At 36.5% G+C, this 144,179-nt stretch overlaps 1 pseudogene; it reads right to left on the bottom strand.

Annotated features, from left to right (window-relative positions):
- Nucleotides 1–45,719: 45,719 nt before the first annotated feature.
- LOC149154048 (glucan endo-1,3-beta-D-glucosidase-like) lies at nucleotides 45,720–141,535 on the bottom strand (annotated as a pseudogene).
- Between the last annotated feature and the right edge of the window lie 2,644 nt (nucleotides 141,536–144,179).

The raw sequence follows: 144,179 nt of genomic DNA, 5'->3' as shown, positions 1-144,179 counted from the left end.
AAAAATAATATTTATGATAGATATTATTTTTTGGGATTCAACTTTGTTAATAAAGTCATTCATCTATGACCATTTCCATGTGAGGTAGTCGTAACTCACTAATTTATCTTGATTTTTAAATAGTCCACTTATCACTCAATGGACTATTCAAAAATCATGATAAATCAGTCAATTATTACTACCTCTCATGGAAATGGTCATAGATGAATAACTTTGCAGTTGAATCCCAAGAAATGATAATCTAATATAATGCACTCCGAAAAACCATAAATACTTAAATATTTATGATATTTCCCAAAACTATCTTTTAACCTAAATAAATATAATTTTACATTAAATAAAATATTTTAAGACAATTATTAATTCAAATATTATAAAAAATTAATATGTTTGCTCACTATTAAATAACAAATAAAACTATTTATTTCAATTTTAACAAATCAAATATTATATATATATAAACTAATGGAAATAAGATTAAATGAAATACAATATAATATATATATATATATAGTGGAAGACAATTAGGTGCTTTGGTTGAAAATGAAAATGAATATATAAAAATAAATTAAATCCTATTTTTAAAAGCATTGTAAAATAACCATTAATTTAACAACACATGCTACAAGTACAGACAAAGCCTAATTTAATTATGTAGGCCACGAGTCTATTTGTACATAACATTATGTAAACATAATGAAACAAATAGCGAGCCTGCTAACCATACATAAGCATGTTATGGGGGGCAACGCCTATTTCCGCAACTATAGATCCATTAATACACTCCCTACAGACCTAAGGGCACGAACACTCTGACATCTATTTAATTTTCAGGTAAACACTTTCTGGTTAATAGTGATGGAGATATGCATGATGTGATCATCCATCTCGTTGTTCGTATTGATGCCCATTGAAATGAGCGGCATGTGTATCATGGCATGTCGTGTATCATATTCTATTCATTCCCCATACCGTCTGATATTAATTCCCACCAAATTTTGAATTGTATAATGGCATTCCAGATTGGAATTTTGAATCTCAAAACCCGCACTACCATATTTGTTGAACTTAAAAGAAGCTTTGGTCGGTTATAGTTTCTTTGCTCAGTACGAGCTTCTGGACAAGTTTGGTGTTGATCACGATTGCCGTGGTTCTGGCTATCGTTTCCTCTGCTGGTGAGAAAACTCATTTTAGCGTTTGTTTTGTAAGGGATTTAGCTTTAATTTCTTCGATTATCGTTGTCTCTACAGCTGAGGACCAGACAAGAAACTGTGTTTTATCGTTTGGTTCATCTAGTGTTTAAGCTTTAATTTTTTCAATTATCGTTGCCTCTGTAGGTGAGAACCAAACAAGAAAATGCATTTTATCATCTGGTTCATCAAGTGTTTAAGCTTTAATTTCTTCGATTATTGTTGCCTCTGTAGCTGAGAACTAGACAAGAAAATGCATTTATTGTTTGGTTTGTTAAGGGTTTTAGATTTAATTTCTTCGACTATAGTGCCTCTACAGCTGAGAACCAGACAAGAAAATTCATTTTATAGTTTGGTTCGTCAGGAGTTTTAACTTTAATTTCTTTTATTATCGTTGCTACTGCAGCTGATAAAATGCATTTTCTTGTCTTGTTCATCCAGGGTTTTTGTTATAATTTCTTCAACTATCATTGCCTCTGCAGCGGTTTTATCTTTAATTTCTTCGATTATCGTTGCTTCTGTAGCTGAGAAAATGTATTTAATTGTCTGGTTCGTCAAAATTTCTTTTTGAGCTTTGATTTCTGTGATTGACCAAGTAAATTTCATTTTTTCTTTTCTTTTGGTTTGCAGGGGCTGGCATTGTGGGTATCAACTATGGTCACAAAACAGACAATCTTCCCCTGACTTCCAAGGTAGTGTAGCTAATCAAGAGCCAAGGCATAAACAAGTTGAATTTCTATGACGTAGACCCTGCAACTCTACATGCATTCAGTTGTACCAAATTATTAAAAAAAAAAAAAAAATATTAAACAAAAATAAATATTTTTTTCTATTTATTAATTTACCTATTAAAAACTTTAAAACTTCATTTTACACTAGGAAGTTACTTATAAAGTAAAAACTATAATTTTTGGAAAATTTAAAACTATTATTTTATATATTAATGGTTTCCTAAAATCTCTAGATATTCAATTTACATTAAAAATTTGAGTATGAGTTAAAACAAATCTAGTTTCAAGAGAAAGAAAGTTCAATTTTTACATCTAATTACTTAAAATTATTATTCATAAACAAAAATTCACAAAATTTATTTTATATTATAAATATTTTAAAATTATTATTTATAAACAAAAACTGATAAATTTTATTTTATATTATAAGTTTCTTCAAATTATTGTTCATAAATAAAAACTCACCAATTTTATTTTATTTTATATTAAAAGTAGTTCCTAAAATCATTGTTTCATTAACCAAAAAAAATCATAAATATTCTTTTATATTAATTAATTTGTTATATATAATATATTTTTATTCAAGTTTAAAATTTTATCATTTTAATTTTAATTTTATTTTTCTTGTATATATAATTAAAAGTTAGGTTTTTTAAATTTATGAAAAATAGATATCCATATTAATATCCATATTGAACTTTATTTTAATCTTAAAAAGACATTTCATGTATAGAAATTCACAAAACTTATTTTATATTAAAAAATAAGTTATAAATAAGATAATCTTGTTAAGTGGTTAAAATTTTATTTATTTTGTTTATATAATTAAGATTTAGTTTTCTTGAATTTGGAAAAATAACCATTTAAAATAAAGTTTATTTTATCTCCAAAAAAAACATTAATCAAAATAAATACTTTTATTTATTTATTAATTTATTTTACAAAACTTTACAAACCCCATTGTACATCAAAACTACATGTAAATAACAAAACCTGAAATAGAAAGTTCAAACTTATCATTGTTTCACAGTTTTTCCACAAACCTTATTTTATATTAAAAAGTTAAGTGCGAATAAAAAGCTAAATGTGAATAAGTAATGCACGCTTTCAAATTATTATTTGTTAAGAATGTTTCAATTTATTAGTAGTTAAAATTTTAGTATTTAAATGTTTTAGTTTTTACATTTTAAGTTCATTAAAAAAATTAAAATTAAAATATTACTTTATTTAAAAAGAAATAACTAAAATATTAATATATTTATTTAGTTATTAATTTATTTAATAAGTTAAAACTTTATTTTAATTTAAAAATGTATATATATTAAATAAAAAAAGAATATTTGGAGGAGGATTGTAAGAAATGGGCCTTGGTAGCTTGGGAAAAAATCTCCAAACATAAGAACTTTGGTGGGTTGGGTTTGGATGATCCTAAGATACTCAGCAAGGTTTTAGGAGCTAAATTATGGTGGTGATGGGTTAGAGAGCCAGAGGTGTAGTGGGCAACAATTTGGAAAGAGAAATATGCTAGCACCTAGCATAACAATGATCTAATAAGAATGTCAGGACACAGAAAGGGCTCGCACATTTGGAATAAGGCCTGGGATAACCGGAGCTTGGTCCAAGGAAACAGCTTCTAGGAAATCAGAGAAGGAAATCTTAGCCTGTTCTGGGAGGATAGATGGAAACAAGAACCTATTTTAATAAACGAAGACTTAAGGGATATCAAGGAAGACACAGATAGCAAAAGACTTTCTAAGGTGAAAGACTTTTGGGATCAAACCAATAGCAATGGAAAATGGAGAACCTGGAGAAATTTTGATTTTAGGGATAATAACACCCTGAAGGCTAAAGCAAAAACTCTAAAAGATATGTTAGATTAGAGGAAGATTCTGAAATCTGAGGGCCACAATTAGCTAAGATGCGGCAACAATAATGAGGGGGTTTTTAATCTCAACGAAGCAAAACTCATTCTCCTTGACCTTAACTCTCAAACTCCGGATAAGATCTGGCTTAACCTTTGGAGACATCAAGGCTGGATGAAAATTAAACTATTTATGTGGCTGGTCCAACATAGGAAAATTCTGACCTGGGATAATATTAGGAAGAGGGGCATTTTGAGGCCCTCCAGATGTTAGCTCTGTGAAGCTCAAGAGGAAACTATGGAGCACCTTCTCAACAATTGTACGGTGTCCTCTAGTCTGTGGTACTCTTTTGCCTACATCTTCCATCAGACGGATAGGGACAAAAGTAATATCTGCAACACCCTAACCAATTGGAGAAGAATTTTTTCAGATAATGAAGTACTTGCCACTGCATGGACCATCTTTCCAAGCTTCATTGTCTGGAATGTATGGAAATAAAGGAATGACCGAATCTTCAAAGATGAAAAGAGGACTTCCCAATGCATTTTTGAGCTGATCTTAAAACAGCTCAAGGAAACAGTGGGTACCATAGTACGAAATCTCCCTAAGAACCCTCCTTCGGCTGTTGATCTGAGAATTCTCTATGAGTTGGGCCTGCAGGGTATTTCTCCTCAGGGTCTAGATAGAAATGTTATCTCCTTGAAGTCTGCGAATAATTTTTGGCATCCTCCTCCTAAGGGTTAGATGAAATTCAACATTGATGGAGCTTCAAAAGGCAACACGGGCACCGCTGGTTATGGAGCTGTGTTAAGGGATGAGAATGGAAGTGTCCTTTTCATCTTCCACTGTCATTTGGGAAAAACTACTAATAACATGGTGGAATTGATGGCTATGGAGCAATGTTTGGATTTCCTGAATCAGGAAAACCAACAAAACGTGATAGTGGAGGCTGACTCTGAGCTTATTATCAATTCGGTCAAGAAAATCAGCGGGGGAACAAAGCCAGAAAAGTCTCAAAGAATTGGAGGCTGATTCAGGGCTTTCAATGGATTCAACATCACCTATAGAGCCTTCATACAGTTAACTTTAAGCATGTTCGAATATCGGCGAACACATTGGTAGATATATTGGCCAACCAAGGTGTGATCAGTATAGAGAATAGAATGGTGTCAAAATGGCATGAGTTGCCTTAGAGCAGGTTAAAAGTGATTTTACATGAACAGGAAGAAGATGATAGGTTGGTGTTTTGTGGCAGAGCCATGGCCCTAGAATCAAGTTGATTCGACCATTGTAAATGGTTGCCTGTTGATTGGCTTTGATTCCTATCCGACTAGCTTTTTTGTGAATGGATCCTCTTTCCTTAGCTTGGGAAGGAATGGCGTCTCGGGATGCACTCTTGATGGCCACATTACTGAGAGCTTTCCATCTAGACTTGGAAAAATGGCTTGGGAGTCGTTTTCTGGTGATCACTTGCCTCGTAGGCGGAAAGCGGTATTTTCATTTTGGCAGTGATTCCATTCGGAAGGAGGCACGTGGCGGTGGAACTGGTTTGAATACTGCCACCATTGCACACTAATGTTCAGCAATTTAGGTGGGTGCGATATGATCCATGACCGTCAGATCAATGGATGCAAATTGATGGCTGAGACAGGTCGAGCAGGTTGGTGGTAGTGTTGGTTATGAGTCGTGCTTCTTTTCTCCATGATATTGTCTACTGTCGTTGGGTAGTGCCCGACAGATCAACGGTTTAGATTAAGGAGACAGGTTATTTTGTTGGTGAGAAGAGCGTTTGCCCTTTATTGTTGGCTGGTTTCTTTTGGGCACGATTTGCTCCACTTTTTGGAGGGTCGGTGGGGCCCTTTGGTCTTTATCTCTGTTTTGTCCACTGCTTAGGTTCAGCTTTTGGCTTATTCTTGTTTAGCTTTTAGTTGTTGAAAGGCTAGTTTTGGGGCAGAGACTTTTGCCTCAGGCTCGATCTTGGGTCCTTTGGGGCGTCTCTCCCTTGGGCCACTTTTCCATGTGGTTAGTTGTAAATTTTGTAAATTATTAATGTAAAAGAAGGTCCTACTCTTGCTTCAGCAGAAATAAAAAAATGATATTTGAAGTTCAAACTTTTGATTCATATAATTTTCAAAAATCATTTATGCTCACTAGGCTCGATTTTTAGTAAAATTAGTCATATAGAAATCATTTATGCATGAACAAAATATCACCAGCCTGATTTACATTAAGATATTACTTGTACAAAAATGATAGAGAATTTAAATATATTATTGATTATAATTTTCTAAAATTATTAATCATATAAATAAATATAGAATATATTATTTCTTAAATCGATTTTGAACTAAAATATATATTTATATGGTAAATATAAGGAATATTAGAAATAGGAAAGTGTTAGATTTAGGTATGATGTTGGATTGGAAACAACCTATGTTGAGAGTTTTGTTAGATAATTTTTATGAATTTGAGTTTGTTAGATGTAACACTATATTTTAATATTCAATCAATATCGAGATTATTCTGTAAATTGTCATGCTTAGGCTTTGAAGTCCAATTCTAGGCAATTCAATATAAAATCGCATGGAGATGGTTGTTTCTAATAAAGTTGGCATGCAAATTGGGGAAATCATATGTATTAAAGAAAATATATTTGATATGGTTGTATTCTTGTTTTTCCAATGTACCAAATAGACAAATGTTATCTTTGAGACGTTATTTGAAATAGACATTAAGTAAGCCCCATGTTTCTCCCACTTGTCCAAATTGGGGAAATCATATGTATTAAAGAAAATATATTTGATAGGGTTGTATTCTTGTTTTTCCAACGTACCGAAAAGACAAATGCTATCTTTGAGACGTTATTTGAAAATAGACTTTAATCAAGCCCCATATTTCTCCCACTTGCATTGTGATAACTTCAAACTATTACTTCTTGGGAAAGATAATGATCCCCATTATTCACTTACTTTTCACTATGATTGGTTAGTCAGTTACAAATTAAAACTCATAAGGGTTCCTAGGATGGGTTTTAGCACACACTAGAATTGAAAATTTATCTATCTAGGATTAGAGCTTTGAACATGAGAATTCACCTTGGATGTGAATGTGAATTTCATAGTTGTGATGTTTAGTTTTTCTTCAGTTTACTTGAACAGAGCCTAATCATATTCCTATGCTTCAAACAATTGTATGAAATCTGAGATTCCTCTAAGATCTACATGGAAATTTTGTGACCATTTGATATCCAAAAATGAAGAAGATTAGGGCTCACAATTTCAACTATAAAAGGATTAGGATTTAAGGAGGTTCTAAGATTGTTTCTATGACTAACACTGGGGTAGATTTGGTCATTGATCATAGAAAAAGGAGCTATGATTATATCTACGAAAAATTGATTTCAACACCATAAGGGAGGTTACCGAAGTCGCGTGTGGTGGTCAAAGAGTAAGCCAAAATTTTGGGTAGTTTTGTTTTAGCCTCATCAAAAAGCTTGAGAAGCTATTTGCATCCATACATATAAAGAGAGAAATTGAAACGAGTGATCGATTGAAGGAGCCTATCAAGCCAAAGGAAAGATTGTAATTTCACTCTTCGAGTAAGAAACAATTTGTGTATGATTAAATGTTATGTATATGTTTCTGGGTTGTTTTCAATAGATAAATAGTATTGTGGTATTTTGAATTTATTCCAAAGTAATGTGCTTATTTGAAAAACATTTGTATATGGATGAATGACACATATTTGGTCATGATAATGGTAATCTGCTTTTTTAAAATTCACCATTAACGTGAACTTGTCACTCAGGGTATTTAATTCCTTAGAGGAAATTTGTTGATCAACTTAATTTGAATTTCATTGGAACTACATCGTAACATGGTCAAAGCCTTATTTGTTCGAAGGATCTGAGAAGTGACAATGTTAAATTACCATTAAGATTCCTCAAAGAAGTCATGGTGTGGAGGCTTTATTTATTCCATGAATAGGCTAAAATGATTATGGAGATCTGAACTACAAGGCAAGAGAACTCTACAGATATTGACTTCAAAAATAAGAAAAGGAGGTAAAAGATTTCAAAATGCTAAGTATGAAATTGAACTATGACAGTAAAATCTTGATGATTCTTTGCAAGAAATAGGAAAATTAGAAAGGAAAAATACACTTGAATAGATATGAGGGTGGTAGGTGTACTCATATGCTAGCTTGATAAGTGCAATAAGAGAAGTTGATCCTTTGATTGAGGGGCAAAGGGGGCATAAATAATCAATTCATGTCAATACAAAAACAAGGATAATTTTAGGGGCGAATGTTCGCCCTTTGGCGAAATTAAGGGGTTTTAAATTTTTAGTGGGCGAATATTTTGTATCATAGTACATTTTTACAAATCACCTCAAATAGCCCACCTTATTTTAAGGGAGAGGGTAAAAAATGTAAATTTAGCCCTTGAAATTAGGACTTACAACCTTCCATTGGCCCATTTTCAAGAATAGGTTTTATTTAAGTGAATCCATTCGCCCATTTTCAAGAATAGGTTTTATTTAAGTGAATCCTATGGGCCAAATACCATATTTATAAAAGAGGTATGGTAAATTAATAAAAATATGAATAAATGAGAGGTATGGTAAATAAATAAAACATTTTTTATATTTACTCCATAAGTCACCTTATATACATGGAAGGGTGTAAACAAATAAAAATATAAGTAAAGTGGAGGTATGGTAAATAAATAAAACGTTTTTTTATATTTACTCCATAAGTCACCTTATATACATGTAAGGGTGTAAACAAATAAAAATATAAGTAAAGTGGAGGTATGGTAAATAAATAAAACGTCTTTTTATACTTACTCAAAAGGTATGGTAAATAAATAAAAATATAAATAAACTAGACGTATCGTAAATAAATAAAACCTCTTTTTATATTTAGTCCATAAACCTCATTCTATTTATGAAGGCTCAAGAAAGAGGTTTTATTTAAGTGAATCCTATGGGCCAAATACCATATTTGTAAAAAAGGTTAAATTAATAAAAATATAAATAAACGAGAGGTATGGTAAACAAATAAAACATTTTTTTATATTTACTCCATAAGTCACCTTATATTTATGAACACTCAAAAAATGGGTTATATTTAGGTGAAACCTATGGCCAAAATACTATGGGACAAATACCATGGACTAGATTGTTATTAATACCATGTAAAAAACCATTATTAACCCTAATATTAGAATTAATAAAAACAAAAATGGCACATGGTATTGACCCATGGTATTCACCAAAATGGCACATGGTATTGACCCATGGTATTCACCTGGAATGTAGCCTATTTAAATGGGGGAATTAAACCAGCATGTAGCCTATGCTAAGATTCACTAGGAATTTACAAAGTTTTATTATTTAGTGAAAGACTCGCCAAGATCTTACAAGATTTTATAATTGAGTAAAATATTCGCCATGCCTGGTGAGAGATTCGCCAAAAAATTATATATACATATTATATTATTGATAAAATCGCCTTCCATTTTTCCTATATACCATGGAGATTCGCCCATTTATTATATTTATAAGTTTAGGGGGGGTTCTTAAAATTTTCCCTGTACAAAAATGAAACAAAAATTTTTCAATGATAAAGCATAAGTGTGGACAATGATATGTTGGTAATTGTACACGTGGAATTCTTGTCAAAGCAATGAAGATGGTAGTAGATCCGAACAAATGATGATAGACAATTGAAAACAATATTTTTGAGTGTTGTGGATGTGACCCATTCATTGTATTCGTAGGCAATTCTATGGTGTCATGTTTGACTTATGTATTGTTCCTAGAGAATATTTGACTATATACCTAGTATCTACATGGTTGGAATATGATATTGTACATGTACCTTAGTCAAATGATAGTGTAATTTTGATGAGTCAAAGTGTACATTGATACAGTTCATGGTAATATGGAATCTATTTTGTAAACGAAGGTTCATGGTAAAGAAAATATCATAGATGTAATGTATGGTTTTTCGTCATCCAAAACCCTTTGATGTGATGTTTGGGGTAATCAAGAAACCACTTGAGGTGTGATGGGTGAGGATCGTCCACAAAAACCCATAGGTGTAATGTTAGAGTGTGGTTATGGGTAAACCTCAGAAAACCCAAGATATTGATGATGCACGATGATCTGAAAATGGGGCTCTTAGGCTTCTTGTCTAACTTATAAGAACCTCTCCCACTTCCAAAGCTTTACATTTTCCCAAGCCTTAATGATTAACCAATGTGGAATTAAGCAATGCTTGAAAATATAGGTGTATGCTTGCATTTGTTTTTGACTGATGAGTGCTTATGTTGATGTGAAACACAAATAACAGTAAATAAAGCAGCAATTCAACAAACCCATAAGACAACAATATAATATGGAGTTCACCCTGATATCTTGGGCTACGTCTCCTTGAGCTCTAATCAACTCGATTAGGCTCTTTGGGATTATGGCTTCAATTATTTTACAAGTGCTACACTTAACTCCATTATTTTATAGCTGAACTAACGGGCTTAGAATGCCATCTTACCCCTAGCTGTCCTTGTTCTGCAGATAGGTCTAGGATTCTCTGGACTTGACTCCTTCTATCAATGCTTTGAGCTTCTCAAGCTTCTGGCTTCTCTGACTCCCTCAAAATTCTGCATTTGTCTCTAGAACTCCTTCTCATGTCTTCGACACACCTCAGACAACCTGCCACAGCTCGATCATTCAATCTCCTACCCTGATGCAACTTCACTGCAGCCTCGTGGCTCTTTAGAAATCTATTAGAGATCTCTTGCTCTACAGCTCTGCCTCCAACCTCTGGTGGCTCTTCCTATTGTAATGAGCTCGACTCTGGTTTCTCTACTTCCAGGTCTACTTACTGCTTCCTGAGCTGCCTCTCTCTCCTCTCTGTCAGTCTGTGGCTTTAAAGCCAGTCTGCTTCCTGACACTTCCTTTCCACTTCTTGGCTTTTTAGTTCCCTGCCTCTGTCCATTCGAATCCCTTCTTTCGATGGTTACAATAAATGCATAACTCCTTATAGAGAGGTGGCCACCCATTCCTTTAATGGATGAGTGTGTTAGGTTCACCAGAAACACTTGATTGTTTGAAACGGCCGTTATTTCCGTTTACTCCAAGAATGCCCACGAAACATGAATCTCTGCCAACTCATCATCCACATTAGACTTCAAAATCCTGCACAATCTACTTTATAACTTCTTCAAATCCAGTCATCCATCAGGTTGCATCTCTGCCATTGATCTAAACCCTCTAGATCCTATGGTCATCACACATATTGGGCGGATAACCTGCTCGACATTTACTCGTCCAATGTGAGCGGTTTTCTCTCTCTTCCACTAGATGCCTATCACTCGACGTGTGGCATCGAGCGGGACTCAGTCTAAACCACTTACTGCTCAAAGCCCTTCCCATATCTTGTTGGCTTCTGTGGAATCCTGCCTCGGACAAAACCGAAACACTTTCTGCTGCATTTCATGATTTTTCAAGTCTGGACGCATGTGGCTCTCCTTCTTTGAGGGGTTTGCCTTGCAATATGCGATTAGCGACTTATCATATTCCTCCCCCATTAACTCAAACCATTGCTGACTTTGCTAATTCGCGACAGCATGCGTTACCATGGTTTTCCGCTCTGCGCGCTTGATCGACGACCCTCATTGATTCGCGCTGATTGCAGTTAGCAACTGTCATGAGGATACCTATGATGAGCTTGATCTTCAAAAGTTTTTTTATCTTTGGCATAAATTATAGAGAGTTCATGAAGACTTAGAGAGTTTCAGGATCTATTTTGGATCACACGAGGAGTTAAAGGTGTAGGTATGAAGACATGTAATGGAAGAATAGTTGAATGAACCATGTACATGAACGACATCCTATTAGACTAGCTATTGTAGTGGATAGTCATCCTTACATTCTAGTGGATGGTTGCTCCTTTATATGGATTTCAACATCCTGGTAATATTTATATCTTATAGATGTGATGAACTGTTATCCTTCGTGTCTACAACCATTTCAAACAATGGGAATGGCTCTTCAGATAGACTCTACACTCCTCACGCTCCTTTTCGAGGGCCAACTAAAAGGTCTTGATTTTTAGCTACAGGTTGGAAGATGGATTATCATGCTTGCTATAATCAATTAACTAGTAGCGAATATGGGATACATGCTACAGTTAATCATATGATAACAATTTAACTTGTTGTTTGATGGATTAGATGCTCATTTAATTTATGGTGACTGCTAATACTTGCAAGTGTTGAGTAATGTAATATGTAGAAGTGTTGTTCATAGGGTTGTACAAAATAGTGAAAGCAACATGCTCTCTATTGCATATCTATGGGGTCCCCATTCGACAATAATTATAAAGCCTGCACCAGGGCTGGTAAATTCATAGCACCCACTATTGTACAGACCACTGGCATGGAATGAATGCTTGAAAGAAAAAACAAAGAATTTACATGGAACTCTTGAATTATTCAAATTAGATGATCATTTAGTTATGCTCTCGAACTAAGAGGCTGATAATCTTTGAAGGAAATTTGTACTTGCAACAAATCCTCTTTTCTGTGACGATATCAATTGGTTGAATGGTTAAGAAGTTACTCATAAATTATATTGTTGCTAGGTCCTTGATGACACTTACTGCCCTCAATCTTGTATTTACAAATGGTTGTTTGAAACGTCTAACTTTTGGAATTTATTTGATGTATTCACTACCTATGGATCAAAATGTTTAATGGAATCTCTTCATTTTAATATTACAAATATTGTGGGTACTCTATTTGTCATAAGTATATTGTAATGTAATGACTAATGACAATTGCTTTGTGGAGGCTAATAAGATTTGTTCATGAATATCGGTTCAACCAAAATTATAATTTATAAATAATTATATTATGACATTTTTCTTTTTAATTTAAATTGTGTTTAGAGTTCAAAAGTGCTTTTGGAACTAAAAAATATTTTCAATATTAAAAAAATAATTTAAAATAGAAACACAACAGCTCGGAAGCAGTGCCGAGAAATGATTATGTTTTGGACATCTAGTTAAATTTAAAAAAATAATTTATAAGTATAAAATTTATTAAAATTTAATTAAAACATAAACAAATATATTATTAATAAAAAAATATTCAACATATTTTTTTCCTCAAAATTAATTAAATTAAATCAATATAGTGCAATATAGATATATATTAACAAAGGTTATGCCTATATCTCTTATGTTTCATAAAAAACTATTTCTTATGTTTTATAAGATAATCAAGGATGAAATGGAAATAGGAAAATTGCAAGGAAACTGTTTTAAAATAAAAATATTAAATTAAAAAAGTTATAGCATTAAATAACAATAACAATAATAAAATAAGATTGTAAGTATTTATTTACCACAATAAAATAAGATTGGATATTATTATTACTTAAATTTATACATTTAAGATTTTGATTAAGTTATGCATGAAACAAATGTTTGACTGATAACAAATCTTGTAACTCTCACATGTGAAAGTAGTTTGGATAGGTAGTTACCTATCCCTAACTACTTTCTGGAAGATTAATTCTCCAAGAAGAGATCAAGAGGATATTGGTACTTGAGATGAAGAAAGGAGAAGGAAAAGGAGATGTCTTTGTGCTGATATGTCAAATGGGTGAAGGAGATAAGTCTTGTTAACATCAGTTAGATGTTGAAAATAAGACAGTAGACTTCACGAAAGCATCTGTCATGTGAGCAACAACTCAGGGGGAGACTTTGGCTTGAAAGAAAGTCTCATGGTTGGGAGGAAATTTGTTAATTTATAGTTGAATCTCCTCTAGGAGGACAATAGTGGTAATCTACAGAGGAAGATAAGTATCTAGAACCCTGATTTCTGCTTGAAAGTAGTAGAAGGGTTATTACAGTAGAAACCCTATCTAGAATTCTCCTACATGAAATATATTGTCTAAATTAGAATTCTGATTTTTTGTTAGGTCTAAATTAGAACTCTGACTTTCTGCTAAAAGCGATAGATGGGTTATTAGAGGAGAAATTTGATGTAAAACCCTAGACATATTTTGATTATAGCTGCCCGACAGTGAGTGTGTAACCTCTTAATAAAATAACACAAACGAATAAAACTGTAAGAGAATCTGGAAAATTTAGTATGTATAATTCTTTAAGTAAAGGGAATATACAAATAGGAAACTGCTTGAAAATAACGATGTTATTAGAAAACCTTTTGGCAAAAGCATTTCCAGTTCTAGAAAGAATACAATATGAACACAAACATTCCAGCTAGGAATATTACCCTAGTAGGGTTTCAACCCTTTATATACCCTTTAGTTATAAGAGAAAATAAATAGAGCTGACCGACTAATCTGGCGGCTAATCTAACTTAAAGATTACATTTGAATAAGAAACCTAAAATAAACCCATTTTTAGAGATAATAAAAAAGGAAAGGATTCATTACAAATTACCACGCAGAATCTATTACAGGAAAATGAAACATAATAAAACTACGCATGAAAGGATACCAATAGGCCAAAGATGTAGTAATTAACAGAGGAAAACACATAAATACAAATCTTGCTAAGGCATGATCAATCTCAAGTATGTAGTAGAGGAATTAGAGTACTGATAACCAAACATAGTATAAACCTGTATATGTACCAGAACCTTTTATATTGAATAAATGAATAATGCTATTTTCATGAGAGAAGGATGAGATAATTCAAATAAAAGCCTATTAAACATCTTGCCAAATCATAGACTAGTATTGAGAAAAATAGTTGCACAAATAGATTATAATCAAATAGACAAGAGGTAGAGGTTCAACAAATAAAGTTCTGACTAAAACATGAAAGCCGAACTTACAAATTAAGTCATCCATAACAGTCTTGAGTTAAATTACAACTTGAATGCTCGGAAAACTAACAAACCATTTGGGGTTTTCTTTACCAAAAATAATTTAAAATAGAAACACAACAGCTCGGAAGCAGTGCCGAGAAATGATTATGTTTTGGACATCTATGCTCTAGTCTCAGAGCTAGTAAACAGTCTAAGGACTTAACATCAATACTAACAATTAAGCCATTAAAACCCTTAAGGACTTCAAACCTTTCATCTCAAGAAATACCTGGAACTATCCTTCAATTTACTCGGAATAGAATAGGTGTAGAGGTTGCAAATCCGTGGTCCAGCTCAATGAGGTAGGGTTTCAACTCGGAGGGAACCAAATGTTGCTAGAAACCCTCAGAAAAACTAGGCATATAGAATTAAATGTTAAATACAAGAAGAAACTTTCAAATGTCTATTGCAGGAAGAGAAAATACCGAAGAACGGAGACACCTCTCTTTACCTTGTTAGGCTTGTCACAAAGGAAAGACCAAAGCTGTCCCAATGCACTGTTCACCCAACAGGAAGTCACGGAGGAAATACAACTGAATAAGGGAAGTATGATCAACTGCTTGGAGTAGTGAAAGGAAACCTGAGATAAAACCCGTATCCAAGAACCAAAACAAGGTAGCTCTTCCAAACAAAGAAAGAAATGCCAAAGTTTCCCGAGGATGCCATGACCAAAGGAATGAAGGCAAGCCTATTCAGTCATCTGATGGAGTGGAGTTGTAGCAAACTGTCGATGGGGTGAGCATACCAATGAAGTGATGAACAGTTGTAGATTAGTCGGAATCAACCAGAAGTCTGCTCCCGCCATCCCTTTGGGTTGGAAATCCAAGGTGTAATACATCAGGGTATTAAATGATTAAACTAAAACCATGTGAAATATGTATGCCAATAATACTACCAATCACTGCATAAATAATAAATCATAATTGCATAGATTATGTTATGTATCAAGTAAATGTTACTTGGGGTTGAATAATGACACATTACCTTATAGATTTAATTCATCAAGATTTTGTTATGGTGATATTCCAGTACTGTGGTAATTACTATTATATATATATATATATATATATATATATATATATATAGATAGATAGATAGATATATATATATATATATATATATGTTAGAGTTGTGACATATAATCGACTGAGAGTGGGCTTCGTTAGCAAGGTCACCTAACACAAAATCTCATGAAGGTTTTTGCACCCGTGCTAGGGAGAGGAGACATGACAAAATCTAATTAGCTTAGGGCTGGTGTGACCTATTTCGGGTGCGATACCTAGGTGACTTTGACAGCTTATGTCTTAGATGCCCCAGGTCACAGTTTCTCAAGCCACGAGTCAAGCCTGGAGGAACACAAACAACTTGACAAACTATCACATTTTTATCAGGGCTAGCCAATCCCTCATCCGCTCAAAAATTAACAAAATTCATACTCAGCTTGACAAATTAAATAAAAAATCTTTCAGCCTGCACCTCAACTTATCAAGCCATATCAATTCAAATCTCTGGTCCAAAATTGAAGGATGCTCAGCGCTGAAAGCCCTTAAAACTGAAGAAGGTAAATGTTTAAAGCACACACTGAAATTTGAGAAACTTAGTAAGTTTTCCGACCCTACACACAGGGATCTAATAACCTCTGAAAAATGTCCTTCGTCTTCCAGGATAAACTCAACTCAGATCTCCTTCTTAAACTCTCTTATTTCAAGCCCCACTCATGTTAGCTCCTCCAGCCAACCCTCACCCTCCAGCGAACCCACACCCAATGTAACAGATAGCGCAAACGCAGTCATTCAAACACAAGATGAACAGCCACAAATGGAAAACAAATCATGGATGGAAAATTCTATAGTCTGCTATAATGCTGGGACATTAGATGACATCACATGAGTTAGTGGACATTGGAACAATCCCAGGACTGGAACTGATGCTCCAACGCTAGCCATAATCAATCCACAGCTCAAAGGGAAAGTATTATGAGTTTTTAGACCCAGCAATATGAAATCTCCGAGCTCTGAATCTAAAGATATTTCTAGAACCTGTAATAAGATTGCACTGACAAATGCAGCAAATGAAATTGAAGCTGAAACAATAGTTGAAGAAGTAATACATAACAACAAAACATATGAGAATGGGACAACAATTGATTTTATTCCGTTCTCTGGGATCTGGAATAAGATTGCGCTGACAAATACGCAAGGTTTAAGCACAACAAAGATGGTTGAAGTTGACCTAAACGTCATACATAGAAGCAAAATGGATAACCATGGGACAAAAAGTGATCAGTCAATCTAAACAATTGAGATGGTTGAAGCTGACCTAAATGTAATACATAACAGCAAAATGGATAACTGTGGGACAACAACATTGTCAACTGCAGCGACACATCTACCTACCTTGACAAGCAAACATGTGGTGAGTTTTTCAAGCATCAACATTGACCAAAATATTCTGGACCTCCTTGAAAAAGGTTTAAATTTTTCCATCTCATCTCGTACCATCCCCAATGAAGACATTTTGTGCAACATTGAGTATGGGATCAATGAACTACCTGACAACATCAAAGAAACTATTAGACAATATTGTTCTATCATTCTTAGAAAATCCAACCCCAAAAGTAATATCTCCAAAAAATAATATCTAGCACTCAAAACCTTAAACCAAAACATTAATGTTCTAGTCCTAAAAGCTGATAAAGGTGGTGCAACAGTCATCATGAACACAAAAGATTATAATGAGAAGATGATAGACCACCTAAAAAACAGTGGTTGTTACATTAAATCAAAGAATAATCCCACAAGAGAGATCTCTAGTAATGTACAAAAATTGATAAAAACAAGTGGAGAACATAACATTAAAAATCTAATAGAAAATAACCCCTACACCCCCAGGATCTACGAAGCCCCGAAGATACACAAAGAAGGCATCCCCATAAGACCCATTATAAACACCATAGGAGGGCCCACTTACCATTTGGAAAAATACCCGGCGAAGAAACTTAAACCTTTGGTGGGCAACACAAGTTCCTTTGTCAATGACTCCACCCACTTCATCAATGAGATCAAACACTTAAACCTAAAATTGATTGACTTATTATTCATTTTTGATGTTAAAGCTCTATACACCAACATTCCCATAGATGAAGCCATGAAAGTAATCCATAAAATCACAACCTCTGACACAGCCCAATTAATAGAGGTTTGTCTCAAATCAACCTTCTTCAGCTTTAAAGATGAAATTTATGAACAAACCTATGGTGTAGCCATGGGATCTCCTCTATCTCCCATCATTCCCAATATCTTTATGGAGGACTTTGAAAATAGAGCCATTGAATCTTCCCCATTAAAACCAAAATTGTGGAAAATATTTGTTGATGAAACCTTCATTATCCGGCCCCATGGGAAAGAAAAATTAAACATGTTCTTGCATCACCTAAACAGGCAATCCAATTCCATCAAGTTTACCATGGAATTGGAAGAAAATGGAAGCGTTCCCTTTCTTTACATCTTAATCAATAGAAACCAAGATGGTTCCATATCTCACCAGGTCTATTGTAAGAAAACACACATAGAACATTACCTACATTCCAACTCTCACCACCATCCTTCTCAGAAAATTGGTGTTCTCAACACTCTAGCAATCAGAGCTGTACGTATTTCGGATCATGATCACATTGAGAAAGAGAAAATCCATCTTATGAATGCATTAAAAAGGAATGGATATAATAAAAACCAAGTGATCAAAGCCTTAATGAATGTTGAGAATCCCAAAAACAAACAACCTGTAGATGATCAAATGAGTAAGGTTCACCTCCCCTACATATTAGGCACTACAGACAAAATTGCCTATATTTTAAAGAAAAACAATATTAAAACCACCTTTAAACCCATGAATACCATTAGCAAAAGCCTTAAGTCGATCGAAGATCTGGTTGATCCGAAATGCCACAAAGGAGTTTACATGGCTCCTTGTTCATGCAAAAAAACATACATAGGGGAAACTGGTCAGTCCATCCAAACTAGGATTCAAGAACATGCAGCTGACATAAAACATAACCGTTCAAAAACTTCAGCCCTAGCTGAACACTCCTATAAAACCAATCATCATGTCTGTATTGAAAACTCGAGAGTAGTGGCCAAAATCGATCATTATCGCCATAGAAAATTTAGAGAAGCTATAGAAATAAGCAAACACTCGAACAACCTCAACCGTGATGAAGGATGGAAGATAAGTGACAATTGGATTCCTACCTTAACCTCCTGATCCAACCTCCTCCACACCCTCTATTACCATATCCTCTCTCCAGTGGACCTTTCACACTTATCACTAAACCTACTCTCTCTCCTCACCTCAGTCTCTTTTAATCACAACATATAATTTAATACAATCATATGTAAAATTAAATTGATAAAAATTATCTAAACTAAAATTTTTATATATTTTTAAATCTAAAAATCTATTAATTCCATCAAAAAATTAGATTGGGTAATAATATCACAAAATTAGATTAAATACTAATATTACAAGAATCTTAACAACATTCTTAATTAAATCCTAAAAATAAATAATTAAAATAAAATAAAATCATTCAATTATTACAATAAGATTGTTAATTATAAATTAATTATTATTACAATACAATCATATGTAAATTAAAATTGATTAAAATTATCCAAATTAATTTTTTTATATATTTCTAAATCTAAAAATCTATTAATTCCATCAGAAAATTAGATTAAATACTAATATCACAAAATTAGATTAAATACTAATATTATAAAAATCTTAATAGCATTCTTAATTAAATTCTAAAAGTGAATAATAAAATAAAAATAAAAATCATTCAATTATTACAATAAAAATGTTAATTTTGTTCTGTATATACATAACTTTCTTATATGTACAAATTTCCATATACGAGCAATTTCTGTATATATAAGTTGCACATATACTGTAGATTCACATATATAAAACACATACATATACGGAAGATATACTCATATAAGAAAGTTACGCATATACAGAAGTTGCGCATATACAAAAGATGCACATATATGGAAGTTATATATATACCAAAGTTTTACATACATGGAGGTTATGTGTATATATGGAAGTTGCACATATACCTGGAAGATATGTGCATATAAAAGGTTTCGCATATATAGAAGATATGTGCATATCTTCAGTATATGCACAATTTTTGTATATGCAAAATTTTCATATATGGAAGTTGCACATGTACGGTAGATGCACATACATAAAACACGTACATATATGGAAGATATTTACATATAAAAAAGTTACGCATATACGGAAGATATGATATGCGAATATCTTTCGTATATGCATAATTTTTGTATATGGAAGTTGCGCATATACAGTAGATGAACATATATAAAAGACATGCATATACGAAAGATATGGACATATAAGAAATTTACACATATAAGGAATATATGTGCATAAATGGAAGTTGTGCATATACAAAAGATGGACATATACGAAAAATATACGCATATATTGCGTATATGCACAATTTCTGTATATGGAATTTGCGTATATACTGTAGATGCACATACATAAAAGATGTGCACATATGGAATATATGCACATATAAGAAAGTTATGTATATACGAAAGATATGCACATATCTTTCGTATATGCACAATTTCTATATATACGCAATTTCTGTCTATGGAATTTGCGCATATGCGAAATTTATGTATAGACGGAAGATCTGCACATATCTTCTGTATATGTACAATTTCCATCTATGTGCAATTTATGTATATGGAATTTGTGCATATACGATAAATATACATAAACGACATGCATATATGGAAGATATGTGCGTATCTTCTGTGTATACATAACTTTCTTATATGTGCATATTTCCGTATACGTACAATTTCTGTATATGGAAGTTGTGCGTATATTGTAGATTCACATATATAAAAGACATGCATATACATAAGATATACAAATATAAGAAAGTTACGCGTATGCGGAAGATATGTGTAGATACTAAAGTTGCGCATATACAAAAGATGCACATATACAAAAGTTGTATATACTAAAGTTTCACATACATGGAGGTTATGTGTATATACGGAAGTTGCACATATATCTGGAAGATATGTGCATATAGAAAAATTTCGCATATACAAAAGATATGCACATAACCTCCATATATGCACAATTTCCGTATATGAAAAATTTCAATATATGGAAGTTGCACATGTACAGTAAATGAACATACATAAAATATGCACATATATGGAGAATATGCATATATAAAAAAGTTACATATATATGGAAGATATGCACATATCTTCCGTATATGCACAATTTCCATATATGCGCAATTTTTGTATACAAAAGTTGAGCATATACGGTAGATGCACATATATAAAAGACATGCATACACGACAGATATGTACATATAAAAAATTTACGCATATACGGAAGATATGCGCATATAAGGTATATGCGCATATAAGGTATATGCGCATATACAAAACATGCACATTTACGAAAGATATATGCATATATTGTGTATATGCACAATTTTCATGTATGCGCAATTTTTGTATATAGAATTTGCGCATATACGAAATTTATGTATATATGGAAGAGATGCGCATATCTTCTGTATATGCACAATTTTTATACATGCACAATTTTTGTATATAAAATTTGCGTATATACGATGCATATACATAAACGACGTGCATATATAGAAGATATGCACATATAAGAAAGTTATGGATATATCGAAGATATGCGCATATCTTCTGTATATGCATAATTTCCATATATGCGTAATTTCTGTATATGGAATTTGCACATATACGATGTAGATACATAAAAGAGGTGTATATACGGAAGATATGCACATATAATAAAGTGACAGATATATAGAAGATATACGCATATCTTCCATATATGCACAATTTCCATATATGCACAAAATTGTAGTCTCTATATAGGTGCAACCTCTGGATATACACATCTTTTATATATACGCAACTTTCGTATATATGCAACTTCTGTATATACACATCTTCTATATATGCGCAATTTTTGTATATGGAATTTGTGTATATACGGTAGATGCACATAAATAAAAAACGTGCATATATGGAAGATATGCACATATAAAAAGTTATGTATATACGGAAGATATGCACATATTGTCTATATATGCACAATTTCTATATATGCGCAATTTTTGTATATGGAATTTGCATATATACGAAATTTATGTATAGACAGAAGTTATGAACATATCTTTCGTATATGCACAATTTCCGTATATGCGTAATTTCTGTATATGGAATTTGCTCTTATATGATGAAGATACATAAACGATCTGCATATACGAAATATATGCACATATAAGAAAGTTAGGGATATACCGAAAATATGTACATATCTTTCATATATGCACAATTTCTGTATATGGAAATTTTGCATATATGGAAGATATGTTCCGTATATACATAACTTTCTTCTATGTGCACATTTCCGTATACGTACAATTTTTATATATGGAAGTTGCGCATAAACTATAGATTTACATATATAAAAGACATGCATATATGGAAGATATACACATATAAGAAAGTTACGCATATATGGAAGTTACGCATATACAAAAGATGCAGATATACAGAAGTTATATATACTAAAGTTTCATATACATAGAGGTTATGTGTGTATACGGAAGATGCACATATACTTGGAAGATATGTGCATATATAAAACTTTTGCATATAGAAAAGATATGGGCATATCTTCCGTATATGCATAATTTCCGTATATGAAAAATTTCTATATATGGAAGTTGCACATGTATGGTAGATGCACATACATAAAAGATGTACATATATGGAAGATATGCATATATAAAAAAGTTATGCATATACGGAAGATATGCACATATCTTCCGTATATGCACAATTTCTATATATGCACAATTTTTGTATATGGAAGTTGCGTATATACGGTAGATGCACATATATAAAAGATGTGCATACACAGAAAATATGCACATATAAAAAATTTACACATATACAGAAGATATACGCATATATGGAAGTTGTGCATATACGGTAGATGCACATATACAAAAGATGCACATATACGAAATATATGCGCATATATTGCGTATATGCACAATTTCCATATATGCGCAATTTCTGTATATGGAATTTGCGCATATACGAAATTTATTTATATACAAATGAGATGAGCATATCTTCCGTATATGCACAATTTCCATATATGCACAATTTTTATATATGGAATTTTCGCATATACGATGTAGATACATAAACGACGTTCATATATGGAAGATTTGCACATATAAGAAAGTTACGGATATACCGAAAATATGCGCATATCTTCTGTATATGCACAATTTATGTATATGCGTAATTTCTGTATATAGAATTTGTGCATATACGATGCAGATAGATAAAAGACATGTATATACAGAAAATATGCACATATAAGAAAGTGACAAATATATAAAAGATATGCGCATATCTTGCGTATATGCATAATTTCCATATATGCATAAAAATGTAGTCTCTATATAGACGCAACCTCTGTATATACACACGTTTTATATATGCGCAATTTCTGTATATGTAATTTGCGTATATATGGTAGATGCACATATATAAAAGACGTGCATATACGAAAGATATGCACATATAAGAAAGCTATGTATACACGGAAGATATGCACATATCTTCCATATATGCACAATTTCGATATATGCAAAATTTCTGTATGTGAAATTTGCACATATACGAAATTTATGTATAGACAAAAGATATGTACATATTTTCCGTATATGCACAATTTTTGTATATGTGTAATTTCTGTATATGGAATTTGTGCATATATGATGAAGATATATAAATGATCTACATAGATGGAAGATATGCACATATAAGAAAGTTAGGGATATATTGAAGATATACACATATCTTCTGTATATGCCCAATTTCTATATATTGAAATTGCGCATATATGGAAATGGTGCATATACGGAAGATATGTGCATATCTTCTGTATATACATAAGTTTCTTATATGTGCACATTTCCGTATATGTGCAACTTCTATATATGGAAGTTGCGCATATATTGTAGATTCACATATATAAAAGACATGCATATATAGATAATAGACACATATAAAAAAGTTACGCATATATGGAAGATATGTGCATATACGGAAGTTGCGCATATACAAAAGATGCACATATATAAAAGTTATATATATTAAAGTTTCACATACATGGAAGTTATGTGTATGTACGAAAGTTGCACATATACCTGGAAGATATGTGCATATAGAAAAATTTCACATATACAAAAGATATGTGCATATTTTTCGTATATGCACAATTTTCGTATATAAAAAATTTCCATATATGGAAGTTGCACATGTACGGTAGATGTACATACATAAAAGATGTACATATATGGAAGATATGTATATATAAGAAAGTTACGCATATATGGAAGAAATGCACATATTTTTCATATATGCACAATTTTTGTATACGGAAGTTGCGCATATACGGTAAATGCACATATATAAAAGACGAGCATACACGGAAGATATGCACATATAAAAAATTTATGCATATATGGAAGCTATGCGCATATACGGTAGATGTACATATACAAAAGATGCACATATATGAAAGATATGCGCATATATTGCGTATATGCACAATTTCCGTATATGCGCAATTTCTATATATGGAATTTGTGCATATATAAAATTTATGTGTATATAGAAGAGATGCACATATCTTCCGTATATGCACAATTTTCATATATGACCCAATTTTTGTATATGGAATTTGCGCATATACGATGCAGATACATAAATGACGTGCATATACGGAAGATATGTATATATAAGAAAGTTATAGATATACCGAAGATATGCGCATTGTTGGTCACTTTAATTGCTTATTAATCCAAACAACTAAGTGCTTCATAAATTGTCAACCCAGGGAAGTCTGTTTATTTCAAAGGCAACTACACACTTTATGTGCTCAATCTCAAAAGAAATAAAAGTTGTAGTAATAAATAAACTAGTCACACCTTGCTCTAACCAAACTGAAGTTCCACTCTGAGTTACAACAAAAACAGTCTATTGCAGACAATTACCAAAGAATGCTTGATTTCATTAAAAGAGTAATCTAATGAAAAAGGATCAATCTGCAAAGGAAAACACTAGCTATGCTGTAACAGAGAACATGACCCTATTCCCAAAGCAGGAATCTTCAGCACCTGTTTCTGATTACCATGCTTATCAACTCACTCTATAAACTCAATTGCCAATGGAACACTCATGAATTAACTATAGATGAACTAAATAATGTAGCAATCAATTCGAAAATAGAGTTCAGCAATAATGCATAAGCAACATTCAGTAAATAGAACTTTTAACAAACACTTAACGCACTGGAGAAATATAATGGGTGAATCTTGTGATGAAGGTGGGCCTTGTCCTTCTCACAAGATTCCCCAGGAAACGAGAACTAGAAATAAATGTTTAGAACAATATTTTATTCATCCATAATACGTCATGTTACAAAAGGATTCCAGTTCTTCTCCTTCAGCTAAAAACCTTCCCGTAGTCTGTCGCCCCCTTCTAATGTAGATGTCTCCTATTTTTAAAGAAGAGACATCTATTACAATTGATTACATTGTAACCCTATTTTTAACTCAATATACCAAAATAGGGAATCATTTTTCCCATTAAGAAAATGCTGTTACAATGGTTATGGTAACGCTCACTTTAGAATGTGGTAGTTACAGCCAATGTAGCAGCTCCTTCGATGATCTTCTTTTGTTGCTGTCGGATCTAGAATGCAAATCTGGCTGCTTCAGCAATGGGATTTTCTCCTTATTCTAACTGTTATAGTGACAAGACCTGTCATGATAACACTACAGTCTTCAGGCTGTTTCAGTAACGTAGACTGCAATGATAATTGTTTCAACAATTATCTGTCTCAATCAATAAATTATGAAAGTAATGTAATTGTATGTAAAATAAATTAAATGTATAGTAATGAGAAGAAATATTGTATACCTTTGGAAAAGTGGGTTAAAGCAGTAACAAGGACTTTAAATATAGGTTGAAAAAAGATGACATAATAGCAAAATATATGGTCAAAAAGGGACAATGTGAGGTCCTAACATCCCCCCAACTGAAAGGGTTGCATGTCCTCACGCAACTTTTACTTTGAATCTAAGTCTAAGTACTGGGATTTGCAGTGCAAATTACTTAGGCAGTAAGTATAGAAGGTGCCATCAGTGAAGTCTCTGAAACCATGAACATTCTGTAATCTCTGCCATGCTGCTAGCTACTTCTTTTTGGACAACCTGAAGTAAGCCTTATATTCTTGTGTTGGCAGCCATAGAATAGGAAAATGAAAATGATATCCTAACCAATTTTTGGCACACTGTTGAATGCATTTGACATAGTTAGGTAGCTGTGAAATTGTTGTTTCAAGATTAAGAGGGTTAAAGGGATGATATTCCTTCCTCTCCTTAGAGGATTGTTCCCAAAATAGGTTGTTTGCCTATAAGGCAAGAGCTCCCTTGGATTTGACATAATGATCGTAGTCTTTTAAGACTGCTACCTGTAACTATCTGATATGCTCGGTCATTCTTGGTTCCTTAAAAAAATGATGATATTCAGCAATGAACATGGCAGCATTCTGTGGCTCAGATTGAATCCACAGAAGATGATTATCTTCATTGTGTCTTGTTGAAAGGAGGGCATTCTGCCACGTGAGCTGATTGGTAAGGAAAGAGACAAAGGCTCTAATATGAATGTCACCAACCAGAGGGTTCAGATTGAGCTTCCTATCCTCAGGGATGTCTTCATTAGGATGAAAGGCCTATTGTTCCGTAGTAGCTTCATCATTTGCAGCCTCAGAAGGTGGTTCTTGTGTGGCAACTGCTGAATCATCAGCTGGTTCTGTAACAGCTACATCATCTTGAGCATCCAAATTTTGCATATCAGTAGATGGTTCTTGTGTGGTAGCCACTGACTGAGTAGCTGGTTCTTGTGTAACAACTACAATTTGTGCAATATCCTGGTTATCTATGTTTTGTTCATCAGCAAGTGGTTCTTGTGTAGCAACTGCTAAATCAGTAGCTGGTTCTTGTGGGGCAGCTACATTTTGGTCATTTGTTTTATGTTAATCAGCAGGTGGTTCTTATGTGGCAACTGCTGAATCAGTAGCTGGTTCTTGTGGGGCAGCTACATCTGGGTCATCTGTTTTCTGTTTATCAGCAGGTGGTTCTTGTGTAGCAACTGCTGAATCAGTAGGGAAGCTACATCTAGGTCGTCTGTTTTCTATTCATCAGCAGGTGGTTCTTGTGTGGCAACTACTGAATTAGTGGCTGGTTCTTGTGGGGCAGCTACATCTAGGTTGTCTATTTTCTGTTCATCAACAGGTGGTTCTTGTGTGGGACCTGTTGAAATAGTAGCTGGTTCTTGTGGGGTAGCTACATGCTGTACATCATCTTGGGTATCTAAATTTGATGGATCAGCAGCTAGTTCTTATGTGGCAGCTGCTGAATCAGTAGCTGGTTCTTGTGTGGTAGCTACGTTTTTTGAAAGAAATGACGTCACAAAATCCTAGGCATCTTGCATTTCAATACCCGAGGGTGAGACAGGTAAAGATTTAGGGCCTTCGGACCATGGTGGGGTATGGGGTTTTAAGCTAATAGGTGGGGAATTTGGGATGGTGGTAGCATTTGTTGTTTCAGTAGACGTCCTCATTCGTCTTCGAGGTAAAAAGGCAGGGAGAGCAGTGGTTTTTCTTTTGTGAGTGGTTTTCTTTAGAGGATGAAGGTCATTAGTGATGGTAGCTTCTTTGGTTGAGGCCCTTGTTCATCTTTTTGGTAGGGAAGTAGCCTTTTCTTACCTTTTCTTTTTAGCTTAGCAATGGGAAGGTTATCATCAGAATCATCATTAGGAATGTGGACAGTGGCACTGGATGATTCTACTAAATTATGGGATGGAGTTGATGTAGTGGCAGGGTCAATTGGACTGGCTGATGTGGGTGGTGGAATTTCTTGGGGGGTCAGAAATGCTCCCTAGTTGTTGTTCAGAAGGAGTTTGTTGAGGAATTTCAGGGGTGGGCTGAGAAACTTTGGGAGTTTCAGTGGCTTCTTTGGGAATTTCAGCTGCTGTTTGAGGAATTTCAGTGGCTTGTTGGGGAATTTCAACTACTATTTGAGGAATTTTAGTGGCTTCTTGGGGTTCTAGTGGTGGGTTGTTAAGCGGGGGAGGATTCTGCTGAGCCAAACCTCTTTGAATTAATAATTGGACAAGATGATGATGGGTGAGGGAAAGGAGTGGGTATTTTACATGCATACAATAATGTGACATATTCTTTAGACACCCAAGTAGATAATAAGGCATATTTAACAGTCGACTATGTCTCAAATGATTTAACAAGACAAAATCATGCTGATAGATTACCTAGTAGCGACCTTTGCAGGTGAGATAGTGCTTGACAAATTTAGTAACCGTCGGCCATGGAAGTGGTAATGAATGAAGTACGACACCCTTGCCTTTAGGCTCAACCCGCTCTCTTGCTAGAAGAAAGTCTTGTTGTGCATTAAGAATGATGTGTTTACAACTAAACCATCAAGTGCCAGCAGCTGGTAGGCTTGAAACCTATGCTATATCATACTCTAAAACTGGAATTCGAAGTCCTTGAATGGTAGAGTAGCCATTCCGTAAATTACATGCAAATTCAAGGACTTGTTGTGGATCAAATCCCTAGAGTCTTTGAAAATAATCTACACAACCAATGCGCTGAAAAATCTGATATACCTCTGGGTGTAATTCTAATAAAGTTATCGAGTTGGGCTCATATCAAATAGCAAGACCTCCCATAGTTACCAGCTTTAGTAAAATGCACAGTGACAAACTGAGTTACTGCACTCGAGACAACGTAAATTTTCAAATGTGTTCATGGAATAATAAGACAGGGACGGGGTGATGAGACATAATCATGGGTAGAAAAACGACGGTGACTGGTGTGTTGTGGAATTATGGCATGATGATTTTGATATTGCCCCTAACTAGGGCTGGAATAATGAGTTTTAAATGTACGGAGATCGTGGTAATAATATCATAATCTTCTCATTTGACTATAGTTTAATAATATTTAGACATACAAATACATACCTCATGTTTACCTTTGATTGATATTTGGAAAATATATAGTATACATTGCTAATAGATCATCAATGGTTATGGAAAAGGGGTTTTGAAATATGAGGGTAATTGTATGAAAGGCCTATATAATGATAGGAGAAGGCAGTGAAAGAACAATGCAATAGATAATTCTCACAACTGAAAGTAATGTATAATCATTCCTTGAGAAGAAATGGTGCTTCAGCCACGGGGAAAATGGGTAAAAGTTGGTGTTTCAGCAACGGGAAAAGTGGGGGAAAGGTTGGTGTTTCAGCAACGGGAAAATGGATAGAAATTGGTGTTTCAGCAACGGGGACAATAAAGAAGAATGTTGTTGTAAATGGGAGAAATAGGGAAAATGTTGCTGAAAAATACTTATGATAAGAATGGGAAAGATGTTGCTGAAAAGTAATGGGGGACATAGGGAGGAGAAAAAGGGAAAAATGATCGAAATGGGGGAATGAATTGTGAATTGGAGTGAGATGACAATGCTTCACAAAATGAAGCTTAAATCTGCTTGCAGTAAGATTGTTCTTTTCAACCAGCCTCCCTACATCTGATATCTGCAAAATAATCAATTGTAACATGGCAATCCTTGACAGGGATTATTAGTTAAGAAATCTAATCTAATATTAAAAATAATACAATGCAAAAATTAAATGCAATGAGGGGTAGCAGGCTCCCCCAAAAAGATATAATGTGAATCTGCCATGCAGGTGGCCTTAAAATCCTCTTTAGAAATGGGCTGCTGGTAGAGATGAAGCCGATACCCGTTTACTAATAATGGTGTTCTAGAATCATAAATTGTTAGGAGTCTTACTGTTCCATTGGGGAAAACAGTATCTATTTTGTAAGGTCCCAGCCATCTTGTTTGTAATTTCCATTGAAATTTTTCAAACCAAGAGTCATACAATAAAGCCCAATTACCTTTTTGGAACTGCTTATGCTTAATAGTTTAATCTTGCCACCTAGTTCTTTGCTGTTGAATCATATTTTTTTGGTGGATGGCATCTATCCTCTTTTCATCCAATTCCTGAAGCTGCTGCAACCTGGTTGACTGGGCATCAGTCAAGTCAAGGTTAACTGCTAAAGCAGTTCTTAAGGTTTTAATATCAAATTCCATAGGAAAAACAACACTTTTACCATAAACCAATTCATAGGGAGAAAATCCTGTAGTGTTCCTCCGGGTAGTTCTGTAAGCCCATAATGCCTCAGGCAACCTTTGAGACCAATCCTTCTTATTTTTCTTCATTGTTTTTATTAAAATAGCTTATTTGACTTTGTTTGTACTTTCCACCTAACCATTGGCTTGGGTGTGGTAAGGTGTAGTCATTTTATGATGAATATGATATTTTTGAAGTGTGGCTTTAAAACCATGAGAATTGAAAGGAGGTCCTCCATCTGTAACTAGTTCTCTAGGAACTCCAAATCTAACAAAGATTTCTTCAAGTAGAAAAGTTAAAACAGCTTCTTCATTAGCTCTAATAAGTGCCTTAGCTTCCGCCCATTTAGTCATATAATCTGTACAAACCAATATGTAAACTCTTTGACTTGGTGGCGGATTGATGGGTCCTATAAAGTCTAGAGCCCATCTTTTAAAGGGTTCAAGTATTACCTAGGGATTCAGCGGCATTTCATCTCTATGATTAGGTTGACCCATTCTTTGACATCTATCACAAGCCCTAACATATTTCTTTGCATCCTTGAAAAGTGAGGGCCAATAATAACCCATTCTGACAATTTTATGTGCTGTCCTCTTATCAGAAAAATGCCCTCTGCAAGGGCCATCATGACAAGCCTTCAATATATCATAAACCTCATCTTCTCCAATGCATCTTCGGATTTCATGATTAAGTCCTGTATGGAAAAGACACCCACTTATCCAGCTATACCGAGCACTTTGTCGAATGATCTTTCTTTTCTCCAGATGTGATAGGTGTGATGGTAGCTTTCCTGCAACCAGATAATTGGCAATGTCTGCATACCAAAGTGAGTGAGCAGATACTGCAAATAAATACTCATCAGGAAAGGAATAATCTACTAGAGTATTATCATCAGTGTTTATCCGAGAAAGGAAATCAACAACTCCATTTTCTTTACCTGGTTGATCTACAATTGTAATATATAATTCTTGTAATAATAATAACCACCTGGTAACTTGAGCATTTGTGACAGATTTGTTCATTAAATACTTAATAGCCAAGTGGTCAGTATGAACAAAAGTAGGGTAACCAGTAATGTAATGTCGAAATTTATTAATAGCATAAATGACTGCTAAAAATTCCTTTTCAGTAATTGTGTAATTAAGCTCAGCAGGGGTCATATTCTTACTAATGAAATAGATAGCATACGGAAGATGATTTTCTTCTTGTCCCAAGACAGCTCCAATTGCAGTGTTCGAAGCGTCAAAGGATATATGAAAGGGAAGTGCCCAATCAGGTCCCCTTAGAATAGGATTTGTATACAACTGATGCTTAAGTTCATCAAATGCTTTTTGGCAAAGATCAGTCCACTTAAATTCAGCATTTTTCATAAGTAACACAAACAAAGGAGAAACTATTTTAATTTTTTTTTTGATAAATCTTCTGTAATATCCAGCATGTCCTAAAAAACTTCTTACATCAGTTTGTGTTTTAGGGATAGGAAGGGTCTGAATTACCTGTACTTTAGATGGATATACCTGAATCCCTAGGAATGAAATGAAGTGCCCAAGTACAATTCCTTCGTTCATCATCATATGACATTTTTCAGTACTCAAGGAAAGGTGAGCTTGTATACAATGTTTAAGTACTTTCTCAAGGTTTTGTAATGCATCTTCAAAAGTCACACCATAAGGAGTAAAGTCATCCATAAATATCTCCATAGAGTCATTAAGCATATCAGAAAATATTCCTATCATTGCTCTTTGAAACGTTGCTGGAGCATTACATAGTCCAAATGGGAGAACTCTATAAGGAAAAGTTCCCCAAGGACTAGTAAAAGTGGTCTTGCCTTGGTCTTGGGGTGCAATTTTGATTTGGTTATATCCACTAAAACCATCTAAAAAGGAAAAGAATTTCATCGCTGACAAACTGTCTAGAACCTGATCAATGAATGGCAAGGGGAAATGATCTTTTTGAGTGGCTTTGTTTAAGGCTCTATAGTCTACACACACTCTCCATTTCCCATTTTTCTTAGGTACTATCACCAATGGAGAAACACATTGACTGTCAGATATGGGATATATAAACCCTGCATTAAGCAATTCTTGAAGTTCTTCTTTAACAATTTCCCTCAAATTGGGATTCATTCACCATTGGGTTGACAAACTGGCCAACACCCTTCCTTAATATGGATATGATGAGTACATAATTTAGGAGAGATCCCCTTCATATCTGTATAGTCCCATGCGAATGCTTCCTTATTTTCACGAAGTAACTTCATTAGCTATTGTGTTTCAGCATCTGATAAGTTGGGTTTAAGGTTTAATGTTTTGCCAAGTTTGATTTCTACTGTTATGCTTTTAGAGGAGATAGCAGTTGATGTTTGAGGTAAATTTTCAAATTTAAGCTTTTCCTGGGTTACAGGTTCCAAAATTGTAGTCAACTGGTTATATGTTTCAGAAGTGACCGAGGAGGGTTCGGAAATAAAATTACTAATTACTTCATCCTCTGTGGTATCTTTAAGAGTTAAGGCTTGTCCGATAGTCAAAATAGGTTGAGTAGCATTATCATCATAATCCAACCATACAGAATCATCATTATTAATCATAGGTGTGGCATGAGGATAAAGAGTAAGCTGCTTAGTTTCACATCCATTAGAAATTGTCATTGAACCTGATCTATAGCTGATAAAAGCATCTGCTGTAGCCAACCAGGGTCTCCCCAAGATTAGAGGATGTCCCCCCAACTTTGTTTTAGTCTGTAATACAACAAAGTCAGTTGGGTAATTCCAGGATTCAACTGAAATGATCAGATCTTCAATAACTCCTTCTGGTTTGATTGTGGAATGGTCAGCTAACTCTAGGATGGTTGGTGTCTTTTCTAATTACATTCTTTAGCTGTAATAGTTATGAGGTTTCAAGGGTCATAATATTTATAGTAGCACCTAAGTCTACCAGAACTCGTGAAACAATAGTTTTTCCAATCTGTACTGTAACCGTAGGATGGCCAGGATCACCATATTTAATAGGAGGAGTTTTTCCGGACATTAAAGTAGCTAGATCACCCATCACATGAACTGTAAGGGGATCTTTAGCTTTCCTACTAGGTTTCTTAATACAAATATCTCTGACGGTTCTAGCATAAATTGGTACATCTCTGAGTGCTTGTAAAAGTGGGATTTTAACATAAATATTCTGCAATTCCCCTAAAAGATTAAAAGCAGGCGGCTCAGGTCTCTTAGTGAGAGCTAGACGCTCAGGGAATGGTGGCTCTGTTGTTTCAGCACCTTTATTAGAGGGTGGCTTGACTATTTCAGCACCCTTATTAGGTAAATTATTCTTTTCTATCTCTTCTTTGTCAGAGTCAGAAGAGGTAATATCATCAATAATAGGCTCAACTATTCTCCCAGATCATAAATGAATATCATTACACTGCACAGGGTAAACAGGAGATATAGGCTGGTTCTGAATATCGATGACTTGCACAACTTTATTATTATTAGGGTTAGGGTTCGGTTGTACAGGCAGCTGGGGTCTTATTGTCTGATTATTTGGTGGAGCACTTGATGGTAGAGAGAGAGGTTGCTAAAACTGAGGAAATTGATTTGGGAATGGGATTTGTTGAGCTCTCCAGTTTGGGTTCCATTGATTAAAATAAGATTGCTGTGGAGGCCAAGGAGTCCACATTGCAGGGTCTACAAAGGGAGGGTTTGTTTGTTGCATGGGTGGGAAATTCATTTGATTAAAGGGCAAGTATTGCATTTGGTTGAAGGGCGGGTATTTTTCTTGATTAAAAGAAGGATAACTATTCCAATGATTAAATGGCATATTAGAGTTCATACCTTGTCCTTGTGGTTGCCATTACCTCCTCTATGTCAGCAAATAAACTACTTCAGCTTCCTCCTCGGTTGGTTGCAATGCTGCTTTTATTCCTGGTAAAGAAGGGCATTGTTGAGTTTTGTGAACTTTCTCACAAATAGTGTGAATTGGTACCTTGTCCAATGGGCATTCCCTTAGTGGATGTTTTTCTCTGCATTTAGGATAGAAGATGGCCAAAGCAGCTTTTGGCTCTGCTTATTTCTTCTTAACCTGCAAGGTATCAATCTGTGAAGTAAAAGAGCTTAACATTTTAGTTTTGAATTCCTCAAGTAAATTACCTATTTCAGCTCTTGTTGCTCCTCCATTGGCTGAATTTTGGACTTTTGAATATGTACTATCCCTACTTTTTGATCTATTTGCAGCTCCTCTTGAACATCTCTTGCAGAGGTTAACAATTTCATCATACGATTCTTTAGATATGTCCCCTTTACCAAGCATGTTCGGCATGTCTAAACAATCATCCCTCACCCCTTTTAATAATATTGTTTTAAGAATGTCTTTACTTACAACGGGATGATTTGATCTCTGTAGATTGTATTGTAGTCTTTCCACAAAGTCCTCCAAATTTTCGTCCTCCTTCTGGACCATCTTAAATAGTTCCTCCCTTTTTTCTCTCGTTCGGTAGTAGTCTTAATATTTGGTTAATAATTTCTCCTTCATTTGTTCTCATGTTGTGATTACATGACCTCCCAGACTCATAAACCATCTTAGTGCATTTCCTTTTAGTGTTGCTGGAAATAGCTTCAATTTCTGAGCATTAGTAACATAATCATAACTTCTACACAATATATCAAACTCAAAAAGAAACTCATCAGGATCCTCAGAAGATAAACCATGGAAGTTAGGTAAGGCTGAGAGTGGGATATTCTTCATGGGAGTTGCCCCCCAGGAAGATCCCCAATAGGAAATCCCAAGGTAGAGAGAGAATTTTCCCCTCTTCCTTCCTATCTTCCATTATAGAATCCTTCATTATTCTCTTCCATTGGTTGTTCTCCCGCTGCACTTGCTCTGTCTTCAATGTTTTCTATTAGCTCCTCAACGTCCTTAATTGGTTCCTCAATGTCCTCAATTGATTCCTCAATGTCTTCAACTGGTTCCTTGAAATCTTCTGCTGATTTTTCAATTTCTTCTATTGTTTCCTCAACTTTTTCAGGACCCACAACTTCCTCTGTTTCATAGTTTGTTTGGAGGGAGAGCTAAGGCTTGGGCTTCCGAGAGCTTAACCTTTGAGAAGTTTCAGCCTTTGATATAATATCATCAATAAAGGTCTTTCTTCCTCCTCCTTTACCCTTGCCACCTGTATGGTTGTTTTTCTTGCGTCCTCTCATGCACTCTGCATATCTAAAAGAAAAACATTAATTCTTTTTGAAATCTACAATTGCCTTCCCTGGCAACAGCGCCAAAATGTTGGTCACTTTAATTGCTTATTAATCGAAACAACTAATTGCTTCATAAATTCTCAACCCAGGGAAGTCTATTTATTTCAAAGGCAACTACGCACTGTATGTGTTCAATCTCAAAAGCAATAAAAGGTGTAGTAATAAATAAACTAGTCACACCTTTCTCTAAGCAAACTAAAGTTCCACTCTAAGTTACAGCAAAAATAGTCTATTGCAGACAATTACCAAAGAATTCTTGATTTCATTAAAAGAGTAATCTAATGAAAAGGGATCAATCTGCAAAGGAAAGCACTAGCTATGCTGTAACAGACAACAGGACCCTATTCCCAAAGCAGGAATCTTCAGCACCTGTTTCTGATTACCATGCTTGTCAACTCACTCTGTAAACTCAATTGCCAATGGAACACTCACGAGTTAACTGTAGATGAACTAAATAATGTAGCATTCAATTGGAAAATAGAGTTCAGTGATAATGCATAAGCAACATTCAGTAAACAGAACTTTTAACAAGGTATGGATAGGAAACACATTTAACACACCGCCGAAATATAATGAGTGAATCTTGCTATGAAGGTGGGCCTTGTCCTTCTCACAAGATTCCCCAGGAAATGAGAACTAGAAAGAAATGTTAAAAATAGTATTTCATTCATCCATCAAGACGTCATGTTACAAAAAGATTGCAGTTCTTCTCCTTCAGCTAAAAACCTTCCCGCAGTCTGTCGGCCCCTTCTAATGTAGATGTATCCTCTTTTTAAAGAGGAGACATATATTACAATTGATTACATTGTAAGTCGTATCTTTAACCCAATATACCAAAATAGGGAAATCAGTTTTCCCATTAACAAAATGCTATTACAATGGTTATGGTAATGTTGACTTTGGAATGTGGGCAGTTACAGCCAATGTAGTAGCTCCTTTGATGATCTTCTTCTATTGCTGTTGAATCTAGAATGCAAATCCGGTAGCTTTAGTAACGGGATTTGCTCCTTGTTCTAACTGTTACAGTGACAAGACCTGTCATGATAACCCTGCAGTCTTCAGGCTGTTTCAGCAACGTAGACTACAATGATAACTGTTTCAGCAACTCTCCGTTCAATCAATAAATTATGAAAGTAATGTAATTGTATGTAAAATAAATTAAATGTATAGTAATGAGAAGAAATATTGTATACCTTTGGAAAAGTGGGTTAAAGCAATAACAAGGACTTTAAATATAGGTTGAAAAAGGATGACATAATAGCAAAATATATGGTCAAAAAGGGACAATGTGAGGTCCTAACATCCCCCCCAACTGAAAGGGTTGCATGTCCTCATGCAACTTTTACTTTGAATCTGAGTCCGAGTACTGGGAATTTTAGTGCAAATTACTAAGGCAGTAAGTATAGAAGGTTCCATCAGCCAAGTCTCTGAGAGCATGAACATTCTGTAATCTCTGCCATGCTGCTACCTCCTCCTTTTTGGACAACCTAAAGTAAGCCTTATATTCTTGTGCTGGCAGCCATAGAATAGGGAAATGAAAATGATATCCTAACCATTTTTTGGCACATTGTTGAATGCATTTGACATAGTTAGGTAGCTGTGAAATTTTTGTTTCAAGATTAAGAGGGTTAAAGGGATGATATTCCTTCCTCTCCTTAGAGGATTGTTCCCAAAATAGGTTGTTTTCCTGCAAGGCAAGATCTCCCTTGGCTTTGACATAATGTTGGAAGTCTTTTAAAACTGCTGCCTGTAACTGTCTGATATGCTCAGTCATTCCTGGTTCCTTCAAAAACTGACGATATTTAGCAATGAACATGGCAACATTCTGTGGCTTGGATCAAATCCACAGAAGGCGATTATCTTCTTTGTGTCTTGCTGAAAGGAAGGCATTCTGCCACGTGAGCTAATTGGCAAGGAAAGAGACAAAGACTCTAATCCGAATGTCACCAACCAGAGGGTTCAGATTGAGCTTCCTATCCTCAAGTATGGCTTCATTAGGATGAAAGGCCTGTTGTTCCGTAGCAGCTTCATCATTTGCAGCCTCAGCAGGTGGTTCTTAAGTAGTAATTGCTGAATCATCAGCTGGTTCTGTAACAACTACATCATCCTGAGCATCCAAATTTTGTATATCAGCAGATGGTTCTTGTGTGGCAGTGGCTCACTGAGTAGCTAGTTCTTTTGTAACAGCTACGGTTTGTGCAATGTCCTGGTTATCTATGTTTTGTTCATCAGCAGGTGGTTCTTGTGTAGCAACTACTGAATCAATAGCCAGTTCTTGTGGGGTAGCTATGTCTTGGTCATCTATTTTATGTTCATCAGCAGGTGGTTCTTGTGTGGCAACTACTGAATCAGTAGCTGGTTCTTGTGGGGTAGCTACATCTGGGTCATCTATTTTCTGTTCATCAGCAGGTGGTTCTTGTGTGGCAACTGTTGAAGCAGTAGTTGGTTCTTGTGGTGCAGCTACATCTAGGTCGTCTATTTTCTATTCATCAGCAGGTGGTTCTTGTGTGGCAACTGTTGAATTAGTAGCTGGTTCTTGTGGGGCAGCTACATCTAGGTCGTCTGTTTTTTGTTCATCAGCAGGTGGTTCTTGTGTGGCAACTGCTGAAATAGTAGCTGGTTCTTGTGGGGCAGCTACATGTTGTACATCATCTTGGGTATCTAAATTTGATGGATCAGCAGTTGGTTCTTGTGTGGCAGCTGCTGAATCAGTAGCTGGTTCTTGTGTGGCAGCTACATTTTCTGAAAGAAATGATGTCACAAAATCCTAGGCATCTTGCATTTCAGTACCCGAGGGTGAGACAGGTAAAGATTCAGGGCCTTGGGACTGTGGTGGGGTATGGGGTTTTAGGCTAATAGGTGGGGAATTTGGGATGGTGGTAACAGTTGCTGCTTCAATAGATGTCCTCATTCGTCTTCGAGGTAAAAAGGCAGGGAGAGTAGTGGTTTTTCTTTTGTGAGTGGTTTTCTTTAGAGGAGGAGGGTCATCAGGGATGGTAGCTTCTTTGGTTGAGGCCCTTGTTCATCTTTTTGGTAGGGAAGTAGCCTTTTCTTGCCTTTTTCTTTTTAGCTTAGCAATGGGAAGGTTATCATCAGAATCATCACTAGGAATGTGGACAGTGGGACTGGATGATTCTGCTAAATTATGGGATGGAGTTGATGTGGTGGGAGGGTCAATTGGATTAGCTGATGTGGGTGGTGGAATTTCTGGGGGGTCAGAAATGCTCCCTGGTTGCTGTTCGGAAGGATTTTCAACTTGCTGAGGGATTCCAGGAGTTTGTTGAGGAATTTCAGGGGTGGGTTGAGAAACTTCGGGAGTTTCAGCAGCTTCTTGGGGAATTTCAGCTGCTGTTTGAGGAATTTCAGCAGCTTCTTGGGGAATTTTAGCTGCTGTTTGAGGAATTTCAGCAGCTTCTTGGGGTTCTAGGGGTGGGTTGTTAAGCGGGGGAGGATTCTGTTGAGCCAAACCTCTTTGAATTAATAACTGGATAAGACGATGATGGGTGAAGGAAAGGAGTGGGTATTTTACATGCATATAGTAATGTGACATATTCTTTAGATACCCAAGTAGATAATATGGCATATTTAATAATCGACCATGTCTCCAATGATTTAACAAGACAAAATCATGCTAATAGACTACCTGGTAGCGACCTTCACAAGTGAGATAGTGCTTGACAAATTCAACAACCGTCGGCCATGGAAGTGGTAATGAATGAAGTATGACACCCCTGCCTTTAGGCTCAACCCGCTCTCCTGGCAGAAGAAAGTCCTGTTGTGCATTAAGAATGATGTGTTTACGACTAAACCATCGAGTGCCAACAGTTGGTAGGCCTGAAACTTGTGCTATATCATCCTCTGAAACTGGAATTTGAACTCCTTGAATGGTAGAGTAGCCATCCCGTAAATTACGTGCAAATTCAAGGACTTGTTGTGGATCAAATCCCTGGAGCCTCTAAAAATAATCTACCCAACCGGCGCGCTGAAAAATCTGATATACCTCTGGGTGTAATTCTAATAAAGCTATCGAGCCGGGCTCATATCGAATAGCAGGTCCTCCCATAGTTACCAGCTTCAATAAAATGCATAGTGACAAACCGAGTTACCGCACCCGAGACAGAGTAAATTTGCAAATGAGTTCATGGAATAATAAGACAGAGACGGGGTGATGAGACGTAATCGTGGGTAAAAAAATGATGGTGATTGGCGTGTTGTGAAATGATGGCATGATGATTTTGATATTGCCCCCAACTACGACTGGAATAATGAGTTTTAAATGTACGGAGATCGTGGTAATAATGTCATAATCTTCTCATTTGACTATAGTTTAATAATATTTACACATACAAATACATACCTCATGTTTACCTTTGATTGATATTTAGAAAATATATAGTATACATTGCTAATAGATCATCAATGGTTATGGAAAAGGGGTTTTGAAATATGAGGTTAATTGTATGAAAGGTCGATATAATGATAGGAGAAGGGAATGAAAGAACAATGCAATAGATAATTCTCACAACTGAAATTAATGTATAATCATTCCTTGAGAAGAAATGGTGCTTCAGCCACGGGGAAAACGTGTAAAAGTTGGTGTTTCACCAACGGGAAAAGTGGGGGAAAGTTTGGTGTTTCAAGAATGGGAAAATGGATATAAATTGGTGTTTCAACAATGGAGACAATAAAGAAGAATGTTGTTGTAAATGGGAGAAATGGGGAAAATGTTGCTGAAAAATACTTATGATAAGAATGGGAAAGATGTTGTTGAAAAGTAATGGGGGACATAAGGAGGAGAAAAAGGGGAAAATGATTGAAATGGGGGGGAATGAATTTTGAATTGGAGTGAGATGACAATGCTTCACAAAATGAAGCTTAAATCTGCTTGCAGTAAGATTGTTCTATTCAACCGGCCTCCCTACATCTGAGATCTGCAAAATAATCAATTGTAACATGGCAATCCTTAACAGGGATTATTAGTTAAGAAATCTAATCTAATATTAAAAATAATACAATGCATAAATTAAATTCAATGGTTGACTTGTCTCCCAAGGGTTTTGTTGATGGTGTTGGACGGCTATGTGTGATATTCCGTCAATTCCACTTCCTTAAGGTCACCTAGGAGATTGAATCTAATCATAGTAGCCTCTCATCTCATGTTTACCCCGAATGGCACGGTAACATGGGTGGATGTGGGAGGAGAGAATGCGATCTTCTAGAAAAGTGATAATAACCTTCTCATCAACCTGCAAGTCAGAATAACTTCCATCTATGTAGTGAAATAATTAGTGGCCATTAGAATATACTTGTGTTCACCACTTGAATTGTGATGTATTTCTCTAATGAATTCTAATCCCCACTGTTGGAATGGAGCTTGAAATTTTATAGGCTTCAATTATAGATATTTAATTTTCTAATTTCCCATGAACATCTGGCATTCTAGACAAGCCCTGAAAGCAAAAATATTGCCTTTAAAAAGGGAATGCTAATAATATATGACTCTCAAAATCTTGTATGTCATGACCTTCCATGATTGTTGTCCATTGCGTACTCCATGATAAAGTTCTGAAATAATCTCATCCGTTTGTTCTTTAATGACACAAGTTAGTGGGATGTTGACATGTTCTTTCTAGTACAAGCCCACGCCTATAATGGAATACTTAATTGCTTTGAGCTTCAGGGATCTGCATTTGGCCTGGGGTAGATAAGGAGGGCACTGGAAATTTTTCAAGAAAAATATGATGTACTATACCACATAGAACTCTGAAATTTTGAAAGTCTTATATGAAGGGTTTTTGTGGATTCCTTCCTATTGGAATATGAGGTTCTTATGGATTTTCTCTTCCAGGATGAAGATATTATTGTGGATTCTCTTCATTCAAAGAAGGAGGTTCTTATGGGTTCTCCTCTCCACATATGTTGCAAATATCTTCATTAGTGCACATTTAAAGTCCAACATGGTTTGACTCAGTAAGTAGCTTATCCAATTGTTGACCCTTTACAAGTTTTGTAACCTTGATTTCCATATCATATTCCTAGAGCTTTTCTATCCATTTTCCTTGTCTACCATTTCTATTGGGTTGTGTGAGAATTTCTATCACTACTATTAATGGCATGCATGCTATCATTTTAGAATGGAATACACATTACCTAAATGCCTTGAAATCTTTCACAATAGAATATGCCTATTTTTCTAGAATGATATATTTTAGTTCAACATCTCTTAATGTGCAACTAAAAAATGCTGTGGGCTACTCATGCCCTTCTTCTTTCTTTTGCAAAATAACTACAACTATGGTGTGCTCAAAGAAAATAGAGAAAATTTGGTACTCTTTGTAAACTCTGGAATTTCCAGGACCAAACCTTCCATGATGGACTTCTTGATATTCTTGAAGGATGAATGAGCCTCCAGTGTCCATCTCACCTTGTTATTCTTCCTAAGCATGCCTAGAATGAACTTTAGGAGTTCTACAGAGGTTGCAATGAACCTACAAAGAAAGTTGATATTTCCTAAGAATGACAACACCATTTAAAAAACCTTGGGGCACCAAAATCTTGAAGTTTGACAACTTTTACTTGAATTTACAGAAAAATTTGCAATATTATCTCAAAATTTTGCCAGAATTTCCAAAACACCTCTCCTACGTGAGACAATGCTCATAATACATTTTATAAGTTTTCCAATTGACTATATATTTTATAAGTTATGATATCATTTTTCATGGAATTAGTTGATAAGACCATTTTATTCATTTATATTGTTTAATCCGATGTACAAGGAAAATATGCAAACATCATATTCATAGTCTCTTTTGTTCAGAAGGAGTGTTAGGGTACCATGTGAGATATCGTTTTAAAGTTTAGAAATAAATAAATAATATAATCAATTAAAAACTCAGTATCTCTCTTAGGTGCACCATATGGAATGGTAAATGGAAGAGACCGTATGTTAGATGAATAACAATGGAAGATGTTGTGAGAGGTGATATGGTACATCACTCATGAAAATGGAACCCAAGGTACTATAGGAATCTTAATATATGAATATGTGTCTTGATATAAAACAATAGGGGAATTTCTTAGTGAACAACTAATTCTAAATATCATATGCTAAAAGTGAAGCAACATTCCCATGACTCTAATAGTCTCAAGGTGTTTCTCTAGGTCAAACTCTCTCAGAAATATGTTGTCATCGATAAGAGATGACCTAGTAGAAATAATTCAATAGAGACGTTCCATAGTAGCACAAACAAAGGAAAAAGATTCTTGTTAATGTTGAAAGTGACTTGACAAATGGGAAAGTTGAAAGGATAAGGAAAAATTGATATAATGTGACTTAGTCAGTTGTGAGCTTGGAATGAACACTAAGATAAGTATGTATTGACGTAACACCACAAACTGACCATAGTGACTAGAAGAGTCACCAATCATAGGCGTAAAGATTTAACAAACAAATATTATCTTCCTAAGGCAAGTTATAAAAAGAAGTGTTTGAGACAAATGACTCAACTTGTGCTTTGTTCAAGGGAAACATAAGAAAGGACTAATGCCAAAGAGACATTAAAAATTAACTTCTTTCCCACTAGTCTTTTTTCATAATATTTTTTTTTTTTACTAAAAACTGATGTAGAGACCTTAAGCTTGGAAACTCTCATCTTTCCCTTCTCTTTCATCAATGAGATATCACAAGAGGATCTTGATATATGTGGAGGTTGTGGGGATCATATTCTTTGCAGATAATCAAGCCTTAAGTTTACCAAGGAATTGTAGCAAAGGTCGAATAATTATGTATAACTAATGACACTAAAACTTGTATTTTTTTCTTCCAAATGTAAAAGGAATTAAATGTTTACAAGTGTTTGGTCATTTAGAGACTTTCATCCAATGGATAAAATATGAACAAAGATGTCACTATGTGTTCCTAGGTACTATGTTAGAAGAGTTCAATGGTTTGGAAGTGTTTTCAACCATCCTAATCTTTGTATAGGGAGAGGAATATGGAAGCTCATAGTTTAGTTAAAGTTGAATTTTTGATAGAAAATAAGAATGGAAACATTTTAGAAAATTATAATATATTTCATGAATTAATGGTTGGAACAAGAGATCTCCTCATTTAGATATTTCCTATCTCTATTCAGAGATTACTTTTTAGTGATTTTGATCATTCTATTTAATCTATTTTTAACAAATAAGAAAAACATACACATTATTTGAATAGATTAGTTTTTTTTTTTATGCACTAGATCTAATAAAGTTAAGAACTAATAGCTCATTAACTAAATATTTTATCTTAAACTTAAAAATATTTCATTTGAAAACCGATTATAAAAAATGTTTAAGAAAACATGAAAATAATATAATTTTATAACTTTTTCAAAAAAGAAAAAAATAACATGTTTTAGTATGATTACTAATATTAAAAATAATAATAATTTATTTAATTAATTAATTTAATTAGTATTTAGTAAATTATTTAATTAAATAATTAATATAATAAATTTCATTAAAATCATTTATACGTCATAGGTAGGTCATTTACTTTAAATTCTACAGCTGCTTTAACAATAATAAAATTAAAGAACAATAACATGATCATTGAACTATGGAGTATAGAGCTATAATAATGGTTCTACAATTATGATATTTATACATTATATCTTAAAGTTAATTCAGGTTTGAATGATGCAGTTTTAAAATTTTAAATTAAAAAATATTTATAAGCCAAAAATGTTGCAATGAAATATAGTCACCCATCTCACTAAAATACGGATTCTGAACCTTAGTGGAAGTATTACCATTTCATCATGTATTATAGAATGGGAAGTTGAAGCTATGAAATATGGTCCAGGATTATAGATTAGAAAGTTGAGGCTAAAATGTATGAAATGTTGTAAGATATAAGAGTTGTAGTTTGGAAAATAAGAGTGGGAAATTTTCCACATATATAACAACTTTTCTTAACAACATTTTTTTTTATTGTGGTTCGGTAAGAATGTGCATTGATGTGTATTGATTGAAGGTAGATTTTAGTATTTAATAGGTTTTTAACATAGTCACTTGTTATGTCATTATTTAGTTTTGAATATATAGATCAAATGTAGATTTTAGTATTTAATATATTCTAAAAAAATTATTTGTTATGTAATTAATTAGTTGTGCATTGTTTAAAGATGTTTTGGAGTTTATGATTGGAATTGGGAAAAAAAAATTGGTTAAGAATAGATCTTTGTTGCTTAAAATTCGTTTTGAAGGCATAATTTTTGAGATAATTTAATAATTGTATTGAGATTTTACACCATAGTCAGTGACACAGTTGGGAGTTGTTAAGTCAAAGCGTTACATAAAAAAAAGTTGGGAGTTGTAAGTTAAAGGGTTACATAAAAAAAGGTTTAGTTTAATTGTTTATATTTTTTTTTATTCATAAGCACCTCTAAGTATATAATCATGATGGAAATAAGTCAAGGAGTTACATAACAAAATTTAGTTCAATTGATTAAGTTCAATTGCAATTGATTGAGTTCCTATCCCTAAAACACACAGGTCTAATGGAAAATTGTGTGCCCTAATGGAAAATCAGTGTAAATTCTCTCATCAATGTCCTTGAAATCTAAAAAATATGGGTTAAGAATATAGATTTTTGTTATTTAAAACTGGTTTTGAATGTATTAAAAACAAAATTCTCTTTGTGTAGATTATGAAATATTTACAATTTAAATTTGTAATTCCTCTCAAATTTATAATTCCAACAAAAATTTGTTGATTATGAAATATTTCGTAACTCAAATTTGTAATTCCACTCAAATTTATAATTCCAAAAAAAAAATGTAAATCTTTATTTTAGAGACTTGTTTTTAGAGAATTTTCCAAACTGAAATTTGTAATTCCAACCAAAACTTGTAAATCCGAAGATATGCTTGCAATATATTTAAGAAAAATACCAAATGACCAATCATGGATTCTTTAGAAAACCATTTCATACAGATTCCTTAGCAAACCATTTCATTACTTAAGGGTCAAAACCTTAAACGACCCCTTCAGATCTTAGGAAAGTTAATAAATTGAGGAGTTAAAACCTAAAGTTTATGTTTAAGAAGCAAGAATATCCAGTGTTGGAGATTTATCTATGCCCCGATGTTGATTGGGGAACACTATTTCAACCAAGGTGTTAAATGAAAATCGAATTTAAACCATTTCGATAGCACGATTTTTTATAACCTAGAATATTGATTTCATAATAAGAATGATATGCCCCTTCATATACATACAAAACAGAACAAAATCGAGCCTTGCAGGCAATCGAGAAAGTTCACAAGAGATGATTCTAAACTATAATACTACTAGGTACCACTGATCTTCTATGAACTAAACTAGTAACCTATCGGGAATTTGCAATCGCCATACTCTGCAACAAGAAGATAAAAAACATATCACAAAACTAATCATCAGAAGACCTTCAATAATGGTAGCGCATATGTAGACAAAAAGTAAGCTAATCCTAGGATAATATATGAACTTACTAGGAGACTGGGTAACAACATAGGCAGCACCGTGGAAGTCGCACGTTCCAGTCTTGCAGCTATTCTTTTGATAATAACTATTAAAATCATATGAAGCATGGGCTTCCAGCGTGTTAGGGTCATAGTGAGATGCCCCGGGCTGAATCTGCTTGCAATCTGCAACCCCTTCTCCACACGCATAGTCTAATGCTGCTTGGAGCTTACTAGTATCGATCTTGGAATTTGCAACGCACCATATCTTGGATGCTCCTTTTGGGGTTGTCCTGCTGCTGCGATGATGCTGCATAGAGGTGGCTGGGTGGAAGAGGAATTGCTTCTAGAGGTGGGCACTTGGTTGTTCATGGCTGCAGGTGTCAGAGAAATATTGTATATATGCTCCTCGGTTGGGTAGAACAAGCCGTAGTTGCACTCCGATGTGGGACCGGGCTTCTGGTTTTCATTAAAGAGAGCAAAAATGAAGGTCTCTAGAGAGGCCTAGGGCCTGAGCAGAGTTCCAGAGTTGGAGAGGACATGCTTGACGGGCTTCCCATTGTAGGCTGCAGTGTTGTCAAGGTTAACACCGGTTTCACCCTTGTCACTCTTAGATGGCCACCCAGTCTCAGACACGACAATGTCGAGGTTCTTATACCCAAGGGCTGACATTGCAGAGAACATTGCGTCGAGCTGTGTGTCAAAGAGGTTTGTGTACAGGAGCCCGGTGTTGCTGTCCCAGACTCCGGTATTGGGGCGAAAGAGTGCGTAGTCTAGAGAAATATCGTTGGCGTTGTCCTTGTAGGAAAAGAAAGGGTAGACATTGACCATGAGAGAGGACCCCGTTTGGCTTAGAAAATCTAGCATGGGCTTTATCGTGGTCTCCACAAGGTCGCTCTTGAAAAGTCCGATTGATGGCGAGAAAGAGTTCTGGAGCACACTGGTGGCTGATGAGCCCCAATTTTGGTACAATTCGGGCTCATTTTGGCCTATTCTATTTGCTCAAACCATTCACTTTTTACTGCTTATGCATGCATTTCTTAGTTTATTCGTGTTGTTTGTAGGAATAAGGGTAGACACTTTATCTACGTGACTAATGCATTATGATTTCAGGTTTTTTGCATTAAAAGGGAGAAAAGACCACGTGAAAAGGAGACAAGGAGGCAATGAGGTGGCACTGCTGGTTTTGAGGAGAGGATGTCCACGGTCTTGGGGACATTCCTCGTGATTCCCACCAAGAACTCCGAGCTCTAATCCATCTTCCCTACGAGCTTAGAAGCAGCCAGCTGTTCTACAGGAATAGCAGTCATAAACTGCTCTACAGGAACAGCAGTTATGACCGTCCTACAGGATCTGCAGTTGAACTCTAGTTGGACAGCCGAGCTCCTAAAATCAAGGACACCTGTTGGATAGTCATTTTTGCATAAATACTGAGGCCGTAGCCTTGTAGAGAAGCTTTTTGAACCTTGGCATTACTCTTGTAATTGGAAAGTACGAGCTAGAGCTCAGTTTTTGTTCCTTTTTGTAAGCCAATTTGGCATAACATCAGATTATGAATAAAGAAGGCAGATTTTGATCTAGCTCTGAGTTTTCTTAAGGAGACTGTAGCTCTCAGGTTAGGGCCCAACCTGAGAGCCATAGATCCCCTCTGCTGTAGTGTTGTTTCCATTTCGTTTCAGCACTTTGAGTTTTCCTTTTCACATGCAATTCGAATTACAGGTTGCTAATTTAGTTGTTTTCATGAGTTTAGATAGGATTTGCTTATGGTGAATTGGTTTACAGTTGCTTAGGTTAGAAGAGGATAGATACAATCTATTGGAGCTCCAACAAAAAGGTTGTTAAGGCTCACTGCCATCTCATCTGGGATTGGAGTGCAGTCCATGACTAACCACCAAAAATACGCATTTCTTTATTCCATGATTGCTGCAAACACAGTCACGTTATGTTAGATGCTTCCACATGATTCACACCTGCACCACACTCCTTTACCACAGCTTCATGCACATTCTCCTTCACGTTTAGATTGTTGTTCATTGAATTTATAAGCACAGGTAGTCTAAGTTAATGCATTTTCGGTTTGGTGATAGTCACAAGCATTTGTTCCATTTACACTGCTTTCTCTCGTTCCATTTCTTCATCCTCCATCTTGATCACACCTGCAAACACATCTTTGACCTCTGCTCCGCTCTGTCATCTCCCAAAGTCTTTCACTCCTCACGTACTTCCATTCTCTAGCCCTTTCGTTGACCTAGCCCTTTATCTTCCAACCTACTCCCTACATTCACTCCCTATCCCCATTCCTCCACTTCTACAGCCATCACCAGCCTCATTCCTACCTTACACATCTCCCCCTACCATTTCATCACTCCTCCATCACGCCAAACACTCACGGTAGGTCATCCTGTAGCCGTTTGTAGACATCCTGTAGAAACCAGAGTATCCTGTAGGATCCTCTGCAGACTTCCTGTAGGAGGCCACTCACTCGGTTGCCGAGCTTCTGAATGTGAGGAACCTCTGTGGATGGATGCTATGGATCCCTAGGGACCTCTCCTAGCCTCCCCAACCTGTCCCACGCTTTCCTTCCTTCTCCATCCCATCTACACAACCAAACCCTAGTTAGCACAAGATCACGATCATTCCACCCACTTAAAGGAAAAATACAAAAACATATCTTTCATGATGCAAGTAGTTTAGATCCATGCATTTGCACTTATTAGAGGTAATAGCAGCATTGGTAGAAGTTTCATTCACATGTTTTGCATTGTAGAGGTTAGACTAGTTAAAATTAGGGTTTCCTAGGTTTACATGCTTTGATTTGCTTTCAGTCCGTTTTGTCAAGTAGAGTAGTTTTCCTTTGAGAATAGCTTTCGTCCATCAACTAGCAAGCTTCTTCTGAGAGCCTATAGAAGTTGGCTTGATCCCTAGCGGACTTGTGCCAGCTGACCAAGTGACAGCTACGACAAGAGCTAGTACTTGTGCATATAGCACCGTCGCTTCCAAGTTTGTACGAACTACCGGGTTGATAAAATGAGAGACAGGAAACCCCAGGAGTTGTAGCATTATTGCTACAATACTGGAGCTCACCATCTTTTTGGTGTCGTTGCCGGGGAAGCGTCAGAGTATTAGTAATTGTTGCTTTTCTTCTACTTTCGTACTCTTACTTCTGCTCAGTAGTTTATTTCATTTCCATTCTGCAAAAGTAGCTTAGCATTTCCTGCTTTCCTAGATTAGCATTTCCTGCTTTCCTAGATTAGCATTTCCTGCTTTCCTAGATTAATATTTCTTGCTTTCCTAGACTAATATTTCTTGCTTTCCTAGAGTAATTTTTCTTGCTTTCCTAGATTAGCTTTCCAATTCTGCAATTTCATTTGAGCAATATAGTTAGTTGTAGATCACTTTGTTTCAGTTTTGTAGGTACCAAAGAAAAAGCAAAAGCACTCAAAAAAGAAAATTCCTTTCCATTTCATGCCTCGTAGGAACCGAGATAGATCAGGCAAATTCCTACCAAACACCCCCACCACATCACTGAGTCACCCTTCTCTCTTCTTTGGTGACAGTGACCCAGAGGAACCTATAGGTGAACATCCTGAGATATACCAAGACCCTATAGAAGAAGCAGAGTTAGAGACCACTCCATCTGAAGCAATGGCTGATAATAGGAGAGAAGATGAGAGAATAGAAGGAGCTTTCCCCATCCGAGAGACCAATGGAGATATGAAAATGAAAAACATTAGCCCCTCTGCCTTGCCTCACTTCCATGGACTGACCACTGAGGATCCTGATACCTTCTTGTTTGAGTTTGTTGTCCTTTGTAGAACCTATGACTATACTGAAGATGAGCAAAAGCTGAAGCTTTTCCCTTCCACTCTTAAGGATGCAGCACTACGCTGGTTCATGGGATTACCTGGGAATAGCATCGCTACTTGGGCTCAGATGCAGCAAGCCTTCAATACCAAGTATAGGGATTATTGTAGGTCCAAGGAAACCAAGGGAGAGATCTTTCGAATGACCATGGGGAATGATGAGTCTTTAGAGGATTATGAGGAGAGGTTCCAACTTAGCTATAAACGGGCCAGGTGCACACTTGACCCTGAATCCCTCAAATTGGTTCTACTCCGAGGAGTCCCTGAAGATCTCTTAGACACCCTTCACATGTTAGCTGGGGGGGACATTTACCAACTGCCTTATGAGGACATCAAGACTGTGTTTCGAAATCATTCCAGGGCAACTAGAAAACGAGGTAGAGGAAATCTCCTCTCCACTGGTGTCCCTTTCTCCAAACATGAGTTTACAAACCAATTAGAAGATCTTAAGAGTGAGGTGAGACAGACCATTGCCATGCAGCTGGACACATTCAGGATCCAGCAGAAGAAAGAAGAGGCTGAGAGAGCCTTGGCTGTCTTTTGTCCTAGGTGCACCAGAAGACACCCTAAGAACGAATGTCCATTGCATTCGGTTGAATTGTGTTTCGTTTGTGAGGAGGACCACCCAACAAATCAGTGTCCAACCTTACCTGGGTTTAAAGCCATGTACCAAGGAACCGAAGCCCCCACTGAACCTCTCTACTTCATCAACCAAAGGAGGCCTCAAGGATCTAGACCTTATCAGCAGGGGATGCAAGGGGCATCTCAAGCTTATTACAACCCCAACCACTCGACTCCCATGCCTTCCTGGGGTCCCCCTGCTCATCCTTCTTGGTCCATGCCTCCTCCATGGTCTTATCCACCTCAGTACCCTACTCAACCTACTTCTCATCCATATCCCTCACATACCCAGTCGCAGCCTCAATGGAGTGCTCCTCAGTCGGGGTGGAGGCCCCAATACAACACTCCTCCTGCCATTTTGCCTCCACCACCAGTTCAACCTCAGCCTTTACCTCCTACTCCTCCAAGGCAACCTCAGATGCCTGCTCAACCGAACCCGAACCCCAACAATAGACAGGCTCAGCAGGTATATACTGGGGAGACCTCATGCCCTACCTATGCTGTGGAGATCCAGGAGATCAATCTTAGATCTGGAAAGACTCTTCCAGATCGCCAACCTCCTCCCCCAGAGGATGAGGAAAACCATCAGGAGAGTGAACCAAAGCCTATTCCACCCTTTCCTGAGAGACTAACAGCCACCACACAACCTAACCCAGAAGAAGATGAGCTTTTGGGTGAGCTTAAGCAGTTGTGTGTAAAAATCCCACTTCTCCAAGCCATCAAGGATGTGCCAATATATAACAAGTTGGTTAAGGAGAAGTGTTTCAAACACCCAGGCAGACGGAAGAAAGATGCCTCAACTATCAATGTCGTAGGACAGCTGTCTGACCTTATGCTAGGACAAGTCATCTGCCAAAAGTACCTAGATCCTAGAAGTCCTGTAGTAGATGTTCACATCAATGGCACCATTATCCCCCACACCTTGATTGATCTGGGGGCGGCCATCAATGTGATGACCAGGGATACCATGCTTAAACTCAATCTTCAGGGTTCCTTGAGGAAGACCTCGACAATACTGCAATTAGCAGATCGCTCCACCGTGACTCCCGAAGGGATTGTGGAGGATGTCTTGGTCTCTATCGATTCTTGGGAATACCCTGCAGACTTCCTGGTTCTGCAACCAAAGGCCAAGCTTACTGGATATCCTCTCATCTTGGGAAGGCCTTGGTTAGCTACTGCAGATGCTTACATAAGTTGTCGGGCAGGAAACATGACCATCAAAAATGGTCACATGTCCAAGCAGCTAGTCCTATACCCTCCTGCCCAACCTTCTTTAGAGCATGATTTACCACTCTGGTTGGAGGAAGGAGAGGAAGACGAGGTGTACTCTGCACCTCTGTGCACCCTAGATACCACTAGAAGAGACCCTCCTACCGAGGATGATTTGATTGAGACCCTGATCCAGAATCCACCTTCTAGTGCACTATCTTTAGAGAAGTTGGTGGAGGATGACCAAGCTAGCACCTTAGTGGACCTTTGTACAACCAACCCTGTCACTCCCAGAGTCAAAAGTGTGGAGTTCGGCCCTGAGAGAGCATTAAAGATCAGCTCCTCCCTATCTCCTTCCCAGGAGAAGGAGTTGTGTAGCCTATTGGCCAGCCACTTAGATGCTTTTGCTTGGAGCTATAAGGAGATGAAAGGAGTCCATCCCTCGGTCTGTACCCATCATATATACATCAAAGAGGATTGTAAACCAGTTAGGCAACCCCAGAGGAGAATGAATCCAGCCCTTAAAGACATTGTCAAGGAAGAATTGCAGAAACTGTTGGATGCTGGATTCATCTACCCCATCTCAGATAGTGAATGGGTGTCCCCTCTGGTCTTGGTTCCCAAGAAAAATGGGAAATGGAGAATCTGTGTAGACTACCGAGAGCTGAACAAAGCTACCAAGAAAGACCATTTCCCTTTGCCTTTCATAGATCAAGTGTTGGATGGACTGGCAGGAAAGAAGTTCTTCTCTTTCCTGGATGGGTTTAGCGGGTACAACTAGATTCAAATCAGCCCGGAAGACCAAGATAAGACCACCTTCACTTGTCCTTGGGGTACCTTTGCCTACCGTGTCCTTCCCTTTGGGTTATGCAATGCTCCTGCTACCTTCCAGAGAGCTGTCTTGAGCATCTTCTCGGAGTTGGTCCATGATGCAGTAGAAATCTATATGCATGACTTTACTCCTTATGGGGCTAACTTCCAGGAAGCATTGTCCAACTTGGGAAAGGTCCTAACCAAGTGCATCGAGATGAACTTGTCCCTTAGCCCTGAAAAATGTGAATTCCTAATGACTGAAGGGACTGTGCTAGGCCATACCATCTCTCGCCAAGGGTTACAGGTGGATCCTAACAAAATCGCTCTAATAAAAAAGGTTCCACCTCCACAAAAGGTAAGGGATGTTAGGAGTTTCTTGGGATTAGCAGGATATTACCGAAGATTCATTAAAGATTTCAGCAAGCTAGCCTCGCCATTGTTCGGTCTGTTGGCAAAAGATGTGGAGTTTAATTGGACTGACGATTGTCAGAAGAGTTTGAATGAATTAAAAGACAAGTTAGTGTCAGCTCCAATCCTGAGAGGTCCAAACTGGGCCCTACCTTTCCACATCCACACTGATGCCTCGAACAAAGCCATAGGTGCAGCCTTAGGACAAGTTGAGCAAAAACTTCCATATGCCATTTACTTCGTTAGCAAAAACTTGTCCAAAGCAGAGCTGAATTACACTGTAACCGAGAAGGAATTCTTAGCTGTGGTCCATGCACTGAACAAGTTCCGACATTATATTACTGGTTACCAGACTTTTGTACATACTGACCATGCTGCTATTAGATATTTGATGAATAAACCAGATGTGAATGCTCGTATTATTAGATGGTTACTTTTATTGCAGCAGTTTGATCTAACCATTTTTGATAAACCAAGGAGAAAAAATGTTGTTTCTGACTTCCTGTCTAGATTGGATTTGTCTGCAGATGAAGATGGGACGGTGGATGACTAGATGCCTGATGAGCATCTGTTTGCTATCTCAGTACTCTCTCCATGGTTTGCTGATATAGCAAACTACCTTGTTTCAGCTCAGTTCCCTCCGCACCTCTCTTCAAAAGAGAAGAGAAAAATCATCAGAAAGAGTGCCTCATTTACATGGATTGGGGGCAATCTGTTCAAGCTTGGCCCCGATCAGATCTTAAGGCGTTGTGTAAGGGAGGAGGAAGTCTTTGACATCCTCCTCACCTGTCATGATGGGCCTTGTGGAGGACATTTTGCAGCAAAGAGAACTACCTTCAAGATCCTGTAGGCAGGCTACTATTGGCCCACACTTCATCAAGATGTCAGAAGATATGTCAGCCAGTGTGACCAATGCCAAAGAATGGGGAAACCGACCCAAAGGGATGAGATGCCTCTCCAACCTCAAGTGACTCTTGAGCCATTTAAGAAGTGGGGCATGGACTTTGCGGGTCCAATCAATCCCTCTTCGAGGCAAAGATCCTACATCATTGTGTGCACTGACTACCTGACGAAGTGGGCAGAGACCAAAGCAATCAAAGCAGCAACAGAAGAAAAAGTGGCCGAGTTCCTAAGAGAGAACATCTTCTATAAGTTTGGCTATCCAAGAGAGCTGGTCACCGATCAAGGGAGCCAGTTCACCTCCCACCTGGTTGAAGATCTCCTAGCTCATCACAAGATCAAGCATAGAACTTCCACTCCCTATCATCCTCAAGCAATTGGGTAGGTGGAAGTCACCAATAGAGCATTAGAAGGGATCTTGACTAAAGTGGTGAGCAGCAGTAGAAAGGACTGGGCAGATCGCCTGGTTGAAGCCACATGGGCCTACAACACCACTTGGAAGACCACCACCGGTTTCACACCTTATGAGCTGGTCTATGGGAAGAAAGCTTTGCTGTCCATTGAGTTTGAGTATAACACTTTGAGGATGGCAGCTCAGCTGGATCTAGATCTCAGCCATGCACAACAAGAAAGGCTATTGCAGCTTAATGGACTAGATGAGCACCGCATGCAGGCCCTCCTTCACTCAGAAGTGGTTCAACTTCAGAGGAAGGTGTGGCATGACCAGCATCTCCATGACAAGCAATTTCAGCCGGGAGATTGGGCTTTGTTGTATGATTCCAGATACAAAGATTTCAAGGGGAAGCTGAGAACCAGATGGCTAGGGCCATATTCAGTGGAAAAATTTCATGACAATGGATCTGTTCTTATTCGGACCATTGATGAGGAAGCCATCCCCATGCTTGTCAACGGGCATCAATTGAAGATCTACAGGAGGCCTCCCTCCAGACAAGAGTTCATCAAAACTATGGAGAAAGTAGTATTGGTCATAGAGAAGGGTCCTGCCCCTGCTTTGGGCACACCCTGAAGGAAAAAAAAAAGAAGGAAAAAATAATAAATTTCCTTGGGTGAAAACCTTTCTAAGGCGCCCAAGGCAGGTGGTAGGGATGAAAACCTCATCTGAGGCGCCCCTGCTATCTTTCAAAAAAAAAGAGAAAAAAGAAATAAAGATCCTTGAGTGAAAACCTCTCTGAGGCGCTTAAGGCAGGTGGTAAGGGTGAAAACCTCATCGAGGCGCCCCTGCTATCTTTCAAAAAAAAAAAAGAAGAAAAAAAAAGAGAAAAAACAAGATCAATAAGCTATTATGTGAAATTTGCATGCAGATTGCAGGTGTTCTATGGAGGAGAGGAAGCCTCTCAAGTCAAAGTCAAAGGTCCTTCTCATGCAGCCAGGACACCTCACAAGCTCCTCCTCCAAGAATGCTTATGTTTTTCAAGGTATGTGCAATTTTATCATGGTTTGAATCTTCTACAGGAAACTGTTGTCTTTCTACAGGAAGGCACAGTTTTTCTACAGGAAGGCGCGGATTCTCTACAGGAAAGTGCAGACTCTCTACAGGAAGGCCGAAATTTCTACAGGAAGCTCTGTGTCTACAGGAAACTTCCTGTAGGAGTTTTGGGCGGCCAGAATTCGTCGTAAAAGGAGATTTCGCGACCATGGCTTGGTTTGGATGCATGCAAGCCTCTGTTAAGCATCCTTGCACGTTGCTGTCACCATGCTCCACCACCTGTGTCGACATGCGGCCAAGTCCCTGCACAAAGAAAGGAAATCGATGAGTTCTCGTGAGAAAGCCATTTCCAAATAGAAAAATGATGGGATCTCATACCACAGGCATCAAGAGCTCCGGGATCGTGATCAGAACCGCCATCGTGCAGCATGCACCCAAGGAGAAAGGACTGTTACGAGATCCCTCGCGGGGATCCTGTAACAGTTCAACCTGCTCAAGTGGATGCCATTCACAGCACTGTCATCTGAGATGAAGCGCAGGCGCATGCAAGAAAATCCGTCCACTCCAGCGTTGGCATCCGGTTACCACGAGCTTCCGGGTCTGTGTACGCCGCATGTAGCAGGTAGATCCGCTCCCCGTCGTCCAAAAACCGAAAAATCGTGTGCAGCCGCACGCAGGTAAGTGTCTTCCCCTTCATTCCATCAAATCGCATGAATCTAACTTTGAATTTGTTTGCAAAGCATAAAATTGAACGGTTGAGCGGCCGTATGGCCAGTCGACTGGCCACGTCGGCTAGTTAAAGTGTAACTGGGTGATTGGGTGGCGGACATGACAAAGAGAATGAACGGCATGCACGTGGGAGCACTCTCGTTAGAAGCATGAGTTTAACAGGAAAGGCGGCGGCAAATCTGAGGAAATGAATGCAGCAGTGAGTGAGAATGCAGGCGGAGGATGGATGACGTCGCCCAACGGTCCACGGGGACAGCTCATCCCCCGCGCCATGGATTGCGCCGGTTCCAAATCCAATCGGCTAAATCAACTGCACGCATTTATCATCCAACACTTCAACTCGGCTAAGCCATTCTGATTTCTTCTGCATTTTGATATGCCGAGTTGTTGGCTACCAGAATGCTGGTCAAGCACACAGTGAGCGCGGCCAACTATAGTCCTCCCCGAGAATTGCGCGTGGCTTCTACAGGAACGCAGTCCTACAGGAAGCAGTCTCTACAGGAATGCGGTTCTACAGGAAGAGGAATTCCTCACGTAAGAAAAGGTGGCAGAAAAAGGTAACCCTGAAACTCCTTCCGCAATTGGCTTTCAAAGGTGGCAAGATCATTATTCACAGTCTGGTCATAAAAATATCGGTTTGCTGTGCCTATACTATCGCTTCTACAGGATAGCAGTATCATTAGATTGTGTTTTATGAATTGTATGCATGCTCTACCTGGAATAGACCGAATCTCCTTTGCATTTGTCACCTTTAGTCAAAACCCCCGTCTCCATCATGCCGGGTGGGTTTATAAGACGAGAGCCCACTGATTCAAATACATTAAGGAGAAACCCGGCAGTGGTTGAGCTCTTCACCAGAGCACAATGGATGCCTTTTTGTGATAAGCTACAGGGCTACGATGATGAAGTAGCTGAGAAATTCTTGCAGGCTCTGCAGCCTAAGTCCCAGACACTGGCCACAGTAACCTTCAGAGGTCTAAGCCTCAAACTCACCCCAGAACACATCAGTCGGATCACAGAACTTCCTATGGGCCTGCCGTGGGACAAAGACGAGAGAAAGTTGAGTCAGCAAGCCAAGAAGGAGTTCTTCCCACCTGAGGAAGAATTGTCTGAGGATAAAAACGGGGTGAGGAGGACCAGCCTGTCACCACCATGGAACGAAGTCAGTTTGCACATTATGAAATATATCACTTGTGAGGGGCGTTACAGCATCATATATGCATATCACTTCCGGCTGCTCAGTGAGCTAAGACATCGACTTGATCTTCCCGCAGAGCAGAGACTGAGCATTCCTTACTTTTTACTGCAGTCCCTAATGGAGTGTGCTACAAAGCTAAGACAGGGCATCCCTGATCAGATAGCCCATCATGGGTTAATAAAACTGCTTGTGGAGGACGCATTGCAGTCATATAAGGTACCCCTCTCATGGGAATCCTTTCGCAATCTGACCAAATATGGGGATATTAAAATGCTGGTCGAAGAAACGGGTTCCTCTAGCAGTGAGGAACACGAAGCAATGGCCGAAGAACAAAGGAAGGAGCATGAGGAAAAGAAAGGCCAAGAAAAAGGTGGCACACCTACCCCGTCAGCAAGGGAAAAGAGGATGAAGAGCAGAATGGACAAAGCAGAGGTGGCCCACGTCATCCCAAGCACCTCAACAGCACCTACACCCAAAGCAAAAAGAAAAGTTCAAGCAGGCAAGCAAGTGGAAGTGAAGACCCCTGTGTCTACAGGGAAGCAAAAACAGGCTTCTACAGGAAGCCCGGCAACACAAACTCAGGCTTCTACAGGAAGCCCAAAAAACATTGAAAAACAGGCTTCTACAGGAAGCCCGAAAGCAAAAACAAAGGCTTCTACAGGAAGCCCGAAGATCAGCGAGAAGCAGGCTTCTACAGGAAGCCCAAAAGCAAAAACCAAGGCTTCTACAGGAAGCCCAAAAATCGTTGGAGCACAGGCTTCTACAGGAAGCCCGAAAATCGTTGGAGAAAAGGCTTCTACAGGAAGCCCGAAAGTGCAACCACAGGCTTCCACAGGAAGCCCGAAATCTGAAAAGGAGGGACCCTCTACAAGGAGCTCTGAGAGAGCAAAACGCAAAAAAGAGAGGGCTAGCATTCTCGAAAAGAAGGCTGCAGTGGCGCTGGCTGCCCTCAGTACACCCCCGAAACCGAAGGAGAAAAGAGAGAGGGAGACCCCTCTACAATCTGAAGCCAGGAGAAGCAAGAGGATGACCACGGGCAAGCCACAGCCTCCACCCAGCAGCCAAACCACTTCAGGGGACGTCCCCACTTCACCCAGTGCAAGAACCCCTTCTAAAACATAAGCCACCCCCGAAAAGGGGAGCCCAAAAATAACTTCCTGGACATGAAGGATAGGCCAGTCGCCTTCCGAAGCCAGGCTCAAGGAAATAGGAAAGGGGAAGGAAGCATCACCTTCGTCACCACCAGGGGCAGCAAAGGCAGGGCCACCAAAAACGAGAAATGAAGAAGCGCCACCCTCAATAGAGAAGGCAGCACCACCAAAATCAGGGAAGGAAAAGCATGCTCCGGGCTCTAGTTCTCAGCCAAAGACGAGGAGCCAGGGCAAGGTTGCTCAAGGATGAGCAAATGGTTCAGCTGGGGGGTGATGATGAGCCCCAATTTTGGTACAATTCGGGCTCATTTTGGCCTATTCTATTTGCTCAAACCATTCACTATTTACTGCTTATGCATGCATTTCTTAGTTTATTAGTGTTGTTTGTAGGAATAAGGGTAGACACTTTATCTACGTGACTAATGCATTATGATTTCAGGTTTTTTGCATTAAAAGGGAGAAAAGACCACGTGAAAAGGAGACAAGGAGGCAATGAGGTGGCACTGCTGGTTTTGAGGAGAGGATGTCCACGGTCTTGGGGACATTCCTCGTGATTCCCACCAAGAACTCCGAGCTCCAATCCATCTTCCCTCCGAGCTTAGAAGCAGCCAGCTGTTCTACAGGAACAACAGTTATAAACTGCTCTATAGGAACAACAGTTATGACCGTCCTACAGGATTTGCAGTTGAACTCTAGTTGGACAGCCGAGCTCCTAAAATCAAGGACACCTGTTGGATAGTCGTTTTTGCATAAATACTGAGGCCATAGCCTTGTAGAGAAGCTTTTTGAACCTTGGCATTACTCTTGTAATTGGAAAGTACGAGCTAGAGCTCAGTTTTTGTTCCTTTTTGTAAGCCAATTTGGCATAACATCAGATTATGAATAAAGAAGGAAGATTTTGATCTAGCTCTGAATTTTCTTAAGGAGACTATAGCTCTCAGGTTAGGGCCCAACCTGAGAGCCATAGATCCCCTCTGCTGTAGTGTTGTTTCCATTTCGTTTCAGCACTTTGAGTTTTCCTTTTCACATGCAATTCGAATTATAGGTTGCTAATTTAGTTGTTTTCATGAGTTTAGATAGGATTTGCTTATGGTGAATTGGTTTACAGTTGCTTAGGTTAGAAGAGGATAGATACAATCTATTGGAGCTCCAACAAAAAGGTTGTTAAGGCTCACTACCATCTCATCTGGGATTGGAGTGCAGTCCATGACTAACCACCAAAAATACGCATTTCTTTATTCCATGATTGCTGCAAACACAGTCACGTTATGTTAGATGCTTCCACATGATTCACACCTACACCACACTCCTTTACCACAGCTTCATGCACATTCTCCTTCGCGTTTAGATTGCTGTTCATTGAATTTATAAGCACAGGTAGTCTAAGTTAATGCATTTTCGGTTTGGTGATAGTCACAAGCATTTGTTCCATTTACACTGCTTTCTCTCGTTCCATTTCTTCGTCCTCCATCTTGATCACACCTGCAAACACATCTTTGACCTCTGCTCCGCTCTGTCATCTCCCAAAGTCTTTCACTCCTCACGTACTTCCATTCTCTAGCCCTTTCGTTGACCTAGCCCTTTATCTTCCAACCTACTCCCTACATTCACTCCCTATCCCCATTCCTCCACTTCTACAGCCATCACCAGCCTCATTCCTACCTTACACATCTCCCCCTACCATTTCATCACTCCTCCATCACGCCAAACACTCACGGTAGGTCATCCTGTAGCCGTTTGTAGACATCCTGTAGAAACTAGAGTATCCTGTAGGATCCCCTGCAGACTTCCTGTAGGAGGCCACTCACTCGGTTGCCAAGCTTCTGAATGTGAGGAACCTCTGTGGATGGATGCTAAGGATCCCTAGGGACCTCTCCTAGCCTCCCCAACCTGTCCCACGCTTTCCTTCCTTCTCCATCCCATCTGCACAACCAAACCCTAGTTAGCACAAGATCACGATCATTCCACCCACTTAAAGGAAAAATACAAAAACATATCTTTCATGATGCAAGTAGTTTAGATCCATGCATTTGCACTTATTAGAGGTAACAACAGCATTGGTAGAAGTTTCATTCACATGTTTTGCATTGTAGAGGTTAGACTAGTTAAAATTAGGGTTTCCTAGGTTTACATGCTTTGATTTGCTTTCAGTCCGTTTTGTCAAGTAGAGTAGTTTTCCTTTGAGAATAGCTTTCGTCCATCAACTAGCAAGCTTCTTCTAAGAGCCTATAGAAGTTGGCTTGAGCCCTAGCAGACTTGTGCCAGCTGACCAAGTGACAGCTGCGACAAGAGCTAGTACTTGTGCATATAGCACTGTCGCTTCCAAGTTTGTACGAACTACCGGGTTGATAAAATGAGAGACAGGAAGCCCCAGGAGTTGTAGCATTATTGCTACAATACTGGAGCTCACCAGTGGCAACGAGGCTCGACACCTTGATAATTCCGTTGAGGTTGTATTTTACGAGAGCCATGTGAATATTCTTCATGGTAGGGACAAGGTAGGAGGTGAGGTCATTAGAATTGGCGAAGGCTTCATTGCTGACAGCTATGGCAGTGATTTGGGTGCCCGGAATGTAGGCAACCACGTTATGCTGGACCCAGGCATAGGCTCACGAAAGATGACGAGCAACGCTAGAGAGTTGCTCATTGGGAAGGGCAATGGTGATTTTAATGTCGGTACCACTGAATGCATGTAGAGCTATAGGGTCTACGTTGTAGAGCTTCAACTTGTCGATGCCTTGGCTCTTGATCCGCTGCACTACCTTGGAAGCTGAGGGAAGATTGTCTGCTTTGCGACCATAGTTGATACCCATAGTGCCAGCCCCTGCAAACCAAAACAAAACAAAAAATGAAATTTACTCGGTCAATCACAGAAATCAAAGCTCAAAAAGAGATTTTGACGAACCAGACAAGAAAATACATTTTCTCAGCTGCAGAAGCAATGATAATCAGAGAAATTAAAGCTAAAACCACTGTAGAGGCAACAATAGTTGAAGAAATTATAACAAAAACCCCGGACAAACAAGACAAGAAAATGAATTTTACCAGCTGCAGTAGCAACGATAACCAGAGAAATTAAAGTTAAAACCCCCGAAGAACCAAACTATGAAATGCATTTTCTTATCTGGTTCTCAGCTGTAGAGGCACTATAGTCGAAGAAATTAAAGCTAGAACCCCTGACAAACCAAACATTTAATGCATTTTCTTGTCTAGTTCTCAGCTGCAGAGGCAACAATAATTGAAGAAATTAAACCTTAAACACTTGATGAACCAAACGATAAAATGCATTTTCTTGTTTGGTTCTCAGCTACAGAGGCAACAATAATTGAAAATATTAAAGCTTAAACCCTAGACGAACCAAACAATAAAATGCAGTTTCTTGTTTGGTCCTCGGCTGTAGAGACAACGATAATCAAAGAAATTAAAGCTAAAGCCCTTACAAAACAAATGCTAAAATGAGTTTTCTCACCAGCAGAGGCAACGATAGCCAGAACCACTGCAATCGCGATCAGTACTGAACCATCCGGAAGCTCATGCTGAGAAAAGAAACTATAACCGACCAAAGCTTCTTTCAAGTTCAACAAAATATGGCAATGCAGGTTCTGAGATTCAAAATTCCAATCTGGAGCGCCATTATACAATTCAAAATTTGGTGGCAATTAATATCAGATGGTATGGGGAATGGATAACATATGATACACGACATTCCATGATATACATGCCGCTCGTTTCAATGGGCATCAATACAAACAATGAGATGGATATCACATCATGCATATCTCCATAACCAGAAAGTGTTTGCCTAAAAATTAAATAGATGTCAGAGTGTCCTTGCCCTAAGGTCTGCAGGGAGTGTATTAATAGATCTATAGTTGGGGAATAAGCGTTGCCATTATAGGGAATTTGTGGATGTGATGTGCTCACCAACTAGTAAACATGGTTCGTCATTTAATACACATTAAGGGCATGCCCATACATTTAGAAGCATACAATACATCATTGTGGGTTTGACGTGAACTGAAATGCACTGAATTCTACCTTTGCACCATGGCGGGTGGAATTTCAAATTTCAAATTTGCGCGTGGAATTTTTTTGCAACAAGTTTTTTAATAGGGATGTAATGCCTCTTTATTTGATTTTCCTCATGGGATTATTTGATGAAACCAGGCACCTATTTCGCACCCTAAGCACAAGGCATCAGGGATTAAAAGCTCATTCTTAGAGGAGATGAGCAACTCCTCTTCAATGTATCGGCATCTATCACGGTGGAGATTTACAACTATGCCATAACTCTTTTGCTGTGAAGTTCACTTTATGAGATGTTGACATTTATTAAGACAACTTTGAGAATAGGGAAGAGGATGTGCCGCCCTCGAAACCAATGCATGGCTCAACTGATAATCAGGGTGTATAAACAAGTTGAATTAAATTTGTAATTAAAACAATTAATTTATTTTATTCATTTAGATATGTGGTTCTATTTCCATTAGTAGCTCTTATTTTTTGTGAAGCGAAGGTAGTGAGACCGCTGGGAAACATTACATGCACTTGAATTTTAGTTTCTTTGCATTGCATGAAAATGTTTTATACTTTTTTATTTCCTGAGAGAAAACACACACGTTTATCTTTCATTGGTTTCACTGAAAAAAGAAAGCGCATATTCAAATTTCATGTTTCAAAATGTTTTGAAAATTGGGAAATGCAAGAGAGTGGTTTGGGAATCAGAAATATTCCATCCAATTACGTATTTTACAATCTTTCAAATTCAATTGACAACATTTTGAGGTTTTTACGATAAAAGATATCGATTCTTTTTCAGAATTCAGAGTAATTATTGGGAAATTGCTAAATCTTATCTCTTGAAAGAAATTATCATAAAGATTTTTATTTTTTTTTGCTGAAGTAAGAGTAGTACCTTCTTTATCATTATAACTGAAAATAAATTACATAAAATACACTAGTCCCCATGGACTGTGGACCAAGAGAAAACTAATTAATAAAAACCAAGGGCATCGAGTTAAGGGCCAAAAACCCCGAACCCTACCAACCAAAGCGTTGGATCCTCAAAAGACAGACAGTCCCTGGGTCAAACGGTCAACCCACAAAAATTCAAAAAGGGGACCAAAAATACAGGAAAACGGTCTCAAAAACTAACCCACAAACATAAGGAATACTAAAAAACATCAAATCCCGCCAAGAAAAGGAAAATAATCCTCATGCAGACTTTCATCCTTAATCTCAACCATAAAAAATCATCACCGGATGCAACGATGGATGAAAACATCACAGTACCAAGAGGCCTGACGGTTAACCGCTTGGACCCACTGACATGTTTGATCATTCCTGACCGTCGATCCTCTATGCTTGATCTGACGGCTGAGGATCATATTGCATGGGCCTAAGGCACTGATAGTTAGCATGTGATGAGGGCGGTATTCATTCCCTTCCCTCAGAGACATGTGGCATGGTGAGTGGAATCACTCCCAATTCATTAAAACTGCTTCCAACTTTAAAGGCTCATGATAAAACTGAATACCACCCCACGAGCAGTATTGTGACCATATGAGGAAAAAGTGGGGTATTCCGGCCACCGAGAAAGCCCGGATTCCGGCCACTCACTCCATCTCCTCTGCACCAGATCATGAACCCCTATAAAAGGAAACACCATCCCTCCGGCCACTGCCTGAGAAGCAGAGTCTGCCGAGCAACCCCCGAAGACTAAGGAAAAAAGAAAAGCCAAACATAAAGATTCAAATCATCTAGACCCCTCCTCCAAGTCTCTGTTTCAAAAAACCATCATGTCTTCATCCACCTGATCATGAAAGGGTGCCTTAAGTCTATTCTGAGGCAACCCTTGCCAACCCATCATGACCTTGCTGACGATACAATGCACTCCTTGATTGGCCAAAATATCTGCCATAAAATAAATAAATAAATAATACAGGTTTTAATGATAAATTTAATTAGTAATTTAAAATTTTGACAATTTCAAAATGACGACTCTCTGTTCTCCCAAAAATTATAACCAAAATCTTAACCTTAAAATAGAGATACATTTATCAACACAGATATAAAATTTCCCACTATTCAGTGAGATGATTGGACATTTCCGCATCAGGAAAAATCTCAAGCTAGTTTATATATATATGTGTGTGTGTGTGTGTGTGTGTGTGTGTGTGTGTGTGGTGTGTGTGCGCGCGCTGGTCTTGAATGATGTGAGAAGTTGAAATTTTTTTACAGTATACAACTCTCTTCTCCTTTTATTTAATCTAAAAATGGATAAGTAAGGCGAAGAGTGGTTTGTCGACCATTTAATCTATGTAGGGTCCTTTCAATCCTCTAGCATTTGAATTTATTACTATGAGTCGAAGGGGTCAAAGGATGATGTATTTGAATAACAGTAATATTTTCGTGTTGTTTGTTAAATAAACCAATTATTTAAAAAATGAAATAATAAAACATAAAAGAGTACATAGAATTTGTATTGAATATTTTATAAGAAATGCAATATTTTTTTAGGATTTGCCAATGGGATAATAAGTCAAGCAGGTTTGTTTATGGGAAAGTTTCATACTTAAGTTGCAGAGTTTTGATATTGGTGATTTTATGGCAGTGTTCATTACTAAGTGCAAGTTTCAAAAATAATTTGATTAATTTTGATATTTTTATTTCCACTTTTTTATTTTATTTATGTGAACATTACTTGACGTGGTGAATACTAAACTGTGTACTTAAAATTAGAAGAAATTAGTTGGTTGTGACTAACTCATGGATATGTGCTATAAATTAATGATTTACACTTCCCAAATCATTACAAAAATGAAATCTCAATAACAGATAGAATAAGAAACTGAAAATTATTTTAATTAACAAAAATAATGTTTTGAAATATATATATGGATCCCATTTCACTTTACAAATTCTTTGCAAATCCAATCCCATCCCATTTTACAATTTCATTAAAAGATTATCATTCTTAAATACTTACAAAGGGGATTTTTACCAAAATGGGTTGTCACAACCCTACCCCTTTGAGGAACCCATTCCTTAGTGTTCTTTACCTGAACATGGTTGTAAAAAATGGGATTTAGAAAGGGGGATTTTATCAAAATGGGATGCCAAGAGCTATGTCATGAGCTAGAAGTCTATACCACATTTTTTAGCTATTAATGAGGAATATTAGAGTGTGATCTTTGCATCCTTAAATAAGAATTTTGGAAAATAAGAGTTTAGTGGAGAAGTTGAAGCGGAACGCAGTATGAACCAAAAATCATAGCAAATACATAGGAGATTGAAGAATATTAATTAGGGAGGAAAGATAAAGTATAAGGAACAAATAAATATTTATTATGAAGTTAATGCAGAGTAGAAGAGTGGAATTAGACAAAGAGCACTTTCCAAAAGAAAGATTGAGGAGACTCGGATACTGAAATCTGAGACTTGGAGAATATGTCATGCAAATCCCATTTCATTTTACAATTTCATTACAAGATTATCATTCTTAAATATTTACAAAGGGGATTTTTACTAAAGTGGGTTGTCACAAACCCTACTTGCCCTGGATGAACACCTTCCTTGCCAATCACCATTGGGAACATGGTGGCAAAGGAAATGGAAAGGACACTAACACACTCAATTGATGGTGGGCATGTAATCTGAAGCACCAATCCTAGAAGCCATGGTTGACGAAATCAGAAAGACCTTAACACACTCAATTGATGGGGCAGTCAATTATGTAATCTAAAACACCAACCCTTGAACCCGTGGTTGGCTAGAACCCCGATAGTAGAGCTGTGCAGAGACTGTCTACGAGCCAGCGGTGAGGTTTGAATTGCACCCATTTCTAGATCCCAAGAAGAGCGAGTGGACTGAGAAGCCCGTCAGGGTCTAGCCGGATGGAATTTATGATTTGTTTCACCGATCACTGGAGCAAGAAACTGTCAATATTAGTTTTAGAATGCCATTGTTTTTATTATGTTTTAATCTCGGGAATTATATTTTTGATGTGACCATTATGTTAAATTACGCTTTATTCATACATTGGATTCACTTATAACCCCTCTATGGTGATCTGCAGTTCTTCGGTAAGGCTTTCAGTATTGACACTATTGTGGGGCCTCTTCCCACTCCGCTAGGACAATGCGTTGTGCGTAATTTGGTAATTATTAATGGCATTCTCACTCAATTTTCAGTAAGTCTCGCATTTTTCTTGAGAAGAGAATTAGTGCTTGCAATCCGTTATTTATGTATTTAGTTTTTCTGCATTCATAAAATTCTGTTACAGATCTTCTAAGATGCAAATCATGTGCAAATTTAGGCGATTTCCGCACTAATTTAATTTTCAATCTTAAATTCCTCTTACTGATTCTGGAACTAACCCTGGGCTTCACTCATGAATAGTACGGCCATCAAGGACTTTCAATGACATTAAATTAGTTTCAGGGTTCTAACGACATACATATTAGTAGAGGGTATTGGCAGAAACCTTGTGGCTCTAATAATTCCAGTGGATCTTTGGCCATGAAGACTCGTTCGGAGTACTCTAATAATTCCAGTGGCTCTATAGTCGTGAAGACTCGTTGAGAGTACAATATTTGAGAAATCAATTTAATTTGCAATCCTTCAACCATGCTCAAGTTGGAGTCTGGAATATCATTACCAAGCTTGTGTGAGCCTCGAAGATCATCACCATGATTGTTGGGTGTGAGACGAGATGATGTGTGAGCCGAATGATGTGTGGTTTGTTAGAAAATTTTTACGAGGGCAAAGGAGCTCAGAAATAAGATGCGGCAAAGTAAGAAATGTCTAATTCCATTGTGGAAAGGTAAATCATTGGTTGTGGCGAGGATATCACAACCACACAAGGACTGCAATTAAAACACAGAGTTCACAACAAAACATCGTAAAATAAAAATGGTTGTGGTAAATTTTCTCATGGAGGCTTAAGATCACATTGCAACATAGTATACTTTTGATTATAATATAAAACATAGGAAAATACATTGGCGTGATAAATTGGACGCTGCTTCTCCAAGTAAAACACAAAAGGCTTACTGTGATTTATGCTTCACAAGTAAAACACAAAAGGCTTACTGTGATTTATGCTTCACTGGGTTGCAGAGTAAACTTCTGCAAAACTCTGTAAGATTGGTTTTTCATGTGCCCACCAAAATTTCTTCCACGATTTTCTCCTCACTACCTCACAGACTCTCGCTCTCTAACTTGCCCAACATGCCCAACATTACAAATGACTTTTACTTTCACATTTATCCTAACATATGAATTTAACATTAATTACATGACAGAGAAAATATTTAATATGCAACATGGGAAATTTTACAAAGTAAATGATTTTTTGAACTTGCAGGTGATTTAGAATGTGTGCAACACTCGCGGAATGAATGTTTGTCCATATCCATTTATTAAACTTCATTAAATGTTTTAACTTCTATGATGTGTTGTAGAATGGTCTGCTCTGAACTTTTGTTCTGACTCCTGTTCTTCTTCTTGCAAACAAAATCGCAACTGCGGAGTGGTTGACTGGGAAAGCATGGTGTTTGTCAGTTTGTTTAAGGTGGTGGTTGGGATTTTTATTTCCAACACTCCCCCTTAATTGAAATTTCCACCATTGATAATTCCCAAATTGTCTCTGAGATAAACAAAACTTTCACATGCCAATGGCTTTGTGAAAATATCAGCAAATTGTTTGTGTGACCTGCAGTGCTGGAACCCAATTTTATCATTGTTAATCAACTCCCCGATAAAATGATATTTAGCATCATTATGCTTGGTCCTCTTGTGAAAAATAGAATTCTTTGATAATGCAATTGTTGATGTGTTGTAGCAGAAAATAGTTGTCGCTTTCTCTTGGTCGTGGTGCAAATCCCTCAACATCCTTCTCATTCAAACTGCCTGACACATTGTTGATGTTGGGACAATGTATTCAGCTTCTGTTGTTGACAGTGACACTATTGGTTGTTTCTTGGAGGCCCATGAAATGGATCCAGAACCCAAATGAAAAACATATCCTCACGTGCTTTTTCTGTCATCGACACTTCTTGCCCAATCACTATCAGTGTAAGCAACCAGCCTAAAATCACTTGTTGCGGTGTACAAAACACCATGTTGTTTTGTCCGATTGACATACCTTAGAATCCTTTTCGTTGCTTTCTAATGCGTCTCCTTGGGTGTCTCCATGAACCTTGACACCAAACTCACTGCATACATTATATTCAGCCTAGTGGCGGTCAAATACATCAAGCTGCTTATCATGCTCTTGTATAATGTCAGATTAACATTGTTGTTGCAATCTTATTTGCTCAACTTTAACCCCATGACAGTTGGAGTTGGTGCGGGCTTGCTGTTTTGCATTTTAAACCTCTCCAAAATGTCTGTTACATACTTTGCTTGAGAAATAAAAATGCTATTTTCTATTTGCTTCACTTCTATGCCCAAAAAATATCTTAACAACCCCAAGTTAGTCATTTCAAATTCATTCTTCATGACTTGTTTGAAATGAGCGATGAGAAAATCATCACTGCCTTTAATAATTAAATCATCTACATATAATACAACAATGAGAATCTTACCATCATTCTCTTTGATGTAGAGAGTAGGCTCACTATCACACTTGTCGAAACCATTGTCCAACAAGTAGGCATCTATCCTACTATACCATGCACGTGGTGCTTGCTTCAGCCCATAAAGAGCTTTCCTCAACCGACACACTTTGTCTTCTTGGCCTTCTACATCACAACCAGGCGGTTGTGCAACATACACTTCCTCTTTCAACACTACATTCAAGAATGCTGACTTTACATCCATTTGATACACTTTCCATTTATGTTGTGCGGAAATCACCATAACTGTACACACCGTCTCCATCCTCGTGATTGGTGCGAACATCTCCTCATAATCTCGTCCATGTTGATGCTTGTATCCTTTGACGACTAGCCTTGCTTTGTGCCTTTCAATCTTCCTATCGAAATTGCTCTTGGTCTTATAGACCCACTTCACTCCAATGACTTCTTTTCCTTGTGGAAGGTTCACTAACTCCCATGTGTTGTTCCTTTCTATTACTTCTATTTCTTCCTCCATTGCTGCAACCCATTTTTCTTCTTTCATTGCATCTTCAAAATGGATTGGGTCATCTACATGACAAAACAAAGAAAATAATGAATTCAGATCAATGCTACTATCAACTTCATCTTTCCCATTAATTTCATTTAAATTTCTGAATTTTGGTCTTCTTGTACTTGCTGAAGATGGGCTTGACATGTCACTTGTTGTTGCGCTTTGCAGTGTTCTTAGAGAAGCACTTGCTTGAATGTGTGATGATGTCCTATTATTTATTGATGGTGGTTTTTGCTACCTATTTTGTTGAGCTTTAATAGGAGTAGAGGGAGTCATTTTTGAGGAATTGCTTGCTGTTGTAAGTTCCTCTTTGTCCTCATGTGGTATGCATGATTTCACATTGACTTTGTTCTCTAAACTTCCATTCCATGGTTCCTCTTCTATGAACTACACATCTCTGTTGATTATGACCTTATTGGTCGATGGATTGTAGAGCTTGTATGCTTTAGATTCATCACTGTATCCAACAAATATACATTTCCTCCCCTTGCTATCCAACTTCTTCCTCAACTCATTCAGGACATGTCCATATGCCACACAACTAAAGACTCTCATGTGAGTGATACTATGCTTTCTTCCACTCCATGCCTCTTCAAGAACAATGTTCAGGACGCTTTTGGTTGGACATCTATTCAAGATATATGGTGCACAAGAAAGAACTACATCCCAATACTCATTTGGAAAATTCTTTGCCTTCAACAAACTCCTTGCCATTTCCATAATGGTCCTATTCTTCCTTTCTACCACACCATTTTGTTGAGGTATATATCTTGTTGTAAATTGCTTGTGAATTCCATGTTCCCTACAAAAACATAGGAAATCATTTGAGATGTATTTGCCACCTCTGCAGTCCTGAGGACTTTGATGTAATTTCCACTTTGCTTCTCAACAAGAGCCTTGTATTAGCGAAAGCGCTCAAACACTTCACTTTTCTGTTTTAGGAGATAGACCCATGTCTTCCCTGTGTAGTCATCTATGAAGGTTAATACATAGTGGTTGCCACCAATTGATGGTGTCTGCATTGGTCCACATAAATCTGAGTGGATAATCTCCAAAGGTGTGTTTTCCTTTACTGAATTTCCTGCTAGAAATGTCTCCCTATGTTGCTTGCCCAAGATGCATCCTTCACATAGGTTTTCTGGTCTTTCTATGAGTGATAATTCCTTCACCATGCCTTTCCTATGCAGCAAATTCAAACCTCCAAATTTGAGATGTCCAAATCTCAAATTTCATAACCAGTTTTCATTTTCAATCTCTTCTTGATAATTCACTTGTGTGACAACTGCCTCTTTTCTTTCATTCTCTTTTGATTTGAATGATAGTTGTGCTTGTGCACCTTCTTCTTTCAAATTTGATCTTATCTTTAGGGGAAACATTCTATTGTTTGTCATTTGCACCTTTGCAATCAGCTGTCTTCTTGGAGGCTTATTCAAAATTGTGCACACATCATTTTTGAAGAAGACATTGTAGCCCTTTTGTATGAGCTGTCCAATGCTTATGAGGTTATTCTTTAAATTAGGGACAAAATAAACATATGAGATGTACTTCTTCTCTCCCTTGTTTATTAGGATATTAACTTATCCTTTTCCCATGATAGATACTTTTCTATCAGTCCCTAATGTCACCTCAGATTTCACACTTTCATCTAGATTGGAAAACATTTCTATGTTCCCTGACATGTGGTTTCTACACCCTCAATCTAGATACCATATACCACTTTGTTTTTCTTGTGCTACATTACAAGCTAAAAACATGCTATCATAGTTCTGATTTTCTTTTGTGAAATTTACACTTGGTTTGTTACTAATGCCATATTGCTTCTTTATATATTTATTTGCATAATGACCATACTTCTTATAGTAATGACATTGGACTTGAGATTTATCATACCTCTGACCTTGTGCTTCATTTCAACTTGAGCCTTGACTTGGATTTTGATTGTTGCCCCTTCCACTTGAGCTTGAAGGGTTGCTTCTTCCAGCTCTGTGTGGGCTTCCTCCTCTTCCTCTAGTATATGATCTTCCTATGCCTTGACCTTGACCAAATGGTACTTATGTCTTGAAGGCATGCTCCAATGGGGAGCTCGCTGCTCTATTCAGTCTATGTTCATGAGAAATTAGTGATGCATTAAGCTCATCCACTGAGAACTATGAGAGATCCTTTGTCTCTTCTATGGCCACAAGAATGGCCTCAAACCTTGCTGGAAAACTTTTCAAAACTTTCTCAACTATTTTGCTTTCCTCAAGTGTCTCACCATGAGACCTGATTTGAGTAACCAACCCACTTACATGTGTAAAAAATGAGTCTATATTATAAGACTCTTTTATACGAAGTGTTTCAAAATATTTCCTTAGCATTTGTAGCTTTGTTGTCTTGACTTTTTCCATTCTTTGGTAGGCTATCTGGAGGGTGTCTCATGCTTGCTTGGACTTCGTTGCTGTTGCAACCCTTGGGAAAATACTTTCATGAACTGCTTGGAAAATATATAATAGGGATTTTCAATCCTTATCTCTTTCTCTTGAGACAAGGCATTGTATGCTACTGCATCTGCTCGTTCTTGAAAACCATTCTCCACCAAATCCAAAATGTCTTGAGACGAAAATAGGGCCTTCATTGTAATAGCCCAATAATCATAATTTTTGCCTTTAAACTAGGGTATATGAGGATTAGTCAAGCTTTTGATGTTGCCATTTCTGAGTGTAAAAAAAACTTTCTACCTGTTGGTAAATATGCTTCAAAAATTCTGCCATCAAAAACAAATTTTAATTGCTAGCAAAAACACTTATTTTTACACAAACATTATTTAACTTGTTAGAGAAAGATTTCGGCGAAAATCACATGGAAAATCATTTGTCGACGCGTTTCGAACCAACTAGTGTGGTTCATCGTCAGGACAACTTGCCCTGACGATGAACCACACTAGTTGGTTCGAAACGCGTCGACAAATGATTTTCCATGTGATTTTCGCCGAAATCTTTCTCTAACATAATATGGATCACATAAGCCTAAACTCTAATATTTAACTTGCTCTCATACCATGTTAAGAAATTTTTACGAGGGCAAAGGAGCTCATAAATAGGTTGCGGCAAAGTAAGCAAGGTCAACTTCAGTTGCGGAAAGGTAAATCTTTGGTTGCGGCGAGGATATTGCAACCACACAGGGACTTTAATTAAAACACAGAGTTCACGGCAAAACATAGTAAAATAAAAATGGTTGCGGTAAATCTACTCATGAAGGCTTAAGACCACATTGCAACATAACATACTTTTGATTATAATATAAAACATAGGAAAATACATTGGCATGATAAATTAGAGGCTGCTTCTCCAAGTAAAACACAAAGACTTACTGCGATTTATGCTTCACTGGGTTGCGGAGTAAACTTCTGCAAAACTCCGTAAAACTGTTTTTTCACGCGCCCACCAAAATTTCCTCCATGATTTTCTCCTCACTACCTCATAGAGTCTTGCTCTCTCACTTGTCCAACATGCCAAACATTACAAATGACTTATACTTTCATATTTATCCTAACATACGAATTTGACATTAATTACATGACAAAGAAAATACTTAATACACAACATGGGCTATTTTACATAGTAAATGATTTTTTGAATTTACAAGTGTTTTGGAGTGTGGGCAACACTCGTGAAATGAATGTTTGTCCATATCTATTTATTAAAATTCATTAAATGATTTAACTTATGTGATGTGATGCGGAATGGTCGGCTTTGAACTTCTGTTCTACTCCTGTTTTTCTGCTTGCAAATAAAATCACGACCGTGCAGTGGTTGACTGGACAAGCATGGTGTTTGTCAGTTTGTTTAAGGTGGTGGTTGAGATTATTATTTCCAACATAATTGTAGCACCCAAGCTCCGTTCTAGGATTCGACCCTCACAAAGGTTATTGACATCTATTTACATCTCTGTTTTACGTTATATGTGTATCTCATCCTCTTCATCTTTTTGGGATTAAATAAAATTTTAGGATTAAATAAGAGTGAAAATCTACTTCTCCTGGCAAACAAAATTATTTTGCGGATACGAACAATATACCATGCACTATAATTACTTCCAATTTTTTTATTGATATGTGTTCATATTCTTTCTGATAATTTTGAGCGGATATACCGTCATGTTGATGCTTTCCAAAGGGCTGGCATATGTAATGCCGCATTTTTTTTCCCTACTTAGATTGGTAGCTATATAGTAATTGTATAAAATGAGGACCTATACGTTAAGACCACATCTATGATTGTGTCGATAATTTTCATCCTGGTTTTTTCATACACATGATACCTTAAAAATGTTATGCTTTTCATTATTTTCACAGTCAAATATGTAAATAGTGTGACCTTATCTTTAATGATTGGAACAAATTTTATTAAATATCAATCCCTTCACAATTAAGGGAGCTAATAGATGGCAATCGAACAATCCCTTCACAATTAAGGTTCAGCATTCCTTCATTCATTTTCTAATCCTTTTACTCTTTATCATACGTTTTCATTTTTTCAAACTGATTGCCCACTTTACTCCACTCACTTTTACAATGCTTCCACCGAATTTGTGCATTCTCTTTTCTGAAAAAAGTTCGCGGAGAAAGATACAAAATAAAATGGAAAAGGAAATTGCAGTGAAAGGTTTTTTCATGTGCTCACTGTGCCTTAGGGTGGCCGCACAAAATGACAAGTTCCATATAATTTTAACCCCCCTTCATTCGTTAGTGTAAGTGTCATATAAATTTCATCCTTCACATAACAACTGTACATAATTTTCCCTTCAAATCTCGAGGTAGCGGAAAAGCCTTTGAACAAAATCAGAACTTTCGTTTTGCATTAAGCAAAAGAGAAGAAATAATTATATACATTTGTTGCTACAGAATTATAATAGTTGATGTTATATAAAATTTATGTAAAGCCATTATAAATTTACCATATATATATATATAATTGCAAAACTTCCACTTTAAGAATGATTTATCTTATCATGTTTATATTATTTTTTTTCATGTTTACATTATTTTTTTAATATATGGAAAATTACTTAATTTTTTAATTTTTTTTTGCAGTTATTAATTTTTCACATTTAATTTTTTTTAATTAGATGATTAATTTAATAATTTAATATAAATAAATATTTATATAATATTTTTTAATTATAATTTTTAAGTAATAATTAAATTTATCTTAAATTTCATTTAAAGAAATATGCCAAAAAAAATAAATTTATTGATATGAAATTTTGATATAACAATATGTGATAAATCTAAATTTATATTTATTTAATTTTATAAAACTCAATATGAAACTCAACCATGGTTAACCATAGTCAACTATGTTTGTTTGAGGGTTTATAATATTTATCTTAGGGTTTATATATCTTGGGTTTACAATATTAATCCCTTGGGTTTTTAGTATTAATACATTGGGTTTATTATTACGTTGGGTTTATAATATCAATCCCTTGGGTTTATTAAACAAACGATTCATATTCGTAGAGTATAATATTATCGATAGGGTGTAAAATATTAATCATAAGGTTTAATGTAAATCCTTGGGATTTTATTCCATTGGGTCTATAATATAAATTCGTTAGGTTGATTAATCCCTCGGGTTTATAATATTAATAATCACTTACATTTATAATATTAATCCCAAGGGTTTATAATATTAATTTCTTACATTCTCAATATTAATTCCTCGGTTTTTAATATTAATCCCTTCATTTTATTAATACTTTAGGTTTATAATAATAGTCCCCCAGGTTTATTAATATTGGGATTTTATTCCTATGGTTTATTATTAATTCTAGGGTTCGATGTTATTCCCTTGGGTTTATAATTCCTTGGGTTTTTAATAATAACCCTTTGGGTTTATTAATACATTTGGCTTATAATATTAGTACTAAGGTTTATAGTATTTGAATGTTAGCATTTAATGTTTATTTTAGGGTTTATAATATTTATCTTAGGGTTTATATCCTTTGGCTTTATAATATTAACCCCTTGAGTTTATGACAAATGTTTTCTCAATATGGAAATCAATGATGGTCAATGATGGTCAACCATGGTCAACCATGGTCAAACATGGTCAACTGAGGTCAATCATGGTCAATATTTGTCAAACACAGTCGACCATGGTCAATTATGGTCTACCATGGTCCAACACCACATTGTGAACAATATTGTCTCAATATGAATATCAACCATGGTAAACCATGGTCTGACGTCGCATTGTGAGAAAGGTTTTCTCAATATGAAAATCAATCATGGTCAACCATGGTTAGTAACCATGCTCACATTGCCACAAATATTTTCTCATGGTCCAATGTCACATTGTGACAAACATGGTCAACTAAGGTTCAAACATGTTCAATCATGGTCAATGAAAATAAACCATTGTCAATCATGGTCAACCATGGTCACACTATGAAAAAATTCTCTCTTGGTACAATGTCACATTGTGGAAACCATGCTTTTCCATTGTCAACCATTATCAACCATGGTCCAACATCGCATTGTGACAAAGATTGTGTCAATATGAAAATCAACCATGTTTATTTTAGGGTTTATAATATTTATCTCAGGGTTTATATACTTGAGGTTTATAATATTAATCCCTTAGGTTTAATATTATTCATTTGGGTTTAATATTCTATTGGGTTTATTAATCTAACGGTTCATATTCCTATGGTATAATATTATTCATAAGGTTTATTTGCATTGTGACAAAGGTTGTCTCAACCATAGTCAATCATGGTCAACCATGGTCAATAGCCATGGTCAACCGTGGTTAATAACCATTGTCACATTGTGACAAATATCGTCTCTTAGTCCAATGTCACATTGTCACAACCATGGTCATCCATGGTCAGTCATGGTCCAACCTCACATTGTGACAAAAATTGTCTCAACCATGGCTAACCATGTTCCAATGTCGCATTATGACAAAGATTGTCTCAATATTCAAATTAACCATAGTGATACATTGTAACACCCCTCCCTTGTGGGTCAACTATTCCAAACCTAAGCTGAAGAAAGCTATGTTTGATGTGTAATATGAAAAATAAATATGTTTTTAAATAAATTAATAAATTGATCACTTGGAAAAGCGAAACACCAAGAGATGAGATTCTTGCCAAATCCCATTGGGAATGGGATAGGATAAATCTTCCATGATAAAGTTTCTAGATGAGATTCAAGATAAGCTGAATGGATTGGAGATAAATATCCATCGAGAAAAAGCATACAAGCTACACGGGAGATAAAGGCAATATTTTATGAGGAAAAGCTTCACGGGAGAGAAAGACAAGCTTTTCTGAGAAAGGTCTAGGCAATTGGATGAACATCCACCTAAAAGGGGGACGTTGTTAAAGGAAAGTATATCATGAAAGAGGGTATTAAATACCCATTGCATAGATCAATTGGAGGCAGCTTATCCATGGCAAGAAGCTCGGCTCAGGGGGAATCAGAGGTGATTCATGGTTGGGTGGTGGTGTTCAGTTTTCCAAGTGGTGTCCCTTCTTCAAATCTAGTCAGATTCAATTTCATAGGATGTTTTGTATGTTGTGTTCTTCCCTCTATGTTTCAAATTAATTTAGCATATGATAGAAATTACATGAGTTTTCCTTGCTAGGAGAATTATTGAAGGAATTGTATATAAAGCATTATGCATGAGTATATTTATCTATGTTAAAGGATTTTATGAGATAACTTTATATGAATGCATGTGACAGTTATGGCTCATTATTGTAGTCCATGTTAAATTTAGTAGAGGAACATAATATGTGAGTTGGTTCAATAATGGATATGTTGCCACCTTTTGACTTATGTGTTATCTTGATGGACAACAACTATGCATGAGATAGTATAGATATATAATTTTATTTCTAACACTTGAAACTATATAGCCAATGGTTTAGAATATCTATGCTATGCATTTGCATTATGGAATGGTTCGCATCTACTGTGGGCTTGTTGTGCATAATATATATGTCAGTATTCCTCTAAGTATGTTGTAGGATTTGGATAATAGAAACCACCATGTATGTATGTTAATGCTTCTATGAAGTCATCAAAGTACTCACATTTTGAATGTTTAATCTCACTATGCATAAGGGTTATTCCATTGATTATGTTGAAGAGTTTCTTGCTATAGTTTGTACCTAAGGGTATGAGTATGGTTCCCTTCTCCCAATGTAATTCAATTATTAAGAGCAGTGGAGATAGTTGCAAAATAATAACCATTCATGTGATAAGGGAATAATTATGCTTGTGAAGACTATTTAATCTCAACTGCAGCTCAACCAAAGTTAGGGAATGGAAGCTTGTATGCTTAATGGTTGATATGACATATAATTTTTGTTGAGGAATCTAAAAGTCCACATCATGGACCCACTTTTAGGGTCGTTAACATTGATAAGAATATTGGTATGGATGCCTAAATAATAGTGTTCATATAATGACTGAAATTAATGTACTAGTGACTACGGTTAAATCTTAACTGTAATCGGGACCAACTCGTAAGTTAATGGAGCCTAGCAACTAATTTCCAGGTTAGGCTCAGTAGTTATGTTACAAATGGTATCAGAGCATCAAGTGCAAACCTCGCTGTCTATGGGCCAATATGCATATGTAGGATATGAAACAATCTCGGGTCCTAAATTTGCCCTTTCAATACTAAGAAGTTTACTAGAGGGTCTAGCTATAAGTGCCAAATATGCAAGGATTTTTCATGGTTGAATCTTGACTTTAAAAATGTTTTAAGTAAAGGAATGAAGAAGTGATAACATATGTATATGTTATTCTGCTCCATATAAATATTATTATATTAAACCATTAAGGCTGATTTTTGAAGAGTGGATGGTCTCTATGGCTTTGAAATGGGTCATATGCACAGTTCTTGCTGTATCCATCATGAAGCAAAGGTGTTTATGTTGACACTTGAATTGTCTATCGTAGTATGAATCCGTTGCATGGGATAATATTTATTTATTTTCCTAATTAGTGTGTAAGTGTGAGGAGTAAAATTGCTGACTATAACCTCGTAGAATAATGAAGTTGGTAGATAGTGTCGATTATCTAACTCACAGGTCATGTAAGAATATTACTTCTTTTATGCGGGGATGGAATAATCTATGAACCTAATTAATGGAGAGAATACTTCTTACAGGAATGTATCAAATAATGATGGAATGACACGATCTTAAGTTGTATAATTCTATTGATTTAAAGCTAGATGAGATTGTCAATTGTAGTGGCATTTAACAAATTGGGTACTTCGCTTACACCGTAGATTCAAACCACTATCTCTACCTCACGTAGATTGCAAAAGGCTTGGATCATTTATTACCCAATCAGAATTATCAGATGTGGTATTATCCTCATGCATTTTGTAAAGATTGATAGTTGGGAAAATTTTGACTATATCACCTCGTTTGAAACATCCAAAATTTCCATAGCCACCGATATGGTGTGTGTAGTTCTGAATCGCTATCTCTTGCATCAAAGTTGTCGAGGCATAAAATAACATACTGTTGCTCCAAAGGAGAATGAATTCCTCTCTAAGTCGGCCATAAAGGTTGAAGGAACGAAGAGGTTTTTCATTCCACTAATGGTTTTAGGATTAACGGAGTCTCGTCTCAAAATCCAGCTTCGTATTAAAGAGAATTTTTCTCAATACGCTATCGTTCTGGGGAAAAAGAAAACCGCACTTGTAAGTTTAAGGAATTCTTTAAAAGAATCCAAGCAATAGTACCGTTTAAATCACAAAATTACATGACTGAGAAGAGTAGTCAGTTTCCCTTTAGTGTCACCCTCTCCGATCGTGTTGATTGTTGCACTCCAGGAAGTTGAGGATAGGATTTCCCCAAAATCTTATTCCCAAAAACATGTCGAGAGTCACGTGTAACATGGTGGTAAAAGCAGTCAATAGAGAAGTAACGAATCACTGTGTTGTTTTTTTCTTAATAAAGATATGAATGATCTTAATGAGGATCTAGATTACTGAGATAATACTTATATAAAATCCTCCTTTAACCACCATTGGTGTGTAAGCCTTGATGATGTGGAGGTGGTGGTCTTTTTTTATTTTATTTTGAGAAAAGTATGGCAAGCTGCAAGATTTCTGATCGTGCCAACAACAGAATTAACGAAAGGTTGCGACGAAAGGAACATAGCTATCATAAGCGCTTTCTACTACTAGTTTCTTTAAAAGAATCACTACACTGGAAAATCACTGGATTGTTGTTTATTTTTAAAAACCCTGCCTTTTAGTTGCTTTACCGCAAGTTTGGAGGTGTGCGAGTTGGCAACAAAGCCAAATGATACCATCTCCATGGAAGGATAGAGGAAAATTCAGAGCTCAGTTGTTTCCTTCCGATAGTGGTTGTCCACTAAGATTAAAAGGCGAGAATGGCGAGTGAAGAAACCAAGAATGCCAGATAGGTTTCATTCTAGTACTCATATGGATTAGGGAGTTATCCGGCCTTATTCACTAATGTCGAGAGGGACAAAAATCTTCAATCCTCAAAATTGATTTTCTAGCTTAAGTTATCCTCGGATATGGAAACGTTTATCCTGATCAAGCTATTTTAAAATCCATAATCATAGCTTGGATGGCACGGATACGTCAATATTTGGCGTATGCTTGTGGTGCATATTGGATAAGTATTTATGTGGGGTTGTGCTCGAGAATGGGACAAAATTAATTGTAGGTAAGTTGGATTGTTTAATTGGAAAAAGGTGAATTGTACTTTGGCAGGGTGAGGAAGCTCTGTGCAGCGTCTATTTATGCCCACGATGATGCCTCAAGGATGTGTCTTGTTGCTGATACCCTGACGGTTTAGACCAAAATTTCCTGGCTCGGATTTTTGTTGCCGAGAGTTGCTTCAACCTAAGGTTTTTTTACAACTCTGATAGAATAATCTGCTATAAAATTTGGATCCTTGAGTTTCTCAAGGACAATATATCTGCTCCCTTTGTCCGGTAGGAATCCATATTGATTTTTTTTTTAAATGGTGGAAAATTGATCAGAATTACGATGCTCTAATCTTTCTTTTGATTGTCATTACTGTGTTCCAATTATCCTTGCTCTGTTGAAACATGGGTTGAATCAAAGTATATTGGAAAATTTTCTACGGTCTTGCAGAAAAGACATACAAGTACTTATAGTTATGGAAAGAGAAAGAATTGTAATTGCTGACATAGAGGACAAAACTAGAGATGGTTTTATTTTATAGGTTCCCTTATGTATCTAAAATCACAAGGACATAGAATTCAAAACTGCCTATTGTTACTCCTTTTGCAAGATGAGATGTTTCATACTTGTGGCTCATAATATATTAAATCGATCCACTTGTCGGACCTCTCGCTGATACCGATCATCTTTACAGTGACGAATGCCGGTGAAAATAGAATCGATGTGTTATATCAATGTCATAGGCTTCGTTTTTGATAATGGTCGTGACATATATGAAGAGTATATGGGTATTTTGTTTCTAATGATTTCATTAGCATTTGAACAAGATGGATATATATATTACAAATATGGGTTCTGCAGGACAAGGTTTGCATTTGAGTGTTTTAAATGCGCACCGTTCCAAACATTTAGGGTTTATGGATATATATTAATGGTATATATATGTATGAATGATTTTCTTTGAGGATGACTCACACTTTCAATTGGAGTCCTCACCATCAGTATGAACCCAAGCCTTACTCTATGCATTCTCTAGTTAGCACAACTGATAGAGATAATGCAATCACACCATAGTTATGGTATTCTCAACATGCATGATTCTTTTTCTTGCATCTGCATCAGTTTCTTGAGGATTTATGTCGATATAAATCCATCCTCGTTTGTATTCAGTCGTAGCTTAGAACCCTAGTACCAAGTGAATAGTAGTAGTCGATCTTCCATAACAGATTCTGTTATGAGATGGGAGTTTGGGTCTCGACCTATCGAAGGAATCCGAGAAAAACCATGGAAGATGCAAGTTTTATTTGGTTAGTATGTAACCATGTCACAATTAGTGTAAGATGTTGTTTTGAATCAGCATGCATACTTTCTTTTTTTTTAAGTAGATAATTCAAGTCTAAATGATATGAGGACATCTAAGGAAAACTACACATAAGCATGTTGTTGAGTCCCGATTTTTTCCATTTTTGACAATGTTCGAAGGCCTTGCTCCCCCTATTTTGAAATCTCTTTTACCCTTCATGACTCTCTTTTTGCAATATCCTATGTGTTTTTACCAAAAGGGTGTTGTGGGCTTTAAGGTATGAAAATTAGTCTAAAAGGTATCATTTCACTTTATTCTTGAGTATTTTTGAAGTTAAATGGTACCTAATTGAATTATCTAGATACTGTGATTTCTTGTAGAGTCGCCAATTTCCTCTAGATACGCCAATTTCTTGTAACTGCTCTGATTTCCCGCAGTGATCGCGATGGTTGGGTATGTTTCGGTTAGCCTCGAAGAGAACGAAAACATGGGTTTTGTCAAGAAATCTGTATACACGGATGTTATCTTATTGGTTGCCTCAAAACTACATCAGAAATTGCCTAGATCTTCAGACCTCTCATGGATGGTTGTAGTGGGTAAATAGCCTGAGTAGCCCAACGTAATCATTTTGATCCATGCTTACAGTCATGGATCAAACTTAGCATGCTCATTTTTATTATCCTTTCCAATTATTATTAGCAGATAGTTGTAGTATTTTAGTTTTCCTAATTCGGGCAAGTTTATGCCTCTGTATTTGTATAAATACTTTTATGTTTCATTTGTAAAGCGGGCTTAATATACCAGACTTTGATACTATTGTAATACTTGTTTAGATTAATACAAAGTTCATGATTTGCTGATATTGTTGTGTAAACTACTTTAGCAGTTGAAGGAGTTGTGTGTATGGGAGGGCCCCCTTTACTCACAACTCCCATAGATGTAGATTGTGTTCTTTTAATTATTTTCATGAGTTGATAGAGTTATTACACAGCTTTTGGTTCCTCTTTTCTAAATTGTAGTAGCGGATGTGGGATGATTAAATGGTGAATCTTATGCGATGAATATGTTTGGATTCTTTGAGTAGGTTTTAATCTTACATTGCAAATTCTGAATTGAAACAATTTCTGTTTGATTGATCTAATATCTTTGTCTGATCAACATCAACAATTTTTAGAGCTTTAGAGGGACGATTAAATCTGCTCCATAGCCTTTGCTGCTAAGTGTTGATGGGAAAAAGGGATATTGAATTTGTGTGTGTATGTGATTTCATTTAGCAAAAAGCTTAAAGTATTAGCCTGCATATATTTTGTGCAACATCTCACAAGTTTATCTTCCCTTGGTTGATAATTTATGTATGTCAAATTATAAGTCTATAATTTTCCCTAACATTTTGGCATCGTTGTCGGCAAGGTGCTAAGGGATGATACTAGAAGTGTTTTAGTATGATTTCATTTTTTTTAAGTTTTTCATGACTAGGGGAGTTGAAGTGGTAAGACATGGGGTAAGGCCTATGCACCTACAGAGATTAGAATTCACCAAAGCCAGATCATGATTGTTTGGTAAGTAGAAGTTTTGATTTTTTAAATGGGGGCCAATATGAATTTTCAAGTGTTTTTAGTGGTGGTGTGAGCACCAGTTCCTTCCCTAATAAATTGTCTGGGAAAAAGAATTTTGTAAAGAACAAGGCAAATGAGTCGGGAGAATCTAAACTAAGGACTGACAGTTTTGAACAGGGATCGACAACTAATCCAAAGCAGAGCAATACCCCCACAGTAGAGAAAAATCCTTCTGACAGAGAATCCTCTGTTGCTGCTCATCAAGAATCTCCTCCTATTAGGAGGACATCGACTTTTCTTAGTGGTCAGCCTAAAGAGGAATTCCTCTTCAACTCTATTCGAGAACTAGACGTCCAGACATCTGACTTTAAAGGATCTGTAGTTTACCAGGGTCCCACTCCCTTTAGGTTCAATATGACTCATTTAGAGGTTATTGGTACTACAAATCAGGACCATCAAGAGAAGGAAGAGGAACCATTTACATTCGGATTTCCTATAAAATATTATGTTGGGACCAGTTAGATGTAAAACATTCCTCCCTTTTCTTTTCCTAATTTTCATGGTACTTCTAGTGAAGATCTCAATGCTTTCTTATTCAAGTTTGATGTATTGTGCAGGAGCTACGATTATTCTTCAAATTCTCAAAAGTTGAATTTTTTTCTTGCCACATTAAAAGATGCAGCTCTCAAATGGTTCATGGGACTAACTGCAAATTCCATTTTGACATGGGATGACATGAAGAAGGTGTTCCTGAAAAATGATCAGGATTATTGTAAAACCAGGGACATCAGGGAAGAAATCATTGGTATGAACCAGAAGGAGGAAGAATGCCTAGAAGACTTCCTGGAAAGATTCAAGTATAATTTGCAAAGATCCAAGATCAACCAGCTGAATAAGGAAACCCTCAGAACAATCTTACTAAGAGCCATAACACCAAAATCTCTCGAGGTTTTGAAATTGATGAGAGCAGGTGATGTATCAAAATTGAGTTATGATTATGTGTCCGAGTTGTGTTGATGATATTCGAGGAGAAATTCTAAGGTTGGGAAAGGATGAAAATATAATTCTTCTAGATTCACTAAATCAGTTGCAGGGGTTGGGGTAACAAGAGCTAAAATGAGAAATTTATTTGAAAAATTTAAAACTGACATTCTTAGCACTTTATCTTCACATATAGATGTTTTACGGGCTAAGAAGAAGTAGGAGGAAGTGTATAAATCCTTGGTTGTGTTTTTCTCCAAGTGTAGAAAAAAATCCCTTGAGGGAGTGTCCTGCAAATAGTATAGAGGTATACCGAATCTATGAAGCTGATCATTCTATTGATTAGTGTCCTTATCTTCCACAAATTAAAGTAGCATATCTAGTAGAACATGAAGCTATTAATGCACTTTATGCAATGGTACCTCAAAAACCATGGCATCCACATGATACAGGTATGTAATAATAACATTCTCAATTTCCTTATGTGCAGAATCAGAGGTGGAACATTCTGATGCCTTGGTAGCCTTGGCCTCCGCAACAACCTTGGTAGGGGAATTTTCCTTACCATGTTGCACTAAATTATCCTCCTCAAAACCTTTATTCACCACAACCAATGCCACTGAAAATGGTTCAGCCACAACAGTAGCAACTTCGGTTGCTTGCCCCACCAAATCAACCACGACCCACACAAATTCCTTCCCAGCTAGTATCCAATCCCAACAATAAAGTTTTCCAATCTACTCATAATATTGGAGTGGCCAACTATCCCACTTTTCCTACCTATTTTATTGCACCACATCCTCTGTAGGAAATTTATGTTCCTGTGCTGCAGGAATTTCCTGTGTCATTGTAGGAAATCAAACTTAGATAAGGAAAAGTGGTGATTCAACCCAGAACAATTGAAGAGATTATAGCGGAAGACGCTTTGGATACACCTGAACTAGAATACACACAAGAACCAACAAAACAAACCATTCCAAATTCACAAGAACCTTCCTCGTCTCATACTACCCAGCGTCCTTTTCCAGAGAGGTTGGAGATGAAAATAAATCAGCCTGAGTTCAATCCTGTGTCTAAACTAAGAAATGTATGCATTAAGATCTTGTTCTTGCAAGAAATTAAGGATATCGCTATTTATGCCAAAACTATTAGGGAGATATGTACTTAGAAACCAGGGAGATAGAAGAAGGAACCTTCTACAATTCATGTAGGTAGAAAACTTGCAACTCTTATGTCCATTGGATTTGTTACTAAGAAATATGTAGACCCTGGAATCCCTATGGTTACCACCTTTATCAATTGGTATCCGATAAGAAACACTCTAATTGATTTAGGTGAAACCATCAATGTGATGACAATGGAGACAGTATCTCACATAGGATCCTTTGACTTACTTCCTACTCCTACCATGTTAGAATTAGTAGACAGGTCTAAGGTAAAGCCAAAGGGTGTATTATAAGACATTGTCATTTCATTGGATTCTTGGGAGTACCTTGTAGATTTCTATGTTCTTCAACCTAAGACCAACTCGGGAGGGAATCCTTTGATCTTGGGGAGACCTTGGTTGGCTACGGCTGATGCTGACATAGCGTGTAGGTCTTGAAACATGACCATCGCTCACGGGGATGAAACTAAACACATCAACCTATACCCCCCTACCAAGCCCCTCCTAAAATCAGAAAATACCTATTGGGATGATGAAGAACATAATTCAGAAGCTATTCACCCATTATTGACAATATCCCAAGCCATGAGCCTTAAGGAAAATTCGTAGGAAAATCTGATAAATTGTAATATTTCTAATCTTGATTTTTCACAGCATTTAGAGGGGCAGTCTAGTCCTAAACTAGATATCATTACTAACCTGCAGAACTCTTATAAATATAATACAATAGCTGAATTACATTCAGCACTCTTATCTACATTTCCTTCGTATTCAATGACTGAATGTGGAGGTAAGGTAATTTAAATTTGTTCTAGAAAAACCCTAAATATAAATTCTTCTTTGACACGTAAACAAGAGGAACAATTGATTCAGACATTGAAAGACTTTTCAGATACATTTTCTTGGGAATACACATACATGAGGGGTATTCACCCAGATACATGCATTCATCATATCTACATAGAGGGAAATGGCAAGCCTGTGAGACAACCAAAAAGGATAATGAACCCTACTTTGAGAGAAATTGTAAAAAATGAGTTGCAGAAATTGTTAAATGTAGGGTTTGTTTATCCTATTTTAGACAGTGAGTGGGTATCCCCCCTGGTTATCGTCCCTAAAAGGAATGGTAAATGGAGAGTGTGTGTGGATTATAGGGACCTAAACAAAGCTACATTAAATGATCACTTTCCCTTGCCTTTTATAGACCAAGTGCTAGATAGTCTAGCAGGGAAGAGGTGTTTTTCTTTCATAGATCGGTTAAGTGGGTATAACCAAATTAGGATAGCTCCAGAGGACCAAGAGAAGAAGACATTCACATGTCCTTGGGGAACCTATGCATATAAGGTCCTACCATTTGGTTTATGTAACACTCCTACCACATTTCAAAGGGCGATACTTGGTATTTTCCATAATCTTTTGCATGATTGCATAGAGGTTTACATGGAAGATTTTACAGTAATGGGTGATACTTTCGAAGAAGCTCTACACAATCTTAGGAGATTTTTTCAAAGATGTAGAGAAACTAATATATCACTGATTGATGAAAAATGTTTTATGATTATGATTGAGGATATTGTTTTGGGTCATCATGTTTTTGCTACAGGAATTAAAGTTGATCAGGCTAAGATCGAAGTCATTGAAAAGATTCCCCCACCAACCAGTCAAAAGGGATTTGAACGTTTCCTTGGCATGTAGGCTACTACAAAAGGTTTGTTGAGAATTTTACAAAGGTAGCCTCGCCATTGTTTAAATTACTGACCAAAGAATCTGAATTTCATTGGAGTGATGAGTCTCAAGCTGCATTTGATACACTTAAGGATAAAATTTCTTCAGCACTTGCCTTGAGAGGTCCACTTTGAAAATTTCCCTTTCATATTTTCATTGAAGCCTCTGATTAAGCTATAGGAGTGGTATTGGGCCAAAAGGAAAATCTCATAACCCATGCTATCTATTTTGTTAGTAAAAATTTAACTCCTGTAGAACTGAACTACACCATAGCTGAAAAAGAGTTCCTTGTTGTAATTTATGTTATTAATAAGTTTAGACATTACATCACTCATTATGAAGTTCTTGTACATACTGATCATTCTTTTATTCGATATCTCATAAATAAACTAGTCAATAATGACATTATTACTAGGTGGGTTTTGCTGCTTCAGGAATTTGATATCACAATATTGGACAGGTCGGGAAAAGAAAATCACGTAGTTGATGTATGCTCAACCATGTAGGTGAAGATATTCCTATCAGAAAAGGAGAATTATTAGAATAAGAGTTGATTACTCTTGGATAAAATGAGACCTCTTTTGCATCAGACCTGACTTGATTATTTGTAGGTGTGTTAGAGAGGATGAGATATATGATATCTTAAGAGCTTATCACGATGAACCATGTGGAAGACATTTTTCCAGATAAGCAGACAACCTATAAGATCCTCCACTCAGGTTACTACTAGCCAAGTCTTTTCAAAGTTGAAAAGGGGTATGTTCATAATGTGACAACTGCCAGAGGATAGGGTGACCTGTTCAAGTGGATGAAACGCCTTTCCAACCACAAGTTCTCATAGAACCATTCGAGAGTTGGGCCCTTGATTTCGTAGGCCCCATCATTCCTATGTCCAAAGCTAAGAAGTATATTTTAGTTTGTACTTATTATGTTATGAAATGGGTGGAAGCGAGGGCACTACCTAGAGAAATGGAGAAGGCAATGGTAGAATTTCTTTTTTTCTAATAGTTTTGTAAGATTTGGGGTACCAAGGGAAATTGTTACTGATGAGAGTACTCAGTTTGTGTCAAAGCTTGTGTAGGGAATTGTACAAAAATATTAGATTACTCATCGAAAGTCCACCCCTTACCATTCATAGGCCAATGGGCAGGTGGAATCAATAAATAAGGTGTTGGAGACAATCGTGACTAAGATAGTGCAATTACATAAGAAGGATTGGTCTAATCAACTTTCCAAAGACTTATGGGTCTACATGATCACATGGTGAAACACAATTAGCTTCTCTCAGTATGAATTAGTGTATGGAAATTTTTTTTTACTGCCAAATTAATTTCAGATCAAAACTTTTAAGATGGTAGCAGATTTGGGCATAAACCTTGATGAAACACAAGAATAGAGAATCCTGCAGCTTAATGAGTTGGATGAGAATAGGCAAGATTACTTTTAGCATACTGATCTAATCCAACAACAACAGGCTAGATGGCATGAAAAATACATTAAGAAAAATTAGTTCAAAGAGGGAGACTGGGCATTGTTGTTCCATTCGAAATTTAAGAATTTTAAAGGGAAATTTAACACACATTGGCTTGGTCCCTCTGAAATTGAGAACTATTTTGATAATGGATTTGTTTAGGTTAAAACAATTTATGATAAAAATGTTACCTTCTTGGTGAATGAGAACATACTCAAACTATATCAAAAGCCCCAATATAAGGAGCAATTTTTGGACGAGATTGTGAAGAAGAAAGAGTTGGAAATGGTGGAGAAGGGAATCATTCCTTTCACTACCTCTTCTTGATTTTCTACCATAATAAACTAAGCTTACTTTGTTCCTCCTTGTGCTCAATAAACCATCAAAGGAATGTCTATTGGGTATAGGTTTATTCCTTTTCCCCTAGCCCAATAGACTAATTACGGAAAAGGAGCCCCCTTCGAGTCTTCTTTTTTAGTATTTCAGACTCTCTAAAATTGAAATCTGATGAGCATGAACTTCCCTGGGCTCGCTAAAATCATAGGATAGTAGATCCTTTGGATCCTAAAAATAAATTTTATCTTTGAGTTAATTTTTGGTTTTCTTGTGTTGGACTGATGTGGGATCTCTTAAGGCACTCCTTCCAACATTCTTGGCTCATCGACATCAACAAATTATCTATGTTCAAGATTAGAGACATTTTATGCCTTGAAGCTTTTATACCTCAATGACAAGCTATCTCTTTAGCAGTAATGCAGATTCATCATGGTTCCTTTACTACTAGATCCTACAAGGGGTTCGACAACATCTCATACATTCACACTTGATAGGATGCATTAGAGGTACCTTGGTCCTCACTTTCATTAATGGTGATGGACCTAACATTTGTTAACAACTGACCTTAATGGGTGGTAATCCAATGATATTACTACACATTCGACCTCAGCACCTATATTCATGTGCAGTAAATTGTACAAGAAAAGGGGAGAACATTGTTTCTTGTAGAAGGATTTCCTGTAGAGAAGTTTAACAATTGCATTTCCTGCAGCAAAGTACTTATTTCCTGAAGAACGAATTTCCAGGAGAACATTTTCTTAAAGAATTCGGCAAGTACTGATCATCTTCATTATTAGTTGAGGCTACGTAATTACATGATATTGCACATTATATGGTTTTGAGGTGGTTTATTATTCCAAAGCAAGTGTAGCCATCACCCAAGGTACTCGATTGTTGTAAGGTAAGATTGAGCAGACACATTTGGTGTCAGAATTTGTAAGGTAAAAAGGTAATGGTATGAAAAATTTGAATTTGCATGAATATGGGTCACGACCACCCTTGTGAAATAAGGTGGTGATGAGTCATTGTGTCATAACAGGAGTTCACATTCCCAATTATTATTTCAATTATTTTCCCAGCATTTATCTAGTGGAATGGATCATGATGCTAATCATGAGCACGTTCCACATTGTTCTATGTTCCCTTATTACCCAACACCTTTCCTAAAATAAAAAATTCTTGTTGTTATCGGTTTTGAATTATCTCGCTTGGTCTCAAAGTCATATCAGTGAACTTATCAAACTATGCTCTCTCCCACTCCTAGCCACTATTGAAAATGCGATCCACCGTTAGATTCGAACCTCAAGGTTCAACATTACTTGACACTTACCCAAAGAGTAAGAAGAGGATGTAGAAGGCAGGATGGATGCCTCTGTTCTTCAAGTTCATCAGGCATAATTCAGAAGTGATGAAGTCTGTTTCTCTAAACCTAAATGGCGACAGGGTGTAGGTGGGTAACATTAAGTTTAGATTGACGAAGGAGCTGGTAGCTCGAGCTTGTGAAATTCCATACGAAGGAGGGCGTTGGTTTAAAAACCAACAATTCAACAAGGATAAGTGCACACCCTTCCTTAAAAAAGAGCATGCAGACCCAGACTAGAGCAAGGGAATTCTACTGGATTACCTTAGAAGTAAGTACCAATGACTCTTGTTTCTCTTGTAGAAGTACATCACCTATGAAGGTCATTTTGGGTTAGCTTTCCTATTTTATATTCATCTCCTTGACCATTTCCGAGACAAACCCTTGAATTTAACATACTATCTTAGAATGTCTTTGTTGATGATGGCTACTTCTGCCAAGGAGAGGTATCACGTATAGAGGAGAAACTCTATCATCACGGTCTTGTCAAAATTATTGTGACATAGGTTTTGAAGAAACAAAATAAAACATGGGAAGAATTTTTAGTGGAAAATTACTTTGTGGATGATGAGAAAGAACCTAATTTACCGTAAACCAAAGAAGTGGAACCAATGAAGAAGCTGAAGAAGAAACCTTGAACCTATGGTTACCTAACAAAGGAGGTTAAGAAAGATGAGGAGGTGGTGGTGATCGGGGAAACTAAAGGGAAGAAGCCTAAGATGTGAAAAGGTACCCCTACTCCTACTAGGCATTTTACGAGGAGCCAAGCAACAAAGCTAGAGATAAAGGAAACTGCGAAGGAGGAGGTACAAAAAATTGAAATTAAGAAGAAGGATAAGAAGCCCCGAGACTTATCTAAGGGGAAGTAAGTAAAGATCGATTCAGTTGTGTTCATTGACAAAGAAGAGCTAGAGACCGTGTCATTCCAAGACCCACAGGAAAGTGGGGAGAAAACATTCCAAGGTTACAGAGAGCAGGAAGAATCAAGTCCGCCTCAATCCTCTCAAGGGCAGCATGGCGATGAGGAAACCTCTAAAATGAAGCAGTCTTAGAAGGAGATGGAGGAAGATATCACCAAGATAACTGTGTCTGAATGGGTTCTTCAGAGGGAAAATGAAACTCTAAAGGAAGAAAGCTACGTTTGCAAAAATAACTCGAGTGGAAAGTGAAGCATCAGAAGGCATGTCAAGTTGTGAAGAAAAAATAAGCTAAGATCGCACACCTATAGAAAAAGAATGAAGAATATCAAGGTAGGGTTCAGAAAGCTAAATCTAGTAGGGTGCAACTGGATCACCTGGCTGCAATAGCTACAGCACATGACATAAAATGGATTTTTCTTCTGATGTGCAAGTTTTTTTCTTGCACAAGTGACATGCAAGGAGCTAGCTGTGTGGGAGATGTTGAGTGCTGATTTTGTCCATTTTTTATAATGTTCTAAGGCCTTTCTCCCCCCTATTTTAAACTTCTTTTGACCCTTCACGACTCTCTTTTTTCCATATCCTATGTGTTTTGACCAAAAGGGTTTTATCAGATTTAAGGAATGAAAATTAGTCTAAAAAGTATCATTTCACTTTATTCTTGAGAATTTCTAAATTTAAATGATACCTAATCAAATTATCTACAAATTCAAGAGTGCTCACCGAATCTTATGCAGATCAACTATCTTTTGAAGCAGTTCCGTGATTTCCTTCAATCAGGCCATGAATTCCTGCAAAGTTGCCAATTTCCTGTAGATACACTGATTTCTTGTAACTGCTATGATTTCCCACCGTGATCTCGATGGTTGAGTATGTTCTAGTCAGCCTCGAAGAGAATGAAAACATGAGTTTTTTTAAGAAATCCATCTACATGGATGTTGTCCCATTGGTTACCTCAAAAATACCACTGAAACTACCCAGATATTCATACCTCTCATGGATGGCTGTACTGGGTAAACATCCTCAACAACCTAACGAGATCAGTTAGACCCATTCTTGTAGTCATGGATCAAACTCAACATGCTTATTTTTATTATCTTTTCAAGCTATTATTAGCAAGCAGTTGCAGTGTTTTAGTTTTTCTAATTCAGGCAAGTTTATGCCTCTGTATTTGTATAAATACTTTTATGTTTCATTTGTAAAGGGGGGCTCATATACTAGACTTTGATATTACTGTAATACTTGTTCAAATCAATACAAAGTTCACGTTCTGCTAATCTTGTTGTGTAAACTCCTTTAGCAGATGAAAGAGTTGTGAGTAAGGGAGGGCCCCCTTTAATCACAACTCCCATAGTTACAGATTGTGTTCTTTTGATTATTTTCATGAGTTGATAGAGCTATTACACAACTTTTGATTCCTCTTTTCTAAATTGTAGCAGCAGATGTGTGATGATTAAATTGTGAAGCTTATGTGATGAATATGTTTGGAGTTTTTGAGTAAGCTTTGATATTACATTTCAAATTGTCAATTGATTCAATTATTGTTTGATTGATCTATTATCTTTTTTCTGATCAACATCAACAATCTTCAGAGATTTAGAGGGATGATTAAATCTGCTCCATAGCCTTTTTTGCTAAGTGTTGATGAGAAAAAGGGATATTGAAGTTGTGTGTGTATGTGATTTCGTTTAGGAAAACACTTAAAGTATTAGCCTGCATATATTTTGCGCAACATCTCACAAGATTACCTACCCTTGGTTGGTAATTTATTTCTGTCAATCTATAAGTCTATAATTTTCCCTAACATGTGTACGAGTACATAATTTATTTTGTTCCATGCATAAAACATGGGGTATAATAAACTACTTAGACTTGTGAGTAGAGTTATGTGAGTTTTTCTTAAATATGCTCCCATAAGAATATGAGTAATTTTTCTTGAATGAAATTAATCCTTGAAGGTTGTATCTTAGCCTCATCGTACCTGTATGTATGGTTTATTGTGTGCTTACCATGAGCAGCAAAGGTATGCTTGAATAGATCATGTGCGTTCATACATTAACATGTCTCATAGATTTAAGATATTTTTGAAAGAGGTATGGTCAAGCTTGATGAAGAAATGAGAAGGTATTAATCCTTACAATTATATGAGAATTCTCAAAACTAAGTTATTGTTGAATGCCTTAGGAGAACCAAAAACTCTATACCATGATGTACAAGTGATTGAAAATAACTATGATAAGATCTCGTTTTAAATAAGTATAATTACGGTATTAAAATATTGTATAAAGGATTCTAGTGGTGTGCCATATTACTAATCATCGCATATTGCTATGATTGATAATTTAGAATGATAAAATTGTTGTGAAGCAAGAGTGATGATGATTTGAGACATTGAGGAGTCTCACATGCAATATGCTCTTATGTAATGTGAACACAAGCATTGTTAATGTTGAGATGATGCTTAAGGGGAGAATATCTAAGATATGGTGACCATGAGTTGCTTTGGTATGTTTACATGCATATAATGGTGCTAAAATGAAGAGTAATACAAAGAGATAGCCAACAATTAACATGGTTATTGGTGTTAATAAATTATTGGTATTGTGTCCCCTCATAGACAAGGAACTTAAAATTTTTAATTATTATATAGGTGTCAAAATTTAAGTTATGGTTAAACACTCCTATGAGTACTTGAGTTGCACAAGTAGATGTATGACCTACATGAAGGAATCATTGTGGGGTTGTAATGAGCTACATGAATATGCTTTCATGAGTGAAGGAATTAAAATTATCACAAACTAAATTATGATAAAATCAAAGAGAAATTTACCATGTATGTGGGAGAATTTGACTCTGGCTAGATACCTTAGAGGTCTAATATTAAACTATGTTATTAAAAAAAAACATTAAATGATTTTTTGAAGTAAGTACCCATATATATGAGAAAAGAAGAGATTAATCATTACAATTATGTTAGATATTCAAGTTTTTCTGGATAACTAGATTGCAACGGGGAAGAGAGAATCCCTGGAAAATTATATTGGTATGAAACAAAATTGACTAATTCAATAAGTAATAGGGATTGGTGGATTTAATGATATGGTCATCATATCATTTTACTCATAATTAAAATCATATTTTGAGATTGCATGTTTCTATTGCAAGGGAAAAGGGTAATAAAATACAAACTCATGAAGGTAATTTAGTAATAAGTTATCATTCTACCCATATCAAATTTGATGGGTTCTAACTAGGAAGATAAAGCCATGCTTAAAGAATCCTTGTGTTTGTACCCAATATGAAACTAGGTATTTTAAAAAAAGTTCTTGCAATTTAATTTTTCTATGTTGAAGAGTGCACATGCACTCAAGGATGTAATTCACTTTGCATATCATTTGCCTATGGATGAAGTATTTTAATAATAAAATGTTTCAATTACACATTAATTGAGGAAACAAAACATTATTATGGTATTATGCATAGTTAAGTAAACATTCATAGGTTGGAATCTGTGAGATCTAAGTTGGGTAAAGCAGTATGGTAACTTAGATATGTAAGAGGAATAAAGTACATGTCAATCTAACATAAACTAGGGATGAGATTGTGAAGTGTGTGCATAAATTTCAAACAACATACTGTATACATGTTAAAAAGAACATCATACATTAATGATGGTATGATAAAATGTCAATGAACTGAGAGCAAAAGTACATTTAGTGGACGTACATAATGGAAATCTAGAGGCAATTCTTGATGCTTGTTGGATGATAGTAGAAAGATGGTATTAAACTTATGAGCATATTCTCAAAATATCACTATAAATTCTAATATGAATTAGAATGGGAAATGTCAAACTCCACAACCTTAATGAACATATCCATCTAGATACAAACGGGGTTCGATGAGTATCTCATAGAGAAGAAGGATTAACAAATATGCTTAAATAGAAGGATAAAAGATCTTCAATAGGTTTATCCCTAGCTGGGTAAAGTATACTTGTAGAGTAGAGATGATGGTGCCTAATTCATATGCATACTATTTCTTCAATGGAAATTCATCATGACCAACAAGGTGTTGGAAAAGAATACGAAAAGGGCCATAGTAAATCATATGACATGATTTGTTTAAGTACGGAATAATTGTTAAGAACCAACCAAAATTGTTCTTGGTAAAATACAAGCTAATATGATTATTTAGAATTCAATTATCTATGATAGACTGAGTATCATAGTTAATACTATGCTTTATAATTAAGCGGAAGGTATATTCCATTCTTGTTAAAACCTTGTATAGGTGACTGATTTTATCCAAAAACTAAAAGTTATGGGTATGATTGAGTTGTAGTATGCACAATGAATTTTATGATACTATTATGCTGATATTATTGCAACCACAAGGCATAGGAAAATGATTTCTAAATAAAGCACTGGAAGAGTATCACATAAAACTTTCATTGGTTACAGAAATGGAACCGGTCCATGAAATCCCTAATAAACTGAGCATAATTTGTTCTACTTACCATAAATAGATAATGGAATTTTTGGCATAATACTAACATGTTTAGAAAACATGTGGATGAAGTATATGTCATGTAGGTGATAGTATGGACATTAGTATGATATGCCAATAGTACAGGTAGTTCTCTGTACAAACAATATATATGATACCAATATGAATACATATATTTCATAAAATTAATATATGACATGTATAGCTCTGTGTGTATAATACACACTGTGTGCATGTTTGCACGAAGACACTGGGTGGCTTTCTGGAATGGAAAGCGACCTAGAGGTTGGACAGAAGAAGGAAGGATAAGTAACAATTACATATTTCAGTTGTATGCATGTGATTATCATTCTGATGAGTGCATATGATTATTATTGTTATGTGAGAGCTAACATGTTATGATACTTTGTACATATAGATTTGGAAAATATGTCAGTTGACTAATTGTATGCAAAGAGACTGCGGGAAACAAGTGTTCGATAAGCACACAAAGGATTGGGAGAATGCATGGAAAGAACATGCATTTCTTCAATTAAAATAAATGATGGGCAATATAAGACATAACTACTTTAGTAGTATAATGTATCAAATTATGATATTAATTGTGGTAAACATTTCTGCATCTAAAACTTCTTGCCAAATTGATTTAAATCAATGATACTGGTAACGATGAAAGGATATGTGCTCCTTGTAATATATATATATATATATATATATAGATCAGAAGAATTACATGAGATTTCAAGGCCATAGAAGTTGTTGATTCAAAAGACAACTACTTGTAAATGAGGAAATGATATTGTAAGATGCAGTAATACACCGAGTATGGTGTAAAATTTAAGGGGGGGGGGGGGGTGTATGTAACACCCATCCCTTCTGGGTCAAATATTACGAACCTAAGCTGAGGAAAGCTAGGTCTGATGTGTAATATGAAAAATAAATACGTTATTAAATAAATTAATAAATTGATCACTTGGAAAATTGAGACACCAAGAGATGAGATTATTTCCAAATCCCATTGGGAACAAGATAGGATAAATATTTCATGATAAAGATTCTAGATAAGATGGATGGATTGGAGATAAATATCCTTCGAGAAAAAACATAAAAGATATGCAGGAGATAATGGCAAGATTTTATGAGGAAGATAATCGTGGGAGAGAAATGCGAGCTTTTTTTAGAAAGGCCTAGGAAATTGGATGAACATACATCTAAAAGTAGGACACTCCTAAAGGAAACTATATCATGAAATATGGTATTAAATACCCATTGCATAGATCAATTGGAGGCAGTTGATCCATGGAAAGAACCTCAGCTTGGGGGGAATCAGAGGTGATTCAAGGCTGGGTGGTGGTGCTCCATTGTCCAAGTGGCATCCCTTCAAATATAGTTGGATTCAATTGCATAGGATGTTTTGTATGTTTTGTTCTTCCCTCTATGTTTCAAATTCATTTAGCCTACGAGAGAAATGGCACGAGTTTTCCTTGCTAGGAGAACGATTGAAGGAATTGTATATAAAGTATTATGCATGAGTAGACTTATATGTGTTAAAGGCTTTTATGAGATACCTTTATATAGATGCACATGAAAGTTATGGCTCATTCTTGTAGTCCAAGTTAAATCTAGTAGAGGAACATAATATGTGAGTTGATGCAATAATGGATATGCGAGCACCTTTTAACTTATGTGTTATCTTGAAGGGTAACAACTATGCATGAGATAGTATAGATATATAACTATATTTCGAACACTTGAAACTATATAGCCTAAGGTTCACAATATCTATGCTATGAATTTGCATTGTGGAATGATTTTCATCTACTGTGGGCTTGTTGTTCATAAGATATATGTCACTATTCCTCTCACTACACCGTAGGATTTGGACAATAGCAACTCCAATGTATGTATGTTAATGCTTCTATGAATTCATCAAAGTACTGACATTTTGAATGCTTAATCTCATTATGCATAAGGGTTATTCCATTGATTGTGTTGAAGAATTTCTTGCTATATTTTGTACCTAAGGGTATGAGTATGGTTCTCTTCTCCCAATGTAATTCAATAATTAAGAGTAGTGGAGATAGTTGTAGAAATAATAAGCATTCATGTGATGAGGGAATAATTATTGTGAAGACTGTTGAATCTCAATTGCAACTTAACCAAAGTTAGGGAAAGGAAGCTAGTATGCTTAATGGTTGATCTAACATATAAGTTTGTTGAGGAATCTAAAATTCCACATCATGGACCCACTTTTGGGGTCATTCAAATTGATAAGAATACTAGTATGGTTGCATGAATAATAATGTTCATATAATGACTAAAATTAATGTACAGGTGACTATGGTTAAATCTTAACTTTAATCGAGACCAAATTTTAAGTTAATGGAGCCTAGCAGCTAATTTCTAGGGTAGGCTCAAGAGGTATGTTACAACCATGGTTAATCATGATCAACCATGGTCAATAACCATGGTCACATTGTGACAAAGATTGTCTCTTAGGCCAACATCAAATTGTGACAACCATGGTCCAACATTGCATTGGTACAAAGATTGTTTGAGTATGAAAATATATCATAGTCAATCACGCTCAACCATTGTCCAACATTGCATTGTGACAATGGTTGTCTCAATATGAAAATCAATGATGGTCAACCATATTCCAACGTCATATTTTGACAAAGATTGTGCTAATATGAAAATCAATTGTGATCAACCATGGTCAAGGATGTTTATTTTAGGGTTTATAATATTTATCTTAGGGTTTATATACATTGGTTTTATAATATTTATCCCTTGGGTTTAATATTATTCCCTTGGGTTTATATTCCATTTGATTTTTAGTATTAATCTATTATGTTTTTATTCCCTTGGTTTTATAATATTTATGTTAGGGTTTATATACCTTGGGTTTAATATTATTTCATTGGGTTTATAATAGCTTGGAGATTTAGAATGAATCCCTTGAGTTTATAATATCAATCCCTTGGGTTTATCAATCTAAGGGTTCATATTCCTACGATATAATATATTCATCAGGTTTATAATATTAATCCTAGGGTTTAATATAAATATTTGGGTTTATAATCATGGTGAACCATGCGTAACCATGGTATAATGTCACATTGTGACAAAGATTGTCTCAATATAAAAATCAACCATGGTAAAATGTCACATTGCGAAAAAGTTTGTCTCAATATGAAAATCAACCATGTTTATTTTAGGGTTTATAGTATTTTACTTAGGATTTATATAACTAGGGTTTATAATATTAATCCCTTGGGTATAGTGTTACTCCCTTGGGTTTTTAGTATTAATTCCTTTGGTTTATTAATATAAGGGTTCATTTTCCTAGGGTGTAATATTATTCATACAATTTATAATATAAGTCCTTGGGTTTAATATAAATCTAGTGGGTTTATAATCATGATCTACAATGGTAAACCATGGTCCAATGTCACATTCTGACAAAGATTTTAACAATATGAAAATAAACCATGGTCCAATGTCACATTTTGACAAAGATTTTCACAATATGAAAACCAACCATGGTCCAACATAGCAATGTGACAAAGATTGTCCTGATATGAAAATCAATCATTTTTGACCATGATCAACCATGATTCAACATCGCTTTGTGACAAATATTGTCTCAATATGAAAATGGACCATGGTCAAACACAATCAACCATGTTTATTTAATGGTTTACAATATTTATCTTAGTGTTTATATACCTTCCGTTTATAATATTAATCCCTTGGGTTTAATATTATTCTTGTGTTTTTATAATATGTTTGGGTCAACCATGTTTCAATGTTGCATTTTGACAAATATTGTCTGAATATGAAAATCTACCATGGCCAACCATTGTCCAATGTTACATTGTGATAAAGGTTGTCTCAATATGAAAATCAATCATGGTCAACCATAGTCCAATGTCGCATTGTGAAAAATATTGTATCAATATGAAAATAAACTATGGTCAACCATGGTCAATCATGGTTAGCCATGGTCAACCATGATCAATGAAAATCAACCAGTGTCAATGATGGTCAACCATGGTCAATAACCATGATCAAATTGTGACAAAGCTTCTTAGTCCAATGTCACATTCTAGAAACCATGGTTATCCATGGCCAACCATGGTCAACCATGGTCAACCATGGTCCAACATCGCATTGTGACAAAGTTTGTCTCAATACGAAGATCAACCACGATCAACAATGTTTATTTTAGGGTTTATAATACATATATTAAGGTTTCTATACCTTGGGTTTATAACATTAATCCTAGGGTTTAGTATAATTCCCTTGGGTTTATAACCATGGTCAACCATTTGTAACCATGGTCGAATGTCACATTGTGACAAAGAGTGTCTTAATATGAGAATCAACCATGGTCAACCATGGTCAAACGTCACATTGTGACAAAGATTGTCTGAATATGAAAATCTATCATGGTATAACGTGGTCAACCATGTTTATTTTATCGTTTATAGTATTTATTTTAGGGTTTATATACCTAAGGTTTATAATATTAATCCCTTGAGTTTAATATTACTCTATTGGTTTGATAATCACTTGGGTTTTTTGTATTAAACACTTTGGTTTATTATTCCCTCAGGTTTATAATATTAATCCATTGGGATTATTAATCTAAGTGTTCATTTTACTAGGGTGTAATATCATTCATAGGGTTTATAATATAAATCCTTGGGTTTAATATAAATTTGTTGGGTTTATAATCAAGGTCTACCATTGCCAACCATAGTCCAACGTCACATTTTGACAAAGATTTTCAAAATATGAAAATCAACCATGGTCCAACATTGCAATGTGACAAAGACTGTCTTGATATGAAAATCAATAATGCTCAACCATGATCAACCATAGTTTAACATCACTTTGTGATAAAGAATTTCACAATATGGAAATGAATCATGGTAAACCATGGTCAACAATGTTTATTTACGGTTTATAATATTTATCTTAGGGTTTATATACCTTGTGCTTATAATATTAATCCATTGGGTTTAATATTATTCCCTTGGTTTTATATTACATTGGGGTCAACTGTGGTCCAACGTTGCATTGTGACAAAAATTGTCTCAATATGAAAATCTACCATGGTCAACCATGGTCCACCATTCTCCAATGTCATATTGCAACAAAGTTAGTCTCAATATCAACATTAATAATGGTCAACCATAGTCCAACTTTGCATTGTGACAAAGATTGTGTCAATATAAGAATCAACTGTGGTCAACCATGGTCAAGCATGTTTATTTTGGGGTTTATAATATTTATCATATGGTTTATATACTTCATGTTTATAATATTTATCCCTTGGGTTAAATATTATTCCCTTGGGTTTATTATTCCCATGGGCTTATAATATTTATCTTATCGTTTATATATCTTGTCTTTATAATATTAATCCCTTGGGTTTAATATTATTTCCTTGGGTTTATATTATCAATCAATTGGTTTTATTAATGTAAAGGCTCATATTCTTAGGGTTTATAGTATAAATTCATTGGTTTTATTGATGCCTTCAGTTTATGATATTGATAATTGTTTACGTTTATAATATTAATCCCAAGGGTTTTAAAATTTATTAATCAATTATTTATTATAGAAAATATTATTATTTATTATAAAAAATTCACCAGGTCGGATTCCCTCAGGCTCGTTGTCTATTAATTATTCTTTGGTTTTTGTTTGTTTCGAAAATAGTGGAAGTGATTCTATTGATAATAATTTTTTTAATATTCAATTGAATAATAATAATAATAATAATAATAATAACAACGATGACTATATTTTCAATTCGGATAGGAATAATAATATTAGAGATAACAATAATACTTTATGTTTGGATGATAATAATAATAATAATAATAATAATAATAATAATAATAATAATAATAGTAGTAGTAGTAATAATAATAACTTGTATAATAATAATATTAGTGGGCTTAATAATAATAACAATATTAATGAGGTTAGTGACTCTGTTTTCAATTCTGATAATAGTAATAATATTAGGATTGGTAATAAGACTCTAGGTTTAGATAATAATGTTTATTCCAATTTTCTTTCCTCTTCTAGTAATACATTTTTCAATCTCTCTAGTTTTTATTTTGATCCCCTTGTTTGTAGTCTTTTGCAGAAAGGTTTAAATTTTTCTCTTGCTCCTAGAAATATTCTGGTTGAAGATATCATCTATGACATTGAATATGGTATTAAAGACTTCTCAGATGTACCTAAAGATATCATTCATCAAGACTGTGCAATTTTCCTTAGAAAGGAAAATCCACCCAAGAACAACATCAACAAACCTGAGTTTGACACTCTCAAATCGTTAAACAATAATACAAATATTTTTGTTCTCAAAGCTTACAAAGGTGGTGCTATCATTATTCTTGATAAGGATGATTATTGTAGGAAGATGTTGGACCACCTCCATAATAGCAGGAGTTACAGGAAACTCAACAAGAATCCCCTGAAGAAGATTTCCAAAAGTGTGGCTCTTACTATAAAAGCCAGTAGCTCGGTTGGCTCGTTCAGTCATAAACTTATAGAAAGTTTCCCTCTTACCCCTAGAATATATGGCCTACTAAAGATTCATAAGGAAGGGGCTCCTCTGAGACCCATTCTCAACATGATAGGAGGGCCAAGTTATCTTCTTGCTAAATATTTAGCCCAGAATCTTAACAGTCAATATAGTTCCATAAAGTTCACCATGGAAGTTGAAAGTAATGTTAGTCTTCCCTTCCTTGACATCCTTCTCTCAAGGAATGATGATGGATGTTTTTCTCATCAGGTATTTCGTAAGAAAACTCTTATGGAACAATATCTTCATGTTAGTTCTCATCATTTCCCAGCTCAAAAGCTTGGTGTTCTCCACACCTTAGTGACTAGAGACTTAAGAGTTTCTGATGACAACCATTTCAATGAAGAGAAAGCACATCTCATAAGTGTTTTCTTTAATAATGGGTAGAGTAAACACGAATGTACTAAGTCTTTCCTCAGAGCTCAAAAGGGTCGTAGGGCTAATAAATACCGAGGATCGATTTTTATGGTGTTCATCTTCCTTTTACCCAAGGGACCACTGATAAGAATGTAAAGATCCTAAGGAAGCATAAGGTGGCTTCAACCTTTAGGCCTTTAAATACCATACAGAGCTCCCTTAGATATGTAAAAGACCCAGTGGACCCCAGGAATATAAGGGTGTTTATGTAATCCCATGCTCTTGTGGGACTCCCTACATTGGTGAGACTAGTCACTCAATTAATCAAAGGATTTGTGAACATGTCGTTGACATAAAGCATGGTATGACCCACTCCTCTACTTTTACAGAGCATGCATATAAATATAAGCATCACATCTACATTGAGGAGGCTCAAGTCGTTACTAGGGTTAGACATTTCCATCATCGTAAATTGAGGGAGGCTCTAGAAATCGAAAAAAAAGGCCCAATAATTTGAATAGAGAAGATGAATGGATTATTAGTAGAAGTTGGGTCCATGTCCTATCCTCCTAGTTTTGTAGGTTTCTTTCCTTTTGGGTTTATTTTATTTGTTTATTTATCTGTGTATGTATTAGTGTCCTTTTTATAGTATTTGTTGTTGGTTTATTCTTCATTAGAGTTTATATTCTTGATCCTTTGTGTTTCCTTAAGTATTTTATTCGTTCTTCACTCATTTTAGTATTTTTGTTAGTTGTTTAATGAGCCTCAACCTTGAATTTTATTGTTGAATTTAATTATATATATATATATATATATATATATATATATATATATATATATATATATATATATATATACTTTCTATACTTTTGTTTTATCTTATTTTATTGCCACTAATTATTTTTATTTGTTATATGAACTTGTCTTGATTAGGATCTTGACTCCTTTTCATAATTTTTGACTTTCCTCCTTGATTGGAGTTTGACCTTTTTTTATTTATTTACTTGTGTATATTTTTGTTGTATTTTATTTATTTATTTATTTTATTTTATTTCCCTTAATTTTTTTTTATTTGTTATATGATCTTGTCTCGATTAGGGTGTTGACTACTTTTTATAATCTTTTAATTCCATCCTTGTTTGGAGTTTGATTTTTTTTTTTTTCTTGTTTGTTAAATTTTTCGATTATTTCCCATTAATAGAAATTTTTAATAATATTTAATTTTAATAAATTAATTTAAACATTATTTTTCAAAAACTAGTCATCTGATATAGTCGTTACTTAATAGTATTTGTTTCTAATAAATTAATATCATAATTTAAATAATATTGACTTGATTTATTTATTTATTTATTCTTGTTCTATTTTTCAATTATTTCCCATTAATGAGATAAATTAATAATATTTGATTTTAATAAATTAATTTAAATATTACTTTTCAAAAACGAGCCATTTGATATAGTCGTCGATTAATTATATTTATTTTTAATAAATTAATATCATAATTTAAATATTATTAACCTTGAATTTTTTATTCTGGTTAGTTGTATTTTTTTATTATTTCCCATTAATAGAATTTTTAATAATATTTTATTTTAATAAATTAATTTAAATATTATTTTTCAAAAATAGTAGTTATTTGAAATTTGGTCTCTACATTGTTCTCTATTCAAGTCGTTGCCATGGTGTGTCTCTTCAACTGGTCGTGATGATGAACCACACTGATTGGCTTGAAACGCATCAGCAAAAATAATTATGTTATGTGATTTCTACCAAAAGGCATTTTGTAATATTAAATTAATTATTTAATATTCATTATTTATTATTAATATATAATTAAATTATTAATCCATACATAATTTTAGTAACAATACTATTGTTAGTATTAATATTTAATTATTGAATATTATTTAATTATTTAATAATTTTAAATAACTTATGTGTTATATGATTTAATTTAAAATTGTTTATTATTATTTAATTTTTTATTAGTAAATAACAATAATTATTTGAAATTATTACAACAATATTTAATTATTTTTATTCTGAAATTAATTATTTTTGTTTATAATAATAAATTTTCTATTACAATAGTTTTTTTAATATCGTGTGTGTGTGTGTGTGTGTGTCTATATATATCAATGGGTGTGGTAGATACAAATGAATCTTTTGACGTATATAAACCACATTTAATTAATTAATTGTGGTTGTGCTAGTATATTGTCTATGATGTGTAAATTAATTCGCTCCCTAAATATTTTCTAAATATATTTTTATTATATTTTAATCATATATATCACTCCTATGTACTTTTCACTAATTTTAATATTTAAGTAACTACAATTTTGAGGAAAAATATTATCGAGTTTAGGCTTCTGTGATCCATAACTACAATATAAGATTTTTTTTGGAAATAATCACATGAAGGAGAATTTTGTTGATGTGTTTCAAAAAATATTATATCTAATATAAATTATTCATTATATAAAAACATTGGTTGAACCTCAATTAGTGAAAATTGGGAGCCATGATTCCACCAGTCTCCTACAATTCAACATCAAACACAATTTGGACCAAAAGTCAAGAGTTAAAAAAAAAACATAGATAAAATAAGAATTAAAACTCATACCACTATATATATATATATATATATATATATATATATATATAATTTGTCTAAAATATAAAATTAATTAATTTATTATTGGAAAAATCAGTTTTTGAGGGTTAGCTCAATTGAGTTTATGTTCTTAAGTGATTGCATTTTTGTTCTTAAGTATTTCACTAATGGGATGTGAAACCCCCATAGATATCTTATTAATTATTGCTCCTACTTTTTTTTTTTTTTTTTTTCTACTTTTACAGTTTACTTTACAAATTTTAATGACTCGTGGCTTGGTGAAAAGGCCTATTGAATTTTGTGTTTAAGAAATCAAGTAATTTAAAGAAATGAATAAAAAAAAAAAACCCTCTAGACAGTTAGGGATGGTTATCAATTTCTCTTGCTTCCTAGCGAGGAGAAGAAAACTCCATCTCAGTTGAGGAGAGGAATGGCATGTGAGGAAAGGAAAGGACTTACAATTATTTTATAATTTCTTACAGGTCTACCTAGATCCAAAAAGAAGAACGATTACATCATGATAGTGGTGTATAAATTTGGCAAAACAACCCATTTTATACGAGTTAAATCTACATATAAAATGGTAAAAAATGGTAATATATTTACGAAATAAATATTTTGGTTACATGGTATATCCGAAGTGGCGATTTTAGATAGGGACACAAAATTTACCTCCTTATTTTAGAAAGCCCTTTTTATAGGGTTAGGCACTCAGATCCAGTTCAACACCACATACCACCCCCATACTGATGGGCACACTGAGTGGGTGAATCAAGTGCTGGAGGAAATGCTAAGAATGTATGTGATGCAACAACCAACCAAGTGGGATGAGTACCTCCACTTAGTTGAATTTGTATATAACAATAATCACCATGAATCATTTGGAATGGGTCATTTCAAGGTGTTGTATGGAAGAAGATGCAGATTACCCACAAATTGGAACAATAGTGAAGATAAGTTGGTGCTAGGAGCTGATATGCTAGCTAACATGGAGTAGGAAGTAAAGAAATTTCATCAAAATTTAAAATCTTTTGAGGACAGGAAAAAATATTATGCGGACAAAAAATGGACCTACAGGGAATTACATGTAGGGTATCATGTTTACATACGAGCTAAGCCTAGGAGAAGTACCTTGCAGTGGGGTGGTTGTACAAAATTAGTACCTTGATACTATGGCCTTTCCATATCTTGGAAAGAATCAGAATAGTGGGATACAAACCTAACCTACCTGATCATATCTTGGTCTCTAATGTCTTTCATGTTTCATTATTGAAGAATTATGTATATGATCCCAGGAATTTGATTAATTGGAAACTTGTGTAGGTAAAGTTTCATTTTACTATTTGAATTGCATGAATATAAATTATAACTAGTATAACATAATGAAAATCTGTGATTATGACACAATTTGAACCAAAGAGTTCTTGGTAGAGCCTCTGCACATTCTCGTGTAGAGAGAAGCAATGTTACGGAGGTGAGTTATCACCCAGGTAAAGGTGTAATGGAAGCACTTTAGCTCGGAAGAGGCCACGTGGGAAGATGAGAACTTCATGAGAAACACTTACCCTAACTTGTTCCAATAGATTGAGCTAAACACCAAGGACGATGTTTCACATGAGGGGGGGAAGATGTGAGACTGATCTAGATATCTTATTAATTACTGCTGCTACTTTTACTTTTATTTTTATTCTTATTTCTATTGTTTACTTTACATAATTAAATGAATCATGGCTTGGTCAAAAGGCCTAATGAAACTATGTATTTAATAATTCAAATAATTTAAAGAAACGAATTTAAAAAAATAAATAGAACCTCTAGACAGTTAGGGACAATTATCAATTTCTATTGCCTCCTAGAGAGGAGAAAAAAACTACATCTCATTGGAGGAAAGGAATCGAAGGATGGCATGAGAAGGCTAGAGGATAGGGAGAGAAAAGAAGATTCTGACTAATACCTCTCCTAGGATGTTGTGAAGGTGGGTAGGACTTTGCCGCACTAAGGTTTTCTTGAGATAGACTTTGAGTGAGTGGAATCATTGAAAAAACCCTTGAGTGAGGAGTTATGAACTGGATTGGTGTGATCTTGAGGGTTAAGAACAATCTAACTCGAGTTTTTATTCCTACACTATCTAGAAGGGAGGAAGCTTAGGGGGGAGACTCAACCTCATTGCCAGTCTCGTGGTCAGGGGATGATACTTTGTGGTAGAATCTTTCAGTACAGTGAGAGAATAGATAAGTATTTTTGTATGTTTCCTTTTTTTTATTGTTTAAAAGGAAGTTCTATGCCACTGTGTATTTATGCAAGAAACCATTTCATTTTTTCTAAAAAAACATATGAATATTTGGAGAGCAATGTTTTATATCTGGTATATCCTGGTTTTAAGTAATACTTACTGGTTATGTGAACAAGAAACTATGGAATTCATGAGATTGTAAAAAAAAAAGATTACTATTTTATTTGTATGTCAAGGAAAATAAAAAGGAAAAGATAACAAAAAGACTTGAACTGGAAAATAAATTTTAAAAATAAAATAAACTTATGCATACATTTCTTTTGAATATGAATGTATCAAACCTAACATAATCTTGGAATGAGGGTTCTGCGAACTAACTGTGAAGAGGTTCTGGTTAAGCCTCGAAATAACAAACATGGAGCTCATCTAAAGAAATACAAAACCACTGTTAATTTTAGTTAACACCTCAGGGGAGAGAGTAGGTACGGAATTACCCAGTCTCACTTGCGGCTTGGCGACAAATTTAAGAAAAAGACGAGTAACTAAACAAATCTAAAGAAGATGTCTCTTTCATAAAAATAAAGGCTATACCTAACTTTATATAGCATAAGTCATACAAGGCATGCATAACTACTAGAATAAGGTAGAATTTGAAACTAGACAAGCTTTTAGTCACACGAGGATTTTTCTTTTACATACAATTTTGGAAAATAACATTCCCATGCAACTGATGTAGGTTTTAGCCCCGTACATAAATTACTTGCATACGAATTCTAAAAACAGAAAATAAATGATGGCGAGAGCATAAAACATAAAACATATATACTGTAACACCACTCCCTTGTGTGCTAAATTATTGTAGACCTAAGTTGAGTTAAAGCTAGGTGTAATATCCTCTCTTGTATGTTAAAATATTGTAAATCTAAGATAACGAAAGTTAGGTTTCATACCCTCCCTTGTGGGTTAAACTATTCTAAACCTAAGTTGAGGAAAGCTAGGTGATATGTAATATGAAAAGCAAATGTGTTATTAAATAAATGAATAAAACAAATTACTTGGAGGGTGGAGCACCAAGAGAGAGGATATTATTTCTAAATCCCATGAGGAATGACATAGAGATGAATCTTTCATGATAAATCTTCTAGATGTGATTCTATATAAGCTTGGATTGATTGGAGATCCATCAGATGAATGGGTGATAAAGATCCATTGGACATAAAAGCTTTGTGGGTGATAAAGGCAAGGTTTTATGAGGAAAACCCTCATGGGAGATAATGATGAGCTTTTCTGAAAAATACCTAGGCAAATGGAAAAATCCATAAAAGTGGGACACCGCTAATGGTAACTAAATCGTGAAAGAGGGTATTAAATACCTGATGCATTGATCAATTGAGGACAGTTGATCCTTGGCAAGATCTGCGGCTTGGGGGGAATCAGAGGTGATTCATGGCTGGGTGGTGGTGCTCCTCCCTCCAAGTGATGGTTTAGTTGGTGTCACAAGCATGGAATGTGTATATCATGATTCTTACTCTCTCCCTCTATTATAGTTCCAGTTGTTTATGTGAAGAGTTCTTAAGTTTCTTCGCCATGAGAATGCTTGATGAATAGTATATGCTTATGTATTAATATATTTAATGATGTTTCCCTCTAATCTGATGAGATTCACTCGCATGGTATGTGTTTTATGTTAATCCCTACTTGTTATGAGATTAAAATCATTTAGCTCATATTTAATGATGGTTGAATTTATCTCTACTATGGGAATGACAGATTTCTTATGCATGTTGCATTCCAGTGTGAAGTTAACTGTAGAAGCATGTTCAGTGGGTAACAGTTTTAGGACCCATTCATGGTAGAATTTGCATGTGAAAATTATTCATAAATAGATTACCTGTGTTAATGTTTTCTTATGAAATGATTGCATCTATTGTGGGCTTGATGTGCATGTTAGAATTCCTTTGACCATGCTTAAGGAGTCGAAAAATGATAGCTATAGTGTGTTGATGTTAATGATTTCCATAATGTCTCCTTGAAGTCATTAGTCTGAAATGGTCATATAATATATTTAAGATACTTTTTCATCTAACATAAAGTGGTAACTCTGGTGCATGTGGGACACTTAGGGGATCATGCTTCTAATTGCATAAGTAGAGGAATTTCTTTTGATAAGGGTAGTTTAATTAGTTAGTTATGCATGTTGAACCAAGGGTTGGTCAGAACACCTTGATTATGCTTAATTATATTAATGATGCATGGCCAATGCTGGCCATAGTAAATGTAAGATAATACTCCATTAATGCTGGTGTGGATTAACCAGAAGATTATATAGGTTGCATGCCATGATTATTCCTTCACACTCAATGATGGTTCTGATATATAAGTTGTTTATATGAATCTAAGGGTTCCCATTACGGATCCAATAAAGCATAAAATAATGATGTGATATTATGATATTGTATAAATTGTTAATAATACTTGTTCCTTCCATGATAAAGATATTACGTAAGACAATGGTAAGATCTTAGCTGTAAAAAAATAAAAATTTACAGAATTGGAAGCCTAATAAGCTATTATTCCAGGGTAGGCCAAAGGGGTTGTTATGCTCTTAACTTGCAAAGTAATACCGAACATAGAATATGCGAAGAAAAGATACCCATAACACAGAATATACGAAGAAAATATACCCAGAACACAGAATAGCAATGATTTTATTACTCAGAGAGAAATGTTCACAGGCCTCTTCGAGGGGGCAACCTCCAATAGAGCAGAGCTCGATTACAAAACAAGACACGATACTCCTCGCAGGGAGTCTCTATCCTTTATATATGACTCATACATGCAATACCACGGGCCAATACTGTGGGTTTTATTAATACCATCTATCTAATACTACCGCCCATTTACCATCTATCTAATACTACCGCCCATTTGCAACTAATTGTGGTCCCGTCATTAATTGCGGGTTAACCACTTACAAATATTAATATGGGCTTTATTGACTCTTGACTATGACGTGATCCCATGACATAAATAAGGGGGTTAGCGTGGGACCCTAACATGCCCTCCCCCTTAAGACTAGCCTTGTCCTCAAGGCTGAAGCTGCGGAAACTGCTGAAGAATAGTGGCTGGTTCCCAAGTTGCATCTTCCGGAGAGGTGTCTTTCCATTTGACGAGGACTTCCTTAATCATGCGGCCGCGCAGGTGCTTGTCTCGTGTGTCTAGAACCTGTTCAGGTTGAAGCCAGATTGACCCTTCTTCGTCCAATTCAGGTAGACTGGTTTGAACTCGGCAATTGTTCCCAATCACTTTCTTGAGGCACGATACATGGAAAAATGGGTGGATTTTTGCTGTAGGTGGCAAAGCCAACTTGTAAGCCACTTCTCCAATGCGCTGAAGTACTTGGTATGGTCCGTAGAATTTTGGAAAGAGCTTTTGACAACCCTTGTCTTTGAGTGATGTTTGCTTATATGGTTGCAGCCTCAAAAAGACCTGATCCCCTTCTTGAAATTGGCACTCTGAGCGATGTTGGTCAGCCTGTTGCTTCATACGGTTTTGAGCTTGATGAAGATTCTCGCGCAGATGGGCAAGCATGGTTGCGCGGTGTTGTAGGAGTTGATCCACGGCTTGTACTTTGGAGCACCCCGTGAGATAAGAAGTAGGGGAAGGCGGAAGTTGTCCATAGACTGCTTCATAGGGAGTCATTTTGGTGGTGGCATGATAGTTGGTGTTATACCACCATTCCGCCAGAGGTAACCACTGTACCCAAAGGTGTTGCTTTTCTGAAGTGAAACACCTAAGGTAGGTTTCTAGACATTTGTTGACGGCTTCGGTTTGACCATCTGTTTGTGGATGATATGAAGTACTGAGTTTGAGTTGAGTGCCTTGTATTCTGAAGAGCTCCTGCCAAAAATTACTGGTGAAGATTGGGTCGCGGTCGGACACAATAGAAGTGGGCATGCCATGCAATTTGAAGATCTGATCCATGAAAGTTTGAGCAACCAAAGTTGGTGTAAATGGTTGGGGTAGGGCGCAGAAATGAGCATACTTCGACAGTCGGTCCACAACCACCATGATGACTGACTTGTTCCCAGACTTTGGAAGACCTGTAATGAAATCCATGGAGACCTCCGTCCAAATTGACGCCGGAATGGGCAATGGTTGTAATGTGCCTGGTGTGTTGACAGTTTCCCCTTTGTGGCGTTGACAGTCGTCACATTCTGCTACGAAGGTAAGGATGTCCTGTTTCATGCCGGTCCAAAAAAATGATCTTCTGGTGCGAGCATACGTCTTCTGAAAGCCCGAATGTCCTGCAATGGGAGATGAGTGCAATTCTGCCAAATGTGACTTTTGAGGGTGGATGTTGGTGATATTACGACTCTGTCCTTGTAGCGAAGAATATCATTCTGCCACGAGTAGCCCTTGCTGGAATTAGGATCTACCTGCAATTGAGAAATGAGTTGGGAGAGCCCAGGATGTGAAAACCATTCCCTGCGAGCCTCTTCAATCCAGTCTGGAATGGGGAGGGAAATTGCGAGCAAAGTACTTTCCTCCTCAAATTGGCACGACAATGCATCTGCTACCCTGTTGTCTTTCCCTTTCTTGTAAATGATCTCATAATCATATCCCAGCATTTTGGCTAACCATTTATTTTGTTGTGGGGAAGATAGGCGTTGCTCCAAAAAATATTTAAGACTGTGATGATCTATGCGGATTTGGAAACGTCGCCCCAACAAGTAAGGTCGCCAGGTCTCAACTGCATGTAAGATGGCCATCATTTCCTTCTCGTAGGTAGATTGGCCCAGATTCCTCCCACTTAGTTGTTGGCTGGTGAAGGCCAATGGTCGCCCTTCCTGCATTAAGACCGCTCCAATACCTGTTCCCGAAGCATCACATTCAATGACAAATGATTTGGTGAAGTCCGGTAGTGCTAAGACGGGAGTGGAACACATGGCGGTTTTGAGAGCGGTAAATGCCTGTTGTGCTTCCTCGTTCCAGAAGAAGGAATTTTTCTTTAGGAGTTACGTTAGGGGCTTCGCTATGCAGCCATAGTTGCGGACAAACTTACGATAATAGCCTGTGAGACCCAAAAATCCTCTCAAGATTTTCAAGGTCTTAGGTTGAGGCCATTCTTGCATTGCCTGGATCTTTTTGGGGTCCACCTTGACACCTTCACGCCCCACAATGTGGCCCAAATACTCAACTTCTTCCATGCCAAACGCACACTTAGACATCTTGACAAATAATTTATGCGTGCGGAGCAGTTGCAAGAGTAGATCTACATGCTGAAGATGTGCCGCCCAAGTGCCACTATAGATGAGGATGTCATCGAAGAAGACAAGGACAAATTTTCTGAGATATGGTTTGAGGAGGTGATTCATAAGGCTCTGAAAAGTAGAGGGGGCATTACAGAGACCAAATGGCATGACCAGGAACTCATAATGGCCTTCATGAGTTCTGAAAGCTGTCTTGGGAATGTCGACTTCCTTCATCCGAATTTGGTGGTAGCCTGAGCGAAGATCCAACTTAGTGAAGAATTGAGCCCCATTGAGTTCGTCCAGCAAATCGTCAACCACCAGGATGGGAAATTTATCTTTGACGGTTAACTTATTGAGGGCCCTGAAGTCGGGACACATCCGCCACTCCCCATCTTTCTTGAGGACCATGACCACTGGGGATGAATAAGGACTAATGCTGGGACGAATGACACCTGCTTCCAACAATTCCTTGATGATTTTTTCTATTTCATTCTTTGGGTGAACGGATATCTGTATGGCCGCACATTTGGGGGTTGGGCCCCTGGAACCAATGTGATGCTATGATCATGTTCCCCTCGCGAGGGTGGAAGCTCATGAGGCTTGTCAAAGACCATCCGATGTTTATCTACAATCTGTTGCATCTCAGGATGAATTGGTAGAGGCATGGTGTCTACTACCTTGATGGCATTAAATTGAGCTACCACTCCATGATGGCCCTTTTTTAACAATTTTTCCATCCTATGCGAGCTGATGATAGAGGGAGCTCCCGCCTGTAGTCCACGGAGGGTGTGTGTGGAGTTGTTCTGCTTAAAACTCATATATAACTCCTGGAAATCCATTGTGATTGGCCCAAGAGTGCGGAGCCATTCCGCGCCTAGGACAATGTCGCAACCCCCCATGTGTATTGCAAACATGTGGGTTTTCAATTGATAATCCCCCATTTGAATTTTGACATTTTCACAGCGACCTTCACATTTCATTGTGCCCCCATCTGCAATCTGGACTTGGAAGTTAGAAACTGCCCGGACGAAACAATGTGCTGCTTCAGCGATCTTTTGATGGATGAAATTATGCGTACTTCCACTATCAATCAAGACTACTACTCGGCGATGTTTAAGAAAACCCCTGATTTTGAGATTTTGAGGGGAAGAAATTCCTGCCAATGCATTTAGCGAAATAATTGGTTCATCAGATACAATCTCCCTTTGGTTATCTTCTTCGATCGCCTCCGGTTCCTCAAGTGGTGGATCTTCCTCGGTGGAGCTGTAGTCAGTGGCATCTATTTGAAAAAACTTATGCTCTTTGCATTTATGACCCGGGGAATATTTTTCATCACAATAGTAACATAGTCCTTGCTTCCTTCTTTCGACCATTTCCGCAGGTGACACCTTTTGAATCTTAAGTGTCTGAGTCATATTGGGAGCCTGTGAGGGACGACCTTTAGCGAGGAAGTTGGGGCAGCTGGATTGGGCTGTTAATGCACGTTCCACCTTACGGGCTACCTCGCAAGCCTCTGTCATGTGGGAGGGTGGTGGAGTAGAACCTGAGCTTTGATGGCTTCTTTAAGACCGCTGATAAAGCATTCCATGTAGAACTCATCTGTGAGACCCCTAGTGCAGAAGGCTAAGGCTTCAAAAGTAGTAATATATTCCTCCATTGTACCCGTCTGTCGGAGCTTAGTGAGACGCCCCAAAAAAGAGTCTTCCTGTTCAAAGCGACTGCGAAGAGTTTTGGCAAATTGGGCCCAATTCTGAAAATGTCCATTGCAACGCTGATGCCATTCCTTCCATTGCCATCTTTCATTGTCCAAGTACATGGTGCCCACCATAAGCTTAGTCCCCTCATCTATGATATGATTCAATTGGAAATACTGCTCCATTTGTGCTAGCCATGCGAACGTGTGAGAACCGTCAAATTTATGCATATCCAACTTGGGAGGTCGCTGACTGGGTGGTGGATGGGTGTGCCAGACGTGATGAGAGTGGCTAGACTCACACTCATGGTATTCATCGCCATTATACGCCTCCTCGTGGGCTGGCTCCTTGCCCTTTGGGAGTGCATCATGTATCTGGTTACTTATTCCTTTAAGCTCAAGTTCGATATTCTGCACCGTAGTTTGGAGGGAGTTCACATGGTCTTCAATTTTGTCGATCCTTTCATTAGCCATCGCTTGAGCGCGAGTTTCTACCATACACCAACCTGATGAAAAATTGGGACCGCCTAAAAAATTTTTACTAAGAAATTGAATGGTACCACCGTGCTCAGCTCGTCGTCCTGATTCTGATGGGCTAGGTCACCAATAAGTGCCCCGGAAGACCTCAGAATTTTTTTTTTTATTTTTTTTTATTTTTTTGGAACTCCTAACGGAGTTTTACTCCTTCCTGATCAATACTGCAGTCACCAAATCCTCAGAATGTCAATGCCGCCAAAAGTCCTGCGAAAATTATATCCAGGGAAAGGAACCCTTCACAACTACTCCGATCTAGTGGATCTGAGAGATCTGAATGGTGGAACAACTGCTGCTGCTGATCTGATGGAGCTGTGGGACTGATGTCGGCTGCTGCTGCTACACTTGCTGATCTGGAATAGGTGATGTGAGATCCCCCGATAGAAATGGAACTATGGTCTTGAGGAGTGTCAGGTGCTACAGATCGCAATATACATAAGGGTCTGACAGTAGTACTCGGCCCAATGTTTCAGGGCTCTAACTAAGGAGGATCAACCGTACCCTTAGCTGCACAACCCGACTACCCTATCGTACGGGCGAGTAATCTCTCCGAGTGCTGTTCTCGGTGTACTGTAGCCACAAGACGGCCGAAGATTTATCTATGGCAAGGTTTCAAGGGAGCTAGGGGGCTTCCTATATACCCAGAGGGTACGTGGAAGACAGTCCGTGCGCGGTTCTATCTAATGCGCTACTACTCGAAGGGGTACCCACAGGGGTTACAAGGGAGTCCAACAGACATGACCACCTCTTGTATTTCCTGCGTGCATGCCTCCCCAAATCCGCAGGTTTATGCGCTTAACGACAGATCCCGTGGTTTAAAGACGCCGGAACACGTCTCTAGCCAAAAAAAAATTTGCTAAAATTTGGAGATCCCACCGAGCCCTGGAAAGAGCTCTGATACCACTTGTTATGCTCTTAACCTGCAAAGTAATACCGAACATAGAATATGCGAAGAAAAGATATCCATAACACAGAATATGCGAAGAAAATATACCCAGAACACAGAATAGCAATGATTTTATTACTCAGAGAGAAATGTTCACAGGCCTCTTCGAGGGGGCAACCTCCAATAGAGCAGAGCTCGATTACAAAACAAGACACGATACTCCTCGCAGGGAGTCTCTATCCTTTATATATGACTCATCCATGCAATACCATGGGCCAATACCGTGGGTTTTATTAATACCATCTATCTAATGCTACCGCCCATTTACCATCTATCTAATACTACCGCCCATTTGCAACTAACTGTGGTCCTGTCATTAATTGCGGGTTAACCACTTACAAATATTAATATGGGCTTTATTGACTCTTGACTATGACGTGATCCCATGACATAAATAAGGGGGTTAGGGTGGGACCCTAACAGGGGTACATTGCATATGGTATCATAGAAATATGTTCAAACACTAGGGCCCATTGACCAATCCACTTCCGTAGCATTTTGCGTTGACGAATTTTGATTATGAAAATTCCTATAAGAGCAATAACCCAAAAAAATTATCTGAGAAATTTAAGCATATGGAATTTCTCTCCACCAAGGAAAATTAAGGTTCTTCAAAGAAGAATCCAAACATTAACAAGGTTATTGAAGGATTAATAACATATAGATATTAAGTTCGCTATATATATAACCCAATATCATTGGGGGTTTATGTTGGTTTTTAATTTATTAAATTATGGCATGTACAATTGACATGCTGAGATAAAAACCGCATGTTGGGATATTACATTCACTCTCTGTGATTGGTAGTTATACCAAGTGAAGTCATGGCCAGAAGGACCTCATTTTTTATTCAGGCATTTAGAATAAATTTTTATTCATGCATTTGAAATTTGCGAAAATAGAGTGTACCCAATGCATATATTCAATAAAACAAAATCAAAGATTACAAATTCAACTTATTAAAGATATTCAATGGTCTTATAAGTTGTTACATTTCGAAATACACAAGCTATTGGAAGTCAACATTCTTCGTGCCTCAAGAAACAATTGCCACAACAAGCTTCCTCCTGCTGCTCCACCACCTATTATAGAATTCAGAATGTTGTTATACATTGTTTGCATAAACGTGTCTCTATAGCCCACCCACTCTTTCTGAAACCCCAAATTCTATGAAAAGGATGGGCATGTTAAGTTTTGCTCCAAGTATTCTATGTGAGCCAACATCCAATTTTTGACATGCGTGTGTAGATAGATAATCAACAAGACGGCGGAAGGATGTAAATAAGACCATGAAAGCCCAACCATAGATGGAATGATGTCGTTAAAAACATCAGTTGACTCAGTTAGGTGCGAAAATTGTTTCTTCCTTCTAATTAAACAGGAAAACAATACAATGATGCAAATGGTATCGTAAGGGTTGAATGAGGGAAGTCATAGGATTCTGCGCAAACTGTAAGATGCTTGTTGTTAGATTGTTTTACAATCGGGATAATTAGAATATAGTCTTGTCATGAGGGATATTACCAATGTGTAACAACCTTGTTTAATTAAATATCAAAAGAATGGATCCACGCCAATGGGTAGGGAAACCACACCTTCTCAAATTAAGTGGAGAAAATCATGATGGAAACTACTTTTTTTCTTGCTACCTTCCAGGTTGTTCTACCATAGATGTGAAGCAAATCAAGCGTTGGTCCAGTAAGGCACAAACACATGGCTGGATGATGCATTATCCTTATGCTTTATTCCTTATACATTGTTGTTTCATTATTGATTATGGTTAGTATTTATTTTGGGTGTTGTTCAGATTGGTGTATCTCTATCTTTTCCATCAAAGGGTCAGCAAAAAGACTGTAGCACTATGGTTTCCCCTCTCGTGTTGTGTTGTAGCAGCTACAACCACCCTCCAAATTTTTTCCTTAGCTTCATTTTGGAGCCTTGCTTCCAACCTTCACAACAGCTCATATTGCTTCATCAAGCTCACAAGCTTTAGTGTTTTTCTTGCACAAAGGCAACCTGTCAATCACACCTTGATGCATTCCCCTCATAGGCTGTTCACCCAGACTTTGTCCAGCTGCGGCTGAGCAACATCCATAAGAAAATTGTGAATTTATGGAGGGAGCTAGCCTTCCCTGCATAAATTGCACAATCCTATCTAGAAGTGTACTAGGGTCCAAGATTGCGCAATTTTGCGAGTCAACACTTTAAGTAGGAATCGCGTAATTTTCCCCAGCAGGGCTGCTCAACCTAGAATTTGCGCAAATCTGGGCAACATTCAGCTTCTTTGCCTAGAAATTGCACAAATCTCCTGGGCATCCAGCCCAGCTCCCAGCCAAAAATGTGAATTTTCTCCTAGCAATCTCTTGCATGTGCAGTTGAGTTGACCGGTTCCCTCCGAGACTTAGCAAAACTAACTTTTATGCATTTGCTACTTCGCTCAAGGCAGCATGCAAAGGCATGCCTTATTTCAGGGATCTTTTTCTAGCAGTTGGAGGTTACATGCAAGGATCATTTTTGAAACCTCACACCAAGTGTCGCTTTCCCTAGATTTGTGGCACGCGCATCACAAATTCGATGTTATTAAAACTTATCAACCGGATGTTGCAGAGCTCATTCCTCACATGAACCTTGCCGATATGACATCCCACATCACATCTAGGAGTTGTTGGGACATTCAGCTCGACTGTTTTGGGGTAAGCTCACTTCCCATGCCTTATGTTGCATTTCTGTCACTTTTTGTGTTTTCTCTTGTGTGCGTACTATTTTCTTGATTTCAGTGAGTGCTTGTTGTCATTTACATGTATATTATCATGTCCTAGAACTATTTTAGTTTTCATTTCTATCTCGCTACTATCACATGCATGAAACTATTTTTCACGAACAGTCGCTGATTTGGTGGCTCGCCTCACCCACATGCATGTTGTCTTTTTTCTGAATTGGTCATTCTCCGTTTTCATGCATGATCATTCACTTATGCTTACACTTAGTATCACCATGGATTCACACTCACATCCACTTTCAGTAGCCCGTCGACGAGTCTGGGCATCCTTGGTCTAGACTCTGCCTCAGCAAGAGCCTCACCAAGACACCATTGTGCAATCCTGAGATGGAAGGATCTATCTTCCTACCAGGAAATGTGCATTCTATGCAGTGAATTTCTCCTAGGACTATTTTGCACATTTATGAGGGACAGTGACTATTGGCCCAGAAAATTATGCAATGAAGTCATTAAGCCTATAGCCATTGCCAGCTGAGATTGTGCATTGTGCAATTCCAGCAGTCAGCAGCCAGGCTGGGCTATGCATTAGGCAGTTACAGCAGTCAGTCAGTCTCCCAGTAGCCTAAACTATGCCTTGTGTAGCCTTGGTAGTTAGTCTCCTGACCTCCCGGCTGAAATTGTGCAACATTCATGATCAGTCACACAGGTATGTTGCAAGTGAGTTCTCAAGTTCATTTTTATTTTGGACTGACATATTTCTTTCCATGAGTGTTGCCATGTCTTCAAGCATTTTAGGTGTTCATTTGCCTTTCAGCAGTGTAAGTGCAATGGTTTCCAAATGGGTAGAGTCGAAGACACCACTCAAAGCACACCTGGAGATACAGTTGATCAAATTTCTATGAGCTTGCCTACTCATGAAGACATGAAGTTGTTCATAGAGAAGAACATCAAGATATCACAACGAGCAACATCATGAACAATAGTTGAAGGCAACATACTGAATGTAGCGAATGCACCGAACGCAATGAGTGCAACGAATGTAATGAACACAACGAATATAATGAATGCAAGAGGAAGGTTGTTGACAACACAAAGTGGAACAAGGTTGCAAGATCAAGAAGGTCCACTAATAATGAAAGAAACTTTGGAGACTCAGGCTATGAGGTGATGACGCGACATGAAGATCGTGCAAAGATAGAGAATGGAACAAAGAAGGAGTTTCATGTGCTGAAGCAACAACTTAGGAAGAACATGAAGCTGCACTGACACACGAATGAGTAGCAGCAAGAATAGGAACAATAGTGGGTGCAACATGCACTCACAGATGAAACTGTGCTCGTACAAGTTAAAGATCCATCACAGCAGCTGACACAAAGCAGACATGGTGAGAAGTATTGTTGATCGCATGCAAGGGATTCAATATCATGCATGTCATTGTGTGCACGGATGAAATCCAACCCATTCAACACACTCACCAAGGTGAAGACAAGAAGCAAGTCCAACTGGAGCTGAACATGTACTTTGAAAAGTTGATGCGCATGACCACCAGCACACACCTAAAGATCAGCACAGACACTATGCATTAGAAGTGTTGCTAGTTCAGCTACACCAAGAAGACCATGTGCATGTTAGTAGACGAGTTGGATGAAGGATCCGAACCAATGCACCGGTTGCAATGGAGACAAGAGTTCACTTCAGGAAGGTGTCACCATGAGGTGCATGCACACCATCACGAACGACCAAGGTTGGCATCATCTCACAACCTTCACCATCATGAGCATGTGAAAGAGTTGGTCGCATCACAACAGACCGAGTGTTAGTGATGTCCTGCATGGTTTTCTCAAGCCATGTTGTCTCACATGAGTACATGTGCATTGTAATGTTGAGTCATGTCAAGTGTAAGTAAAGTGTCAATAGTTGGATGTAACAGTCATAGAGTAAGTGAAGAGTCATGAGGGTAGTTGAACTGTCACAAAGGGGAATGTCAAGGGTCACCCCACCCTTTGCTATAAATAGTCCCTCTTAACTCATTGTATCAAATTTTGGTTAGCCAATCTTCTAATAAGACTATCTTGAAAAGAGCTTGGACAATATGGTAACGTGCCTTGGTTTCTCCAATGCATGGAGCCAGTTCATCTCTTTGGAGGATCAAGCAGATGTGGCTGTAACGTTCCACTCTTGGGGCTAGTAGGTTTAAAAGGATGTATTGTATGCTTGGAACTTACACTTCTTTATATAATAAGAGTCAATGCATTTTCGCACATGTATTGTATATATTGTAAGACTGATCTTTAACACTTGTAATGCATGTTGCTTTAACCTGTGTTCTACATCTGAACTGGTTAATTTGTTGTAGTGCATAATCTATTAATGGAAATGTGTTGTATATGTTGTTAATGTTGTCCCATCTGTGTCGATTGCTCTACCGAACATGAGACAGACCTTTCACGTGAACATTGTTGTAACAACCATTTCCCTCATTCGAACTGATCTATGAGTGTTGTATGTGTTATCTTACCTTGTATGTTGTGACTACCACATCCGAGTGAACAACTCCACTAGAAGTTGTGTATGTCTTGTGTGTTGTGTGTTCCTAGCCAAGTAGTGGCTGATCCCTTTCAACCTGGAGCTCACCTTCACCCTCATCTCAACCCAACTATGTTAAACCTCTCATACACCTTCCTTGACTCACTGTCGCAGTCACGCCCTTGATACTGAGAGATTTATCTTACTTACCTCTATGTGACATCACGGTCAAAGCATTACCTTACGACGCACTGCTGGGACTCCTACACCAAATGGTCTAACGTCTAATTGGGACTTCTTACCGGGGAGATACCCTTACATGTTGGTGGGTCGAGCACCATCAAAATTTGGGCATTAGAAAGAGGGCCAGATGACAAGCTAAGTCCTCACATCTGTTTTGAATCTTTACACATCTATCAAGACTCACAATCGCGCTGCTCTTTCAGGATGCATGTCTTATGGAAACGATTTCATCATCCTGAAAAGGCTAATGAATAACTTGTCTCATAAAAATTTTGATGGTGGAGGCTACATAGCCTTGGTAAGGAATGTAATCGACATTGTAGGCTCATGCGAAAGACGTGGATTCTTTGAAGAATACATGAGTTGTGAATTGTTCATCTACATGCTTCAAGGGCACCCAATGCACTGGTGTGCCATGCTGCCCCAAAAATCTATTCATTCTATTTCTCATCTAGTCATAGAGATAGACCATGCTTTCAATCACTTCAACTGTAAAGCACTCAACAAAGAATTTCCAAAATTATGAAAAGCACCTGATGAATCTATTGAACAGTTACACACACGCTTTTGTAATCTTGCATACCAATTCTCGAAAGATGATATTGATTGGGAATTTCTTGATGGAAGATTTAAGTATCTTCTTCACATATCCAAACCTTGCTCAACACACTTTGGTGATGGATTTGCACAATCACAGGTAGGTATAGTTTCTATCACAAGTGACTGTCCACCTTCACCTCATCAAATAGCTCCACCATCACAGAGTGATGTGGGAGATCATGCACATGCCCCTGTTGAATTGTCACACACTCCCACCCCACCTTCTCTTGAGATTTGCACAGATTTGGATTGCAAGCATGTCGTTTGTCACGTGGACTCGTTCCCTCAACCTCCGCCCTCACGTTCTATTGATCCTTCAGATTGTACTATCTTGTGTTCTTACATTCCAGACTCCTCACCTGCTATGAACAAGGATCAAGTTGTTAATGTAGTTGGTGTTATGCAGCCAACCTACGCTATCATTCATGATGAGTGTGTGCGGGAATCTAAAGAAGGGCCCACAGTGCAGGGTGACTCCCTTCTGGCTGCTTCTCATCCTCTTCATCTTGACATCCCTTGTGATTCTTCCACTGCTAATTTTCCTTGTGAAAACTCATTTCTATATGCTTCTACTTTCAATCATTCACAAGATAGCTCGGATGCTAGTATGTCATTACAGTGCAGAGGGGACACATATTCCTCAGAAAACTTGTTCAATCTATCATTTATCTTTCTTGAAAACATAGAGGGTGAACATCTTTACTTCTCATCTACCACTCTACCCGATTCATCAAATCATGAGGATGCTGACAAACATCCTGGATTTTCTAATCTTGGTTGTTGTGATCTATTCACTTCCTCCTCTAATCACAATTTTGATTCAACCATTGTTAATCTATCCAAGACAATAGTCTATGATGATCTATCTATCCATGAGGTCGAAACCCCTAGACTATTGAGGCAGTTCAACCCGAGCTCATGGTTCTTCCAGGCACTCGTTGCTCAAAGGTTGGTCTTACTATTGGTCAGGAAATTTTTGCAACACTCAAGGCTCCTCATCACTCTCTGCTTTGCACTAAAGGTCAACCAAACACCTAGATTTCACTTCCTCCACTCGAACTACACGATCCCATCACTCATGCATTGGAGGAATCTTACACAACAAACACACATGCACAACACAAGTGGTCTACCTTTCTCACATTTGCTTGCATGTCATAGTCAAGAGAATGCATACACTCAACATCTGCACATAGTGTATCACAACGTCATGGTAGCACCACAGAATGCATGTCATTCACTATCACTCATCTTGTTCTGCGGTCACTTGTAAGCTCGGAGTGTGTTTGCCTTCAATGCTACATCTTTCCTGTTTGTTGGTTCGCATAACTGTCTTGTTCACAAACCTTGCCTTCACCAACATGGGCTAGCCAATGTGCTTGTGGCTACATTGGAAGTATCACCTCACGTAAGATGATCCATGCACTGTTAGCTTAGGAGTAGGAGTAGTGTTTTATTTTGAGTTGTTTGCTTGCATTCTTGTTTGCTTACTTGCTTTGTTTGTTTGTTTGTTTGTTTGCTTGTTTTCTTACTTGCTTTGCTTTCACTTTTGCTTCTACTCTTGCTTTTCTTTGTTCTTTGTTATTTCACTTGTTTATTTTCGTAGGATAGTTTCGCATGAAACCATGTATGACTCTTGAAGCAAGCTAGGTAAAGTATAAGAGGCCATGTGTTGTTATCACTACTTGGTTATTTGTCATCCTCCCTCTATATGAATAACTTGATACTTTCATTCCATGATACGTCGATGGAAAATATGTACTGTTCGAAGTGAACCTTGGTGAAAACACAATACTTGCATGCTAACTAGTGTCACCTACTCTAGTTGGTTGTTTTTGGGTTAACCTTTGTTAGCTCAGTCAAGTAGAGTAAGGTGAGGGGGAAAACCGTAACAGGCACATCAGAGGTATAATAAACTACTTCTCTACTTGAAAAACCTCTTCTGCTCTCCATAAGATGAGATCCCTCTTCTGCCTCTGAAATGAATAAGTTCTATGCACAATTATGAAGTTGAAAATGAAAAAAATGAAAATGTGAAAAAATTTGAAAAAAAATGATGAAAATGAATAAGGTGAAAGAAGAGAAAGGCTTCCCATGGAGAGAGGTGATGCAAGTAACTCCACTAGGGTACTAACCAGGCTCACTAGCAGCGGAGCCATGCTTGTGTTCCTATGTGACTCTGCCAGGGTACTCTCCAGGCCTGCTGGCAGCAGAACAACACCAAAGATGAAACCAAGACTTTGACAAATATACTACTTGTGCATCAATATACCCCTTAGCCCCAATTGAAACAAATGTGTTGACTTTCCTTGGAATGTGTTTCAATCGACCAAGAGTGTGGCAGATGCTACATCTTACAATCAATCTAGTGTGAAACCAAGAGGAGATGAGAACTAAGCAATACTTCTAGAGGTGTTAGACTTCCTTTTCACAAACAAGGTCAATTCAGAGAGTTGGAGTTATACCAGTGTATCACCAAGTGTTGTAGCGGCTATAACCACCCTCCAAAGCTTTTCCTTAGCTTTGTTTTGGAGCCTCCCTTACACCCTTCAAAGCAACTTGTCTTGCCTCATTAGGTTCACAAGATTTAGTGTTTTTCTTGCACAAAGGCAGCTTGTCGATCATAGCTTGATGCATTCCCCTCATAGGTTGTTCACTTGGATTTGGTCCAACTGCAGGCTGAGTAGCTTCCCCAAGAAAATTCCACATTTCTTGAGGGAAACCATCCTTCCCTCCAAAAATTGTGCAATCCTGTTTAGCAGCCTACTCGGCTCCAAGATTGCGCAATTCTGCCAGTCAACACTCCTAGCAAGAATTGTGCAATTTTCCCCAGCAGGGCTGGTCAACTCATAATTTACACAAATCTGGACATTAGTCAATTTCGCTGCCTAGAAATTACGCAAATCTCCTGGGCAGGTAGCCCAATGCCCAACCAAAAATGTGCATTTCCTCCTAGCAGTCCAGCAATCTCTTGCAGGTGCAGTTGAGTTGACCAGTTCCACCGAGCAACATTGACTTTCTCCCAAGGCAACATGCAAAGGCATCCCTTGTTTCAGGGATCTTTTTCTAGTAGTTGGAGGTTACATGCAAGGATAATTTCATAAACCTCCCACCAAGTGTCACTTTCCCTAGATTTGTGGCATGCACGTCACAACCTCGATGTTATCAAAACGTATCAATCAAATGATGCAAATCTAATTCCTCACATCAAACTTGCATCTCTGGCATCCCACATCACATCTAGGAGTTGTCGGCACATTCAACTCGACTGTTTTGGGGTAAGCTCGCTTCCCACACTTTGTGTTGCATTTCTGTCGCATTTTGTGTTTTTTCTTGTGTGAGTATTTTTTTCTTTATTTTAATGAGTGGTTTTCGTCTTTTACATGTATATTATCTTTTCCTACCATTATATCATTGTTCGTTGATATCTTACTATTGTCGCATGCATGCAACTATTTTTCACAAATGGTCGCCGATTCAGCAACTCGCCTCACCCATATGCATGATGTTCCATTTTTTGAATCGGTCATTCACCGTTTGCATGCATGGTCATTTACTTATGCTTACACTTAGTATCACGATGCATTCACACTCACATTCACTTTCAGTTTCCTGTCAGGAAGTCTAGGCAGCATTGGCTTAGACTCTGCCTTAGCAAGAGCTTCACCAAGATTGCGTTGTGCAATCCTGAGAGGTAAGGATCTATCTTCCTCTCAAGAAATGCACATTTCTACCCAGTGAATATCTCCCAAGACTGTTTTGTGCATTTCTGAGGGACAATGACTGTTGGCCAATAAAATTGCGCAATGCAGTCATTGAGGCCACAGCCATTGCTAGTTGAGATTATGCATTGCGCAATTCCAGTAGTCAGTAGCCAGACTGCACTATACATTATGCAGTTCTATTAATCATTCAGTCTCCCAGAAGCCCAAACTATGCCTTACGTGGTCTTGGAAGTCAGTCTCCCGACCTCCCAGCCAAAATTGTGCAACCTTCATGATTAATCACAGAGGTATGTTGCAAATTAGTTCTCAAGTTCATTTTTGTTTTCGACTAACAGATTCCTTGCCATGAGTATTTTCATGTCTCCAGGTATTGTAGGTGTTCATCTGCCTCTCAGCAGTGCATGTGCAATGGTTTCCAAGAGGGCAGAGTTGAAGTCGCCGCTTAGAGAGCACCTGTAGATGCAGTCGATCAAATTTCTATGAGTTTTCCTATTCACGAAGGCATCCAGTTTTTCGTAGATAGGAACATCAAGATATCACAATGGGCAGCATCATGAACAACAACTGGAGACAACATACTGAATGCAACGAGTGTATCGAATGCAACAAACATAATGAATGCAGTGAATGCAACGAATGCAATGAATGCAAGAGGAATGTTGTTGACAACACAGAGGTGGAACAAAGTTGCAAGATCAAGCATATCCACCGATAATGAAAGAAACTTTGGAGACTCATGCTATGAGGTGACGGCACGACATGAAGGTCGCGTGAAGACAGAGTATGGAATAGAGAAGGAGTTGCATGTGCTGAAGGAGCAACTCAGGAAGAACATGAAGCTACATAGGCAGAAGAATGAGTTGTAGCAGGAACGGGAACAATAGTGGGCATAACATGCACTCCGGATGAAATTGCGCCTGTACAAGTTAAAGATCCATCCTAGTAGCTAACACGGAGTAGACATGGTGAGCAGTGTTGTTGATCGCATGCAAGGGATTCAACAACATGCATGTCATTGTGTGCACGCATGCAATCCAACCCATTCAACACACTCAACAAGGTGAATACAAGAAGCAAGTCCAATTGGTGTTGAACATGTACTTCGGCAAGTTGATGCACATGACCACCAACACACACTTGAAGATCAATAGGGACAGTATGCATCAGTGTGTTTCTGGTTCAGCTGCAGCAAGAAGACCATGCGCATGTTAGCAAATGTGTTAGATGAAGGGGCCAAAACAATGCACTAGTTGCAACGGAGGCAAGAGTTTGCTTCAACAAGATGTCACCACGAGGTGCATGCACGCCATCACAGGCAACCAAGCTTGGCGTTAGCTCATCACCTTCACCATCACAAGCATTTCAAAGAGTTGGTCTCATCACAGTGGACCGAGCGTTAGTGATTTCTTACATGGCTTGCTCAAGCCATGTTGTCTCACGTGAGTACATGTGCATTGTAATGTTGAGTCATGTCAAGTGTAAGTCAAGTGTCAATAGTTGGATGTAACAGTCATAGAGTAGGTGAAAAGTCATGAGGGTTGTTGCACTATCACAAAGGGGAATGTCAAGGGTCACCGCCCCCCTTGCTATAAATATTCCCTCATAACTCATTGTATGGGATTTTGGTCAACCAAGCTTCTGATAATAATAACTTGGAAAGAGCTTGGACAATATTGTAGTGCACCTTGGCTTCTCCACTGCACAGAGCTGGTTCATCTCTTTGGAGGAGTAGGCGGATGTGGCTATAACATTCCACTATTGGGGTTAGTGGGTTTACATAGATGTATTGTATGATTGGAACTTACCCTTCTTTATATAATAAGAGCCAACATGTTTTCACACATGTATTGTATCTTTTGTAAGAATGAGCTTTAAAACTTGTAATGCATGTTGCTTTAAATTGTGTTCTACATCTGAACTGATTCATTTGTTGTAATCCATAATCTATTAATGGAAATGTGTTGTGTATGTTGTTAATGTTGTCTCATCCGTGTCTAACTTGCCTCTATGCGACATCGCGGTCAAGGCATTACCTTATGAACCACTGTTGGGACTTGTACACCAAACAGTCTGAGGTTTAATTGGGACTTCTTACCGGGGAGATCCCCGTACATGTTGGTAGGTCCAACACCATCAAAATGTTGCTTTATTATAGACTGGGAGGTATACGAGTTGGCCACAAAGGCAACAAAACTGTTTCCCTGGAAGGATTGTAGAAAAGTTGAAATGCAGCTTGTTTTTCGTTGTCTATTATCAGTTGAATGGAAGGTGTGGATTTGGGATAATGACTATTCTCATGTGCATCATCTCCTTAGATGGATAGGGGTTATCCATAGATGAACTTAGATAAAATCATGAAGATAATGATTATCCCAACTTTTAAACTACATGCTCTATTCATCAACGTAAAAAGCGAGTTTGGCTTTCTATGCTCTACATATAATAATGGGTAAGTATTGTTTCCGTTGATTTTTGTTTTTTCTGAACAAGATCGATATATGTTAATATAAATATGGAGAGATCCTTGTAAAAATCATAGAAGCACACACGGGTGGTTGTGAATGTCCATCTACATATGCATGCAGTAAGTGTCGACACAGAAACTGGGATCGATAGATCCGGTTAAGTTCTTCCAAGCACAGTGCAGAAGCACTCGCGGTGTCTTGATATTGAACGATCTTCATTTTGGTGAGTCTATAATGTCTAGAAGGTTATGTACATGATGTAGTGTTAGATTTGGTTGCACTGACCTTGATTTAGGAGTCAAAGTTAGTTGGAATGATATGCGAGCTTCGTGGTGAAGCACCTTCATGCATGCCTTCATCAATAAGGGACGTTGGAGGATAGTAGTATGCCACCATGGATCTTGTTGAATGGGTTGAATTGACCATTAACAGAATAAAAATTTTGGCATTGGCAAAGTTCACACAGGAGGGAGTGATGGAACTATTTTCTATTCTGAAATAGAAGGCGACTCTCTTTGATCACTCTTTGAACCCAACAGTGTGGGGAGAACATGAAATCCAAAGGGGTTCAGATAGTCAGAATATTTAATCAGTAATATGGCCTTTGTTTATAAATGAGGGATTCATGTAAAATGGTAAGACACTCCTCTGATATTCACAATGGATTAAATGAACTCATTGTAAAATTTCTATAGCATTTTTGGTTTTCAAAAGCTACGTGTGCTCGGAGATGAATATGAGTTCTGTGTTTAAAAAAAATAAGTCTTTAAGTATAGTTTTTCATGTTAAGATTATGGAATTAAAAGTTTTACTGAGTGAAATTTACAATATGCCAACAGTTAGCCCTCGAGGCTGCAGAAATGTACTTGGAATAATCTGTGATAGAAGAACATTTTAAAAACTGTAAGGTATATGGCTTTTTTGAATTTGACTTTTTGGATTTGATGACCCAAGGATGACCATTGGCCTTTTGTAATAAAAACATTAGGTTTTTATTTCTTATAGTTTCCAAGAAACTTACCAGCTTCAACAGACATAATAATTGTGTAACATTATTGTGGGATCATATAATTTTATTTGTTGCAACTGGAACAAACATTTGATGTATGTTTGCATTATACAGTAAATACATTGTATTTGACAATGTTGTCAACAATTCGCTCATAGAACGCGACATAATAGTTATAATTTCCATTGTGACTCTATGAAGAGTTTTCAATACTTAGTGACGAGAGTGGGCTACTTATCATAATAAAAAGGCCATTTTTGATATGTGTTATAATGGTCACAATAATTCGTTGTTAAAATGACTCATATGTGTTATAATGATAATTTATTGATAGTTGAAGGAATGTCAAGCCTTGTAAGCTTAGAAATTGCATCTATTGCAGTAGGACAATATCCAGAACAAAGGAACTCTTTCAACTAGAAGCACACGAATGATTTATGATAATAATGATTTTGAAGTTTTTTGAATTGAAAATTTATACATAATTGTTTACAATTTTTGATCCAAGTGATGATTGTTAAAAATCAAATTTTATCTTCGAAATAGAGACATGGTCATATAAAAAGAAATTAAGAATAAGGGAAGAAGTCTATTGAGCATTTATTCCAAAGCTACTGGACAACTTCAAAATAAAATTCCATAGTGGTCTCTCCATAATGCAGCATTAACTTCGTGAAAAACTCCCTTTTTTTTTGAAGCACGATATCAAGTTGAGATAAAGAGAAACAAAAACTTATGAAGTATAGTTGCACAAGTAAGCAAGTGAAATATGAAAGAGAAAGCCTCGGTGTTAAAACATTAACCAAGGTATGGTCAAGCATGTAAAAACATGAAGAATTTTTTTCTAAAAATGTTTTCTATGTAAGGGAAAATTTGGCATAAAGCTCAATGAATGAATTTATTAACTGTTTAATGGTATATCACAATTTAGAATTGTTGAGGTACATGAAACATAGATGTGAAAACTCTTTTGGCAAGACTTGGAAATCCTACATGGAAAACATAGTTTGCATGAGCTTAAGAAAATAACTGCTTATTTGGAATTGCATAGAAGAGTTAAATCCTTATGTGTAATGATTTCTGTATATGAGCAAAGGCAGTTTTCTACTTGCAATTCTAGTTTATTTTAGTGGGTTGATTTTTATGTAAATCTCCAAATTAGTCATGCTTGAGCATGTGGAGATTGTGGTTTCGGAAGTGAAGGTAAAATACATATATAGGCATGGTAGCAACTAGATGTACGTAAGGAAAACTTGGGAAAAATTGGTATTATGAATGATGAAGAGAAATTAGAAAGTTTTGCTTAAAACTAACACAATTTCTACCATTGGATCAACATGCCAAACCATGACATCAACCAGTTGATGAACCATGTGGAAAACTATATTGGAATTGATTTTTCCAATAGGTAAGAGATTTAAATGGTGATTGGTACAATTGCGATATAGATGCATGGCTAAATAAAATCACCTAATCCTGGAAAAGAAGATTATATAATAAAGAAAACCATGGTTGTATCATTGTTTTATTGTTGTGTAATTATACATATACCCATGCATTGCCATGAATTGTATGTGTTACCATAGTTTGGCTGAGTGGTCATTCAGATAAAAATGTTTTAAAAAAGATCATACTTAATATCCATGCATAGTAATGAGTCATATGAATCTTCCATGTAAGAACTTCTTGATGAATTCTGGTATTGATGGTCTCTTACATGTTGAATGAAAGTAAAAGTCATTTCTCAACAATCATAAAGATGTTGGTTACACTAATGCCTATTAAGGGGGAGTATGTTCTGTAGAAAGAAAGAGTGTGATCGACCAAATTATTATATTGGTAAAGTAGCGTGGAGTTGTTGTTGTGTTGCGATAGACTGTATGTTTTGTTTCTTAGATGTTGGGCATAGTTGTGACTTGTAGAATCAATGTTAGGCTGCTATCAATGCTTACAAATATGCATAACATGTAGAAATTTGGTTTTTTCCTCCATGAAGAGGATTTGAGTTGCTTGAACTATATTGAAATTATATTTTGTTAGCATACATGCTTAAGCTATTATGTGCCAATAGTAAATAGGCAAAGTATGCATGACTATGTTTAAGAGTCAGGTTGGACAAGGAAACAGAAGGTTATTAGTCTTACTGATAGGAAAAAAAATCTTATAACTAAAGTTGTTATAACATGCAATAGGGATAAAATGCCTTAAAAGTAATGTTGTTCAATTTTGTTTAAGATTAATAACAAGAAATGCACATGGAAAAAGGATATCATTACTTGAGTGGCACAGTTGTTGCCTTTATGAATGCAAGAATCATAATTCTCGTAAAACTACACTATGATTCTGGTCAGAGATTAAACTATGGTCATCATGCTATAAAAACAACTTATAAATGGTATAATTGCTATGAAAGTATTATTCCAAGGTAAAGGATGGTGAGAACATGTTATAGTACAAGACTATATAGCCTGTACAAATTGTCATTCCAATTAATCCTTTGATTAATGCATCTACATACAATGTGATTTGTTCTTCGGATGGAAGAAAGTATGGTTAAGGGTATATTTTAACTTAAACAAATTTCCATGACATATGCATCTTTTGATGGATATGTATAATAGAACCTATAAGTATCTCTGAGTGAAAATCATCGTAATTGATGAAGTAGCACAAATGGTATGGACCACGTCGTCAACCAAATGATATCTAACAATCTATTTAAATAGATTGATATTATAATTTGTACCAAGAAAATTTGAGAGGTTCCTTTATTGGATTTCATTGATAATGTGTCTCGACAACACAAGAAATGTTGCGTAATTCAAATAGGAATTCATAACATAGATAAATCATCTTTTGGTTAAGGGTGATTTAATGTTAAAGAGGAGCTAACATGTAAGTACCCTGAGATCATAAACACTTACAACTAAAATGGGTGTAGGATTAAATGTAGTAAAAACTTTTAGGTATAACTACACTAAATTATGCATGCCCAACAAGTTTTTGAGGCATACAAAGGGAAATAGTAAATCATATGGGATGAATTATGATCTGATGATATGTGAGATAATAGTATGCTTTAGGAGATTGAGAAGAAGGTATGATGAAAATATGCATGAATACAGTACTATACTAATGATATTATAACCAACGAAATCTGGAAATGATCTGCACTTCACAAAACTTTCTTTGATTACAGAAATGAGCCATAATTATACACATTTATTATCAATTGAGCACATTTGTTTTAATTGCTAGAAAAAGAGAAAATAATTTTTGGTATGATACTAACATGGTAGGAAAATATGTGGACAAAGTTTTGACATGCAAGTGATAGCATGGGAATGGTATGATGGGTAGAAGCATAGATGGTACTATGTATAACAGTAGATATGGTACTGTATGACTACATATGTTACAAGTTTGAAATAAGATATGTATATCAGTGTGCATAATACAAATTGTTTGTAGGTATGCATGAATACATTAGATAAATGTCTGGAAAGCCAACTGACCTGGAGGTTACATAGAAAAAGGAAAGTAAGATTTGTATAACTAACCATGGTTAATTGCAGTTTGGCATACGTACAATTAGGATGAATATATATGATGAATATATATTATTATGTGAACTAATCTGTTATGACCTTGTAGACATATTAATGTGGAAAATATGCTAACTAATGTAGTGTATGTAGAGACACTGCAAGAAGTTAGTGTTTGACAAGAACACAAAGGCTTGAAAGAATGCAAGTAGATAACATGCATTCTCTAGATAAAATAAATGATAAGGAATAGCTTCTTTAATAATATTAATTGACATATTATGATATTTATCATAGTTAAAATTTTGCATCTATAAATTCTCACAAATGGTTTGATAACAATGTTACAGGTAGCTATGAAAGGAGAGCACTCCTTGAGACTGGTGTAACTATGGAAGGAGATGTGTTTTGAGCACTCCTAGTGACTGATGTACATCGAAAAAATTGCGTCAGATGAAAGAGCCATGAGAGCTATTGATTCAGAAACTAGCTACCTGTGAACGAGGACATGATGTAGTGATACACCGAGGATGATCTAAAATTTTAGGGGGGAGTATGTTACACCCCTCCCTTGTGTGATAAATTATTGCAAACCTAACCTGAGTTAAAGCTAGGTGTGATATCCTCCCTTGTATGTTAAAATATTGTAAACCTAAGAAGAGGAAAGCTAGGTTTGATACCCTCCTTTGTCAGTTAAACTATTCTAAACATAAGCTGAGGAAACCTAGGTGATATGTAATATGAAAATAAAATGTGTCATTAAATAAATTAATAAAACAAATTACTTGGAGGGTGGAGCATCAAGAGAGAGGAGATTCTTGCCAAATCCCATGATGAATGGGATAGAGATGAATCTTTCATGATAAATGTTGTAGATGTAATTTTAGATAAGCTTGGATGGATTGGAGATCGATCGGATGGAAGGGAGATAAAGATCCATTGGACATAAAAGCTTTGCAGGAGATAAAGGAAAGCTTTTATGAGGAAAAGCCTCGTGGGAGATAAAGATGTGTTTTTCCGAAAAAGACCTATGCAAATGAAAAAATTCACAAAAGCGGGATGCCACTAATGGTAACTAAATCATGAAAGAGGGTATTAAATACCCAATGCATTGATCAATTGAGGACAGTTGATCCTTATCAAGATCATCAGCTCGGGGGAAATTAGAGGTGATTCATGGCTGGGTGGTGGTGCTCCTCCCTCCAAGTGATGGTTTAGTTGGTGTCACATGAGTGGAATGTGTGTATGATGATTCTTACTCTCTCTCTTTGTTATAGTTCCAGTTGTTTATGAAAAGAGTTCTTAAGTGTCTTCACCATGAGAATGCTTGATGAATAATAGTATATGCTTATGTATTAATATAATTAATGATGTTTCCCTCTAATCTAATGAGATTCACTCGCATGATATGTGTTTTTCATTAATCCTTACTTGTTAAGAGATTAAAATCATTTAGCTCAGATATAATGATGGTTGAATTTATCTCTACTATGGGAATGATGAATTTCTTATGCATGTTGCATTCCAGTGTGAAGTTAACTGTAGAAGCATGTTCAATGGGTAACAGTTCTAGGACCCATTCATGGTAGAATTTACATGTGACAATTATTCATAAATAGATTACCTGTGTTAATGTTTTCTTATGAAATGATTGGATATATTGTGGGCTTGATGTGCATGTCAGTATTCCTTTGACCATGCTTAAGGAGTTGGAAAATGATAACTATAACTTGTTGATGATAATGATTTCTGTAATGTCTCCTTGAAGTCATTATTATGAAATTGTCATATAATAGTGTTAAGATAGTTTTTGCATCTAACATCAAGTGGTAACTCTATTGCATGTGGGACACTTAGGGGATCATGCTTCTAATTGCATAAGTAAAGGAATTGCTTCTGATAAGGGTAGTTTAATTAGTTAGTTATGCATGTTGAACCAAGGGTTGGTCAGAACACCTTGATTATGCTTAATTATATTAATGATGCATGGCCAATGCTCGCCATAGTAAACGTAATATAATACTCCATTAATGCCTGTGTGGATTAACTAGAAGATTATATAGGTTTCATGCCATGATCATTCCTTCACACTTAATGACGGTTCTGATATATAAGTTGTTTATAAGGTTCTTAGGGTTCCCATTACAGATCTAATAAAGCATAAAAGAATGATGCAATATTATGAGATTGTATAAATTATTAATAATACTTGTTCTTGCGACGATAAAGGTATTACGTATGACAATGGTCAGATCTTAGTTGTAAAAAAAGAAAAATTTATAGAATTGGAAGCCTAAAAAGCTATTATTCCTGGGTAGGCCAAAGGGGTACGTTACATATACAATAGATTGTTCCTAGATCCCAAAACTGGGACTACCAGATTGATTTTTCATTATATTACTCTCAATGTTACAATACATATATATACATGCTGAAGCATCTATAAATCTCAATCCATTAACCCCAGATTAGAAACTAACCATGGTTCCCTTGACCGGATCTACAAAATACCATGGACATAAAACCATCATGGTCAAGACAATGTGCAAAAACCACACAAAAAACCATAGATAGGTCTACCCACCTAATATAGGGTCAAAAATTATTTTCCTTTAGAAGTTGTCCTGGACCGCATAAAGGGGATCTACTACCCCTCATAAATACCACGATAGGGGTGGCTGCTGCCCCCCTTATTACCCCTCTATTGGGCCTAGCGCAACGAAAAACGGGTGTTGTCAGCCCCCCATGCGTGGGGCTAGTCGTGGAAAGAATATAACACACACCCAATAACCGAGGCAATACGAAAGGAGAAAACAGACTTTGTTTCCCACATTAAATACTCTCTTTAAAATTTCGAATAGGAAATTAACCCTTGATGGGTATATGAAACCCTGAGAGGATTTTAGCCATTTCCAAACCGATGAAGGGATTAACCCTTAAATAACATATAATTATCATATAAATCAAAACCTGACTACGTATAACAATTAAAACATGTAATTACAACAAAGAATCTATAACAGTGAAGCACCGAGGGGTTGCAATTTGCTAGTACCCAAGTCAGGTTCAAGAACATCTTGGACATAACTAAGGAGAGCAAACAAGGAACCCATCTCCGGAAAACCTAGTAAGGTCTTCGTGCGGGTCAAAAAAGAAATGAAAAACTTGAAATAGAGTTCATGAAGTGAGTAAATGTATACAATTGGGTCTACGATAAATATTTGTGAAGAAGTTCATTGGAGGCATAACCTCGAAACAATAAAAATGGAGGAAAACTATGTTAATTGAGGCCCGAGGGTTTGTAAGTTTAAAAAAAAAAATCTATCGCTGTTACTTATTATATAGGAAGTCATGCCATTAATTCTCATGGATGCCCTCAAGATTAGACTTTACTAATAAGCTAATAGAATGTGATTCCTTTACATAAATCTGCACAGATATTTCTTTAAAAAAAATTATTAACAAAATATTAAAAAATTATATTTAATCTAGCCTAGTCATATGTGTACTTTTCAATGAAAACAAATGTGCACGTCTTTTCTCGCTGAAAAGCAACTTGTGATATGGTAAAAACTCTTGGTGCCTTTCCTTCACACGAGAAGTACATGAAACTCGTGAAAACAATAGTTGAATTTTTAAAAGTACAAAAATAAATCATGACTATAATCAAAATAGTATACAGTGTTGACGAAACTTTTATGTTTTAAAACAATTTTATTTAGCAAACAAATTATCAAAAATTATGTGCACGTCTTTTCTCGCTGAAAAGCAACTTGTGATATGGTAAAAACTGTTGGTGCCTTTCCTTCACACGAGAAGTACATGAAACTCGTGAAAACAATAGTTGAATTTTTAAAAGTACAAAAATAAATCATGACTATAATCAAAATAGTATACAGTGTTGACGAAACTTTTATGTTTTAAAACAATTTTATTTACCAAACAAATTATCAAAAATTAGTTGACTCTTTTTAGATATTATTTAAGAACAAAATTATAATAAAACCACACTACAATATATTTATAAAAAACATCCAGAGGATAATTTATGTAAACGAAATTATTAATTTTAAATTTATTCACTTAAACAAATATAATACTAGCACAACCATATTTACCAATGTAGTTAATATATGCAGATAGACGTATATCTACCATCCACTACATTAATAATTGTTAAATGTATTTTGTTAAAGGCTATTTATATTTATTTTTAATAACTATATAAATAACAATAAACATATTTATATAATTATGCTTATTATATTGATATTATTTTGTATATTGATATAATATTAATTATTACATAAAATTTTGCTAATATATTAATATTTATATCTCAAGCTATAATATGATTCACATATAAAGTAATAATATTATTTAGTAATTATTAATAATAAATTCTTATCTCTCACTATTACATTTTCATCAATAATTAGTATATGTTTATTACTATAACTATCAATGTATTTTGTATATTTTTGCGCGCATATGATCTTTCCGCTTTTAAACTCGGGTACTAGTATTAATCTGAATTGGTTTTAATTCAGATCTCTGCGCGTGTATGCTGGGAATTCTAGATCTTTATATAATTTATGTAATGTTTCGTGGATAGCTCTATACACAAGATCTTTTTTGCTGGGCATTCCAGATCTTTTCTGCGCGTGTCTGATCGGCTGCTCTTCGAATTTTCAGAGGACTGCATCTTACTATGCTTCTTTCAAACATTTTGAAGAGTGTTGAATTCATTGTTCGCTGCCTCCCTTGCTAATTTGGTTTCCGGATCTGAAAGGTCAACCATATCCATGAAACATGATGCTTGAAGGTATCCACATGAATTCTGCGGCTCTTCATAGATTTGTTGTTCTTTCATAATTCCAGATCTGCGGCTCTTCATAGATTGGGCTTTTCCATGGGAGCCATTGCTAGAATACTGCAAAACGAAAATTTATGGGAAACTCAAGACAAGCCTGCTGGCTGTTATATGAATAGTAGATCTTGTGGCTACCATAGATCTGTTGCTCTTCATTGTAACCAAGTCGTGATATAGATCTGTGGCTCTTCACTTCTCTTCTCATTGATTGGGTCTTTTGCCGTTTATAGATCTGCGGCTCTTCTTTATAGATCTGCGGCTTTTCTCTTCGCTTCGGCAATCTTCTGTGGCTTTCTCTTGGGCAATTTTTTATACTTAGCAGGAGAGCATTCTCCAGATGGCTCCCAGCTTCACGAAAATAGCTGTTGGCTTAGTTCTGTCTGCCTCTGGGGGGCAAGCTCCTGCCCATATCGTCAGTGAAGCCCCAGCTCCCACTGTCCAGGTGGTCCAGGCCTCACTCGATGAGGCTTTGAAGTTCTCTGAAAGTGCCCTCATCTGCCGATTCAATGGTTTTTGGCCGCGGCTGACAGCTCTCCACAGTTGGATCTCAGAGGTATGGAAGCCTCTAATTCCTGATGCAATTAATATCTACCCCTGTGCTAGGGGTTTTTTTATAGTAGATTTTGAAAACCTTGAAAGCAGACAATGTATTCTAGATTCCGACCCTTGGTTTTGGGAAAAATGAGGCCTATTCATGAAGCCATGGAACCCATCATTCGATCCCTCAACAACAGTGATAACCTCAACACCAGTTTGGGTGAGATTGCCAAACTTACCCTTGCATCTTTGGAATTTCTCTTCGCTAGAAGCCATTGGAAATGCAATTGGGAAATTTTACTCCAGGTGTCTAGAAATAGAGGAATATGCCAGAACCTCCTATGCATGCATCTTTGTGGAAATGGACTTCAGTGCCAGATTCCCAGCTGAAATACACCTAACAAGTAAAAACTATGTGTGGAACCAGAAACTCGATTATGAAAGTGTCCTCTTCAGATGTCGATCCTGCTTTGAGACAGGCCACCTAGCCAAAAATTGCCCAAAAGCCTCTGCTAGAAAAAATCACCACAGATCTACATGGTGGGAAGGAGCACAAAAGGAACACTACACTGTCATCAAGGAAGAATACTCTCGAGAAAACTCTGAATCACAAGAAATCGGGCAAGAAAGAAACAACTCTCAAGACAAGCAGGTGGAAAGCCCCGCCCAACAACAAAAAAGGGAACTGGACAACCCCTCAAGCATCAACAGTTATGAGGATTCGAATACCGCACAAAATAAATCTTCATTTAACAGCAAAGCAGATCTCCTAGACCAAATTGCTTCTCCGACTATCTTCAAAAGGACAAACACAATAGATTGCGAAGCTAAGACACCAATGTCCCAAGAACCAGAAGAGATGAAGGAAATGCAAGATAAAGAAAGTTGGAAGACCGTAGAGAAGAAAAAGAAAGCTACAATACCAATCTCGCCAAGAAAGACGAGGAGCCAGACAATTAGAAACTAAAAAAATTATAGGTCCGATAGACCAATTTGGTCTCAGTGGACGTTAACCACCACCATCATCAATAATATTTACTATAAATAAAATATATTATATTATTTCTTGCAAATTATATGTTATAATAATAATAATAATAATAATAATAATAATAGCCCATAGGTCTTTGGATTGATGATGAATGGGTGCACTTTTAAGGCACTCTTTGCGATAGGTCACTGGCTCAAATCCCCTATAGGTGCTTACCTACCAAAAAATAAATAATAATATATATTATAAAATTTGTTATTTTATATATTATATTATTAACATATTAACACTTATATTTCAAACTATCATACTATTCACATATAATGAATAATGTAATAACAATATTTTATTATTATTTATAATACATATTTATCTCTCACTATTATGTTATCATCTATCATTATTACATATTTATTAATATAACTATTAATGTTTTTTATATATTTACTTAAAGTGTATTAATACTATCAATAATACATATTTTATATCAAATTAAAAAATAATATATATATATATATATATATATAATAACAAACTCAAGGATTATTATTGTAAACCCAATAGATTAAAAACTCGAGAAATTAATGTTAAACATTATGATTGATATTATAAAACCTAAGATTAATATTATACCGTAACAATATAAAACTTTAGTTTAATATGATAAACCCAATGGATTATAAAATTAAAGCATTGATATTAAACCCTTGGATTAAACCCAATATTATAAACCTTATTTTTTTCATTGTTTCAATGTAACACTAAATACATTACAATGTAACATATCATTATGAGAATGATTGTGACACTTATTGTTGCATAGCAACGGTGCTTGTTACATTGTGATGTTGCAAAATATGATAGTTTGATGATAATTGTGACACTACAACATTGGATAGTGCGACTGTGCTTTAAATAGGTTTAATATTTCTTAAACCCTATAGTACTTTAATTAATATTTTTGGGTTATTTTTTATTTTATATTGTTACAGATTTCAATAATTTCAATATAGTCATTTCATTTCTTAATATTTTGAATAGTTTTCGCATCAATCTCATTCCATTTTTGAATAATTTGTTTAATGTTTTGCATATGACTATACATTTCATCTTTATCTTGGAAATTGAATTATATGATGTAAAGACAAATGCTTTTTGAAAAAAAACTTCCATTTTGTTTATAAAACCAAAAATAAATATTATAAATGCAAGGAATTATTAATATTATAAACCCAATTGTTTACTAATATTATAAACCCAACTCACTAAGAAGCCTAAGGAATCAATATTATAAACTCAATGTATGGATAAAGCCATGGAATTATTAATATTATAAACCTAAGGGATTAGTAAAACCAAGGGATTATTAATATTATAAACCCAAATGACTAATAAACCTAAGGGATCAATATTATAAGCAGAAGGTATTAATAAACCCATGGGATTTTTTTTTATTTTTTTTCCAACAGAAACAGTTGAATTTTATTTATAAGAAGAGGTTGGGCATGCCAAACAACCTCGATTATAGTCAACTTAGAGAATTTTGTCTCTATAGAGTCCTCATATTGTAGCTTTTGTATTAGAGATTAGCTGTTGCTTTTATGCATTTGGCATGGCTGAGAGATCCTTGCTATGCTTTTGGCATCTTAGAGTCCTGTCTTACATTTCCTCTTTTCTTTGTTGCTTTGGTACTTTCCTGGGTCACGCTAATTCCTGAATAAACTCGACTGTCCAAATTATACCAAACCTACATATTTTAAACTGTATTAATATATAACCTGTCCCTACCTCCAATATATAAAGGCTCTCATCTAAACCTGACCCCACTTCAAGGTTGAATCCTAGCCATGTTCAACTCGCAATTACCGTCAGATCTTCCTCCATCCAGATCCAACCCTTATCACGTCCCTATCTGTCCAGCCCTTAACACCTCATGAGAGCGTGAAATGGGCAGATTTGTCCTGCCATGGGTCAGCCACTAAGTGGCATCGCGTCCATTTCATAGAAAACTGACTAGCAACTAAGAGCGGTGCGATGAAAACCGCTTGCCACTGCCAACACAGTTAATACCCCTCCTTCTGCAATGCATGATGACCATCAGATCAACCACACCTAGATCCGACACTTTTCACAACCCTCGTTGTCCAATCCTTAACCTGATCCCACCTCTGTACCCGACCCCATAACAAGGATAATACCCTGCCATGTACAACGCATGATAACCGTTAGATATTCCCCCTCCTATATCTGACGCTTATCGCATCCATCATTGTCCGACCCTTAACACCACAGGAGTGCGATATGGGTTGTTTTGACCAACCACGCATCAGGCCCTAAGGTAGATTATGTCTGATTCATGAAATACTGCTCAGCAGTCAGAAGCGGTGCGATGTAAACCACTTACCACTCCCCGTGACTTTAACACCCCACCTTTTCTGGTGGGCGATGACTGTTGGATCATCCCTCGCCCATATCCTATGCATCGCTTCCTTCAAAATTGTCATCTGAATGAATACAATTCTGCGCTCTGTTAAAACACCCAAAAACTATTGGCCCATGTGAAAACCTATATCATGTCGAGGAGTGGCCAACATTTGTTCTACGGAACTATGTCCTTGATTAGCTCTCCTTGTCTATTAACGAATTGGGTGTCTTTCAGGTTCTTCATCATTCTTTACCAGCATACCTTGAGCTAGAAGACATCCTTTAGTAGCCATTATATCAGCTTCCTTGTTCAGAGTTCATAGGACATGGTAGAATGAGCAGGATGTGATGTTTTCAGCCATCTTTCTTATTCTTTCAAGTGTCTTGTTTACAGCAGAGCTATTGAGTTGGTCGCCTGTGTTAAGGATTTTAATTAGGATTTTAGAATCCCTGAAGGTTTGAAGGTTTTCCTCTCTGTTCCTCTAAGCCAGCTGATTCAACTTCCTAAGTCACATTAAGGAAGTGGAACTGATGAAAACACACTATACAAACATTCAACATTAGCATTAGTGCCCTCACGAACCAATCGAAAACTTCAGGAAGCTTACCCTTGTGTCCCACTGATCTTTTGGACAACTTGACCTCTATAAGCTCTCATACTATGGGCATGCCAGTGTCCAAGGTCCTCTAGATGCTCTCACAGGCCTACAAGGTAGTGTCTAGAGACTCCTTTGCTCAGTTATATTCCAGTGTCCCCACGAATTAAGACTCTTTTTCAAGCCCAGAGCCTAGGTCATGGCCCAAAATTGCATAATACCTCTAGAATATTAAATTAATAAGGAAATGACAATGCAAAAACAATAATTTGGATGAGGCCTTGATTGGACCCCTACTAGCCATGACAGCCATATCGCCAAACTTATCATGAATATGTAATCTATAGGTGTAAACAAAAAATCTGAGTATAGGGGTCTTGTACTTAGTTGAGAATCTGTAAGAAACATTGATGCCTCAACACATGAACTACCATTTCATCCATTAGGTCATAGATACATTGATCATTCATTTACAAGTAAAAACATGATGAGATCCATACATAGCTACTATCATAAAACACATATATAACCAACATAATAGCAACATAAATACCAATGAAATCACAACCATATAAAACAAATATAATCCAGTATAATACCCATAGAGATACAAGGAAAAATAACCTCTTACTAACGATGAAAAATCCAAACCTGGGATGAGACTTCCACATTCCACTACACCATAGAATGGTTGAACCACATCTCTCTTCAGTCATTCACCCTTGTGCCATATTCCAAGCATATGTGGGATCTCATAAAACACATCAATCCAAAACCATCTAGGGGTTTTTCAGGCCAACCACTTCAACCCATTAAACAATGAATCCACCTCACAGTCTGACATCACAAAAACATCATCAAATTGGTCTCTATCCCAACCATCCAGGGCTCCAGAGCATTTGTTCCAACCAAGGCTCTAAGACTAGTCACTTTACCCATAACTACCATCAAACTCCAGAGAATTTGTCCAACCAAGGCTCCAGGACTAGTAAGTCAACCCACTAAGGGCTCCAGAGTGTTTGTCCAACCAAGGCTACGGGACCAGTAACTCAGCCCAAGTTGTTACAGGGATGCAAAGTTTTTGTCCAAAGAAGGCTTGAGGAGTTAGTAACTCAACCCAAGATAAGGAAACATGAGAATCAACCAAAACAAACAAGGAAATAAATCCACAATCTCCATGTAACTCTAGGAAATGGGAAGGCTATGCAATTCACTGTCAATACCAACAATCCTCCATGCTAGTGACAGATCATGACCAATAAACCACATGCATGTGTCATGCATGCCAAAACTAGTGAGTAAAACATACCTGCAACTCGGTACCTGCAAGAAAAACTCATTGTAGATGCTGATCCAGATGTCCTCTTACTCTTTCATTTTCATTTTTCTTCTTGCTCCAAAACTCCAAGTATGCCACACTCTCTAAGAGTGCTCCAAGAAAACTCTAAGTGTCCAAGACTGAGAGAGAGAGAGATTATTGAAAGAGCTCCAAAACTAAACTGATCAAACCTACCCACTGGTCCTCAAAAGCTTTTTTATTAGTGAGGCCTCTATTTTCTTCAACTTCCATGATTTTCTTTCATTTTCCTCCTCACATGCAACCTGCGACCTTTCACCTCACTTTTATCCTAATTTCCATTATTTTCATAAATATAATGGTAATTAGTGGCTTTTGCCTTTCCAAAGTCTTTGCCATTGTCTTTCCCAATTTCTTTAGCAATAATAAACCGAATGAACATCCACTTGGATGTTTTCCCCACCATTCAGCTTGGGATATGTGTCCCATCAATTGTAGTCTTATATACTTTTACATGAAAATTTAACCAAGACCATTACAAAAGTGAGATAAAATATCCTTAATGATTTATTTTCAAATGAACTTTTCATTGAGTCTACACTTTATAGAAATAAATGTTTCAAAGTATTTATATTATGTTATAAGAATACCGATGTTACGATTGTAAACGCTAATGAATATATTAATGGAGGACAATGATTGGTTAACGATGTACTTTTTTTATAATGCAATTTACTTGAGTCCAACAATTACTATCATTTGAAACCAAAACTAATAAATTGTTTTAGATTTTTGATAATGTAAATTGCTTTAGGTTTTCAAACTAATAAAAACTACAAGGTGGGAGTACCTGATTTGTTTTTCCAACTCACATACTAATAATAAATGTTTTGAATTTTCAAGTTTAAATTTGGCAATATAATTTTCTGTCAGATTTAAAATGCATAAATTTTTAGGTGGGTTTTAAATTGCTTAGTATATATTAATTAGAGATTTAAAATGTATAAGATTTTATTTGAGATTTAAAGTGTTTATTATATATAA

The sequence above is a fragment of the Pinus tabuliformis genome, chromosome 9, assembly GCF_031772625.1.
Source record: "Pinus tabuliformis cultivar Carrire ecotype Pingquan chromosome 9, CPIR1, whole genome shotgun sequence".
Taxonomy (NCBI): Eukaryota; Viridiplantae; Streptophyta; class Pinopsida; order Pinales; family Pinaceae; genus Pinus; species Pinus tabuliformis.
This window is presented reverse-complemented; position numbering and strand designations above follow the sequence as displayed.